Source organism: Phocoena phocoena, chromosome 12, assembly GCF_963924675.1.
Source record: "Phocoena phocoena chromosome 12, mPhoPho1.1, whole genome shotgun sequence".
Lineage (NCBI taxonomy): Eukaryota > Metazoa > Chordata > Mammalia > Artiodactyla > Phocoenidae > Phocoena > Phocoena phocoena.
Window position 1 is genome coordinate 51,954,386 of NC_089230.1, and position 121,896 is coordinate 52,076,281.

General features: G+C 41.9%; 2 protein-coding genes across 3 annotated transcripts; one reads left to right on the forward strand and one right to left on the reverse strand.

Annotated features, from left to right (window-relative positions):
- Positions 1-42,025: 42,025 nt before the first annotated feature.
- QRSL1 (glutaminyl-tRNA amidotransferase subunit QRSL1) lies at positions 42,026-73,174 on the reverse strand. 2 transcript variants are annotated; one of them, XM_065889088.1, is made up of 11 exons: positions 73,056-73,079; positions 63,962-64,121; positions 63,305-63,403; positions 61,732-61,828; positions 59,234-59,410; positions 50,895-51,070; positions 50,699-50,811; positions 49,637-49,829; positions 48,976-49,093; positions 44,927-45,132; positions 42,097-42,314 (listed from the first exon to the last, which is right to left on the reverse strand). In XM_065889088.1, exons 1-11 carry the CDS (start codon positions 73,077-73,079, stop codon positions 42,097-42,099), a joined length of 1,581 nt encoding a protein of 526 aa, XP_065745160.1. The 2 variants fall into 2 exon arrangements, with proteins under 2 accessions (XP_065745161.1, XP_065745160.1); XM_065889089.1 differs by lacking the exon at positions 63,962-64,121 and having other exon boundaries at positions 42,026-42,314; positions 73,056-73,174.
- A 96-nt stretch (positions 73,175-73,270) lies between these two features.
- RTN4IP1 (reticulon 4 interacting protein 1) lies at positions 73,271-119,224 on the forward strand. The gene is made up of 9 exons (XM_065888815.1): positions 73,271-73,964; positions 78,220-78,371; positions 79,155-79,223; positions 80,138-80,262; positions 92,673-92,721; positions 102,701-102,837; positions 106,282-106,465; positions 110,772-110,864; positions 119,096-119,224. Exons 1-9 carry the CDS (start codon positions 73,691-73,693, stop codon positions 119,201-119,203), a joined length of 1,191 nt encoding a protein of 396 aa, XP_065744887.1. The 5' UTR covers positions 73,271-73,690; the 3' UTR covers positions 119,204-119,224.
- Positions 119,225-121,896: the final 2,672 nt, after the last annotated feature.

Sequence of the window (121,896 nt, forward strand, 5' to 3'; positions counted from 1 at the left end):
TTCGGCAATACATATATATACATTCCTTTTTTTAATGTTCTTTTCCATTATGGTTTATCATAGGATATTGAATATATTTCTCTGTGCTATATTCAACTATATTGAATATAGTTCTCTGTGCTAGGACCTTGTTGTTTATCCATTCTATATATAAAAGCTTACAGCTGCTCACCCCAATCTCCCACTCCATCCCTCCTCCAACCCCCTCTCCCTTGGCAACCACCAGTCTGTTCTCTATGTCTGTGATTCTGTTTCTGTTGAAAGAAACAAAGGTTTTTAAGATCAGCTAAGGCTCCCTGGTTGGAAACCAGGACGCTTAGGTAGAATCTTGAGAACAGGCAGAGAATAATAACAGACCAAGGGGATGCTAGAGGTGCGGTTATGGAAGAGAAGCTAGAAAGAGAGAAGGGAATTGACTTCCCATCCATGGAGGACCCTGTGTGGATTGCTAGGAGAGCTTTGGAACCATCCTTTAGACTCCATATGATTGGGTGATTGGCTAATGGTGGGACTCTCTTTTTGGTAGTAGGCTCTATGTGTACAGTTATGAGCCCAATTTAAGGGTTACCTTGAAAATTTAGGCATATTGGTAAGTTTGGGTTTTTTTTTTTTTTTTTTTTTTTTTTTTTTTTGCGGTATGCGGGCCTCTCACTGTTGTGGCCTCTCCCGTTGCGGAGCACAGGCTCCGGACACGCAGGCTCAGCGTCCATGGCTCACGGGCCCAGCCGCTCCGCGGCATGTGGGATCTTCCCGGACCGGGGCACGAACCCGTGTCCCCTACATTGGCAGGCGGACTCTCAACCACTGCGCCACCAGCGAAGCCCAGTTTGGGTTTTAATACTACTACTCTGCTATTTAGAACCCTGTACCACTGCAGCTAATCTGGGCTTTCCTAAAATAGCTCTTATTATTGCTATGTCAAGCTGTCCCATAGGGCACTTGCTTAAGGAGGGTGCAGAGGACTATACAGGATGCATAACTAGAGTGATGCTTGGGGCACTTCTTTTTTTTTTTTTCTCAATCCACCCTTACCTGCTGACTTCTAGGCCATTTCACCTTATATGAGCATAATATAGTATAAAGGTTGTAGCCTTTGGCATTGGACAGATCCAAATTCTAATCTCTACTTATTAATTCCTAGTTGAGGACAAAGTTTCTTGAACTACCCAAATCCCAATTTTTTCATTTCCAAAATGACAGTATTGATATATACTCTGTAGGGTTGTTGTAAGAATTAAATAATATGGGTAACTGTATGGTCAGGCCACTCAGGATGGCTGTTCTCTTGCTCTTTACACACCCCCTGCTGGACCAGTCCCTGCTTCTCCTATACCCTACTCACATGACTATCCAATCCTCTTAATCATAGGGCTTAATCATGAACTACCTATGCGCTTGCCCCCTGCCCCAGCCACTGGTTTTCCTGGTACACGATAAGCCAACCTGACAACAGTTTCCCCTATAAATGGTAGCCTCCTTTTCCCCTGAGTGGTGAAGGTTCCTGACTGCAGCCATACATGGTAGAGTATTGCTCCAGGACTTTGCTTCAGACTTGTAAGATTCCCTATCCAATAAATGGTTGATATCTCTATCTCTGGACTCTTTCTTGGGTCTTGCAGCTGGGCAATTACATGGCTTGCAGGCCTGCGGGGTGCAACCTAACAGTAACACACTGAGACAGTGCTTGGCACACAATTGTTGATAAATGGTGACTTTTATTTTTCTGGCACTACTGAGGAGAGGAGGGAGGGAGATGAATGTCCGGGGAGGGGGAAAGGGGCAGGAATTTCTTTATCCTTTGAAAGGGGGAAGGTTGGGAGATGGTAGGGATGCCTGGTAGGAATAATAATGAGTTGGCAAGAAGAAGGATGGATGGAGAGAGGAAAAGCAGGATAGGAAAAAAGAAGGATAGGGTGGAGAAAACAGACAAGAGCCCCAGAAGGAAGGGCAAAAAATGTCCATGAGCAGGTACAGAAGGTGTTTTCATAGCCCCTTTCTACTGAAAGTGTCCTTGGACTGGCAGCATTGACCTCACCCAGGAATTTGTTAGAAATGCAGAGTTTCGGGCCCCTCCCCAGACCTTCTGAATCAGAGTTCACATTTTCACAAGATCTCAGGTGATTCCTGTGTCCACTAATCTGTTGATGTTGTTTTCCTCTGTGGAGGGGGGGTGGTTAAACAGATTCAAATCAACAGGAAGGCCCCTGGGGCTTTGTGTGATCTCTGAATTTACCAGGAAGTTGTCCCAATTAAACAGGTGGGGTCCAAGATCCAGGATGTGTCACTCCCCTTGGCACTCTGATCTGGACAGAGGTGCCCCAAGCCAGAGTCAGGCTGGAGGCTCTGAGGGATTCTTAGAACTTCTCATCTGGATCCAAAGTAACAGGCGTGGAGGAACTAAGGCGTGGTTAACATTCTCTATGGAGAGTTAGGACTGTCCTTTAGACATGTCTGGTCACCCAGGGAGGCACCCTGCCTGACATGCATGCTGCCACATGTCCCTTCAGCTCCTGCTGCCCTTTCTTGCCCCTGAACGATGGAAGTGTTTTTGTCTGTGCCCTGCATGGAGGGTCTTCATCACAGGTGCATGGGAAAGAATACTAGACTCATGCCCTCGGGCAACCACTTCCCTGTTCCCTGTTCCCTGTTCCCTGACATATAATAAAACCTTAATATTGTGATGTGAGATGCCCAGGGTTTCCCAGTGCAGTGGGGACTGGAACTATGGCCTCTGGAGACTGTTCTACTGGATTGTACCCCTAAGTCAGCAGCCAGGCAGGTGGTGAAAATGAGAGAAGTTGCTGGATATTAAAAAAAAAGAAAGTGTTGGGTCTGGGGTCAACAGGAGAGCATTTGACGTGTCAAAACAGTGGTGGCCTCCACTCAGACCTGCCAGCTGTCAGGGCCAGAGTGGCCAGATGATCTTTTTTTTTTTAAACCTTGTTTTTTAAATTAATTTATGGCTGTGTTGGGTCTTTGCTGTGCGCGGCTTTCTCTAGTTGCGGCGAGCAGGGGCTGCTCTTTGTTGCGGTGCACGGACTTCTCATTGTGGTGGCTTCTCTTGTTGCGGAGCACGGGCTCTAGGCGTGCAGGCCTCAGTAGCTGTGGCACGTGGGCTCAGTAGTTGTGGCACACGGGCTCAGCAGCCTCAGCTCGCGGGCTCTAGAGTGCAGGCTCAGTAGCTGTGGTGCACATGCCCAGTTGCTCCGCAGCACATGGGATCCTCCCGGACCAGGGCTCGGACCCGTGTCCCCTGCATTGGCAGGCGGATTCCCAAACACTGCGCCACCAGGGAAGTCCCCCGGATGATCTTTATTCCAAGAAAAGCTAGAAGTTCAGACTTTCATGTTAAACTTTCTGATTTTAAAGGCTGACAGTGAATTCATTTTTAAAACCCTGTTGCTCATACAAAACACATTTGAGGGCTGGACGCAGCCACAAGCTGCCAGTGTGTGACGTCCTTCCTGAGTCTCGTAAGAGAGGAGAATTGAAATTGTCACCAGAGTGGAAATAGGCAAACGAGACAAATTCTCTTTCATTGCTGTTTGCCCCAGTGTGGTAGGCCCTGGCGATGCCTACCTGATGAGGGTGAAGATGTTGATTTACCTTTCCAGATGGACACAATTTAAATGAAATATGGCTGTCACACCCTTCTCACTGCAACTAAACCAAAAATACAAAACATTCAATAAGTCACATATAATGGGATGAGGAGAGCCTGTCATAATTAGTTGATTAATCATTGTCAGCCTCTTGTGTGCTGATACATGAGTAACGTATGTTCGGAGTATTGATTGCATCCGAGCTAGAATTCCTTTGAGGCTGTCACCTGAAGGACACTGTGACCACAGAGGTCCACCTCAAGTTACTGCCTTTTGCAAAGTGATAATGGGGTGCACAGCCAGGTGTAATTTAAGCACATCTTCCTACAGGCAGTGGGGTGTTATGGCTGCACTGCTGTAGCTGTATTGCTTTCAGCTTTCATGGGAATCTTTATTGAAACAGAAACCTGATTCCATTTAGGTTAATAATGTGCCCACTCAATCTTCCTTTCCAGAACTAGCCTGATTTTTAAACTTTCTGAGGGGAGACTGGCAGTGATTCCTCATTGCAGGTAGATAACTCATCAGATAAAGCAGGGTTAGGAAAGGCTTACATTTTTACTCTGAGTCATTTTGATTTTTTTTTTTTCTTTCATGGTGAAAGTGCAGTAACTCTCTCTCATCCCTGAATGCATTGGTGCTAAAATCATGGTGTAGGACACAGGAGTTGGCATTTGTCTCCCAGATGGACCAACCTGAAGTTCAAGAGTGGGGTGAGCTTGTATTCAGGTTTCAAACCAGGACTATAGCTATTCATTCCAACTCTGCTCTTTTAATCAGGGCTCCCCTTGTGTGATGAATGGCTATGAAATTAAATTATGGTGGCTGAAGGGGAGTCTGGGAATATAACAACCGAGATGGAACTTTCATCTTTCCTACTCCCAAACCCCCAATTTCTTCCTCTCTGGAACCAGATAAGCTGCTAACTCCTGTGGGTGGCTGGGTACGAGTGAGGCCTTGGGCTTTCGTGGGTTCCAAGTAGAGAGAATTGTGAGCTTCCTGCTTCTCCCAGTGGGTTGGGCAGGTGCCTAGAGAATAATGTCAAAGGCCAGGAGTGGGAGCAGCAAACCCTGGAAAGAGTTGGGCTGTTGGGGATAAAGTCAACACAGGCTCAGTGTGTCTGTGCTGGGCTTCCCACCCCAAGAGGCGAAGGAGGAACTGAATGGGGACTGGGTCCTCTACCCTGTAGCTGAGCCAGTGTGAGAAGTCTGGAGGGAAGGGTTTCCTGCAGCTTCTGTAAGTCAGCCCGTGGGGACAGAGATTGCTTCTGCCATCTGTGGGATTCTCATCACTTGGGACTCATAAACCACCATGTCCTAAGACGTGAAGAGCTCACACAGAAAAATACCATGCCATCTAAAAGGGGCCAGCAGCCAGAGAGAAAAAGCAAAATACATTCCCAGCAAGATGAAGCCGTGAGAGGCGTGTCTGAGTGGGGGAGGGACAGGGATATGTTCCACCCACTGCTGGTGGGTGGAAAGAGAGGGAGAAAAAGATAAAATTCCAAAAGTCTAAGGGAGGAAAAGGGAAAGTAAAATGATTCTAAACCTCTCATCTTATTGGAATGAGGGGGAATCAGAAGAGAGCTGAAGCATCTCTGTGGGGAAATGATGCAAACTGGTGAGGAAAATAATATCTTGTTCTCAGAAAAAAATATATATAAATTTTTTAAAAATCTGTATAAGAAGGAGTTAGGCTCCCAGGTCACCTCTCTTGCCTCACCCAGGATGAGTGGCCCTCCAATGCCTCCTGGCCAAAGACTCTCCTAGAGGCTGAACCAGAGGGATTCTGGACTAAAGGCCACCAGGCACACCGAGGCAAGGAAACCACACTGAAAATGGGGACGAGGTGGAAGATAAATTACAGAAAGGTGGGATCCCTGGGCCCTGGTCTTCTTCTGCGCCGCACCTCTCAGTCACTAGTAGCCATGCTTATCCCTCTCAGAAGGGAACTGGGGCTTTCCCCTTGGAGGACCTGACCAGCTCCGGGGAGAAGACCTAAAGATATTGATAGTTAGAAACACTCAATGAAACAGTGCTGGAGGGAAGCTCACCGGTCAACAGATTCCACCCACACACTGAACTCCTGAACTGCCATCTAGTACAGCATTCTTTTTTTTTAAAAATTGAAGTATAATTGATTTATAAAGTTTCAGGTGTACAGCAAAGTGTTTCAGTTATACACACACACACACACACACACACACACACACACACACACATACATATTATATATTCTTTTTCAGATTCTTTTCCATTATAGGTTATTAATATTCAAGATATTGAATACAGTTCCTTGTGCTGTACTGTAAGTACTTGTTGTTTATTTATTTTATATACAGTAGAGTATATCTGTTAATCCCCAATTTTTAATTTATCCCTCCTCCGCTTTCCCCTTTGGTAACCATGAGTTTGTTTTTTATGTCTGTAGTACATCACTCTTAAATATAAGCAAATAATCAAGGATCACCAGATATGTGAGAAAAATCTAACATGAAAGGCAGAGACCAGAAAGAAAGATAAAAAAATTTGGAAAAAAGGAAAAAGTATAGGCAACAGAAGAAAACTTAAAAAGTCCTCAGTACCTCCTGGAGAGAAAAGGTATTATATTCAAGAAACAAAAGAAGCAATTAAAAAGTAACATTTAGAGAACAATTTATATATATATATATATATATATATATATATATATATATATAAAAGTCAAGTTGATTTACAATGTTGTGCTAATTTCTGCTGTACTGCAAAGTGGTTCAGTTATACATATATATACATTCTTTTTTTTTTTTTTTTTTTTGCAGTATGTGGGCCTCTCATTGTTGTGGCCTCTCCCGTTGCGGAGCGCAGGCTCAGCAGCCATGGCTCACAGGCCCAGCTGCCCCGCAGCATGTGGGATCTTCCCGAACCGGGGCACGAACCCATGTCCCCTGCATCAGCAGGCGGACTCTCAACCACTACGCCACCAGGGAAGCCCCTATACATTCTTTTTTTAAATATTCTTTTCCATTATGGTTTATCATAGGATACGGAATATACCTCTCTGAGCTATACAGTAGGACCTTGTTGTTTATCCATTCCATATATAATAGTTTACATCTACTAACCCCAATCTCCCACTCCATCCTTCCCCCAAACCCCTCGTGCTTGGCAACCAGAAGTCTGTTCTAATATATATATATATATATATATATTTTTTTTTTTAGAGATATATTTTTAATTGGAGATTAAAAATAGGATAGCAGAAAGGAAAAATTCAAGAGAATAATTAGATGAAGTATTGTCAGTTTTATCAAACAGAAATACAGGACTCTCAGTTTAATCTGAATTTCAGAAAACAACAAATTTTTTTAGTATAAATATGTCCCAGGCAATACTTCGTTTGTCTGAAATTAATATTTACCTAAGTATCCTATATTTTATCTAGTAACCCTAGTTTCAAGACAAATTTGATGAAATCTCCAAGAAAATATAACCAGAGAGAGAGGCATAATAAAATTCAAAGATCATTTGAGGAAGTCCAGTATTTGAATGATAAGGAGTTCTAGAAAAAGAGAACAGAGAAAACAGACACAAAAGTTTATCAAGGAAGTTTCCCAGAACTGATTGAGAGAGTCTACCCAGAGCCAAGCACAAGGATAAAAAAAATCTCTGACAAAACACATCATTATGGGACTTCCCAATTGGCACAGTGGTTAAGAATCCACCTACCAATGCAGGGGACACAGGTTCGAGCCCTGGTCCAGGAGGATCCCACATGCCTCAGAGCAACTAAACCCATGCGCCACAACTACTGAGCCTGCGCTCTAGAGCCCACAAGCCACAACTATGGAGCCCATGTGCCTAGAGCCCATGCTCCACAACAAAGAGAAGCCACCGCAATGAGAAGCCCATGCACTGCAAGGAAGAGTAGCCCCCGGTTGCCGCGACTAGAGAAAGCCCGCTCTCAGCAACGAAGACCCAATGCAGCCAAAAATAAAATAAATAAATACATTTAATTTAATTTAAAAAAATCATTATGAAGTTGCATAGCACTAAGGACAAAACAGTGAAAGATCAAGCCACATACAGAGGATTAGGAATGAGAACGGCAAAAATTTTCTACAGAAAACAAGGGAGCAATGCCTTCTGAATTCTCAGAGAAAATTTATTTCTGGTCTAGAATTCTATACCCCAGCTAAACAGACCATCAGATCTGAAGGCAGAATAAAAAATTTTTTCAGGAATCTTTCAAAAAACTTAACTTATATGTACCCTTTCTCAGAAAGCTATTGGAGGATGTGCTCCCTCACAATGTGAGAGTTAACCAAGAAAGAAGATAAGGACTGCAGGAGAGAGAGTCAGGCAATCCCTAAAATGATAAAAGATGGAGATTTTAGCAGGATGACTGAATATATATATATATATATTCTTTTTCAGATTCTTTTCCATTATAGGTTATTACAAGATATTGAATATAGTTCCCTGTGCTACAGAGTAGGTCCTTGTTGTGTATCTATTTTATATATAATAGTCTGTACCTGCTAATCCCAAACTCCTAATTTATCCCTCCCCCTCCCCTTTTTCCCTTTGGTAACCATAAATTTTTTCTATGTCTGCGAGTCTATTTTTGTTTTGTAAATAAGTTCATTTGTATCATTTTTTTTTTTAGATTCCACATATAAGTGATATATTATATTTGTCTTTCTCTGTCTGACTTACTTCACTTAGTATAATAATCTCTAGGTCTGTCCATGTTGCTGCAAATGGCATTATGTCATTCTTTTTTATGGCTGAATACTATTCCATTGTAAATATATACACCACATCTTTGTTATATATTCATCTGTTGATGGACATTCTGGTCCTAAAAATATTTTAAAACAAAATTTAGCAGACATTCCTAATAAGGTAAATTAGAAACAGAAGAAAAATGATAAAATTTATAAAAATGATAAAACATACTAAAGACTACAAACAATAAGAACAAATATTATCCTAAGTGGCAAAAGGAGAATGGTAGGAGATTTGGTCTTGAGAGGTAGCAGCTCCTACATCATAAAGAACTTTTTTGTGCCTGTGAAATTAAGAATGTTAAGCTATTTCTTTCCTAGAGTCCCCAAAATGTGAAGGACCACCTGTATTAGAAGCACTTGTTTTAGGGCCCCAGGAGTCTACATTTCAAGCAAGAGACCCAGGTAAGTCTGTTTTGGATTAACTTTTTTTTTAATACTACTTTTTTTTTTTGCTTTTAAAAAAAGTTTTATTGAGATATTTTACGTAGCATAGAATTTACCCATTTAAAGTGTACAGTACAGTGAATTTTAGTATATTTACAAAGTTATACAATCATCTACCAGAATCAAATTTTAGAACAACTCCATTACTCTAAAAAGAAGTTTGTGCCCATCTAGTCACTCCCTATTCCCACCTCTAGCCCTAGGCAGCTACTAATCTTCTTTCTTTCCTTCTCTATATATTTTCATTTTAGGATATTTCACGAAGTAGAATCATACAATAGGTGTTATTTTGTGTCTGGCTTCTTTCACTGAGCACACTTCTGAGGTTTTGGATTAACTTTGAGAACCGCTACTTATTACAACAGAAGTTACCAGAGGGTTCAAACTGAGGAGCAACAAAATCGGATTTTCAAAGACCTACTCCTTCCTTTTCTCCCCCCAGCGCACCCATCCCCACGTGGAGGACCAGTAGGGCTGTTACTCTAACTATACCATTTCCTATGGAAAAGTTGGGTCATGTTGCCATTCAATGCCAGAAAAGTTACTGGAAGTGGCCTTGGTTCCTGGAGCATCAGGTTTCATCTCATTCACAGTAAACAGCAAGATAACATCTTCCTGGGACAGGGAGAGAAATAAATGCTGAGTCGTGTCTGAAAACCTGAGCTGGTCTATCTTGGTATTGAAAGTTTTGTTCTTTTTTAAATTCCATAATAACAAAACTTAAAATAGCTCTCAGAGGTGGTCAGTGTCATTTTTGCAAGTGCTGGAGGAGGTAATCAGGGCAGAGGGAATCCTCCAAGTGGGTCTCAGAGCCCAGCTGCAGCTGTTTTCATTCAGTGACATAGGAAAAGCAGATGTGCCATCTCTAGAGACCTGGGGAGCAACCATCCTAGAAGCCACAGGGCATCTCAGGAAACTTAAATGGCAACAGTGAAAACAAACCTTCTTTCTGATCAGTTGGTTCAACCAAGGGGACTTAGTGAAGCCTTTTTCAGCCCTGGGAGACTTTTTGAACAGAAACTCTAGGCAGTGGTTCTGAAACTTAGCCTATGTCAGAATGACCTGGAGGGCTTGATAAACACTGCTCGCTGAGCACCGTCCCAGAGTTTCTGATTCAGTAGATCTGGGTGCAGCTTGAGATTTGGCATTTCTAACAAGTTCCCACGTGTTACCGAGACTTCAGGAATGACTGCCCCGTAGTAGGCAAAGGCGATCTGCTCAGCAACATTTTTCTGCTGGGCAATGGCTTTACGCCCCTACTGAAAGGGAAAACTAGGGATGCCAGTGGGAGGCATGTTGGGGTCACACTCAGAGGTCTGCAGGGTTGTAATAAAACACTCCTCTCGAGGCCAAGGAACAGACTTGGACCTACTTGGACCTATGTACCTTTTTACAACAATCAAACCACAAATATCTGATCAGTGGCTATCATAACTATAGCTCCCATTTATTGAGCACTGTCTGTATGCCAGGCACTCCACAGACATTTAATCTTCACAGCAGCCCTGTGGCTCGGTGCACACTGACCCTACCAAGGCCTATCCCACCCCAGGGCCTTGGCACCGGTGGGCCCCTTGGTCTGAAATGTGCTTCCCTCACACAGCTCTCTCCCACTGTCCTTTCGGGTCTTTGTACAGACACCGTCTTGTCAGAGAGGGCTTCCCTGGTCACCCCTGGTAGAATCTCATCCCCCCACCCCTGCCCCCAAACTTCCATTCCCCACCTTCACAGCCTTATTTTCTCTTCTGAGCACTTATCACTAGTGTTCTACGTATTTGGCTTGCTTTGTTTATTTTCTGCTTCCCTCATTAGTACGTAGGCACCAGGGCAGGGATTGTGTCATTGTTGTTTCTCTACGGCCTGGAACTGTCTGGTACACAGTTCACAGTCCATACTTACTGGTAAAATGAACAAATGAAACCATCAGACCGCTAAGCCTCACTTTGCAGGGACATGCAGAATTTGGTAACATGATGATTAGAGCCTGTCAACTAAAAAGCCTTCACATCTGGCATTATTTCACTGGCGCTGTTTAAATGCGAGGGAGGAGAATAAGTAGAAATTAGAACAAAGAGAGGATGGAAACTGGGGGTTCGGGGTGGGAGCAGGCTGGGCTGAGTAGAAGCCCGGGCAGTGGCACAGCTCACTTCGGCCCTGAGGGCAGTTGCCCCTCAAGTCGCCCGCCAAGGGTGGCTCTCAGTGGGTGGGTACGTCCCCGGGGCTCCTACTGGGGGCAGAAAACAGCTGCTGCAGTCGGCAAGCATGGAACACCCTGGCCAGCCTAGTTGCCGGAAAGCAGGATTGGTTTCTGAAATGACAAAGAAGGGTTAGTTGAAAAGAGTAGCTTTCACATATCCCAGCCAGCTGACACTGGAGGGGACCGGAGCTAGGTTTTCACCCAGAAGTGGCAGCTAGCACAGCGGCATGATGGCAGGAAAGACGCAGGGTCAGAGAGAGGCCGGCCGTGAGCCAGCAACCGTACCCCTGAGGCAAAAGGAAGAATCGAGACCTGTGATTTAACTGCGCAAACAGACTCTGATTGGAAACACTCTCTGATGGCATCCGTGCCACTTGGAAAAAATGAAACATTTCCTTTCTTGGCACCTGTTTCTAAAGGACAGGCTGCAGTGTTGACTGCTTTGTAACAATATATATATTCAGTTCCTTAATGAACTCCAGGCCAGCGAGCCTTTTCTCCTGTGTGAACATGATACAAAAAGAAAGAAAGTGGCTGAGCAGTTGAGTTCCTGGCGCTGTGCACACCGGCAGGTGCTCAGGTCACGCTGCACAGCACAGCACCCCAGGGAAAAAAGAGGAAAAAAATATATAAAATAATGTGAAAGTCAAGAAAAACAGACTTCATCAACTGACCAACAGCTAGATTCAATTCGATTTAATCCCACAGTCACGGTAGAAATCAACTCAGGGTGGAAAGTCCTTTTCTAAATAAATTCCAAAGTGTGATAGTGATGATCGGGTCCCCAGTGTTAAAGGTCCTTGAGTTGTCGAGGAGGTAATCTGGCAAATCTTACTTCCTGAGTCCATCAAGAGAACACAGACGACCTACTGGGGACTGCAGAGTAGAGACTGCACGGGTCCCAGCGTGATAAAGGGCAATGCTGCGATGTGGTAAGCTGAGGGAGGAGCTACGAGGCTGAGGGCTTGGTCTGGGGGAGCGGAACTGTTGATAGAGGTTGTTTACTAAAGGGCGCCCAGGTCAAACATGCAGGGAACACATCAGGTGAAACAGGTGAATGGGTCTCTTTACTGTATTCTTCCATAGGCTAAGGTGCCCTGGGAATCTACGAGAAGATCCCAGTATAGAGTGTTTCTCAAATATTTGACCCTAGAAACCTTATTTCAAAAAACCTACATTAGAAAATAAAACTGCTCTAAGCCTAGGTATCCCTCTGCACCTGGACTTGGGAAGAAGGCTGTGGGCTAAGCGCAGTTTATAAGCAGATTCTACTAGATTGGTAGGGAAGGACTTGTTACCACTGCGTTAGTGAGTTCTTGAAAGGGCTATTAAACTTCCTCAAGCCTCTAAACCTGACTGTGATAAACAGTGACCTGGAGAGGATGCCTCCCTGCAGGTGGGAGAACTCAAGCTAGGCCTTTCCTGGATACGCTCTCAACAGGCAAAGCTTCAAACCATGCCATGGGAGTCGAATCTTTTTCTTTCTTTTAAAGTGCTGTTTGCAACTTACCAAATTGATTTTATCAATCTCTAAAGGGTTGCAATTTGAAAAATACCAAATTCAATCTAAACTTAAGCATGTTAAAAGTCTTAGACCTCTTCCTCCAAAGAATTCCAAGCTAATTACCTCCTGGGGTAGAATAGGCAGGAGAGGCCTTAGGGCTGGGTTTTTCCTTCAGGAAAAGTAGTACCAAATACTTTCTTCGTGGAATAAAAGATCTTGACTAGGCCCTGCTTTTGGAAAAGAACAGGGAAAACTGTGGTTAAAACTGTTATTAAAATGAGGCTTTCAAATTTTAAGTGTGATTCTGTCGTCTTAAGCTATAAACGATTCACAGCTGTTCTCGAGATTTGTTCTAATTGAGATCACAGCTGAGAGCCCATATAAGGGGATGATGCCAATTCGGACTATGGCGTCAGGAGTTTCCCGGGCAGTCTTACCTAAAGACGCTCTTTCCTCCCTTCACCTTGTAATTCGTGTCTGAATGCCACTTCCTGGACCCCGAGCCAGGCTCAGTCTGAGGGAGAGAGGACCTAACCAACCTGACCTAACTCCGGACCCCAAAAGGCCTCCTGGTGCCTCGAGAAAGGTAAGAAAGATTCGTGATTTTAAGAGATTCTGTTCATACCTTTCTAGCATATCAGAAAGGCCTGGACCCCCAGGGTGCGGTTCCCCAGGTCAGACAGCGCCTTCTCCCAACCATTTGGTGCACGAAGGGCGCGTCCAACAAAAGTTTTTTTAACTACCAATTGAATGTGATACTTTGCAAAGCACTGGGGTTTTTCAAGCTTTAACTTCGAGGGGTCTAGAAAATATTTGTGTTCTCATTTTTCCTTATCCACTCTCTTCCGTTCTCGATTCGTTTGATTTCCTTCTGAGCATTTTGGCTGCAGCGTTCCTCATGATTGTCCCTTGGAGCAATATCTGGACTATAAAATACAATCTTCTTGTTTGGAAAAAGAAAAAGAAAAAGAAAAGTGTAGGTACTGGGGCCTGAGGAGCAGCGGGAGAGAAATGGGGTGGTGTCGGGGGCTAAGGAGAAGCAGTAGCCCAGTTAGGATGGCAAAATCCACTGTAATTTCAAGACTGAAAAAAAGTGGATTTTACCGTGCTAAATCAGTTAACTGTTCAAATGATTATTGTTCCCCTGGTGTTTATAAAAACATGTGAAGTGAATGGGGACAGATTCACACAGACTTGAAGAGTTTTCGGAAACCATGAGTATACCCACAAGGTCTGCCGTAGTTTTGCCCAGTGTTGTGAATCTCATCAATTCTGTTGTCCTGTAGAAATGAGACAGTAAAGCCTGGTGGTCAAGGGGCGGGGGAGGTGTCTCTGCACTGACTCACTGTGTGACCTTGGGCAAGTCACCTGACCTTGTCAAGCCTCCGTTTCTTCCTTTTTAAGTGGGCATTACTCACAATTGTACCTACCATTTAGGATTGTTGTCAGGAGTTAATGAAGTAATGTGTGGAAAGCACTTACTACAAAGGCTGTCATATGGTGAATGCTGAATAAATTTTGTTATGAAATGCGAAATGAATAGAGCTACTGCAAGTAAACCAAGATTTAGTTTTTGGCAGAGTTTCATTGAGAGCTATGTGAGAGAAGGCCGGCAAGGGGAAAAGTCCTTGTAGGCCTTTGCTTCGTATAAGCACAGCAGGTTTCAACCAGGAGCCATTTGCCCTTCAAGAGACATTTTCTGTCTGAGATACTTTTGGTTTGTCATACTGGTGGGGGTGGGGAGAGCTACTGGCGTCTAGTGGGTAGAGACTGGGGATGCTGCTCAACATCCTACATTGTACAGGACAGCCCCCATGACAAAGAATTATCTGGCCCCAAATGCCAATCATGTGAGGTTAAAAAAAAAATTGACCTAGAACTGTCCCGTTAACATCTCAGGTCTAGGGGTTATACTTTCCTTTATGACTCGGCCCCCCAAAAAAGTTGTAAATGAAGTCTCAAGAGACTAAAATTCTCAATTCCCTAAGGGCCAAACCCCACTGGCAAAGAAGAGATGTGGCAAAATTAATAAATGCCGATTTTCGTATCACCCGAGATACAACCCTGGTATTTATCCACAGCTGTTCCAGGCTTTCAATGTTGAGGTGAATTTGTGGAATCACAGACGCCTGTGGAGGTAGGTTAACCAATGAAAGCATGGGCTCACTTTGAAGAATTTAGTGGGAAGAGAAATTTGTGATGTTAACTTGGGGCCTGAGATTAAAGCACAGATAGGTTCAATCTAAGGGGAGTATCTTGGTTGATAATTCCTCAGGCCTACTTAAAAATTAATATAAATCAGGGTAGCTCCTTTCAGGAAGACTTGTTTTGACTCAAACAAATTTACAGCTGGACCTTCATGTCTGTGGGTTCTGCATTCGAGAATTCAACCAATTGGGGATTGCAAATATTCGGTAAAAATATGTTGAATAGAAGTGGTGAGAGTGGGCATCCCTGTTTTTTTCCTGAATTTAAGCAGGAAGGCGTTCAACTTTTCACTGTTGAGTATTATGTTTGTTGTGGGTTGTCGTAAATGGCTTTTATTATGTTGAGATATGTTCCCTCTATACCCACTTTGGTGACAGTTTTTATTATGACTGGATGTTGGATTTTATCAAATGCTTTTTCTGTGTCTATTAAGATGATTGTGTGTTTTTTGTCTTTTCTTGTGTTAACGTGGTGTATCACGTTGATTGATTTGCATATGTTGAACCGTCCTTGTGACCCTGGAATGAGTCTAACTTAATCATAGTGTATGATCCGTTTTATGTATTGTTGGATTCAGTTTGCTAATATTTTGTTGAGGATTTTGCATCTATATTCATCAGAGATATTGGCCTGTAATTTTCTTTTTTTGTAGTGTCTTTGGTTTTGGTACCCGGGTGATGGTGGCCTCATAGAATGAACTTGGGGAGTGTTCCCTCCTCTTCAACCTTTTGGAATAGTTTGAGAAGGGTTGGTACAAAATCTTCTCTGTATGTTTAGTAGGATTCCCCAGTGAAGCCTTCTGGTCCTGGACTTTTATTTGCAGGGAGGTGGTTTTTATTTATTTATTTATTTAGATTCTTTTTCACTTCCAGTGATCAGTCCATTCAAATTATCTGTTTCTTCTTGAGTCAATTTTGGCAGGCTGTATATTTCTAGAAACTTGTCCATTTCTTCTACATTGTTCAATTTGCTGCTCATAGAACTCATAATCAAAAAAAGCAAACAGGGGACTTCCCTAGTGGTGCAGTAGTTAAGAATCTGCCTGCCAATGCAGAGGACATGGGTTTGATCCCTGGTCCGGAAAGATCCCACATGCCGTGGAGCAACTAAGCCCGTGCACCACAACTGCAGAGACTGTGCACTAGAGCCAACGAACAACAACTACTGAGCCCATGTGCCACAACTACTGAAGCCCACATGCCTAGAGCCTGTACTCTACAACAACAGAAGCCACTGCAACGAGAAGCACGTGCACCACAATGAGGTGTAGCCCCCACTTGCCACAATTAGAGAGAGCCCGTGCACAGCAACAAAGACCCAGTGCAGCCAAAAAAATAAAAAAGCAAACAACCCAATCAAAAAATGGGCAGAAGACCTAAATAGACATTTCTCCAAAGAAGACATACAGATGCCCAACATGAAAAGATGCTTGACATTGCTAATTTTTAGAGAAATGCAAATCAAAACCACAATGAGGTATTACCTCATACTGGTCAGAATGGGTATAATCAAAAAGTCTACAAATAATAAATGTTGGAGAGGGTGTGGAGGAAAGGGAACCCTTGTACACTGTTGGTGGGAATGTAAATTGATACAGCCACTATGGAAAACAGTCTGGAGGTTCCTTAAGAAACTAAAAATAGAGCTACCATATGATCCTGGGCATATATCTGGAAAAGATAAATTCTAATTTGAAAAGATACATGCACCCCAATGTTCATAGCAGCACTATTTACAGTAGCCAAGACATGAAAAAACCCAAGTGCCTATCAGTAGATGATTAGTTTAAGAAGATGTGGTCCATATATACAATGGAATATTACTCAGCCATAAAAAAGAATGAAATATTGCTGCAACATGGATGGACCTATAGATTATCACACTAAGTGAAGTAAGTCAGACAAAGACAAATATCCTATAATATCACTTATGTGGAATCTAAAAAATAATGCAAATGAATCTAATTATATACAAAATGGAAACAAACAGACACAGAAAACAAAGTTATGGTCACTAAAGGGGAAAGGGAGGTGGAGGAGGGATAAATTAGGAGTAAGGGATTAACACATATAAACTACTATACATAAAATAGATAAGCAACAAGGATTTACTGTATAGCACTGGGAAATATATTTAATATCTTATAATAACCTATAATGGAAAATAATCTAGAAAAGAATTATATATATAACTGAACCACTTTGCCATACACCTGATAGTAAGACAATATTGTAAATCAACTATACTTCAATTGAAAAAATATTCGAGGAAAAAATTCCAGAATGTTCCAAAAAGTACTTGAATTTGTCGTGCTCCAGCAACTATTCACACAACATTTACATTGTATTTACATAACATTTACATTGTATTAGGTATTGTAAGTAACCTAAAGATGAATTAAAGTATATGAGAAGATGTACATAGGTTATATGCAAATACAACAACATTATATAAGGGACTTGAGCATCAACAGGATTTTGGTATCTGCAGGGGTCCATGGATACCAAGGGACAACTGCACTAAGTTGTGTGTGATTCTCTCCGATTTGCACAAATCAGATCCAAAGACTTTCTAGACTGCTGTTGACAATAGCCCCAAAGAGGGAGCTGTATCTTTATGTCTAGACAACCTCCTACCCTCTTCAACTTGAGATCAAAACATAAGACGAAGCAGAGAAACGGCTGAGAAATGATCTGACGCTGTGTGTTGTCACTGACTGTCAGGGTGTGAGCCTTATCCCTAGTCATCTCGCGAGAAGCAGGTTAATGGACAGTGGACTGTTCTGTCTTGGGGAGATGCAAACCTGTGCACATCAGAGTTCATCCTTGCTCTTGCCTAGCAGAGAGATGACCAGGCAGCAACATTCTAGGGTGCAGGTTGACAGGCCTAGCAGCCCTTCAGGCCATAGCCCCTTTGGCCTTTGCCTGAGTTGCATAAAGGCCAATCTCAGGACTAGCAGAAAGGAGGGTCAAGGATGGCATGCCTGACAGGGAAAGGAGAGTCAAACAAAACCTACCAAATGGTACATGACCTTCCCATGTTAAACTTGGAATGTCAGTGCACCACTTCAACTACCTTTATAGCTTATTCCTTTTTCCGAAATCCTCCTGAAATGTTTTTTATTTATTTATTTTTAATTTTTTTCGGTACGCGGGCCTCACTGTTGTGGCCTCTCCCGTTGCGGAGCACAGGCTCCGGATGCGCAGGCCCAGCGGCCATGGCTCACGGGCCCAGCCTCTCCGCGGCATGTGGGATCTTCTTGGACCGGGGCACGAACCCGGGTCCCCTGCATCGGCAGGCGGACTCTCAACCACTGCGCCACCAGGGAAGCCCCTGAAATGTTTCTTGCACTTAAACTTCTGTTGGAGCTTAACCAAAATCTCCAATGGCAACTTAAGGTTGAGAACATTTCAAAAGGATGCAAAAACTGAATAAGCTTCTTGGTTTGGGAGGGGGTCATGGCAGCATCAGGGGCACACTGACCTTGCTACTTTATGAGCAGAAGGCAGGTGTGAGCTTTCAAAATAATGTTTCAGAATATCCACAGGAAGTGAATAAAGATGAATGCTGTGCCACTGTGAACAGTGCCCAAAAGTTTGATTATATGGTCACCTTTGTTACAAGAATGGGACTTTGAGTGATTTTCATAACATTGATAGAAGTGGGTTCAATAAAATATTTCAAAGCTAGGATGTCCTCAGAGCACTGAAATTTCTGGTCATAGAAGGACACATCTGCAAGCAGATGACTTTATGACAAGCATTATATTTTGAAGAGCTCCCTAACTGACCATGATATGATAACGACCTCTATGGAACAGTAAGCTCTGGAAAGGCTCTAATGGAACCTGGAGGTCTGTTTGGTCAGAAAAAAGTTTCCTTGATGCTTACAAGGGTGAAAAAGGCACCATGGAAAAATGCATGGTGGTAAAAAGAGCACTGGACCAGGAACCCAAAGACAGGCCAGCTTCTTAGGTACTGCCCTTGCGATCTCACATATTCTCCAGCCATAGAGTTCAGCCCCATCAGTAAAATGAAGATGGATGCTGGCATCTGCTGTGTAGTCTACTGGGCTGCAAACATTTGAGAAAGCGTCATGAATCGTTGACTAAACAACGCGTGTCTTATGTTCTTATCAAAAGGCAATGAGAGAATCCAATTGTATCCTATTAAGGAAATATGTTTATTACCAAATTATTTCCTAAGAACTTCATGTTTCCTGGCATGGTCTTTCATTCTTCTCCTAATATAAAATTTGTCAGGAAACCTCTGTTTCACTGAATAGAAAATTGCATAGCCAGTAGATTTTTTTTTTTTTTTTCAGTAGATATATTTTTAAATGTCTTATTTTACGGTCATCTAGATGTGGTCTTCTGGAGAGGGTCTTAGCCAGAGAGCTTTTTATTACAGGAGACAGAAACACATCCAAGTCAGTTCAAAAGAGAGAGAGCTTGTTACAAAAACAAAAGTAGAACAACAGTGGACCATCTCACAGGCATTCCGGTCAAAGTAGACCTGTTCCTCATGCAGCTGGGTTTGGGAAACCTCCAAAATCAAAGTGGTGCTTTTCTGTTTCTAGACGGCTTCATGGCTCGTTTTTCTATGCTATATATCACAAACCCACACACTACAAATGTGGCCCAGCCAATACCCTCAAGTCTACATGACCTGTTGTTTGAAGGGTAGGAATAGAATCTAAGGGTTTGTTTAGATGTAAGGTAGTTCTATCACCTATGCTGATTCAAAGGTTCAAACTAGGAGGTGGCAGCACCACCTCCCACCTCCTCCAGGTGTCCCCGGAGGCTGTCATCTTTTGGGAATTTCAGTAATTTCCAACTCCAGGTCCAATGCACTGAACTCATCTTTTTTTTTTTTTTTTTTTTTTTTTTTTTTTTTTTTGCGGTACGCGGGCCTCTCACTGTTGTGGCCTCTCCCGTTGCGGAGCACAGGCTCCGGACGCGCAGCCTCAGCGGCCATGGCTCATGGGCCCAGCCGCTCCGCGGCATGTGGGATTTTCCCGAACCGGGGCACGAACCCGTGTCCCCTGCATCGGCAGGCGGACTCTCAACCACTGTTGCCACCAGGGAAGCCCTGAACTCATCTTTTAAACTGGCTCGCATGCAGGTGGAGCTCAGCATTGACGAGGGCTGGGGGTTGGGCCTCTAAGTTCATTCCCTTGGTCACTCTTTTTATCACTCACTGTTAGCATTTTTTTTTTTTTGCCGTACGCGGGCCTCTCACTGTTGTGGCCTCTCCCGTTGCGGAGCACAGGCTCCGGACGCGCAGGCTCAGCGGCCATGGCTCACGGGCCCAGCCGCTCCGGGGCACGTGGGACCCTCCCGGACTGGGGCACGAACCCGTGTCCCCTGCATCGGCAGGCGGACTCTCAACCACTGCGCCACCGGGGAAGCCCACACTGTTAGCAGTTTTTCCTCTCAATTTTTTCCTCTATTTCCTGAAGCAGTAAAACCCATAATTTTCTGTGGGCTGCTTATTTTCCATGTGGGTAGATCTGGAAATTTTCCCAACGAACCAGCTTTTGGTTTGGTTGATCCTGGGTGTTGTTTGGGGATCTGCTTTCTGACCCCATGGCTGGGGTGGGGTGCGATTGATAGAGGGAGAGTCTCAGGTTGGTTGAGGGAGACTGTGACGGTTCTCAGTCTGGTTGCTTAGCTGAGGCTTGCTCTCCTGCTCCAGAAGTGGCAAGGTCCCACCTTCCTTCTAAACGTCTGCCTCTTGCCTAGAGGGCTGGCGGAGCCCTGCGAACAGGTTTCCACCACAGAGAAGGTGTCAACATTTGTGCTGGGGGGTGGGAGGTGCCCTGAGGTTACAGCTGGGAGAAGGTCAAGGCCTATTCCATTCACCGAGGCCGCTTCTTCCTTAGCCCCGACCCCCCATCTGCCATGTCTCTGCCTCTTCATTCTGATTCTGCCACTTAGCTCTCTGGAAGTGAGACCCTCTCCCCCACTTTCTTCATTCTGAGCTCCAAACGTCTCTGTGGTGCCTTCAGAATGGGAGTTGTTTTTTTTTTTTTAATGCACACAACTTCATTTTAGAGGAGCACTAGTCTCGGGGTTCATTAATTAAGACATTACACTTGGAACTTCACTGGTGGTCCAGTGGGTAAGAGTCCGAGCTCCCAATGCAGGGAGCCCAGGTTCTATCCCTGGGTTGGGGAGCTAGATCCCACATGCATGCCGCAACCAAAAGATCCTGCATGCCGCAGCGAAGATCCCATGTGCTGCAACTAAGACCCGGCACAGCCAAAATGAATAATAAATAAATATTAAAAAAAATTAAAAACCTCATAAAAAAAGAAAAGACATCACACTTAACTAGAACATTAACTCATTCTTGGCTGTGTATGTCCTCAGTGCCTGGCTCAGGATTGGAGCACAAGCCGTAGTGGCTGAATGGCTCACGGCTAGCACCCTGCAGGGAATCGCATCCCTGCTTGAGATTTGGTACTTTGTTTCCTAAGTTTGTCCCTTCAGTCTCTTCTCCCATCGCAGACTGTATCAAGAGAAAACAAGAGATGAGTTTCTTAGAAACAGCTTCTGTCAACAGGCAGTCTCCCTCCCACCCCCTCCTCTGTCCAAAGTGGTGAGGCTGTAAAGAGCTTTCATCAGAAAACTGGCCCTTGGAAAATAGAAAACCAATTAGGGAACTGCCAAATGATGCAGCAAAGTGTCATCACAGAGCCAGGAGGGAGAACACACACATTGGACAAGAGCCTGTAAGATGTAACCTTTTGGAAGACAGCGCTGATTGTAAATAGGTTCTACGTTTAATCATTCACTAGCTACAGAACTCCTTTAGATATATCTTCTTGTGCTTTAAGACTGCTGGAATTTATCAAGGGGAAAGTCTACATAGTTCCTCAGGAAAACATTTTATGTGATACTCTTTTACCTTGTATATTAACCTGCTCAGACCGCCATAACAAAATATCACGACCGGGTGGCTCAAACAACAGAAATGCATTTTCTCACAGTTCTGGAGGCCAGAAATCTGAGATCAAGGTTTCTGCAGGGTTGGCTCCTTCTGTGGTGTCTCTCCTTGGCTTGCAGATGGTTGCCCTCTTGCTGTGTCCTCACATGGTGGATCCTCTGTACTTGTGCCCCAGTATCTCTTTTTATAAGGACATGGGTTATGTTGGATTAGGGCCCACCCATATGACCTCATTTAGCCTTAATTAAATGGTCCTATCTCCAAATACAGTCACATTCTAAGGCACTAGGGGTTAAGACTTCAACCTATAAATTTTTTTTTTTTAACGTATGAATTTTTTTTTTTTTTTAATTTTATTTATTTATGGCTGTGTTGGGTCTTCGTTTCTGTGCGAGGGCTTTCTCTAGTTGTGGCAAGTGCGGGCCACTCTTCATCACGGTGCACGGGCCTCTCACTATTGCGGCCTCTCTTGTTGCGGAGCACAGGCTCCAGATGTGCAGGCTCAGTAATTGTGGCTCATGGGCCTAGTCGCTCTGCGGCATGTGGGATCTTCCCAGACCAGGGCTCGAACCCGTGTCCCCTGCATTGGCAGGCAGATTCTCAACCACTGCGCCACCAGGGAAACCCTAACGTATGAATTTTGAGGGGGACACAATTCAGTCTATAACACCTTGTTTGGAATTCCCTGGTGGTCCAGTGGTTAGGACTTGGCACTTTCACTGCTGGGGCCTAGGTTCAATCCCTGGTCAGGGAACTAAGATCCTGTAAGCCGCATGGCCACCCCAAAACATACCACTTTGTCACAAGGATGATCTTGAGATAAAGGCACTTGAAAAACGGCACATGCAAGAAAGGTGTGCTGACCTCACCTTTCTTCCTAAAAGCAGGAGATAAAACTCCCACGTGAACGATGCCCTCCCCGTACCAGGAGGAAAGAAACACAGAGATGGAAAGTTGAGGCTAAGAGAGATCTGTACAAACAGGCCTTGTTAGGATAACCTTCATCTTCCTTTAGCCTCCACAGACATTTTAGTTACTTTTCCACAGTCACTACTTTTTGTTCAACCTAGTATCTAAGCACTCAGGCCTAACTGCATTTTGGGTCTTCATTTTCCTGGGAAGGCTCCTCTGTGCATGTAAAAATACTAAATAGATTTTGCGTGCTTTCCTCCTGTTAATCTGTCTTCTATCAACTTAATCCTCAGGCCCAGCCGGAGGCTGTAAGAGGGTAGAGAAAAAGTTTTGCCTCTCTGTGGAGGCTTGCTGAATACTTTGTTTGTTTGTTTGTTTATGGCTGCATTGGGTCTTCATTGCTGTGCATGGGCTTTCTCAGGGGCTACTCTTCGTTGCGGTGTGTGGGCTTCTCATTGCGGTGGCTTCTTTTGTTGCCAAGCGTGGGCTCTAGGCACACGGGCTTCAGTAGTTGTGGCTCACGGGCTCAGTAGTTGTGGCTCGCTGGCTCTAGAGCGCAGGCTCAGTAGTTGTGGCGCATGGGCTTAGTTGCTCCGTGGCATGTGGGATCTTCCTGGACTAGGGCTCGAACCCGTGTCCCCTGCATTGGCAGATGGATTCTTAACCACTGTGCCACCAGGGAAGTCCCAGCTGAATACTTTGTGTTGGATGAAAAACAACACCCTTCCCCCCCACCCCGCCCCCTTTCTGACGATTCCTAGGATTACTGAAACAGAAATGGGTTGTAAACCGGGGGTGGGGGGGATGGTACAGGGGACATCCAAGAGGGGATGTGTGAATATGGACACCATTCCAGGGTCCCTGGCCTTATCTCTGCTTTGCCTTTATCTCCCTTGAGATCATGGATTCTTCCCTTGCTCTGTTTGTCAGAGCAAAAGAAGTTAGACTTCAGAGTCATTTGATGGGAGTGGAGGAGGTGCAGGAAAACAATTACTGGATTATTAATAATATTTTCAGAAGTTCTGTAGGTTTACCTCTGTGGAAACCCTGTGGGACATTGCATGACAGTATTTTCACTGAGTGTAGGGCAGGGAATTGGCTTATAGCTACGGTTTCTCTGCAAGTCTCAGGAGGGGTAGCATTTCTAGCCTTTTGTCTTGAAGTGCTTTGTGAGGCGTTAGAAACCGAAGCCACGCACGAAGGAGAGTCTAGAGCGAGCTGTCACGCGATGCTGCCAACTTGCTGTGTCACAGCTTGCGGTCTTGACCCTGCTGCCTAGGAGTTCCCTCCCAGGCTGACCTCCAGCAGAAAGGCCGCCCTTACTGACATGCAGAAACCGCCTGACAGGCTTCATTCCTCAATGCCGTGGAGTAGAATTCAATGAACTATCTGTGTCTCAGGTGGGAGAGACTGGAAGGGTTGACTTTGGCATAGATCTGGGAGATTGATTTTTGGTCTTGCTGTGGTTATGAGAGCTCTATATTTCACTTCCAGGTCATAGCTAGGCTTTCTCATTTCTCAAAAGGAAGAAATTCCCTGATAGTTTAAAAACCGATCAAATCTTAGGCAACTAATATACTTTCTTTGAAATGCAGTTGTTTATATTTTTCTTATAAGAATGGAAAAGGGCATCAGAGAAAAATATGTTTTTGCCTTTATGTCAAGCATTGCTAAAATAATTTAGCTTCAGAATCATTTTATCTATAAAAAAACTATGATGACTGAGTCTTACATGTTCTTTCTAGGCCACACAAATACCTTTCTCTTCAAATTATAGTAAATGGAATTACACAATTGAAGCAATTATTTAGTAATGAATATACAAATTTAATCAAGATTTACTTATTGAGCTATTTCTCTTGTGTTTTTGAGAACCATGGAGGTTTTTCATGGAAAAAGACACAACCAGAAATGTTGGAGGAGTATGTGTATGATTTTCAACCAAAGACTTAACTCTTGGGCTTCCCTGGTGGCGCAGTGGTTGAGAGTCCGCCTGCCGATGCAGGGGACATGGGTTCGTGCCCCGGTCCGGGAAGATCCCACATGCCGCGGAGCGGCTGGGCCTGTGAGCCATGGCCGCTGAGCCTGCACATCCAGAGCCTGTGCTCCGCAACAGGAGAGGCCACAGCAGTGAGAGGCCCGCGTACTGCAAAACAAAAACAAAAACATTCTGGTCAGCCCCTGTGAAGATTAAAAAGTATTTTATACATTTCAAGTGATAATGTAGTTTTTGCTCTCTGTAGCTTTCATTTATTCATTTCTTATTTAAAAAAAAATGGCAGCTTGGGACTTCCCTGGTGGCGCAGTGGTTAAGAATCTGCCTGCCAATGCAGGAGACATGGGTTCGAGCCCTGGTCTGGGAAGATCCCACATGCTGCAGAGTAACCAAGCCTGTGCGCCACAACTACTGAGCCTGTCCTCTAGAGCCTGCGAGCCACAACTACTGAGCCCGTGCTCTAGAGCCTACAAGCCACAACTACTGAAGCCCGTGCACCTAGAGCCTGTGCTCCGCAACAAAGAGAAGTTACCGCAATGAGAAGCCCACACACCACAATGAAGAGTAGCCCCCGCTCGCCACAAATAGAGAAAGCCCACATGTAGCAATGAAGACCCAACACAGCCAAAAATAAATAAATAAATTTATTTAAAAAAAAAGGACAGCTTACCTTCAGAACAACTGTATGGAATGTTCCATGAGACCCAAAGTCCATTTCTTACTGATTCCACATGCATCCTGTTTCACTCTTTGGTTCACACATTCTTCCTAACACTAACCATTCATCTAAGCCAGCATTTGAGACAGGAATTGAAATATTGTCAACAAATCCAAATTCAAATTCCACCATATGAGTTTAGGTCAAATGTGCTAGTTAAACAATTATGTTTACTAGGACTAACTCTTAAATGTCAGTAAAGGATTTTTAAAAGGCATAAAGGTACAAAACCTGAGAGTGGAAGAAAAAATGAGGTGGCATCCAAAAACTAGAAGCTAGAAGAAATATTTACGCTGAATGATTTAGGTAAGAGTTTCTCAACAGGGTACTGTTGACATTTGGGGCCAGCTAATTGTTTATTATAAAAAGCTGTTCTGGGCTTTGTAGGATGTTTGGCGGCATCCCTAGCTTCAACCCACTAGATGCTGGTAGCATCTCCTTCCCAACTGTGACAACCAAAAATATCTCCAGTATTGTCAAATGTCTCCTGAGTGCAAAGTTGTCCCTGGTTCATAACCATTGATTTAGGGAATCAGAAAAAAACCAAAAGTATCTCTAAGGGAGAGTCCAGAAGCAGGTTTGTTCTCGCCAGAGAATTCCCCAAAGGCTAGGAGCAAGAGGCACCAGGCAGAAAACCCTATCCTCTGGCTGCCAGCAATTCATTCTTTAGAGAGGCTGATTCTGAGAAGGTGAAGTAAAGGTTTCATACTGAATGTGGGTATTATGTAAGAATCTAATAAAGCCAGTGGGATTCTAGCCTCTTGCTCAACTCAGCTCTGAGAACATAGACATCCACAAATGCATTATCCAGGCATGTGACTGGAGGATTATTATGAGAAACTGACCAAGCCTGTCCAGATCACCCTAAGCCCTACAGTAGAACCTATCAGTCAATAATCTCTCCCTCCTCTCCTTCCCCATAGCTTCTAAACATAGGTTTTCAGTGCCCCATTCTCATGAAACAGACAGCTGAGGGAGGCCAGGTATTTTAAGAAAACCTCCAGTATGAAAGAGAAGAAACATGAAGAAAGAAGGGACTTGGAGAAAACAGAAATATTATAGGGAGCAGTTGACGATTTCAAAAACATTATAAGTGAAGCTTCTTTTCTGGTCCAGGGCTCAAACCCTTGTCCCCTGCATTGACAGGCAGATTCTTAACCACTGCGCCACCAGGGAAGCCTCTTAAGACTGTTGATGACTTGAGAGACGGGGAAAGACTGTGGAACTGTCTTAGACTGACACATAAATATGATTCCATATGAGATTCTAGACCTTAAAAGAAAAAGGGGTGGTTTGGACAGTTGGTGGAATTTAAATGGGGTCTAGGAAATATACCACATCTGATACAGCTTCTGTAATCAGGGCTAGTTCTTGTTTACATTTAAATAGTCCACTGTTACCCTTCAAATTCTGGTTTTGTTTTATTGTTTTTTGCAGAGGACAGATTGGTCAATTTAAATGGTCCACACACCACCCCTGCATTCTTTAAGTTTTAAAGAGTGGCATTAATTTCTGCCAGATCCTCTGTGATGCAATATTGTTTTTTATTTACTGTCTTGGCTGTGTGTGTGTGTGTGTGTGTGTGTGTGTAAGTGTAAGAGATTGGCGGTTTCAGCGCTCTCCACTTGGCCGTCTTCACTGTGATAGCTCTTATCCCACAGGCCAAGGAGGCAGAATGGTGCTTGCTGTCAGTTACTGGGAATGTCTATCCCAAGTATACAGTCAGAGGCCAGGAAAGTATTACAGATGGGTCTGCAGACCCAACAGATGCACAGTAAGCCACACCTGGGCTAGAGCTCCATTCATTTCCAGGCCACTCATATATTCCCACTAGGGCCAACTACATACTTTGCAGGGCCCAGCACAAGCTGAACATGCAGGGTCCCTTGTTCGAAAGCTATTAAGAATTTCAAAAGGGCAATATCGGAGCATTAAACCAAGAACTAAACCACACTTAGAACCTCACAGGTCACACACACATCCATGACACTGGCCCCCACTCTAACAGGGTTCCATACTGCTGTTTCAGGGCTCTGGGCATTAATGTCAACCTGGACCCTGTGTCCAACTGTCCTTATAGTGTTTCGGTCTTCCACTTCCCCCAGTGTAGAGTTACCCAAGTAAATGGCCATGGATCCCATTGGAGAAGGACTAGGAAATCATTACTATGAACACTTGTTGTGCCTTCCTGGGCATCTGGCCTCTTTTTTTTTTTTTTTTTTGCAGTACGCGGTCCTCTCACTGCTGTGGCCTCTCCCGTTGCGGAGCACAGGCTCCGGACGCGCAGGCTCAGCGGCCATGGCTCACGGGCCCAGCCGCCCCGCGGCACGTGGGATCTTCCCGGACCGGGGCAGGAACCCGTGTCCCCTGCATCGGCAGGCGGACTCTCAACCACTGCGCCACCAGGGAAGCCCTGGCCTCTTTTAATTGTTGGGTTCCGGGCCCCAAAGCTGGCTCCGTTCTGTAAAATGGGCAAAAGGCATCCTGACTTTTCATTGGGATGACTGCCTTCATCCTCCATCCTTGATTTCTTTTGTTTGTACAGGTTAAGTAGTACCTTCTTTGGCTACTCATGCGTTTGCTTCTGGGAACACTACGCTTATTTACCATCTCCATAACTCTATGTAGGTCAGGCCACTTGGCTGCCACTTCAACCCTACCACTCATTACAATAATTGCATCCACCTGGCTCCTGACGGCTAAGTAAGTACCACCACTGGCCTCTATGAGGTCGGGGCTGGGGCAAAGGTGGGAGTTGTCCTATCCCTCTCACTGCTGTCAGTGAGCCGAGTTCTGTAAAAACAGCACTTCATCCCTGGTCTGTGGAGGAGAGCTACCACTGAAGTCTTAGAGCCATTGGCACCCCTCTCGCCAGCACATCGCTTACTGCTTTGGTAAGTCGTGTATACTCTGGTGCCGCCCCCCAGCACAGTCATCTAGGCCTTATAGAGTACATCCACTCCGACACGCCCACTTCTCTGAGCCTTTTACCCCTTCTTCCACCATCTGACAGGGCAATGCTGGCGTTTAAACCTCACTTAATGTGGATCATTGCTTTTCCCTTACTTCCTGGGGTCATCCTGACAGCACGCTCGCACCGTCTCCTGGGGTTCCTGCCAGGGTGTTGAATCCAAAGTAAAGTTTGCCTGCTTTGATCCAACACCCTTTGAATCTTGTCCCATGGATTCTCTCCCGGTCCTACCAGGACCTGTTTGCTGAGTCCTGCACTCCTCAGCTGAGTTGTGTTGTGACTTAAATCTAGTGATTGGCCTGGTGGCCAGGCTGGGAGGTTGGGGTAGATCTGAGGGGGTCGTGCTGTTTCATAGGTGTGTGGCCTTCAAAGCCCGTAATAGGTGGGGGATGGAGCAGTTCTGCTGGTGCCTCAATCCGGAGGTCTCCATCCTATCCTCAGGCTCCTATTGTGTTTTTAACCAGGGCCCTGACCTTGGCAGAGCAAGCCTGCCTTGTCTGAGAGATTAACTTTTTTGGAGCTCTGCTACCCTTATGATTAAGTCCTGAGCCTGGTCCTCAGCTTTCTCTACATCTTTGCTGCAGGAGAAAAAAGATTTTTTACATGCTACCAAGGAGGCCTTCTGGCTTTCACATTTGCACACTTGATAAAGTCAATTAATCACTCTTAGTCTGTTATCTTTTTCCAAAGCATGAATTGAGTTTAGCAATAGCCACTTTCACTGTCCTTTTACCAATATTATCATTCTCCCCCTATTGTTCAGGTGCCTGATACAATGCATCAGCTAGTGCTTTTGCTACCACCAGTGAATGTTTAACAATTGCACTGTTGCCTTGTGCTGTCTGCTTCCCCTTCCACCAACACTGGGGCTCTGCCAACCAGACGGCAGATCCAGCTCCAAAATCCCATCCTAGCAACTGCTTTCTCAGACCATTTCTGGTACCCACAGGTTGCGTTCCTTGAAAGGAGCCTCGGAGACAGAGATTGGCAGGCAGGAGGTTTATTAGGGAGAGCTCTTGAGATCAATACCTGTGGGAAGGAAGAAAAGCAAGGAAGCAGGATTGGGCAGATGAAAAATTTGGCCTTGATAAAGGCCTTAGCTGAACCCATAGGGAGCTCTAAAGCTGGGCTGGCCCTTGAGGATTGTCCCAAGTTGCAGTGAGGGCCTTTTACCTCCATGCTGAGCAGTCGTTGAATGACAGCCACTCACCATGTCTGGGAAGGGGTCTTGACATCCGTGAGCCGACTCTCAGAAGCTAATTCCAAGGCTGCCGGTGGAGAGGTGTCTGCCAGCAGTGCCTCCAGCAGCTGGGGGATATATTCTGTACTAAGGAGGGAGCTGGGTGGCTCATCACAGCATCCACTGCAGCTTACTTGTAATAATATAAATGCTAAATTTTTATCTAACCAAAAATTATGCTGTAATTGAGAGAAGAAACGTGTGTTTTGTGTGTGTGTATGAGGTGGAAGACTAAATTTAAAAACCTCCCTTTACGTGGTAGGAAGCCATTAGTTTAGATCTCAAATTTTGTTCAAAAAATTAAAACAGAAATATCTGTTACGACAGAGACTCCACAAATGGTGTCATTTATTCAGGTATTCCTCTTTTCCCCTTATTAAAAACACTGCTTTGTCTACCCACCAGGATAATGTTATTTCTAAAAAAATTTTTCCAGTAATTTTTTAATGATAAAGGCATCTTGTATCTAGTTTTAAAATTTTCCTTTTGCTGGACAGAAAGCTAAACCACAATTCAGTGCTGGACACTTGGCAACCTTAGTGCAGGTGAAGACAAAAAGAATTAAACAAATCTGATATATTTAGAAGGGATTGGTTGCCTCTTTGTTAACAAGGAATGATAATGGGCCACTTATGTGGCCCACATATTATCTGAACATAATACAAATATTCTTTCCCATTAACTAGATAGTATTAAATTGAATGTATATACCATGATTATTTAATCATTAAAGGGCCTTCAGGTTGTTTCCAATCCTTTGCTACTATAAGCAAACCTGTAATAGGGCTTTCTTTTATGTTTATATCTTTGCTACATTTGGAATTTATTTTGGAGTAAGAAGTGAAGTAGGGATACAGTTTTTCTTCTAGAAGTCTAGTCCTAACATGATTTATTGAATAATTCCTCTTTACCACTGATTTGAAATGCCTCCTTTATCACATGCAAAATTTTTATAGGTGTTGGAGTAAGTTTCTAGAATTCCTATTCTGTTTTATTTATTATAGAGCAGTCTATTCAAACACTTTAATTATTATAGCCTTGTAATGTGTTTTAATATCTTATAGGACTGTTCCCGTTATTACTATTCTTCAGAATTTTTCTGGCCTTTATTGCTTGTTTATTTTTTTATAGGGCCTATGGAAAATAATTCCAAATTGGCTCTTTCCCTCCAAATTTCAAGTGACTATTGAGGACTTGGGCTATGACTAATGTTACTAATCAACCAAATTTAAAATTTTCTTTGTTATTAAAATTTAAATAGTTACATGTGGCTAGTGGCTGCTGTGTTGGACAAAGTTGTTCTAACAGATTCTTATTTGTATATAGAAAGATTATTTATTTCTGAACATTAATTTTGTGTTCAGCCACTTTATTCAATTCTTACATTATTTAGAATAATTTTTCATTTGATTCTCTTGAATTTTCTAAGTATGCAATTAGTATAATCTAAAAGTGATCATTTTATCTCTTCCAATGAATATAACTTCTGTTTATTTTATTATTTTAACATCTTTTTTGGAGTATAATTGCTTTACAATGGTGTGTTAGTTTCTGCTATATAACAAAGTGAGTCAGCTATACATATACATGTATCCCCAGATCTCCTCCCTCTTGCATTTCCCTCCCACCTTCCCTATCCCACCCCTCTAGGTGGTCACAAAGCACCGAGCTGATCTCCCTGTGCTATGTGGCTGCTTCCCACTAGCTATCTATTTTACATCTGGTAGTGTATATATGTCCATGCCACTCTCTCACTTCATCCCAGCTTACCCTTCCCCCCCCCCCGTGTCCTCAAGTCCATTATCTACGTCTGCGTCTTTATTCCTGTCCTGCCCCTAGGTTCTTCATAACCTTTTTTTTTTTTTTAGATTCCATATCTGTGTTAGCATATGGTATTTGTTTTTCTCTTTCTGACTTAACTTCACTCTGTGTGACAGACTCTAGGTCCATCCACCTCACTACAAATAACTCAGTTTCGTTTCTTTTTATGGCTGAGTAATATTCCATTGTATATATGTGCCACATCTTCTTTATCCATTTATCTGTCGATGGACATTTAAGTTGCTTCCATGTCCTGGCTATTGTAAATAGTGCTACAATGAACATTGTGGTACATGACCCTTTTTGAATTTGGTTTTCTCAGGGTATGTGCCCAGTAGTGGGATTGCTGGGTCATATGGTAGTTTTATTTTTAGAATTTTTAGGGAACCTCCATACTGTTTTCCATAGTGGTTGTATCAATTTCCATTCCCACCAACAGTGCAGGAGGGTTCCCTTTTCTCCACACCCTCTCCAGCATTTATTCTTTCTAGATTTTTTGATAATGGCCGTTCTGACTGGTGTGAGGTGATACCTCACTGTAGCTTTGATTTGCATCTCTCTAGTAATTAGTGATATTGAGCATCTTTTCATGTGCCTCTTGGCCATCTGTATGTCTTCCTTGGTGAAATGTCTGTTTAGGTCTTCCGTCCATTTTATAACTGGATTGTTTTTTTTGATATTGAGCTCCATGAGCTGTTTGTATATTTTGGAGATTAATCCTTTGTCTGTTGTTTCATTTGCAAATATTTTCTCCCATTCTGAGGGTTGTCTTTTTGTCTTGTTTATGGTTTCCTTTGCTGTGCAAAAGCTTTTAAGTTTCATTAGGTCCAATCTGTTTTTGTTTTTATTTCTGTTACTCTAGGAGGTGGGTCAAAAAACAACTTTCTGTGATTTATGTCAAAGAGTGTTTTTCCTATGTTTTCCTCTAAGAGTTTTATAGTGTCTAGTCTTACATTTAAGTCTTTAATCCATTTGGAGTTTATTTTTGTGTATGGTGTTAGGGAGTATTCTAGTTTCATTCTTTTACGTATAGCTGTCCAGTTTAACCAGCAGAACTTATTGAAGAGGCTGTCTTTTCTCCACTGTATGTTCTTGCCCCCTTTGTTGTAAATTAGGTGCCCATATGTGTGTGGGTTTATCTCTGGGCATTCTATCCTGTACCATTGATCTATATTTCTGTTTTTGTGCCAGTACGATACTGTCTTGATTACTGTAGCTTTGTGGTATAGTTTGAAGTTGGGGAGCCTGATTCCTCCAACTCCGTTTTTCTTTCTCAAGATTGCTTTGGCTCTTTGGGGTGTTTTGTGTTTCCATACGAATTGTAAAATTTTTTGTTCTAATTCTGTGAAGAATGCCATTGGTAGTTTGATAGGGATTGCACTGACTCTGTAGATTGCTTTGGGTAGTATAGTCATTTTCACAATGTTGATTCTTCCAATCCAAGAACATGGTATATCTCTCCATCTGTTGGTATCATCTTAAATTTCTTTCATCAGTGTCTTATAGTTTTCTGCATACAGGTCTTTTGTCTCCTTAGGTAGATTTATTCCTAGGTATTTTATTCTTTTTGTTGCAATGGTAAATGGGAGTGTTTCCTTAATTTCTTTTTCAGATGTTTCATCATTAGTGTATAGGGATGCCAGAGATTTCTGCGCATTAATTTTGTATCCTGCAACCTTACCAAATTCATTGATTACCTCTAGTAGTTTTCTGGTAGAGTCTTTAGGATTTTCCGTGTGTAGTATCATGTCATCTGCAAACAGTGACAGTTTTACTTCTTCTTTTCCAATTTGTATTCCTTTTATTTCTTTTTCTTCTCTGATTGCTGTGACTAGGACTTCCAAAATGATGTTGAATAAGAGTGGTGAGAGTGGACATCCTTGTCTTGTTCCTGATCTTAGTGGAAATGCTTTCAGTTTCTCACCATTGAGTATGATGCTTGCTGTGGGTTTGTCATATATGGCCTTTATTATGTTGAGGTAAGTTCCCTCTGTGCCCATTTTCTGGAGAGTTTTTATCATAAATGGGTGTTGAATTTTGTCAAAAGGGTTTTCTTCATCTATTGAGATGATCATATGGCTTTTATTCCTTAATTTGTTAATGTGGTGTATCACATTGATCGATTTGCATATATTGAAGAATTCTTGCACCCCTGGGATAAATCCCACTTGATCATGGTGTATGAGCCTTTTAAAGTGCTGTTGGATTCTGTTTGCTAGTATTTTGTTCAGGATTTTTGCATTTCTGTTCATCAGTGATATTGGTCTATAATTTTCTTTTTTTGTGATATCTTTTTCTGGTTTTGGTATCAGGGTGATGGTTGCTTTGTAGAATGAATTTGGGAGTGTTTCTCCATCTGGGGTTTTTTGGAAGAGTTTGAGAAGGATGGGTGTTAGCTCTTCTCTAAATGTTTGATAGAATTTGCCTGTGAAGCCATCTGGTCCTGGACTTTTGTTTGTTGGAATATATATATATATATATATTTCTTTTTTTGCTGCATTGGGTCTTTGTTGATGCATGCAGGCTTTCTCTAGTTGCAGAGAGCAGGGGCTGTGCTTCATTGTGGTGCACGGGCTTCTCACTGCAGTGGCTTCTCTTGTTGCAGAGCCTGGGCTCTAGGCATGCCGGTTTCAGTAGTTGTGGCTCGCGGGCTCCAGAGTTCAGGCTCAGTAGTTGTGGTGCACGGGCTTAGTTGCCCCGCAGCATGTGGGATCTTCCTGGACCAGGGCTTGAACCTGTGTCCCCTGCATTGGCAGGCGGATTCTTAACCACTGTGCCACCAGGGAAGCCCTGTTTGTTGGAATATTTTTAATCACGGTTTCAATTTCATTACTTGTGATATGTCTGTTTATTTTCTAATTCTTCCTGGTTCAGTCTTGGAAAACTGTAGCTTTACAAGAATTTGTCCATTTCTTTGTGGTTGTCCATTTTTCTGGGCATACAGTTGTTTGTAGTAGTCTCTTGTAATCCTTTGTATTTCTGCATTGTCAGTTGTGATTTCTCCTTTTTCATTTCTAATTTTATTGATTTGTGTCCTCTCCTTTTTTTCTTGATGAGTCTGGCTAATGATTTATCAATTTTGTTTATCTTCTCAAAGAACCAGCTTTTAGTTTTATTGATCTTTGCTATTGTTTGCTTCGTTTCTATTTCATTTATTTCTGCTCTGATCTTTATGATTTCTTTCCTTCTACTAACTTTGGGTTTTCTTTTTTCATCTTTCTCTAGTTGTTTTAAGTGTAGGGTTAGATTGTTTACTTGAGATTTTTCTTGTTTCTTGAGGTGAGATTGTATTGCTATAAACTTCCCTCTTAGAACTGCTTTCGCTGCATCCCATAGGTTTTGGGTCATTGTGTTTTCATTGTCATTTGTGTCTATGTATTTTTAAATTTCTTCTTTGATTTCTTCAGTCATCTCTTGGTTATTTAGTAGCGCACTGTTTAGTCTCTATGTATTTGTGTTTTTTAGTTTTTTCCTATAATTGATTTCCAATCTCATAGCGTTGTGGTCAGAAAAGATTCTTGATATGATTTCAATTTTCTTAAATTTTCCGAGGTTGATTTGTGACCCAAGATGTGATCTATCCTGGAGAATGTTCCGTGTGCACTTGAGAAGAAAGTGTATTCTGCCACTTTTGGATGGAATGTCCTATAAATATCAATTAAGTTCATCTTATTTAATGTATAATTTAAACTTGTGTTTCCTTATTTATTTTCTGTTTGGATGATCTGTCCATTGGTGTAAGTGGGGTGTTAAAGTCCCCTACTATTATTGTGTTACTGTCAGTTTCTCCTTTCATGGTTGTTAGCATTTGCCTTATGTATTGAGGTGCTCTTATGTTGGGTGCATAAATATTTACAAGTGTTATATCTTCTTCTTGGATTGATCCTTTGATCAGTATGTAGTGTCCCTCCTATCTCTTGTAACAGTCTTTATTTTAAAGTCTATTTTATTTGATACAAGTATTGTTATTCCAACTTTCTTTTGATTTCCATTTGCATGGAATATCTTTCTCCATCCCTTCACTTTCAGTCTGTATGTGTCCCTAGTTCTGAAGTGGGTCTCTTGTAGACAGCATATATATGGGTCTTGTTTTTGTATCTATTCAGCCAGTCTGTGTCTTTTGGCTGGGGCATTTAATCCATTTACATTCAAGGTTATTATCAATATGTATGTTCCTGTTACCATTTTCTTAATTGTTTTGGGTTTGTTTTTGTAGGTCTTTTTCTTCTCTTGTGTTTCCTGCTTAGAGAAGTTTCTTTAGCATTTGTTTTAAAGTTGGTTTGTTGGTGCTGAATTCTCTTATCTTTTGCTTGTCTGAAAAGCTTTTGACTTCTCCATCGAATCTGAATGAGTTCCTTGCTGGGTAGAGTAATCTTGGTTGTAGGTTTTTCTCTTTCGTCACTTTAAGTATATTCTGCCACTCCCTTCTGGCCTGCAGCGAGTCTGCTGAAAAATCAGCTGATCACTTTATGGGGATTCCTTATGTATGTTATTTTTTGTTTTTCCCTTGCTGCTTTTAATATTTTTTCTTTGAATTTAATTTTTGTTACTTTGATTAATATGTGTCTTGGTGTGTTTTTCCTAGGGTTTATCTTGTATGGGACTCTGTGCTTCCTGGACTTGGGTGACTATTTCCTTTCCCATGTTAGGGAAGTTTTTGACTGTATAATCTCTTCAAATATTTTTCAGACCCTTTCTTTTTCTCTTCTTCTTCTGGGACCCCTGTAATTCTAATGTTGGTGCATTTAGTGTTGTCCCAGAGGTCTCTGAGATTGTCTTCAATTCTTTTTTTCTTTTTTTTTTTTTTGTGGTACATGGGCCTGTCACTGTTGTGGCCTCTCCTGTTGCAGAGCACAGGCTCCGGACATGCAGGCTCAGTGGCCATGGCTCATGGGCCTAGCTGCTCCGCGGCATGTGGGATCTTCCCGGACCGGGGCATGAACCCATGTCCTCTGCATCAGCAGGTGGACTCTCGACCACTGCGCCACCAGGGAAGCCCATCTTCAGTTCTTTTTGTTCTCTCTTCTTTATTCTGCTCCTCGGTAGTTATTTCCACCATTTCGTCTTTCAGCTCACTTATTTGTTCTTCTGCCTCACTTATTCTGCTATTGATTCCTTCTAGTGTATTTTTCATTTTAGTTATTGTGCTGTTCATCTCTGTTTGTTTGTTCTTTAGTTCTTCTAGATCTTTGTTAAGCATTTCTTTTGTTTTCTCAATCCATACCTCTATTCTATTTCTGAGATTCTGGATCATCATTACTATCATTATTCTGAATTCTTTTTCAGGTAGATTGCCTATTTTCTCTTCATTTATGTGGTCTTGTAGGTTTTTACCTTGTTCCTTCATCTGTGACATTTTTTTCCCATCTCATTTTTTTTTTTTTAAATGGTTGGTGTTCCTTTCTTACTGGTTGTTTGGCCTGAGGCTTCCAACAGTGGAGTTTGTAGGCTCTTGGGGAGAGCTGTGTCTTGGTGCTGAGATAAGGAACTCCGTGAGACCTCACTCCATTGAATATTCCCTGGGGTCTGAGGTTCTCTGTTGGTCCAGTGCTTCGGACTCAGAGCTCCCACCATAGGAGCTTCGGCCCGACCCTGAGTTCGTGAAACAAGATCCCGCAATCCACCTGGGGCGGGAAAAACCCAAACAAAACAATAACGAAGTAAAAAATAAAATTAGACTAGGAAACTAACACATATGTTAGGAAGAATTTTTAATTAAAATATAGATGAATGAAGGTACATCAGTACCACAACAGTAAAAAAGAGGAGGAGGGAAAAGAAACAAAAGGAGGGGGGAGGCCTTGGCTGTGGAGGACGGGCCCTAAGCAAGGGTGGAGTTTGGGCAGTGGGCAGGGCCTATGCTCAGACCCACGGGTCTGGAAAAGGCCCTGGGGGCTGTTATGGGTGGGGCTTAGGCTCAAGGAACAGAAGGGCCCAGGCATGCCCCGCACCCCTGGTCTCAGAGGGTGGAGGACCTCACCTGGGAGCTCAGCAGGCTTCCTGGGCTCGAGTGGGCGGGGCAAAGGCCCTTCTCTCCTCTCCTCTCCTCCTTCTCCAGTCTTGGAGGGCCTCTCCCGCCTGCCTCTCCTGGTCTCCCTGGCCTCCCTCCTATGCCCCCAAGGACCTACGTGGCTTGGAGGGGGCTCTGAGGGCAGTGGATCAGCCTGGGAGCTCAGCAGGCTCCCCGGCCTGAGTGGCCCTGGCGATTGCCCTCTGCTCCTCTCCTAGTCTTCCTGGAGAGTCCCTCCCGCCTGCCTCTCCTGATCTCCCCAGCCTCAGAGGCGCCAATCCTGTCTGGCCTCCATTTCTTCTCCCCCTCAGTCCCGCTATGTCCTACCGGTTCACTTTGGGGTTCCTCCCATCTCCTTGGGCGTCAGAGCCCCCCACCAGCAGCCGTTAGGCCCCCTAGTTGTGGGGAGACGCTAACTCGGCATCTTCCCACCTGCCATCTTGACTCTGCCTCATTACAAGTACATTTGATATGTGACACCAAAGGCAAAAGCCACAAAATCAAAATTATGTACATTAGCCTTCGATAAAATAAAAAACTTTACTGCTTTTAAGAAAACTATCAAGAACATGAAAAGACAATTCACAGAATGGGAGAAAATATTTGCAAATCATATATCTGATAAGGGACTTGTGTCCCAAATATATCTTTTAAAAAACCTCTTAAACTCAACGATAAAAAGACAACCCAATTTTAAAATAAGCAGAGGATTTAAATACACATTTCTTCCCCCCACCAAAAAAAAAAAAAATATATATATATAATTGTCCACTCAGCACATGAAAAGATACTCAATATCATTACTTATTAGAAAAATGCAAATCAAACCCACAGTGAGATATCACTTCACTCTCACTGGGATTGCTAAAATAACAAAGACAGACAATAACAAGGGTTAGCAAGAATATGGAGAAACTGGAACCGTCATATATTGCTGGTGGGAATGTAAAACGGTGCAGCCACTTTGGAAAAGTTTGGCTGTTCCTCGAAAAGTTAAACACAGTTGAGGATATGGGGAGGAGGAAGGGTAAGCTGGGACAAAGTAAGAGAGTGGCATGGACATATATACACTACCAAACGTAAAATAGTTAGTGGGAAGCAGCCACATAGCACAGGGAGATCAGCTCGGTGCTTTGTGACCACCTAGAGGGGTGGGATAGGGAGGGTGGGAGGGAGACGCAAGAGGGAGGAGATATGGGGATATATGTATACATATAGCTGATTCACTTTGTGATACATCAGAAAATAACACACCATTGTAAAGCAATTATACTCCAATAAAGATGTTAAAAAACAAAAAAAGACCTCCAGGTCTTTGAACCCTGTGTTAGCCAATTCTTTATTATAGGCTCACGGAAATTGCTTTAAAAATGCGCAGTCCATCAGTTCTTCCAGATATTTGAAACTTTATCTTCAGAGGAAGCCAGATCATCAGAGAGCTATATAGCTGGTCTCTAGCGTAAGTTTTCAGTAAATTGCAATTTGGTCATATTAGTTTAATGTGTATCTATAGCATCCATGGGAAAATGATAATTTCATGATTGTATGCATATATTTATAGCTCCAAACTTTTGAATACTTCTTCTGTGTTGTTATGCTGGGTGCTTTAAGTGCATCATTTAAATTTAATCCTCCCAACCCTCCCTTGGAGTAAATATTACCTCCGTTTTACAGGTCAGGATACTGAAGCTCAGACAGGTTACACAGCTTGTAAATGGCAGTAATAGGATTCAAACCCAGGTATATCTGATTTTTAAATCTGGTGGCCTTACCCACTAGGGAAGCAATTGGGAAATTTCCCACCATATCACACTACACAGCCTTAGCATCTGTATAATAAATACCTTGACAAGCATTGTTAACTTTTAATCTTATTCTTGGTTTTAACCTTTTCCCCTATTTTTATCAATTCAGTGATTTCCTCAACTATTTACTTTTATACCATTGTAATAATATATTTTTAATAAAGTGCCTAAAATCCTTTTGGATTTATATTCCATTGAGGTACAAAGAAAAAGAAATGAAAGCCCCTCTGAAATCCCGTAATTACTTTTATTTAATGTTGGCTGGGGTTTTCTCGTGTTATTTGCTTTCATTAAATTTTCAGGTTTTTGTTCTAGTGTACACACTGCTTAAGTTATGAAATAACTGAGGAAAGCCTTCTACTTTAAACTGTCCTCTGGTGCTTCTAAACGCAATGAGTAAATTTTACCCTAGGCTCGCACAGGCAACACATATTTAGCCTCAGCATAATCAGATATTTGAGGAAAGGGAGGGAGAGTAAAAGTAGTTAATAAATGAAAGTTCGTAACAGAAACTATTGTGAAAATCCCATTAGTTTGTTCCCTTACTTAAACTGGAACAGGGTATGACACAGTTTACAGAATCCCCGAGGTCTACTTTTTGGTGCCCTGTAACCAGATCTCTTTTCACTGTTCTTTAGATCCTGTTCTAAAATCCTAAAGATATTTCTTGTCCACTGTAGAAGGTGCAGGTGATTTCCTCATAGGAATCACCATCCTTTGTCATTTTTAGAAGCTCCTCTTCTGTACCATGCTGTCTTTTCTAGATGGCCCACAGTCCTGTGTTCCCAACAACCTGGTGTCAAATAGCCATTCAAATAGAACATTCTGCCTCCCTGGTTTCAAGCGATTTTCTTGGTAACGCTAAGTGTTGGTCAACACGGATCTGGCTTGGATTTGGCTGTGTGGTGTCAGGGTGCAAAGATTTGTGAACGCATCACATTTTTTCACTCTAGCAGCGCTTTGTTTCGCTGTCTTATCAAGGAACTCATCTTACACTTGCTGCCACCTTCGCCTTTCTGACGTGCTCTGCTGTGGCAGCTAACAATTTCAGGGTTTAATTAGCTGAGACACAGAAACCATTTTCCCCTTAAATTCCCAGACAGTGATTTGGCAAAATGAGATCTACTAGATTTAGGGTAAAGATGGAAAAGAAAGAACAGATTAGGTATCATTTCACGCTAGTTGGGTGTTATTATGTGAGAACGGTAAATGTTTCACTTCGTTATTTCCAGTTCAAATCGTTAGTGCAACTCAAGCAGAGATACAGGGAATAAGAGAAATTACATAAATATTCTTTGAAAATTTTTTATTTTGAATTATACACACACAAAAGAAAGACTGGGGCAAAGATTCATCTGCTTGCCATTTGCATTATACTAGCTCCCCCAACTAAGAGTTTTCTCGTGTTATAAAGTAAAGCAATTCTCTGTCATGAATTTCTTCCTTTTTCAGGGACTCACGTCAAAATATTTAAGAATGCTAGTGGGCCTATGGGCCTGGTACAGAAAACTTTTATGTAAAGTTTATCAGATAGAGTATTTGGGAGTGGGAGGATCCCAGGGGGAGAGAAAATTATTAATGAAAAGTACCAGGCAGGTTAAACTACCACCACTCAACATCCTAGTGGTTCTGGGAAGGTTCTGCCTATGTTTTTCCTTCAGGTCTTTCATATTTAGAAAGTACTTTTTTCTTACTAAACAAAGTGAATCTGTTAAATAATAATTCAGCTCCCCACTTATACTTATCAACAATAAACAAGTGTCAAATTAGAACACGTGATAAATATGAGATGACAATGGTGTTCTGGCAAAGACAAATCCAACGATGAAACTTTATAGCGGGTAAATGTATGGTTTTAATCAGATTTTTTTTTCAGATTCTGAATACATATTCCCGTTAATGTTTCTTTGTGCTCAAGGAGCCCAAAGAGAGAGCACTTGTAAAGAAAGTCAAGAGGGTAAGAAAACCATAAGGAATAGAGAATCTGGGGTAAGGGAGGAGGTCCACGGGCTTCTTCTCTTTGGCATCCTCACCAAATTATACACAAGTTTTTCATATGGGATCTTACTTGTGTATCTTGAAACTTTCTCACTGAAACCATGCTCCACTAGCTACCAAGTTTCGAGTCCAGTCTGGTCTGTTAGGTCACAACAAATGTCTCTATGGCATCACTGAGCTTGTTTGTGATCGAACTAGAATGAACTCAGTGTAACGTGGAGTTACTCTGGCTCCTTGGCATGGGGCTCTGGAATGGCAGAAGTAAGATTTTAACTGTTAGCAGGAAAGGAAAAAAGTTCTCAGTCATTGCAGCTCTATTCTTAGAGAAGTGTCTGCACCTGGGGCTCTCCCCAGAGAGAGAGACACACCCTTGTCTTGCAGGACTCTGGGCCCCAGCAGGTTGCACTTCCTCCTGTGCTCAGAGCTCCTCCTCTACCTGCTCTGCTCAGACTTAGAAGTGGATATTCCCATTTTACTGTTTTTGTGCATTTTTAACATCCGCTGAAGCGGCCTCCACCGCGTGATGAGTTGCCTGTCAGCTGGGCTGTCCAGGTTATCTCTGGAGGTACCACTTCCTGTTTGTGTTAGTGCTTTGGTTACAAACATGTACACGTTTTGAGAGGTTTACTAGTACTTACATTGTGTACAGTACAGTACAGTACTAGTACTGTGAGCAGTATTCTTTTTAATGAACATTTTTACAGAATGCATCATTTTTCAGGAACATGTATCTTGTGTTATAATAGAAATCCTGTACTTTGTTTATACTTAGTGGATGCTTAATAAATGCTGACAGATTATTCATAAGTAATTAACTATATCACAAGAATTTAAAAAAGCGATTCCAAGGAATGACTGTGTTGACAGTGAACCAAATTGCAAGATCACCTGACTTTTCTAGAATATAAAATCTTTAAAAGCCATAATTTGCATGATATAGTTATCACTACTATTTTAGAGAAACAGAAGCTAACTTTTCATTTTCAAAGATTGATGAACAATCATCCATTAGCTCCTGAAGCTGAATAACAGGAAACTGTACTTGTTTTTCAAACCATTTGGCAACGGTAAGAAGCTGCTGGTCACAAAATGCACGTCCGATAAACTGCAGTCCGATTGGCAACCCTTGGCTTGAGAGGGCCATAGGGACACTCACTGCTGGCAACCCTGAGGAAAAGAAAGAGACCCATTAAATGTCGATTAATTCTCCACCCTAAGATGCAGAGACCGCTTCCACTTTCCAGTGCCAGTAGGTACAAGACAAGGTTAATGAAAAAGAATCACAAAAATTATACTTCTGTATCTTCCTTTGTTCATTTAATATGTTAGAAATCACTGTATTATCTGTTCACAGAGACCTTCTTCATTCCTTTTTTATGGCTGCACAGTATTCCATCACGTGCTTTTACCATAATTTATTCAACCATTCTTCTGTGGTTGGAAATTTTGGTTGTTTTCGGTATTTAGCTATTTCATGCCAAGTCCCAGTGAATTACCTTGTGTATTTTTCTGGTATTCCAGAACGTTTCTCAGCTGAAGAGGAACTGTTTCATCAAAAGATAAATGCATATGTAATTAGATATTTTGCCAACTTTCCCTCCAAAGAAGTTGTACCTTTTCAACTCCTATCAGCAAAATGAGTGTTTTCCTACAGCCTCACCTATAGAGTGTGTTGTTCAGGTTTTGAATTTTTGCCAATTTTTTAGATGAAAAATAGTAATTCAGGGTAGTTTTAATTTTAGTTTTGGGAAGAGAAAGTAGGACAGCCTGGGACATCTTGTTATGCCATAAAATAAGAAAGTTTTCAAAAATTAATGGGGGCTGGTCTAAAGGATATGCAACTGTTGATTAAATTTAGCATCAAAAATAATGACAGTTAATTACTTATAATACATTGAATTCTTTTAAAAAAGGAAAGCTTTTTAAAAAATTATGTTTTCTTTTTTTAAATTAATTTATGTATTTTTTGGCTGCGTTGGGTCTTCATTGCTGCTTGCGGGCTTTCTCTAGTTGCGGCGAGCAGGGACTACTCTTTGTTGTGGTACACAGGCTTCTCATTGCAGTGGCTTCTCTTGTTGCAGAGCACAGGCTCTAGCCGTGTGGACTTCAGTAGTTGTGGCACATGGGCTTAGTAGTTGTGGCACGCGGGCTCAGTAGTTGTGGCTTGTGGGCTCTAGAGCGCAGGCTCGGTTATTGTGATGCACGGGCTTAGTTGCTCTGTGGTATGTGGGATCTTCCCAGACCAGGGCTCGAACCCATGTCCCCTGCACTGGCACGCGGATTCTTAACCACTGCGCCACCAGGGAAGTCCCAGGAAAGCTGTTCTTTAGAGAAGGCTGCTAGCTAACATATGTAGAAGGAATGGTAGAATTAGAAAAGTCAGCATTTTGTAATTCTCTAAGTAATACTTAATTCAGGCAAGGATCATCAATAGATGCTAAAAGTGGGTTCAAGTTTATTGGGAAACACTGTCTCAAAGTATCACATCACCAATTGCTTACAACTGACAAAAGGAAAATGTGCCTTTATAAGGAAAATATCTGGTAGTTACTTCCTTAACCAAGGGATTAACGTAGCTTCCAAAAGTGGGACAAACTGATATTTAACTGTTTCTTGACATGAAGCATATGTAGTATTTGTACCAAAAATGTTTAACTCAACCTAATCATGAGGAAGCAGTCTGACAAATTCAGATTACAGATGGGATATCCCACAGGTCAAGTGGACTAGACTCCTCAAAAGAGTCAATGTCACTTAAAACAAAAATTTTAAAAGGTTGGGTATTTCTTATCAGTAACTATGCAGGCCAGAAGAAAGTAGCAGGGCATTTTTTAAGTGCTAAAGAAAAGAACTGTCAAATCAGAATCATATATCCAGCAAAAATAACCTTTAAAAATGAAAGGAAAATCAAGACATTCTCAGAAGAAAGCTAAGAGAACTGGTTGCCAGCAGACCTATTCTAAAAGAATGGCTAACTGTTCTCCAAACAGAAAGGATATGGTAAAACAAAGGATCTGATACATCAGGGAGAAATGAACACAGTAAATAAAAGTGTAGATAGATAAATACAACAGACTTTTCCCTCTGCCCTTGAGTTTCCTTCATTATGTTTGATGATTAAAACAAAAATTATAACAGTCTGATGTGGTTCAGACTGTTATAGAACATACAGAACTGGGGAACTGTTCTAGACTTCAAGAGATATCATAAACAAATATAATATATCGGGGAAAACACCCTATAAATGGCATTTTTGGTACAACTGAGGAAAGTTAAATATGAACTGTATTTGGAATATTATTGTATTTGTGTTAGTTTTCTTAGGTGTGATGATGGAATTGTGGTTATGTAGAAGAATGTCTTTATTCTTAGACGATTCATGCTAAAGTATTTAGGGGTGAAGTAATACGATGGTGAAACTTTCAAACTATTCAAATAAAAGCTAAGAGTGTGTGTGCGTGTGTGTGTGTGAAAGAGACACAGAGAGAGGAAGGAGAAAGCAAGTGAGGCAAAATGTTAACAAGGATGAATCCAAGCAAAGGACATATGGGTATTCATTATACGACTTCAACTTTTCTGTAGGTTTGAAAATTAATTTATGTGTGTGTGGTAAGTGCAAGCCTATAGATAGACGCACGCACACACAAACACACATTACCAAGCATTCCAGAAGGACAAGCTATTGCGTTTAGGGAGCAATCTAGCTAGAACCTAAGTCGAAGACCAGGGTGTCTACCTAAAAATTGAAGAAAACCAGAATGTTCTTGAGGGATCCTCACCTGCCATATTTACAGCCTGTGTAAAAAGATCATCCTGGGCACTTCGTGTTCTGTTGTCTTCTCTGATGAACTCTGTGTGCGGCACTGCCTCACTCAAGGTGGTAGGAGTTAGCAAGACATCCACTCCAGAGTTAAAAACATTCACAAAATCACGAGCAATGAGTCGTCTCACCTTCTGTGCTTTGACAAAATAATTCTCATAGTTTCTGTGGAAAAAAGTAGATGACACTTTAAGGGCTTTTTGTTATTTCTTTGAATCAATTCTCATGCATAAGGCTTGTTAAAAAAAAACAGATGACACTTTAAGGGCTTTTTGTTATTTCTTTGAATCAATTCTTATGCACAAGGCTTGTTAAAGAATCACTGGATTCTTGGCCTTTTGGAGCAGGCACCAGTAAGATTCCTAACAACACATAAAAATGAATTTTGTTCAACTGCACTGTTACTCTAAAAGTTTGTATATCTGGAATTAATTAAAAATCACCAGTAGATGCAATTCTGTACATATAATCACAAAATATTAACACTTCCAGGGACATCATTAAACCAGAACATTCATTTTCAGGTGAGGAAAATCAAGTGCATAGCAACTAAATGACTTTCTAAAGGCTGCAAAGATTGACAGGGGTAGAGGAAGGACTAGAACTTAGGTCTCTGGAGGCTCATTCCAATCCTTTCTATTACTATAATGTCCTATTTCATCTATAGTTATAATTATTATAAGGACTCTGAAGTTTTGGAAAATTCTAACATGCCATCAGAATTAGACACTAGAAACTAGCAAGCTCTGGACACAGTAACTGGGGAAAGTATGCAGTGTTTGCAATTTTGTACTTTACAGACAGGTATAGCCCAGGAATGGAAATGTGAAATTCATGAAAAGATGCTTCAGGCCTGCCTGCTGAATGGGAGAAGATATTTGCAAATGCTATATCTGATAAGGGGTTAATATCCAAAACATGCAAAGAACTCATACAATTCAACATCAAAAACATAAACCAATTAAAAAATGAGCAGAGGCCCAGAACAGACATTTTTCCAAAGAAGACATACAGATGTGCCAACAGGCACATGAAAAGATGCTCAACCTCACTAACCATCAGAGAAATGCAATTCAAAACTACAGTGAAATATCACCTCACACCTTTCAGAATGGCTATTATCAAAGACAACAGGGCTTCCCTGGTGGCGCAGTGGTTGAGAGTCCACCTGCCGATGCAGGGGACACGGATTCGTGCCCCAGTCCGGGAAGATCCCACATGCCGCGGAGCGGCTGGGCCCGTGAGCCATGGCTGTTGAGCCTGCGCGTCCGGAGCCTGTGCTCCGCAATGGGAAAGGCCACAACAGTGAGAGGCCCACATACCGCAAAAAAAAATACAACAAATACTGGCAAGGATGTAGGAAAAAGGGAACCTTCGTGCACTGTTGGTGGGAATGTAAAGTGGTGCAGCCACTATGGAAAACGGTATGGCGATTCCTCAAAAAATTAAAAATAGAATTACCACACAATGCAGCAATTCCACTCCTGGGTATTTATCCAAAGAAAACAGAAACACTAATTTGAAAAGATATATGCACCCTTATGTTCACTGCAGCATTATTTACAGTAGTTAAGATTTGGAAACCACCTAAAGTGTCCATCAGTAGATGAATGGATAAGGATGTAGTATCAATACATATAAAAAATGGAAAATTAGCCATAAAAAAGAATGAAATCTTGCCATCTGTGACAACATGGATAGACCTAGAGGGTATTATGCTAAGTGAAATAAGTCAGAGAAAGATACTGTATGATTTCACTTATCTGTGGAATCCAAAAAACAAATGAACAAACATAACTAACAGAAACAGAGTCATAGATAAACAAACAGGTGGTTGCCAGAGAAGAGGGGGGTAAGGGGCAAGGAGAGAAATAGGTGAAGGAGATTAAGAGTTATAAACTTTCAGGTATGAAATGTACAGTTTGGGAACTACAGTCAGTAATTATGTAATATCTTTGTATGGTGACAGATGACAACTAGATGTATCATGGTGATCATTTTGAAATGCAGAGAAATATCAAATCACTTATGTTATGCACCAGGAACTAACATAGTGTTGTAGGTCAATTGTACTTCAAAAACAAACTCACAGAAAAAGAGATCAGATTTGTTGTTACCAGAGGTGGGGTGTGGAGGGAGGGGGAATTGGATGAAGGTGGTCAAAAGGTACAAACTTCCAGTTATAAAATAAGTAAGTACTAGGGATGTAATGCACAACATGATAAATATAATTAACACTGTTGCATGTTATACATGAACGCTGATAAGAGAGTAAATCCTAAGAGTTCTCATCATAAGAAAAAATTTTTTTCTTCCTATTTCTTTAATGGTGTGTCTATATGAGATGATAGATGTTCACTAAACTAACTGTGGTAATAAAAAAAAATAATAAAGGATATGGTTACTCCCCACCCGCCCCCAAAAGAAAAAATGCTTACTTTACTGAAAAGATTAAGGAATTAGCCAGACATAGGTGTGACTATAAGTCAATGATGCAAAAAAAGGGAAAAAGAAAATACTTCTTAGATCCTCCTGAAGCTGTTAATGAAGGTGGCAAAAGTATTAATCATTCTAACTTCAGTTTCCTCACCTGAAAAATGGATATAACAACTCCAGTCTTTCTGAGGACCAGATACAATGAGATCAAAATGTGAAATCTTTTTATCCTGAAAAATGCTATAGAAATATCAGATGTCCTCATTATCATTTGACCACAGGATCTAGAGGGAGATGAATGCAGGCATCACGTATAATTTACCCAACAGCTGATGGCTTAAATAATGTACTAACAATATCTTTTTATAAAAGAACAAATACTTCTATTAAACTTCTTCCTACTTTAAATATGGTTCAAAAGCCCAACTTCTGCTTCCATCAATGATGGGAATATTAGGGATGGATTTACTCTGCCATTTTAAACAACCGAAAACTAGACAAAATGAAACCACCATTTTCAGACATTAGAAAACATTAGAAGGGAAACAAATAAAGCCCTTTGATTTCCCCATTAATCAAATAATAATTTTAGTTTTTGTTTTCCAGCTTTATTGAAATAATTGACTATAAAATTGCTGTGTGTATATATATATATATATATACACACACATACATACAATGGAATATTATTCATTATTACATATATATATATACATATACACACACACACACACCATATTTTCTTTGTCCATTCATCTGTTGACGGACACTTAGGTTGTTTCCATGTCTTGGCTACTGTGAATAATGCTTTGAGGCAGTGATTTCTTTCCTTCAGATATATACCCAGAAGTGGGATTTCTGGATCACATGGTAATTCTATTTTTAATTTTGGGGGGAATCTCCACACTGTTTTTCATAGTAGCTGTTCAAATAGTATCTCTGGAAAAAGTAATCCTAACTATTGGCCCTGAGGAGATGCACAGATGAATAAAATGCTATGTATGTATGTATGTACGTATCTATGGGACATAGAGCAAAGCCCCAGGAAGCTATTGGTACAACCACTCTTGCTTTTTCACACTTCTCACGTCCTCTTAGACAGACCTGGTAGTATGGAAGATGAATCCTATTCACAAGATGGTGAACAAACTTATACCAAAGTCATAGTAATTTAAAATTCTTTTTTGGAGCAAACAGATACATGATGCAAGGGAAAACTAAGTTGATTCACTACGTTTTTTAAGAGACACCAGTGTAACTTCCTGCTTAAGGCTCTCAGAGCAGTAAGACAATGTGGCAATAATAAGGGACATTTAATGAGGCTAAAATCCTTCAGGGCTTCCTACTTAGCCTGTACTAATCATTCAGCTAGAGCATCAATGATTTGGTTTGTTTTTGAATAACCAGGAGCCAAAAGTACCATAAATGCGCCTTTAATTATGATTTCTAATTTAAATCATAAGGATTTTGCTTCCTTAGCAAATATCTCAACTTATAAGACTTGATAGACATCCTACTACTTTACTATGGAGTTTTCAAGAATGGGGAAAATTCCTAAGCTGATTATCTTACTCTTTTAATAAGAAAAAGTTTCCTGAGAGGATTCTTCCTCTCACCACATCATTGAAGCCTTCTCGTCTGGTGGCAGCATACATGGCTTCAGTAGACACATCAGTGTCACATCTGTGACCTGATAACAAAAAACAAACAAACAAAAACCCACAAAACATTAATTGAAAAGGAAGTAAAGTTTTGGCTGAAAAGCAGGTCTAGATTCACATTTATGACCAATACTAAAATTTCATGCGATTGACCTTAATGGTTTCTCTTTTTTATCTGCCTTTGGACTGACTGACTTGTCAGGAAGCAAGGAGAAAACGATAATGAAGAGGGAAACTTCAGTTGTTCACTCCCTCATTCATTCATTCATTTTATTCAGATGTTTACTGAGCTCCTAGTCTGTGCCAGGTACCACACTGTATGGACTGATAATACAAAGCTAAAATACTCTACCTTCAAGATACTCACAGCCCAGAGGGTGAGCTCAAGATACAGAGATATTATGATGAATAGTGTGACTATAATGCTAAAATGACAAAGGTAAAAGGATTCACTGATTTACTTCTCTAAATCTTAACATTATCCCTGGCAATAATACATTTTGCTACTAATAAACGAACCTTTCAAATGTTGGAGACAACTTCCTTAAAAATCCAAAACACAGGCAACTTACCATATTCTAGCCCATCAAATCTTGCCATATTCGACGCCACTTCCGATGTACACAATACGTGGTAGCAGACGATTGAGTAACTGGTGTGGGGCAGGGACACTTCAATTACTTTGGCCCCCTCAGACTCAAAGAGATTAGCAGCTTTGGACCAAAGAGATTGTACTTCACTCGACAATTCTGGTGTAAGATATTCCTTATTGGAAAAAGTCAAAATACAGAAATTAGAGTATCTGTATAGATGGTGTTATAAAAATTTGTACTCCAGAAACTTCGGCAATACATTAGAACATCTGATTAAATTGCTAGCAGGTAGCTAGAAAGACTGAACTAATTTAAGAGTGCTTATGGCATGACAAGATACTGTGAGCTCGATCTAATAATATTAAAGATTGGAGATCTGGTTGGAGAACTTACATTTGTTAAATGTTCATTATATATCAGGCACTCTGCTAGATACTTTCCACAGGTTCTCTCATTTAATGCTTTTAACAGTCTTACGATGTAGGTATTATCATCCTTCTTTTTACTAATGAAAAATATTGAGACTAGAGAAGTTAACTAACTTTCCTAATGTTACATAGGAGGTAAGTAGAGGATCCAGGATTCTCAACTAAGTCTGTTTCTCTCTAAATCCTTAAAAGTAGGCACACCTATTACCTTAATTGAAGATTTTAAAGATTTTACAGTATTTCTCTACAGCAGTGGTCTCAACTGCGGGCAGTTTCCTCTCCTCTTCCTCTCAACCAGGGGATATCTGGTAACATCTGTAGACAGTTTTGCTAGTGGGGCAGTGGTGGTGGTGGGGATGCTACCTCTAGGGTTAGAGGCCAGCGATGCTGCTCAACATCTTAAAATGCACAGCACAGTCTCCCAGAACTAAAAATTATTGCTAAGCTCAAAGTTAAAATTTTAAAAGGTTAGTAATTTAACATATCTATTTTCATGTGCTCAGGTCACATATCTAATAAAAGTGGCAGAGCAGGGCTTCAAACCCAACCAGTCTGTTTCCCAAGTCTGTGCTCTGTATTTGACTTGACAGTACTTTTGTAAAGAGAGACTTACCTTCGGAATTCCTATACATAGTTTGCTCATATCTGTCAAACTGGGAAGCGTAAATGGTTTAACAGGATCTTGAATTGTGGTAGAATCTTTGGGATCATGCCCAGCTAGTATACCTGTAAGTAGGAATATTTATGAGTGACAGACACAGTACTGAAGTGAAATAATGTTTTGAAACTATATGGAATCGTTTAAATACCCAACACAATGGCTGCATCATCCACACATCTGGTTAAGATTCCTGGCACATCCATTGAATTCACCAGGGGAATGAGGCCATGACGAGAAACTAAGCCGTAGCTAGGTTTCAAACCAACAACCCCACAGTGGGCAGCTGGATTTCTGGTTGATCCTCCTGTATCTGATCCTAAAGCCCTGAAATTTAAATGAAATTCTCTTTAGCAGGATAATATAACTCTAATTATATTTGAAATCTATCTTTTAAAATGTATATTGAAAAAATGTATTTCCTCCTGATTTTACAAAAAATGTGCTCATCTCAGAGAATTTTTTTTTTTTTTTTTTTTTTTTTTTTTTGTGATACGCGGGCCTCTCACTGTGTGGCCTCTCCCGTTGCGGAGCACAGGCTCTGGACGCGCAGGCTCAGCGGCCATGGCTCACGGGCCCAGCCGCTCCACGGCATGTGGGATCTTCCTGGACTGGGGCACGATCCCGTGTCCCCTGCATTGGCAGGCGGACTCTCTACCACTGTGCCACCAGGGAAGCCCCAGAGAATTCTTAAAATATAGTAAAGTGTAAAGATGTAACAAAATATTCCACCACCCTGAGGCAAACACTGTTGACATAGTAACTTCGTCTTTTTTTTTTTTTTAACATCTTTATTGGAGTATAATTGCTTTACACTGGTGTATTAGTTTCTGCTTTATAACAAAGTGAATCAGTTATACATATGTTCCCATACCTCTTCCCTCTTGTGTCTCCCTCCCACCCTCCCTATCCCACCCTCCCTATCCCACCCCTCTAGGTGGTCACAAACCACCAAGCTGATCTCCCTGTGCTATGCAGTTGGTTCCCACTAGCTATCTATTTTACATTTGGTAGTATATATAAGTCCATGCCACTCTCTCACTTCATCCCAGCTTATCCCTTCCCCTCCCCGTGTCCTCAAGTCCATTCTCTATGTCTGCGTCTTTATTCCTCTCCTGACCCTAGGTTCTTCAGAACCACTTTTTTTTTAGATTCCATATATATGTGTTAGCATATGGTATTTGTTTTTCTCTTTCTGACTTACTTCACTCTGTGTGACAGACTCTAGGTCCATCTACCTCATTACAAATAACTCAGTTTCGTTTCTTTTTATGGCTGAGTAATATTCCATTGTATATATGTGCCACATCTTCTTTATCCATTCATCTGTTGATGGACACTTAGGTTGCTTCCATGTCCTGGCTATTGTAAATAGAGCTGCAATGAACATTTTGGTATATGACTCTTTGAATTGTGGTTTTCTCAGGGTATATGCCCAGTAGTGGGATTGCTGGGTCGTTTGGTAGTTCTACTTCTAGTTTTTAAGGAACCTCCATATTGTTCTCCATAAGTGGGTGTATCAATTTACATTCCCACCAACAGTGCAAGAGAGTTCCCTTTTCTCCACACCCTCTCCAGCATTTACTCTTTCTAGATTTTTTGATGATGGCCATTCTGACTGGTGTGAGATGATATCTCCTTGTAGTTTTGATTTGCATTTCTTTAATGATTAATGATGTTGAGCATTCTTTCATGTGTTTGTTGGCAATCTGTATACCTTCTTTGGAGAAATGTCTATGTAGGTCTTCTGCCCATTTTTGGATTGGGTTGTTTGTCTTTTTGATATTGAGCTGCAAGAGCTGCTTGTAAATTTTGGAGATTAATCCTTTGTTAGTTGCTTCATTTGCAAATATTTTCTCCCATTCTGAGGGCTGTCTTTTGGTCTTGTTTATGGTTTCCTTTGCTGTGCAAAAGCTTTTAGGTTTCATTAGGTCCCATTTGTTTATTTTTATTTCCATTTCTCTAGGAGGTGGATCAAAATGGATCTTGCTGTGATTTATGTCATAGAGTGTTCTGCCTATGTTTTCCTCTAAGAGTTTGATAGTGTCTGGCCTTACATTTAGGTCTTTAATACATTTTGAGTTTATTTTTGTGTATGGTGTTAGGAAGTGTTCTAATTTCATACTTTTACACGTACCTGTCCAGTTTTCCCAGCACCACTTATTGAGAAGGCTGTCTTTTCTCCCCTGTATATTCTTGCCTCCTTTATCAAAGATAAGGTGACCATATGTGCATGGGTTTACCTCTGGGCTTTCTATCCTGTTCCATTGATCTATATTTCTGTTTTTGAGCCAGTACCATACTGTCTTGATTACTGTAGCTTTGTAGTATAGTCTGAAGTCAGGGAGCCTGATTCCTCCAGCTCCATTTTTCATTCTCAAGATTGCTTTGGCTATTCGGGGTCTTTTGTGTTTCCATAAAAATTGTGAAAATTTTTGTTCTAGTTCTGTGAAAAATGCCAGTGGTAGTTTGATAGGGATTGCATTGAATCTGTAGATTGCTTTGGGTAGTAGAGTCATTTTCACAATGTTGATTCTTCCAGGAACATGGTATATCTCTCCATCTGTTTGTATCATCTTTAATTTCTTTCATCAGTGTCTTATAATTTTCTGCATACAGGTCTTTTGTCTCCTTAGGTAGGTTTTTATTCTTATTTTTAAAAAATTATTTATTTATTTATGGCTGTGTTGGGTTTTCGTTTCTGTGTGAGGGCTTTCTCCAGTTGTGGCAGGTGGGGGCCACTTTTCATTGCGGTGTGTGGGCCTCTCACTATTGCGGGCTTGTTGCGGAGCACAGGCTCCAGACGCGCAGGCTCAGTAGTTGTGGCTCACAGGCCTAGTTGCTCTGCGGCATGTGGGATTTTCCCGACCAGGGCTCAAACCTGTGTCCCCTGCATTGGCGGGCAGATTCTCAACCACTGCGCCATCAGGGAAGCCCTCCTTAGGTAGGTTCATTCCTAGATATTTTATTCTTTTTGTTGCAGTGGTAAATGGGAGTGTTTTCTTAATTTCACTTTCAGATTTTTCATACTTAGTGTATAGGAATGCCAGAGATTTCTGTGCATTAATTTTGTATCCTGCTACTTTACCAAATTCATTGATTAGCTCTAGTAGTTTTCTGGTAGCATCTTCAGGATTCTCTATGTATAGTATCATGTCATCTGCAAACAGTGACAGCTTTACTTCTTCTTTTCCAATTTGGATTCCTTTTATTTCTTTCTTCTCTAATTGCTGTGGCTAAAACTTCCAAACTATGTTGAATAATAGTGGTGAGAGTAGGCAACCTTGTCTTCTTCCTGATCTTAGTGGAAATGCTTTCAGTTTTTCACCATTGAGGAGGATGTTGGCTGTGGGTTTGTCATATATGGCCTTTATTATGTTGAGAAAAGTTCCCTCTATGCCTACTTTCTGCAGGGTTTTTATCATAAATGGGTGTTGAATTTTGTCGAAAGCTTTCTCTGCATCTATTGAGATGATCATATGGTTTTTCTCCAATTTGTTAATATGGTGTATCACGTTGATTGATTTGTGTATATTAAAGAATCCTTGCATTCCTGGAATAAACCCCACCCTGATCATGGTGTATGATCCTTTTAATGTGCTGTTGGATTCTGTTTGCTAGTATTTTGTTGAGGATTTTTGCATCTATATTCATCAGTGATATTGGCCTGTAGTTTTCTTTCTTTGTGACATCTTTGTCTGGTTTTGGTATCAGGGTGATGGTGGCCTTGTAGAATGAGTTTGGGAGCGTTCCTCCCTCTGCTGTATTTTGGAAGAGTTTGAGAAGGATAGGTGTTAGCTATTCTCCTAATGTTTGATAGAATTCACCTGTGAAGCCATCTGGTCCTGGGCTTTTGTTTGTTGCAAGATTTTTAATCACAGTTTCAATTTCAGTGCTTGTGATTGGTCTGTTCATATTTTCTATTTCTTCCTGGTTCAGTCTCCGCACGTTGTGCATTTCTAAGAATGTGTCCATTTCTTCCAGGTTGTCCATTTTATTGGCATAGAGTTGCTTGTAGTAATCTCATGATCCTTTGTATTTGTGCAGTGTCAGTTGTTACTTCTCCTTTTTCATTTCTAATTCTATTGATTTGACTCTTCTCCCTTTTTTCTTGATGAGTCTGGCTAATGGTTTATCAATTTTGTTTATCTTCTCAAAGAACCAGCTTTTAGTTTTATTGATCTTTGCTATCATTTCCTTCATTTCTTTTTCATTTATTTCTGATCTGATCTTCAAGTCTTTTTTTTAATGAATTTTTCTTTCACGGTTCAGGTCATTCTGTAATCATAAGTTTCCATCTCTTTTTTGCTTATCATGAGCCTTTTACTATGTCATTAAAATTACTGAAAATTTAAAATATGTATAATACTCTATCATATCAATTGGCAATTCCCAACTGATTCCCATTTTTAAAGTCCATTCTCTTATCCATATACATACAAATGTTTCTTTTAAGTTCTTTATTTTTTAAATTGAAGTATAGTTGATTTACAGTGTTGTTAATTTCTGCTGTACAGCAAAGTGCCTCGATTATATACATATATACATTCTTTTTTATATTCTTTTCCATTATGGTTTATTCCAGGATATTGGATATAGTTCCCTGTGCTATACAGTAGGACCTTGTTGTTTATCCATTCTATATGTAATAGTTTGCATCTACTAACCCCAAACTCCCAATCGATCCCTTCCCCTCCCCACCTCCCCCTTGGCAACCACAAGTCTGCTCTCTTTGTGTGTGAGTCTTTCTGTTTCGTAGTTAGGTTCATTTGTGCCATATTTTAGATTCCACATATAAGTGATATAATATGGTATTTGTCTTTCTGACTTACTTCACTTAGTATGATAATCTCTAGTTGTATCCATGTTGCTACCAATGGTATTACTTCATTCTTTTTTATGGCTGAGTAGTATTCCATTATATACATGAATTTTCTTTATTCATCTGTTGATGGACATTTAGGTTGTTTCCATGTCTTGGCTATTGTGAATAGTGCTGCAGTGAACACAGGGGTGCATGTAACTTTTTGAATTATAGTTTTGTCTGAATATATGCCCAAGAGTGGGATTGCTGGATCATATAGTAATTCTATTTTTAGTTTTCTGAGAAACTTCCATACTGTTTTCCACAGTGGCTGCACCACCTTACATTCCTACCAACAGTGTAGGAGGGTTCCCTTTTCTCCACACCCTCTCCAGCATTTGTTATTTGTAGACTTTTTAATGATGGCCATTCTGACCAGTGTGAGGTGGTGTGGTACCTCACTGTAGTTTTGATTTGTGTTTCTCTAATAATTAGTGATGTTGAGTATCTTTTCATGTGCCTATTGGCCATCTGTATGTCTTCTTTAGAGAAATGTCTATTTAGGTCTCCTGCCAGTTTTTTGATTGGGTTGTTTGTTTTTTTGATATAGAGCTGTATGAGCTGTTTGTACATTTTGGATATTAAGCCCCTTTTGGTTGCATTGTTTGCAAATATTTTCTCCTATTCCATAGGTTTTCTTTTTGTCTTATGGTTTCCTTTGCTGTGCAAAAGCTTGTAAGTTTGATTAGGTCCCACTTGTTTATTTTTGTTTTTATTTCTATTGCCTTGGGAGACTGACCTAAGAAAACATTGGTACAATTTATACACATACAAATCTTATACCTTCTTTTAATGGCAATTTTATAATATGCTTTTACAAACTAAACACACCCCTCCCAGAAATTCAGATACAGCCATTCTGCTACCTTATTTAGAATCATGGCTAGAAATATATTTTAAGCTATTTAAACGTTTATGTTGTTGCCAGCTAGAATAACTGCATAATAAAGTACTTGTAGGGAATTCCCTGATGGTCCAGTAGTTAGGACTTTGTGCTTTCACTGCCGAGGGCCTGGGTTTGATCCCTGGTTGGGGATCCCACAAGCCATGCAGTGCAGCAATCAATCAATCAATCAAGTACTTTGTAATAAACACCTTTAAACATAAATCTTTGTCCATATATCTGATTAAATTTTAGGCTAGCTTCCAAGAAGTAGAGTTAATGGGACAAAAGGTCTACCTGTTATTATGAGTTCTTAATATATTTTGTCAAATTACTTGTCAGAAAGGTTATGCCAATTTATATTCCCAATTTTAGTGAATTGGCTTTTTTAACGTTTCATTATCATCACTGAATACTAACAGCTCTTAAAATGTGGTTAATTTGATAACCAAAAGCTTTGCTAATGTGCATTTTTGAATAATTTTTCACATCTATTTGTATTTGCATTACCCAACTATGAAGTGTCTGTTCATTTCTTTGCTTAGTTATCTATATAGTCTATGTTTTTCTTATTAAAAAAAAAAACCTTGAGGACATTATGCTAAGTGAAATAAGTGAGTCACAAAAGCACAAATACTGCACAATTTCACTTGTATGAGGTACCTAGAGTGGTCAGATTCACAGTGACAGAAAGTAAAAGAGTGGTGGCCAGGGGCTGGAGAGGTGGGGGGAGGGCAAATGGGAGGCTATTGTTTAAGTGGTACAGAGTTTAAGTTTTGCAAATGAAACAAGTTCTGGAGACTGGCTGTGTGATAATGTGGATGTACTTAACACTACAGAATTGTACACTTAAAAATAGTTAAGATGAGAAATTTTGTTATGTATATTTTACCACAATTAAAAATTAAAAAATTTTAACTATTTCAGGAAAAAAGGTTTTTCTGATTAGAAAAGTGTAATGTCTACTGTAAAAATTAAAATATTTTATAACTATATGATCTATAAAGTGAAATTACTCTTATAATCACTGCCCCCATAATCTGTTATCACTTTTTATATATATATTTATCCAGACACTTACATGCAACTAACATATATACATATGTAATTATTATTTTTAACAGAAATAAGGCATACTATACATACTGTTCTGCAACTTGTTATGTATAATTATTACTTTTAACAGAAATAAGGTCATACTATACATACTGTTCTGCAACTTGTTCTCCACTTAACAGTGTATTTTGGATTTCTTCCCATGTCACCACATAGCACTCTAAATCATTCTTTTTAGTGGTTGCATAGTATCAATACTCCTAGAATCTTCCTGTTTTAAAAACTATTATAAAAGAAACAAATCAATAGGGGGGAAAACAAATCAGAACACCTGATGGTTTGGGACCCATTCAACCTGGAGTTACTTTGGGTCTGTGCCTCTCTTGAGTACACCCAGAGTGAAGCTTTGGACTGAACAAGGCTCCTACGTGTCACATGGCCCTTGTGCTCTACAGAAAATGCAAATTAGATTGTCTTTCTTACCAAGTCCACTTGAGCCACAAAATCAGACTGCTGCTTTCACAATTTCTAAAAGGACACATTTTCTTATTAGGATTCCCTGATGTCTGGGTAAAAGTAAAACCTACATTTCCATAGGAATTATGTGTCAAAATGCCATCTTCTCAAAGCACATTCAGAAAGATGAACACTAAGTGGGGTGAGGAGGATAGAAAAAAGCCCCTAATCTTGCAACCCTTGCTTGTCAGAACTCTCATTAATATTAATGTGGTGTTATAAAATTCCACAGAGATAAAATGAAACACTTTTACTTGTTAACAAGATTTCAGGGAAACTTAAAAACCTGTAGAATCTAAATCTCCATAGCTCTAAAAAATATAAATCATTTAGTGATTGCAATGCCTCAGAAAGAGCTTAGTTTCAGTGGATAATTCAGGAGAGATAAAATACACATAGTACTGCTAAAGAAAACATTCTATTTGGTTAAATTGAGACCAATAAAATAAATATAATAGCAATATTTATTTACTCTTTAGATGGTTAAGAAATGCTTTACAAATGGGACTTAAGAAAAAAGCATTGATTGATGGATTCTTTCCAAATACAAGCTATGACAGTTGAACAAATAACCTCCCTACAAATTTGAAAAAATTTTATGTACTTATATACATTTTTAGTTGTAGGTTTAGAAAAACACTACTTAATATATTCTGTTGATACATATTAGGAACATTTTCTTCCTCCCTCCCTCCCTTCTTTCTTTCCTTCCTTTTTTTTTTTCTTAAGTCAGATTTAGCTGAAGGAAAAACCATAGCTAACAATTAGTTCAGCAGCACTCGACTAAAGCCAAGGTATGTTAGTCTCTAAATATCTGTACAATCAGTGAGCAGATACCCAAATAAATTATTTAAAAATGAAATTCAATGAAGTCTATTTAAGCTAACTGGTTTATTTTGTAAAATCATGTTTGTAAAAGGACCATATACTGTAGAGGAAGAGTTTAAATGCTGTCTTAAATTGAAGTTAAATGTACAGAATACACATAAGTGTACCATAAAGTTAAGTGTATTTAAGATATAATTTTGATACACCATTGAGCACAAATAGCTCAGTAAAGGGAAATAAAAATACCAAGGTATGAACGACTCTATTGTTGAATTTTGTGTATGGTTTATGACTATTTGTATTAGTTGGGTTTTTAAAGTACAGATAGTAAAAAACATCTTACGCAAAGCACGTGAACGCTGACACAGCCGCCGCGCTCCCTCCTGAGCTTCCTCCAGTTATGAGCCAATGTGAATCCTCACTCTCACCATGAGACTTCTGCTTCCTCTTTTCTCTATATTGTTTTGAATAACTCCAGGGGTTTTTAACTGGTCCAAATATGCCATCTGTGCTTCCAGATCTGAGATGAAGAAGTGAAGCAAGATATCTTAATACAATTCATTTTATGTAAAATTTTCATGTCCTGATTATATTATTTGCTTCTGACACTGTATAATCCACTATAACTTGAATTAGAAAAGGTAGGAAGCCTGCTTAGATGTACCTTTCTTTAATTAGACAGTTGAGGAGGTGAAGGAAGGGAAGTAAAAGCATTTGTGGTGGAAAGTAGGAAAAAACTAGTCTGCTAAGAAAAGAAAATTTTTATCCCAATTGATCATCTAATTCAGCTTAGGATGATTTCCTTCATAAATTAAGGTCTTCCAGTTGAAGAGTGTCACAAAACATCCAAACAGTTAACAAGTAGTCTTTTGAAGGAATTCCTCTGTTAATCAGAAGTTTTAAGAGGCAAATTCTCTGGTGGTCCAGTGGTTAGGACTCTGCACTTCCACTGCAAGGGGCAACTAGGATCCACCCCTGGTTGGGGAACTAGGATCCCACGTGCTGCGTGGGGAAGCCAAAAAAAATTTTTTTTAATAAACATAAATTTAAAAAGTCAATTACATTTCTATAAACGAACAATGTTAAACAACTAGAAATTGAAAAGAAAGCACCATTTTCTATAACATAAAAAAAACATGAAATAGGGCTTCCCTGGTGGTGCAGTGATTGAGAGTCCACCTGCCGATGCAGGGGACACGGGTTCGTGCCCCAGTCTGGGAGGATCCCACATGCCGCGGAGCGGCTAGGCCCGTGAGCCATGGCCACTGAGCCTGCACATCCGGAGCCTGTGCTCCGCAACGGGAGAGGTCACAATAGTGAGAGGCCCGGGTACCGCAAAAAACAAACAAAAAAACATGAAATACTTGGAGATATATCAAATGTGCAAGATTTATATACAGAAATCATAAAAACATTGCTGAGAAAAATTAAACTCTAAATAAATGGAAAGATACAGAATTCATAGGTCAGAAGGCACATATTAAGATGTCAATTTTCTACAACTTGATCTATAAATTCAATACCACCACAATCAAAATCCTATCAAGCTTCTCTGTAGAAATTAGTAAGCCAATTCTAAACCTTATATGGAAACGCAAAGGATCTAGCATACGTAAAATAATTTTGAAGAGGAACAACAAAGTTGAAGAACTCTTATTACCTAATTTCAAGGCTTACTATAAAGCTACAATAATCAAGATAGTGTGATACTGGATACATAGATCAAAACAGAATCCAGAAATGAACCTATATATGTGTTCAACTGATTTTTAAAAAATTAATTTATTTTTGGCTGCATTGGGTCTTTGTTGCTGTGCGTGGGCTTTCTCTAGTTGCAGCGAGCGGGGGCTACTCTTCATTGCAGTGTACGGGCTTCTCATTCCGGTGGCTTCTCTTGTTGGGGAGCACAGGCTGTAGGCACACGGGCTTCAGTAGTTGTGGCTCGCAGGCTCAGTAGTTGTGGCTTGCACGCTCTAGAGCGCAGGCTCAGTAGTTGCGGCGCACAGGCTTAGTTGCTCCGGGGCACGTGGGATTTTCCGGGACCAGGGCTCAAACCCGGGACCGCTGCATTGGTAGGCGGATTCTTAACCACTGTGCCACCAGGGAAGCCCCTGTTCAACTGATTTTTGACAAAGGAATCAAAGTAATTTAATTTGAATTCTTATACAAATAGTCCCAGATCTATAGGACAGACATATGTAAAAAAACTGAACTCTGGCTTTCTTCATATCATGTACAAAATAATTAACTCAACTGGATCACAAGTTTAAATGTAAGAACTGAAACTATAAAACTTCTAGGAGAAAACATAGGATAAAAACCTTTATGACCTTGGGAAAGGTAACAATTTCTTTGAAAAGACAAAAACGTAAGTCATTAAAGAAAATGATGAACTGGACTTCATCAAAATTAGAAACTTTCACTCTTTGAAAGGCATGTTCAGAGAATGCAAAGACAAGCCAGAGATTCAGAGAACATATTTTCAAATCACCTATCTGATAATGGACCTGAATCCAGAATATATGGAAAAAACTATTATAACTCAGTAAGACGACAACCCAACTTTTAAAAAAGGGCAAAAGATTTGAATAGATACTTCACTGAAGATATATGGGAGCAAAATAAACACATGGTGTTTAACATCGTTAGTCATCAGGGAAATGCAAATTAAAACTAAAATGAGATATGACCTATTAGCAGAACATAATCTCATGGAGGGTCTGAGAAACTGGCATTAGAGTCCTCAAGAAATCACCTCACTACTTTTAGGTACCTACACTTAATGAAATTAAAGATACAGATGAAAGAAATACAAGAAAAGAAAATTTCAATTTTACTTACCCCATAGCAAACTCATCTAAGTTTGTTTTTCCCATTAGTAGAGCTCCCTGATCCAACAGCTTCTGAACTACTGTAGCATTGTAAGGTGGTACATAACCTGAAAAAAATTCAGTTATTTTCTTCTTTTTTAAAAAAATTGAGGTACAATTGATTTACAATGTTATATTACAGGTGTACAACATAGTAATTCAAAAATTTTATAGATTATACTCCATTTAAAGTTATTATAAAATGTTGGAATTTTATTATAAAATTCCCTGTGCTGTATAATATATTCTTGTAGTTTATTTTATACACAGTAGTTTGTACCTCTTAATCCCCTCCCCTACCTTGCCCCTGTCCTCTTAAAAATTCAGTAATTTTTATCATAGGAAAGAAAACAGGGAACATGTAAATCATATACAAGAAACAAAATTTTAAACTGCAATTAAGCAATTCATATTGACATGTTAATTATTCCTAATTTAAGTAGTAGGTTGTACTTTCTTCTGAAAGTTAATTTTTTCGACTGCTAATTGCTATATGTTTTCCAAAGAAAGTCTATATATTCTGTCTTTACATCCTAAAACTATTGACTTTTAACAGTTAGTACTACAAAGTATTGAATGAGATGTACCCAATTCATTTGAAACTAATCACAAATCATTATTTTGCTCATTGTACTTGACTTTCTCTTCTCAGATGTGCAAATACCATGGTAATTTTTATCTATTTCCAGCAGGAATAGATCTTCATTGTCAATTAAAATTTCCTCTATCTAGTGTATATTCCCAGACAATTAACAAGTCTACCTATCAGAGGAACTTGGGGTATACACCTCATAGAATGTTAGTTTTAGTACACAGTACCCTAAATATGCTTTTTCCATTTCTTTTTCCTCCTTGGATCCAAATATCTTGATAAATATGATTCCTTTTTGACCTACTAAACTTTAAAAAATTAAGCTTCACTATACTAAGTATAGTGATAGATGGAGGAGTCAGGAGATAAAAATAACCAGACAGGGCTTCCCTGGTGGCGCAGTGGTTGAGAGTCCGCCTGCCGATGCAGGGGACACGGATTCGTGCCCGGGTCCGGGAAGATCCCACATGCCGCGGAGCGGCTGGGCCTGTGAGCCATGGTCGCTGAGCCTGCGCGTCTGGAGCCTGTGCTCCGCAACGGGAGAGGCCACAACAGTGAGAGGCCTGCGTACCGCAAAAAAACAAACAAACAAAAAAAACCAGACAGTAGATGCTAATAAATCCTCATACCATTTGCAAAAGAGGGGGAATGACAGCCACTTTATACTTATTTCTGTGTTACCAACGAGTGGGTGTTAGAGGTCACTTAGCATGTTTGTGATCAGTTATCAAGTCTTCCTAAGTAGGATGCAACCATTAAGCAGGCCTACCCCTGAAGAATAATTTTGCATTCTGAAAGAGCAAATAGTAAAAAGGTAATATTCTACCCTAAGTTATTTCCTTCGCAAATATAATCAGTCTGAGAATATCTTTGTGCTTTAGTATCTTATCTTTAATTTAAACTGAAAAATACCTAGTTTTATAAAACAATGCTCTGGTCAGTTAAACTTTACCTTTCAGCATGTTTGATGCACATGTTGTCTCAATGCTGGCCGTGCTAAAGTTGTCTTTTACCGCAACAGGAATTCCATCTAAATCCCCAAGTGAGTGACCTGCATTAAAAAGCCAAAAGAATAGAAGAAATACTGGATTGGCCAAAAAGTTTGTTTGGGTTTTTTCATAGCATCTTATGGGAAAAGCCAAATGAACTTTTTGGCCAACCCAGTATCTAATTCAAAATACAGACATTAATAATAGTTATTAAAATAACTACTAGTTTTTGCTAAAGATACGTCTTCAGAAATCAAATTTGTGTTAGAAATTATTACAGTTGGACATTATACCCGTTAGCCTCATTTTTATTATACCTCATGGCCAGTTCTTTTTTTAAAAAAAAAAATGTATGTATGTATATATTTATTTATATTTTAAAATTTTTTGGCCATGCCGGCTGGCTTGCAGGATGTTAGCTCCCCGACCAGGGACTGAACCTGGACCCCCAGCAGTGGAAGCTCGGAGTTCTAACCACTGGATCGCCAGGGAATTCCCCAGTTCTTTAAATAAGGGAATTTTTTATGTTTAAAGCTCCACTTGCCAAATGGAGACTGCTACATCCAATTAAACTCTTTCTCTTGGGATGTCACAATTAAGTATAATTCAAAGTAATTTACCTTTCTTATATCTTTTCTCTGATTCTTCAGCTTGCTTTAAGGCCACCTCTTCTGATACAGTAATGTAAGCATTTAGAATCTTGGTCTTCTTGATAAGGGAGAGACATCTTTGACAGAGCTCAGTTGGAGTAACTAGGCCTTGTTTCAGTGCCTCAGAAACCTAGAGTATACACAATTCAAAAACCCTTTGCCAAGTCCGCAGAAGTTTCAAATGTTACACTGAGGCGTGCAGATAGAGTGGTTAAGTATAAAAATTTAAAGTGAGGCTTGGATTCAAAACCAAGAGAACCTATCAAGTCTACATTTACTTAGGGTGGTGAATAAGGGTAACATATTGGTCAGCTGAAAGATGGGTTGGAGGACACCACAGTCATAGCCCTAGCTGAGGAACTCGACATCAGGCTTGAACAAACAAGATCATTGGTTTAGGTAAGCCGCCCTGTCTAGAAGTAGAGGTCCAGTGTGGGTGAATCATGGATTAGGGTAGATAGTGTACAGAGAGAAGCTTAGCTCCAACACAGGCCATCCACAGTGCAAAAAACAGAATGAACTAGACAAGGCATTACAGGACTTTATGGCCCCAAATAAGTGACCTTTATTAAACAGACCTTTTTATCTATTGGAGAATTCAAGCAAGAGCCACTACAAATTGAGAGAGATCCTTGTAAAATATGGGTTCAAAAGCCAAGTAAAAACAAGCTTTTCTGAAACTCTGTCTTTGATGCATTAGGAAGGCTAGTAAAGGACGCGTTAAGATAAACTGCACTTCAAGTGACCAGAACTTGCATATTGACAGTAAGTAAAGCCTAAGGTGAAGTGATGACTTGTAATACTTCCTGTAGGAAGTAATAATAAATACTTACTAATTGAATAAAAGGAATGAATAACAAGAAGTCAAAGATGATACCAAGTCTTTAGAGACCATCTGAAAAGAGTTGGATAAGATGGTAGCTCAGACAAGGGGGATGGGGGGAAAAGTAACATTTTCTGAATATTTACCAAGAGCCAGGCACTGTTGTGGCTTTAGATTCATTATTACTTTATTTAGCCCTTAAAACAACCACTTAGGGCTTCCCTGGTGGCACAGTGGTTAAGAATCCGCCTGCCAATGCAGGGGACACGGGTTCGAGCCCTGGTCCGGGAAGATCCCACATGCCATGGAGCAACTAAGCCCGTGTGCCACAACTACTGAGCCTGCACTCTAGAGCCAGCGAGCCACAACTGAGCACGTGAGCCACAAGTAGTGAAGCCCGTGCACCTAGAGCAACAGAAGCCACCACAATAAGAAGCCCGTGCACTGCAACGAACAGTAGCCCCTGCTCGCTGCAACTAGAGAAAGACCGTGCACAGCAACGAAGACTCAATGCAGCCAAAAAATAAATAAATAAATAAATTTATTAAAAAAACAAAAAAACCCCAACCACTTAAGTTATTATTAACCTCATTTTATAGATAAAGAAACTGAAGCTAAGAGAGGTTAAGTGATGTGTCCAAAGTCACAGAAATAGTAAAGGGTAACTTAACAGGTAGTAATAGTAAAAGTTAACAGGTAACTAACTGCTCCTTCATCATTTCTCTCTGCACCAGTGGAAGCTTAGCTTGTCCTGTATGCTGACTGTATTTCCACGTGTCCTATATACATCAAGCAATAGGAATTTGCATTTAGGGGAAAATCTGCAAATGATCTGCTCTAGGCTGTTGAATAAATCATCAAAGTGGTGGTATTCTTAGGTCTGAGGGTTTTAGCCAGAAAAGCAGTGCAAATAGGCCATTGAGAGGACCCCTAACACTGATGCACAAGAGGAGGAAAGGGCTGCCATGGGGATGCTGGGGGAGGGGTTCAGGATGGGGAGGGGCAGCTGGGCTCAACTTAAAGGAGGTAACCTAGCAACAAGAAGAGATATTTCTGTTGAACGGTTTGTATGAGATGTAAACTCTTTAGAAGAGAGAAACTGGAGAAAAAGAAACGACAACAGTGTATTGTAATGTTGTAAACATGGAGTGGGCTTATGTAAATAGGCTGAGTGCAAGTGTCAGAACTAGCAAAAACGGAAAGCTGGAGACACAGAGAGGTATATAGACAGGTCTACCCCAGAGCAAAATAATAAAAATGAGGAAAATTATGCCTGCCATTTTCTCTTCTTCTTTGCCTCCCTTCAAGTCCCCTAATACTCATTATCCTCAAGTTGCCTTCTGACTTGCCAAGTGATATGAGAATAAGAGGTAAGGAACTGCAGCTATGGTTACAAGGGCAAGAAATGAGACTGTCTGGGAGCATTCTTTTTATTTATTTATTGAAGTATAGTTGATTTATAATGTTGTGTTGGTTTCAGGTGCAAAGCACAGTGATTCAGTGATACATAAAAATATATCTATTTTTTCCAGATTCTTTTCTCTTATAGATTATGACGTAGTATTGAATATAGTTCCCTGTGCTATAAAGTATATAGTTACCTATCTTATATATAGTGTGTATATGTTAATCTCAAGCTCCTAATTTATCCATCTCCCCCACGCCCCTCCCCTTTGGTAACCATAAATTTGTTTTGTCTGTGGGTCTATTTCTGTTTTGTATATAAGTTCATTTGTATAATTTTCTTTTTTTGTAGTTTCTACATATAAGCAATATCATATATTTGTCTTTCTCTGTCTGGCTTACTTCACTTAGTATGATAATATCTAGGTCCATCCATGTTGCTGCAAATGGCATTATTTCATTTTTTATGGCTGAGTAATATTCCATTGTATATATGTACCACATCTTCTTTATCCATTCATCTGTTGATGGACATTTAGGTTGTTTCCATGTCTTGGCTATTGTAAATAGTCCTGCAATGAACATTGAGGGGTGTGTATTTTTTCGAATTATGGTTTTCTCCAGATATATGCCCAGGAGTGGGACTGCAGATCATATGGTAGCTCTATTTTTAGTTTTTTAAGGCTGCGCCATACTGTTCTGGGAGTACTCATTTTATTTTTTATTTATTTAAAAATTTTTTTATTTTCTTTATTTTTTTGGGCTGCGTTGGGTCTTAGTTGCAGCATGCTGGGTCTTTGTTGAGGTGTGCAGGATCTTTCGTTGCAGCGTGGGCTCTTCCTTGTGGTGCACGTTTCTCTCTAGTTGTGGTGCGCGGGCTTCTCTCTAGTTGTGACATGCACAGGGTCCAGAGCACATGGGCTCTGTAGTTTGTGGCATGCAGATTCTCTCGTTGGGGCACGTGAGCTCAGTAGTTGTGGCGCGTGGGCTTAGTTGCCCCGTGGCATGTGGGATCTTAGTTCCCCGACCAGGGATGGAACCTGCATCCCCTGCATTGGAAGGCGGATTCTTTACCCTGGACCACCAGGGAAGTCCTTGGGAGTACTCATTTTAAATGGTAATCTTTGTTAGGATCATTTTTAGGAAATTTAGATTTGACAAACTCAATAAGGGTACTGGAGAAGAGAAATGAAAACAAAGATGCTAATTAGCTAGAATGGATTAGATGTAAGGATTATGACATAAAAATAGTACAGCTCTCCTGGAGCAAAACTAAAGGTATCATATCTGTATATAAGATGAAATCAACTAGAAAAGTTTTCTCTTCCCTCTTTTCTCAAAACCCCCAGCTCATCTGAAGCACAGGCCTTGAAGGAGATTATATTACTCTCTCTGGTGTGTTAATCTACAGTCTCCCTGATACTCCTTTTCATTCACTGAAGTTTTTAGCAGCTGGTTTGCTGTAATATTCTTTTCTATGGCTCCTGTTGCTCTTTTTGTTGACTTCAAACTTCAAGTCAGGTACACGGACACCTGGCCTCTCCGTTCCTGACCTCACTTCACACAAACTCTTCCTTCACCTCACCCCAGTTACCAGCTCACATGGTCATTAGCCCAGACTATATCATTACCAACATCTGTATCATCTCCCAAACCTCAGTTCTAATTAACCCACATCTCTTGTCCCCTGAGCTCATTTACTCTACTACCCAAATGGTCAGCAAGAAAACGGGGAACAGGGACTTCCCTGGTGGCGCAGTGGTTAAGAATCTGCCTGCCAATGCAGAGGACATGGGTTTGATCCCTGGTCCAGGAAGATTCCACATGCCATGGAGCAACTAAGCCCGTGTGCCACAACTACTGAGCCCGCGCTCTAGAGCCTGCAAGCCACAACTACTGAACCCATGTGCCACAACTACTGAAGCCCGTGTGCCTAGAGACCGTGCTCTGCAACAAGAGAAGCCACCACGATGAGAAGCCCTCGTGCTGCAACAAAGAGTAGCCCCTGCTCACCGCAACTAGGGAAAAGCCCACGTGCGGCAACGAAGACCCAACACAGCCAAAAAGAAATAAATAAATATTTTTTAAAAAAAGAAAGCAAGAATATGGGGACCTCAGTCCTACAAACACAAAGAAATGGATTCTGCCAACCAGTGAGGTGGAAAGAGGATCCCAAGGCATCCAAAGAGACTGCGGCTCTGGCTGGCACCTTGATTTCAGCCTTGTGAGACTCTGAGTAGAGAACCCAGCTACTCCATTCCTGGATTCCTGACCCACAAAACTGTGAGATGATAAGATTGTGTGTGTGTTTTAAGAATGTGTTATTTTAAGCTGAAAAGTTTATACTAATTTGTTACACAGCAGTAGAAAAGTAATATATCTTCTTAGAAAAATTAAGAAATCTCCCTCAGGAACCATTCTTCTTAGAAAACAGGGGAAGAGAAAACTGTAAATACATATAATCTAGTAATTTTGTCACTGTAACAAAATTAGTGTTAATAATGGCACTTGGTTCTAGGCATTATCCTAGATGTTTTATATTTCATTTAATCTTCATATCCACACTAAGAGGCTGATATTATTTCCATTTTACAGATAAATTACTGAAGTTCCTGCTTAAAATCACATAGCTAGAAAGTAGCAGAGCTGGTTCCACTTTACAGATAAATTACTGAAGTTCCTGCTTAAAATCACATAGCTAGAAAGTAGCAGAGCTGGGATTCAACCAAGGCCTGATCTTGTTTCCAAAGCCCATGCTCTGGACCACTATATTCTACTACTTCTCTATGCAGGCTGTTACAGCATTTACTCCTCTGTAGCAAATAGAGAACATTTTGTTAACTTTACAGATAACATCAAAGCTTCACTTAGGAAAAGAACTGTCTTTCAAAAGAAAAACTGTCTTGATAAATGCTGAAGGTATAGAAGAGCCCTTGAAAGCTGAGTGTCTGGTTGACTGGTACTCTCTTTAACACACTCATTTAACATTCATGCTTTTTGTCTCCATTGTTCCAAGAAATAGCACATCAAGATCACCAGTAACCTCCACATTCTTAAATCCAGCAGTCATGGCCCAGTCCAGCAGCACTCAGCATTCAACACAAGACATCACTCCCTCCTTGAAGCACTTCTTTTTCACTTGTACTTCGGGACATCAAGCCATCCTGGTTTTCCTCTTGCTTTACTGGCCACTCCTTCAAGTCTCCTTTGCAGGCTCTGCTTCCTACTGCTGACCCCTAAATGTTGGAAAGTTTTAGGCCTTGTTCTATATTTACACTCAGATCTCATCTGACCATATAACTTCAATTATGTCCTCTACTCTGGACAATTTATATCCTCATACCTAGCTTCTTTCTTGATCTCCACGTTCCTATATCTACCTGCTTAACTGACATCTTCACTTGGATATCTTTAGAAGCATCTCAAAATTAACATGTCTTGATAACTTTCTCCTCACAACATGCTCCCTGTAGAGTCTTTCCCATCTTGATAAATGTTACCATTTTTCCAATTGCCCAGGCCCCAAACCTAAGCATCCTCCTTGATTCATCTCTTTTCCCTCAAATCCCATATCCAATCCATCAGAAAGCCATACCTTAAAAAACTAACACCCGGGTTTCCCTGGTGGTGCAGTGGTTAAGAATCCGCCTGCCAACGCAGATGACACAGGTTCGAGCCCTGGTCCAGGAAGATCCCACATGCCACGGAGCAACTAAGCCCGTGAGCCACAACTACTGAGCCCACGTGCCACAACTACTGAAGCCCGCGTGCCTAGAGCCTGTGCTCTGCAACAAGAGAAGCCACCACGATGAGAAGCCCGTGCACCACAAACGAAGAGTAGCCCCTGCTCGCAACTAGAGAAAACCTGCGCGCAGCAACGAAGACCCAGCACAGCCAAAAATAAATAACTAAATAAAATTTTAAAACCCCAAAACAACAACAAAAAAAACGAACACCCACTTTACATTACCTCTCCTCCCATCACCTCATCCATGCTGCCATCAGCTCTTGACAATGCAACGACCTTCTAACTGGTCTTCCTGCTTCCCTACTTGCTTTCCTATAGACCATAATCCTGAATAACCTGAAGGAGCTTTTTAATTTTTAAGTCAGATCATGTCCAAAGACTCACAACTTCCCAGAGGATTTGCATTACATTTAGAATAAAATCCATACTCCTTAACATGGCCGGAAAGGTAATCTGGTTCTTGCTTATCTATAACCTCATCTCCCACTACTCTTCTCGTTCAGTTCTCTTGGGTCTGCTGGCCTTCCTGCTATTCCTTGACCACATCAAGTTTGCTCTTGCTTCAGAGACATCGCACTTTTATTCTTTCCTCTGCCTGGAACACCCTTCTCCCAGATCTTCCCAGGGCTCACCCTTCTCATCCTTCAGGTCTCTACTAAATATCACCCACTCAGTCAGCGAAACCTTCCTTGACCACTCTATCTAAAACATCCATCTCTCCAACTAATTCGCACACCATAGCCTGCTTAACCTTTTTTCATAGCACCTACACTACCTGGAATTCTATTATTTACTTAAACAAAGAAACTTATTTAATGCCTGCTTCCCCACAAAAATGTAGGCTTCACGAGGGCAGGAATTTCTGTCTTCAATGCTAATCCCCAGTGTCTGGAACACAGAGGTGCTCAATAAATGTTAATTGAATGAATAACTGAGTTGTTTAAAATTTGGACTCTATTTTCCCATAGAACAGTAATTAAATATTCTTGGGCTAGACCCTCAAGAAGCCTACTGGATATATAATTAACTTTCTTTAACATAACAGTAATCATTTAACATAACTTTAGGGTTAATAATATTAGCCTGGCATCTGGTTCCTAGAAATACTGGGATCATGCCACAAGAAAGGAAGGTGAAAGTAAGACTCTTCCCCTTACTGAGTGTACCTGGGTAAAATTTACAAGTAGCAGTTATACCTCCTATTTGGCATTTTACCTCCTTTTAGTGCTTCCTCCTAGGGCTCCTCTACTGCCCTAAGCCTCCACTTAGGCCCCCCAAATTGTCTCAAAATGCCATAGTTTCCAGCCCCTCCCTCAGTCCCCTCCCCCGCAAAATTTTCCCTTTCCTTAACTGATTATCTCAGCCAGGGTGTGATAGAGAGAAATCTGATTGAACTATAATAATTCACAACAGTGGATAAATAAATCATTCAACCTTCCCAAGCATCTTTACATATTTAAAATAGAATGTGTACTAAATTAATTAATCTCTAACTGGTAGAATTTAGGGCATTGGTACAATGATATGGAAAGAACAGAGTGGACAGAAGATATATTATGGGCTGGGAAAATAAGCAAATAATGTTTTCCACATAATAGGCATCAATAAATATTTGTTAAAAGAGTGATTAAGTGAAAGTAATCATGCCAAGGCAATTTCCTGACTACCCTTGGGTCAGCTTCCCTTTTCCCCCTTGAGATAAAAGTTGTTTCTGACAGTGGCTCACTGGACATTAGGAAGGGGTGGCACAAAAAAGGTAGTGCTGGGGGAAAGGGCAGAACAAGAAAGTACCGTATTTTTTAGGTTATATTTCATTTTAAAACAACTTTGGAGTTAAAAAGTTTTTAATTTTTAAAAGCAAATTGGATTCTTCACTGACAGTATAGGCAAGATACAATTTAGGATAGTAAAGCAAAAATGTATTTAGGGGAATAACTATTATTTAAAACCTGTGGATTTAAAGTTCCCATAATTTACAGCTTTCTAAAAGGCTGCCAGCTGGAAAAAGAAAAAAAAAGACTTCCCAGGTGAAGATACAAATGAAGATGGAAGACGGGGTAGGTCCTCAATTGCTACTTATCAGCAGGATCACCTGGAACCCAAGTTAAACCATACACTCTGGGCCTTACCACACTAACCTTCCTGAGTGGGACACAGCTGTAGTTTTAAGGCGGGCCGAGGTGATTCTGATAGCGGTGGGCCTGCAGACAGCTCTGCAGGTTGAGAGATCAGAAAGCAAGGAGATCGGAACTAAAGCCCTAACAGCAGGGATAAAGTGAGAGAACGGATCCCAGACGTAAGTTCAAAAGAGAACTAACACGGTTTAGTGACTTCCTGGATATGACCTACGAAGAAGAATCTAAGGGCACCTGGAATAACAGTTGTGCCGCTAAAAACAGAATATTAAGAATTCCATAATTAGGTTTTTGTTTTTTATGATGGAGATTGAGACGCAAGAGGTGATTCTGTTACAAGGATGAAGTCAGCTTTGGTTAGATTCATCAAACTCTTGTGGGAGTTTTGGAAGCGATGTCCACTAGACATTCACAAATATAGCCTAGAGTTCAAAAACGATGTCCAATTAATGGAGACACGGGTAAGAGAATCACTGGTATCTTGGTGGTAGTTGAAGCTTGAAGAATGAATATGTCCAGGAGGGAAAAATGCTAAGAATCACTAGTTTGGCTTTTGCAAGGGATAGATTTACGGGCTTCTTAGTGAAGACTGCATCAGATGTGTGTAGCGGACAAGAGAGACTGACGTGGACCAGCCAAATTCCCCTTATCTGGCTGAGACCGGCCAGGGCCCCACGCAGCCAGGGCGAACGAATAATCGAGAGAAGCCACTGTTCCCTTCCACCCCACAGCGCGGCGGTGCAGAAGCCTCCCCCGCGGAGATCCTAACTCCTGAACGGATATAAGGAGCACAGCCTAAGGACCCGGCGGTCCGAATCCCCCACCAAGTTCCAGGGAAGGAAGCGGCGAGGCTGACCAAGATGCGCGCCGGCCGGGGACGCCACGTCCACGTGAACAAGGACTCCGCGAATCTTCCCCGACCTCCCTGGGCCCTCAGCAGACAATTCCACTCACTTCTTGGAGGGTCCGGCCCAACATGCTCCTCGTGTCCCACCCGCCACCACAGGGGCTTGGTGTCAAGAAGGAAGAAGAAAGGTCAGCTGCCGCTGCCGGTATTACACGGGCGCAGCCATTTGCCAGCGAACCTGTCAGCACCGAGTACTCAGATTGGTCGAATTGCAGCCCGAGGAAAATGATCTTTGCACGCGATTGGCTGGCGCCGCTAAGGAAGTCCTGCGGGGAAGTAGAGTTGGTGGCAAGGAGACTCCGGGCGTCGCGGCGGGAGCCTGGAAGTGTGGGAATTTCTCTGACATCCGGATCGCGAGCGGAGTCGGCTTCTCCCGCAGAGAGCTCCCGGGACAGGGCAGGATTCTAGCGGTTTTGTTTTTGTTTTTAAGGGGAGGGGGTGTAAGGGAGGAGGAGAATGGACAGAATATTGACTGGAACGTTAATTGGAGCATTTCAGATGTGAAGAGTAGAGTAGTTCCGTACTCTTTCTTCAGTTGCTCCATCAGTCTAACTTCATTTTTGAATTCTCAACTTTGAAACCGGCTAGAGTGTTTGGCAGAATTTGACCGAATTCAGGTGTGAGGGTTTGAGCCAGTATAAGTGCCTTTTAATTAGGGCACGCAATTCAACCACTGTTTACGATGGGATTTCTGAAGACCTGTGTACTTAGAAGAAATGCATGCACTGCTGTTTGCTTCTGGAGAAGACAAGTTGTACAGAAGCCTTCAGTTAGAAAGATTAGTACTACGTCTCCAAGGAGCAGTGTCATGCCCGCTTGGGTGATAGATAAATATGGGAGTAATGAAGTGCTTCGATTTACTCAGGACATGATGATACCAATGATACACTATCCAAATGAAGTCATTATCAAAGTTCACGCTGCGAGTATAAATCCTATAGATGTTAATATGAGAAGTAAGTTTCAAAAGACATTCCTCAATTACCTTTTTTTTTTCTTCAGACAATCTCATCAGGGATTAGTTTTAAAAGGTCAGTTGTTATTGACTACACTTTTTTGGTTAACACAAAGGAATTGTTTAGGGTTTTGACAGTATCTCAGTAGATATTATTTCCAAAAGTTTTGAAATTGCAATGTCTACGGGATACTTTAATCTTTCACAAAATATAAGTTTGAATTGCTTCCAATACTACCTAAAAATGTAAATTGGGACTTGAGAATTGTATCCACAGCTAACTTTGTGGTACACTCTCCTGGGAACTTTGTGATATTCTGAGATCCATCACAGGTTTTAGAGGTATGCTTATGTTTTCATATCAGTTCAGAATTTGCACTTCCATAGTACTTTTTATTTCCCTCCCACTAATCACAGCTTTGTTTAATGGTCCAGTGGACAAAGCAGCAGAACAGGATGCCAGGATATGGATACAGTACTTTCCTCATCTTTGCTGTTGCATTCTGCAAAGTTAAAATACACTTTTCTGTTTTGCGCCATCCTCACTGGGAATAATGTTATCTTAATTTCTGCTGGTGGATATTGACAAAGCTTGGAGAGTACTGTATTCCTTATGCAATTATTATAGTGCTGAAAAGATTGATTACCATTTGTGAATTACTTTAACTTTGGAAAATAATGACAAAAGAATGAGCAATTGAAATGTGGCTAGTGTGGGATGTACAGTTAGTGTAAAATATACACTAGAGTTCAAAGGCTTAGTAAGAAAAAAATGAATGTAAAATATCTTGTTAATAATTTTATGTTCATTACATATTAACCTGATAATATTTTGGATATATTAAGCAAAATATTAACATTAATTTCACTTCTTTCTTTTTATAGTGGCTACTAGAAAATTTTAAGTTAGATATGTGGCTTGCATTGTATCTCTATTGGACAGTGCTGATCTAGACATGTGAGGAATAACTTATGTATTTCTTTGTGGAGAGGGAGTTTGGGGAAAGACTTGGACTCAAAATGTAGCTGGAGAGCTCTATTAAGAATTAATTGAAATGACTTTATGATGATTGCCTCATGAAATACACATTTGTATTCTTTTTGTTCGCTTTAAAGTAATAATTGCTATTACTAGTTGGGCATATTGTTTCAGTTTATTCCATTTACATTGTGCATGAAGATAATGTAGTTTTTATCAGAATTATCTTTAAGTGGTAGATTTATACCCAGTGACCATTATGTTTTTTTCATTTCCTTGATTATAAGCTCTTTGTAGGTAGATCCCATGCCCTGTCAACTGTAGCCTGTTTCTATGCTTCACATGTGTAGTTGTCATTCAGTCTTTTTTTTTTTTTTTTTTGCGGTACATTGTGACCTCTCCTGTTGTGGAGCACAGGCTCTTGACGCGCAAGCTCAGCGGCCATGGCTCACGGGCCCAGCCGCTCCGCGGCATGTGGGATCCTCCCAGACCAAGGCACGAACCCACATCCCCTGCATCGGCAGGCGGACTCTCAACCACTGCGCCACCAGGGAAGCCCATTTCTTTGAATGCACGTGCACAATTTGTATTGTGTACATTTTAACTTCAGTAGAATGGCTGGATCTGGACTTTCTTGGTTACTATTTAATGTAATATTATAACACATTTTACTTTTTTTTTTTCACATTTTACTTTTATATAGTATTCTTGAGACATCTTAGTTTTTTATGACTTGAGTGGGTAATATTATTTGCAAGTTACTCTCTTTATTTCCTGCTCATGAATTCTTTTTGGAGAATGTGTGATTATCGTTGCAGAAGATACCTGAAATATGGGGAAATAAAATAATAAGTATAAGATCGTAAAGTGTAGGGAGCAGTTATTTCCCTTGACGAGAAAGCAAGGATGTGTCTGTTTTGAAAGATGAAAGCCAGCTGTTTTTCTGGAGATGTCCACTATTGTTGGACATAAAATCATAAATCATGTAAATGGCTAATGAATAATCTTAAAATAGAAAAAAAATACAGCCAACAGCATCACACCAACAAAGTTTGGTTTCTTTAGATGGAATTAAAGCTTTTGAAACGGAGGGCAGATTTAGGATTTTCCAAAACACTCGAACTCTGAACCAAACTGGTCACCTCTAAGAATGGGACAGAGCTCCTAAGGGTTCCCATTCATTGTGTCACCAAGCAGGTTCTCAGTTCCTCACTACCAGCTGTTTCTGGATTTGGGGCTAGTTTAGCTGGTACCAATGAGCCAGAGTTAACGCAGGTGATATCGAGGTGACCAAGAAAACAACCTTGCCCTGCAGGCTGTGTAGCTTAGAGAGGACTGAGGATTTTTTTTTTTTGCAGCTCTGAAACAGCAGCTAAAATTTGACATAGCTAAATGCCCGCTTCTGTTGATCAAACCACATAGGAATTTCAGTGAATAATTGTTTAATTGTGTTTGAGAGTGGAAAAGGAATGTAAGACAGGAAAGTAAAATGTGACTTTTGTGAGTATTACATGTGAAGTTTTTCTTTCCCCGATAGAATGCACTCGTAACCAGCCAGCTGGCACTTACGTAATATTGGCATGGTGGCCATCAGCTTAGATTTTCTGGGACTTTCCCAACTTTCAAACACTTTCTTCCATGTGTCTTGATTTTTATTAAAAACAACTTCTGCAAGCTACCCTCCTGTCAGCCTCTCTCCCTGTATCCTCTACCTCCTGCTGCGCGGATTAACTGTCTGCTCTCATCTAAGCCCAGCTCTCCACCTGGGTTCTAGGCCCCATGCCCTCTCACCCACACAGGAGCATTGTTTCAGCAGTTCTCTCCTGCATCTTCATTCTTTTCCTTTCCACTGGATCATTCCCATTGGCATACAAACTTGCTGTTAATTTCTCCATTCTTAAAGAGGAAAAAAAAAAGACTTAATCATCCTTCCTCTATCGCACTAGTCCCCCTCCAGCCACTGCCCCATTTCTCTGCTCTCTTCTGTAAGCAAAACTATTTGAAAGAGTTGAATGTTCTCATGGTCTCCAATTCCTCACTCCCATTCTCTCTGTCACCCCATGCCACAGCAACTGCTCCCATGAAGGTCACGAAAGACTGCTGTGTTGTTGGATCCAGTATTTTGTTTTGTTTGTTTGGGGGGGTTTTGTTTTTTAAAAGCCTATTGGCAGCTTTTGACCTTATTTGAAAAACTATCTTCCCCATCAGCAGCATTTGACTTCTTTAAATGACCCTCTTCTCTTGGCTTTCTGAACACCTTTTCACTGGCCAAGCCTTCTCGGGCTCCTTTGCTGGTTTCTCCCCATCCTTAGGATTTAATGAGGATGAGTGGGAGAAAAGGGGAGACTTACTGAGTGGTTTAGTGATTCTGGAGCATAAATTGTGGTACATGACACTAGAAAGGTAAGCAGGGTGCTTATCTTAGAGAGCCTTACATTGCAGAAATGTTCTTAGAAGGATGTCGAGCAGAAGAGATGACAACAGTACTTTCGTGTCTTAGAAAAGCCATTTTAGATGTTGAAGCTGTGTAATAAACTACTTTGGATTATTATAGATATTATAGCCAATTTATTTGAACCAAAAAAATACTGATCAGAGGAATGTTTTCAGCTCTGTTTAGCTGATGTTTATGTAAACATTCTTAAAAATAAAATGATGTATAATAAAGCAGTCAGCCTGATTTAACATATCAGAACTGATGCAACCAAGTGGTTCTTCTCCATTTGGGAACCTTGCACTTAACCCAGAGATGTTCTAGAAACATTTTTTGTGAGGCAGGGACAATTACTCATAGACCAGTGTCAGTGTCAAGTACTATATCCATGCCTTATTTATTTGTTTATTAACCAGACAACTTTAACATTATCTTCTTCACCAGACTTGGCTTCAGATGACTTTGTTATTTAAAAAGTCCATGAATGAATAAATTAACAAAGAAACCATCTTCAAAGAACAAAGTAAAACCTATAAAAGGAAATACTTAAAGTTCTGAAGACAGTTTCAAAATTGGAATTTCAAAAACAGTGATTGTGAATCAACTATATACTCCAGTATAAAATAAAAATTAAAAACAGTGATTATGACTTTCCAAATAATTTTCTTTGAAAGGAACAGCATTCATTGTTTTTATGCTTTCTTGTGTGATGGTAAAAAATTTATTAGGTTGATTACCTTATAATCTGCATCTTGAAGATCTAGAATTGTACCTGGCCTGTAACCCTGCAGTAGTTTTGAAATCCCATTCTTTTGGAAGAAACAAATAAATTGTATTTCATAGGTGGCTACGGAGCTACAGCTTTAAATATGAAACGTGATCCTTTACATATTAAAATCAAAGGAGAAGAATTTCCCCTGACTCTGGGCCGGGATGTGTCTGGTGTGGTGATGGAGTGTGGACTTGATGTGAGGTACTTCAAGCCTGGCGATGAGGTGAGTTATCACATTCCACTATTCCTTCTCAGCAGATTTAATTCTGCTGCTTTTGGAAATATATTCCATATCATTGACCTTTTTTCTTCTTTTCAACAAATACAGTGAGCTTTGGCTGGAGCCCTCATTTTCTTGGTTCAGTTCTTCTTTCTGTTTTTTCTAGTTCTGTCACAATAGCTTGCCGTGCTTGAACTTTTCTAAATCTAGTGCTCAAGAATTGCAAGACTTTAAGATATATATGATTGGGACTTTTTAAGTCTTTAAATGACAGTTTCTACCTTACGGGTTAGATGGTTTTAAAATAGCTAAAGGTTGATATAATCACCTGTCCCTTTGAACTTTTATACCAAGAAATTAAAGTCAGCTTATAATAATAGCTAGCACTGTTCTAGTAGTTTTTCATAAAATAACTCATTTAATCCCTATGAAGTAAGTACAGCTAGGCCCAGTTTACAGGTGAGGAAAGTCAAGCTATAAAGAGGTCCCACAGCTAATAAGTGGTAGAGCCAGGATTCAGGCCCCAGAGACTGTGTTCTTACTGGTACTCTAAGTAGCCAGTAAATACAGCAGGATTTACTGGTTATCTACCTCCAAAGTGGTTTGACTTGGTAAATCTAGAATCATACTAAATAATACATTGATATCATGTGAGAATAACTGTATTATTTGCTGGATTGCTGACTTGTGCTTTTTATCACAGGGTGGCGTATGTATTGGGGAACACTCTCGTGCTTAGCTTTGGCTTAAAAAGATCTGTTTCTAACGAAGTTGTGTGTATTTCAGGTCTGGGCTGCAGTTCCTCCCTGGAAGCAAGGCACTCTCTCAGAGTTTGTTGTAGTCAGTGGGAATGAGGTAACTCACCAGTTCTGTGCTGAAATGCCACTGGAAAGTAGAAACAAAGACTGACAAATATCTCTGAAATAATTGGAGTTTTTTTTTTTTTTTTGAGATCAGGTTCAAGTTTTATGGGTAGTTTTGAAAGAACTGAGATAGAGAATAGGAATTTTTAAAAGATCTAAAAAAGTATTGGATGTCGTTTAAATAACACTGCCTGCCAAAGCGTTTTTATCTTTGTCTTGTGGAACAGGGATTTGGAGCAAGATCTAGAAACGCTGCTGTGTTTCTTGGTTTTATCTAGTATAAATAGTTGAAACCAAATATACCAAGTGGAGCATACCGATTCATCATAAACAGAAGCATGGAAGTATCAAGCTGTTTCAGATAACTTTCAAAACAGGGGTCTAATCAAATCCAGTCAGGAGGCCTAACAATTTAATTAGAAAGAAGGGGGTTAATATTAAGGAAATTGCCTACAGAAGGGAGGGCAGGAAGGGAAAAATGATTAGAAAAAAGATAAGATTAGAAAAAGTCTGGAAAGATTACCTTCGAGTAAATGGGGGTGAAGGAAACAGCTGATCACAAAAACAAATTAGAATGTATTTATGAGGGTTCAAGGTTTATTTGGGTTTATTTCTGGGTATAGTTAGGACTAATGGTATTGTTGAATGTGGTCTTTTTATGAAGCATTATGCAGCAGTATCTGATAACGTAACCTATAAGAACTTTCTGAACCTCTGCGAGGCAGGTTGAGTCATTTGGAGAAATTCCTTAGGGATGATCTTGGAGTAGGGTTTGCAATAACCACTGAACCTGGCCGAATGTTATATCTCTGAAAATAGTCGGATTCCTGTGAAGATAGATGTACTTAATTGTGTTCATAGGTTTGCAAGTCATTGCTTATTTTTGACTGTTATCTTCAAATCTAGGTCTCTCACAAGCCCAAATCACTCACTCATGCTCAAGCTGCCTCTCTGCCATATGTGGCCCTCACAGCCTGGTCTGCCATAAACAAGATTGGTGGCCTGAATGATAAGAATTGCACAGGAAAACGGTGAGTATCAGTGGTGGCATCTAAAACTCCCTTCTTTCATTTGGTGACGTCTTTGCAGTACATTTGTCAGAAGCACGAAAACTAGGCTCACTTACATGAGCAGAGTTGTGCTAACAGTTAAAACAATTTCCAAAGAACTCTTGTGCCAGTTTGTACTTTTTTAATCTCATTCTGTTGATTCTTAGCTCAATCAATTGAGAATTTTAAAAATATATAGATGGATGTTAGGAGTCTGAACCTTCTAAAATGATGCAAAATTTTTGTATGTCAGTCTCTGGGAAGAAGATCCATAGCTTTCATCAGATTCCTAAAGAGGTTAAGAATGACTTCCTTACAGATTTTAAAGAATGATGGAGTTGCTCTCACACTTGAAGGTTTCTATGAAAAACAGATATAAAGTGTTTGAATATTGTTGAGTTCTCTTAGGCTCTGTGCTCTCTCAGGCTCCTTTAGGCAGTTCTGGTGCTTCCAGGACTTGCAGGTGTGCTTGCTGAGTTTGCAAAAACACAGTGAGTGTTAGATGTTCTTGAGTTCATATTCAGATTCTGCTGCTTTCTAGCTGGGTGGCCCACTTGGACACTCCTCTTTTGTGAGTTTTGTTTTAGGGGTGAAATGAGATAACACATATAAAATCGGTGGCACAGGCTGTGGCACACAAAAGGCACTCAGTACATGGTGGCTACTGTTCTTAGCAATGCAACTACTGTGTTCTTTGTGTTTCAGAAAGTTGGCATCATAGAGAAAACAGATGATTTTATTATTTGGTGAGAAAACTAGGTTCTCAGAACCATTCAGTGATTGTGATGAAGGAGAGAGCTGTAGGTCAAATTTTGTTTTCTGATTGCTAAAGACTGTGCCGGAAAAATAACAAGTCTGTGTCAATCTGTACTCCTGTTGTTATGAAACATTGCACTTTACCTTTAATGTGTTGGATTATAGACATTGAATTTAGTGAACGCTTAATAGCTGTATTTCTGAAAGCAGTATAAAGGCTGTTCATCTAATGAGGTGCTACCCTTCATCATAGAATTCAAGGTAAATATTCTAAAGGTCAGCGCTGTTTAATTTTTAAGCTTTTGGGCCTTATCATTCTTGAAGTTGCCATTTTGGTCCAACACTTTGTTTAAATTAAATCAGTTTGATCATGTAGATTTTTCTAATGGTTTATCTTAGTTAATAATAACCTTGCAAAAATCGTGTTCAGGATTTTTAGACGTTTATTATTATTGTAGGCTCTGCAGTGACGTTGATGCTTTGTTTTGCTTTTCCTTAAAAGCATTCAGCTTTCTGTGCCCCCCTGACCACTCCAGATAGAGAGCTCTCGTTCCTTTTGCTGGTTCAGGCCCTCCAGGCATACATTTTTTAGTATTCTGTAGAAAATGAGTTAGAAACTGATCTAACTATCTCTTGTCTTCCCAGTTTATCGTTGGCTTTGTAGGTACTATGTTATCTTCTGTTTAAGCAGTAATGGCTGGGAGCTGGGGAAGTAGAGACCTGGGTTCCTCTCTCTACACTGCTACTAACTAATCAGCTGACCACATGCATGCTTTTTATGGTCTCTTTGCTGTTTCCACCAAGTTACTGAGTGTAGGACAATGTAGGTTGTTAGGCGAACTTTGAGAAGTGGAAAGTTTTATACTTATAGAAGTGATTTATATATTATATTGAGTTGTGTCAGTTCATTGATTTAGCCACATGTTAACCACACTGGAATGAAATCCACTGTAAAGAGCCTCACTGGCTCATATCATGGACGTGTGTCACATTCCCACATGTGTGGTGACTCAGGATGCCTTTGTTCCGAGTGGCAGTGAGAGCTTGTCCCTTGCTGCTCTAGGAAATTTGTTTACTGAAATTATTACACATGGGTAGTAATAATGGCCTTCCTCTCCAACTCCTTATTTTTATTTTTTTTTAGAAATTTTAATAATTAATTTTTTGCGGCTGCGTTGGGTCTTCGTTGCTGCGCGCAGGCTTTCTCTAGTTGCAGCGAGCAGGGGCTACTCTTCGTTGTGGTGCACGGGCTTCTTGTTGCGGTGGCTTCTCTCGTGGAGCACAGGCTCTAGGCGCGTGGGCTCAGTAGTTGTGGCTCGCGGGCTTTAGAGCGCAGGCTCGGTAGTTGTGGCACATGGGCTTAGTTGCTCCGTGGCATGTGGGATCTTCCCGGACCAGGGCTCGAACCTGTGTCCCCTGCATTGGCAGGCGGATTCCTAACCACTGTACCACCAGGGAAGTCCCTCCAACTCCTTATTTGTGAGAATCACGTGAGAGATGTGAGCACCTTAAAATACTGTAAAAATAATTTTACATGAAGAAATTACTATTATAGGGGGACTTTACTAACTTAAATGCAGAGGTTCCGGTGTCCAAAGTGGCTTTTTTCAGTTTGACTATCCTTTGTGATTGGTGGAGCATATTTTGGCTTCTCTAAGCAATGATTATTCTTTTACTGTTAGCTCTCGGCATTAAGGCAGTCTTTAGTCTGCACAAAGCAAATCAGTGTTTGTCATCAAGGACCAACAGTGTTTTTCTAGCCAGTTAATTAAAAAACCCTAAAACTAACAATGACAAAAACACCCACCTTGAAAGATTTTACAGGATTTCTTTGTAACAAACAGCTTTTTGAAATTAAGACAAAGCTTTCTAAGGCCTCGATGGTGTTTTGCTTTTCCTTCTTTGTTCTATAATTATATTTCTGTAACAACTGAGCATCAGTTAACCAAGGGGATAATTTAATATTGACGTCATGTGTCTTTTTTGCCCATGCTTTGGTATCACTAGATTTCTTCGTGATTTATTCTGTAGGAACACATAGATAACTTAGGGTTCTCAAGATGAATAGAACTTTTTAAAAAAGTGGTTACACCAGATATTTTTGGAAAGGGGTTCTATTTGATGGTTATATTTATTGGTAGTGTCATGCTCTGCCTGAAATTCATCTCTTGCTGCGAGGTTGTACTTCACTGTTTGACAGAGGTATTAGAAAGTGTTAGAAATTGAACCATTCCTCCCCCGCAAAATAAATTTCACTTTTAAATTGTGTATACTTGAAACTCAATGAAGTGGATTTAGGAATGCTTTTCCCTTTTTCTTTTTTGAGATTAGGCTTTACGACAGTAACACTTAGTCATGTAATTGTAAATTAGGTGTCTGATTAATTCTGTTTATAGAATTAGGCTCAAACATAAAACATTGTATCGCCCCCCACCCCGTATGCTTACACCGGTAATTACAACAGCTTCCTTCTTTCAGCTGCCTTCGCCTGCCTGTCCTTCCCCAACTCGACCCACCTGTTCTTCCGCCCTCTCCACTCCCACCACCCCTGGGGACTTTGGGTTTTCATTTGCACTTTGACTAGGTTGTACGGGGAGACGGGAAAGGGGAAAGATAAAGAAACCCCTGTGGTCTACTTGCTTGGAGAAATCCTGGGGTTGGGAGGAAGGGTGCTGGCTCTGGCCTGGCTGGTGTGCCGCCGATGAATCATCTCCACCCCAGGCCTGTTTTCCAGGGAGCTCCGGGAGGGATCTGTTAAAGAAATTAGTAGCAAACTCTTTCCTGGCCATTTGTGTTTTATAGATAGTTGCCCCTGTCACCTAGAAAACTATCTTGTGACGTTTAGGAGTCGTTCACTCTTCAGGGCACCGTAACCTCACTTCCGGCTTTGCCAATCAGGTGCAGGTGTTCTCACCGGGGTCATAGCTGACCAAGTTGCCAACCCAACGATACTTTTCAGTTCTTACAATTTGAAGTCTCTGGCACTGTTGCCCACTTTTGTTATGCTCACTTTCTCCATGGTTTCAGGGACACTAAACTCCTTTAGTTTTCTTCTTGCCTTTTGAACCAATTCTTATCATTTTTAAAGGTTCCCTTTCCTCCCCCAGCCCTTGCACTGTACCTGCTTTCCCGTTGTCTCCCTCCGTCTTTCCTGTCTCCCAGGGTTATCTCATCTGCTCCCAGTTTCTTTACATATATAATTTTTTTTTTTTTTTTTTTTTTGTGGTATGCGGGCCTCTCACTGTTGTGGCCTCTCCCCTTGCGGAGCACAGGCTCCGGACGCGCAGGCTCAGTGGCCACGGCTCATGGGCCCAGCCACTCTGCGGCATGTGGGATCTTCCCAGACCGAGGCACAAACCCATGTTCCCTGCATCAGCAAGCGGGCTCTCAACCACCATGCCACCAGGGAAGCCCTCTTTTTATATTTTGGTAACTTGTAGATCTTATTTCTGACCCCATCCTCTCTACTCAGTTCCATCCAGTTAGGTGTCCCCTTTGCAGCTGAAACTCAACTTGTGCAAAACAAGACTTACTGATGACCACCCTGACGCTTTCTCTATATTCCTACTGTCAGTTAACTGTGATTTTCCATAAGCCAACATATGGTATTGTTCCCAAACCCTGCTCCCTCCCCTTCTGTGCAACTCGTTATTGTCCATGTCATGTGAAATTTAGGATTCTTGTCAGATTTGGAAAAATGTCTTCCAAGTTTCTTTATGAGTTGCAAGATTCCAGGGCATCTCATGTTTCCTTGTGCAGTGAATAAGCCCAAAATACTTTTGCATTTTAATTGACAACCTTCATTTACTAGCTTGTTATTGATATCTTCCCTATAGTGGTGTCAAATGACAAAAATAATACAATTTAATAACCAGTTTAATATCCTTTATTCAATGGAAAACCGTCCACAAGTGGCGGAGCTCTCTTCCCAAGGGATTTTGGGCAAGACTGTGTTTTATGCAGCGTTAGAAGTGGCAACACAGAAACAAGGCGTGATTGGCTAGGAGGTCTGATTTCCCTATAAGGCTAGCAGGTGCTGGTTTCTAGGGTGAGGTGAGCTAAAGCTGAGTTGAAGGATGGTGATTAGTGCTAGGTTTCCTTGGCAGTGAGGCAGGCTGGGACATGGGCTGGGCCACTGGGGCGGCCTCCATTTTGTGGGTCCTGAATGACAAATTACCTTTATCAGTGATGTGTTGTACGTTTTTACATGTCTTTTAATTGCAAGAATTTTCTACAGACCAGCTTCTGGTTCTGTACATTTCAGGCTTCACTTCTCTTTCCCTGCTCATATAATCCAATGCTAGGTACCATGATATTCAATCTTATCGTAATAAAATGTTATGATACCTTGTTGTGTTGACTTAGTGGGAAATAGGAATATTCCTGGAAGGCATTCTTAAACCAGGACAGCCTGTAATAACTTAACTGTACTCAGAAATTACTATGAACCACATCAGTATTTCCCACTAAGCCCAAAGCAGATGTATTTCCAAATCAAATCTAGTGTCACCTGACAAGAGAGGAACTATAGTGGAGAGGAAAGTAGGAGTGGAAAGAGGCAGCAGTTTTACTGATTGTGGTTAGTAGGGAGGAAAGATAATTTTCCATCTACCCTTCTGAGTTCTCTGCCGAGACCTCTGCAACAGAAGACAGGGAAACAAGAGAAAAACAAACAGAAGTTTCTTAACATGTGCACCTCACGTATACACGAGAGATACCCAGGAAAAATGAGTAACTCAAAGAGTTAGCTTAGAATTCAGGCCAAAATGCCATCTTTTAGTTCAAGACAAAAGATAGAGGAGTGTACGGAAGGCCAGTTGTGGAAAGTTTACCAGGAAAAGCAAGAATAAAGTTAGTTATGCAGATTTAAATTGGTGTCTCCTCCATTGATAAGGGTCTACAGTTATCTCCAGGGATTAACCTTTGTCCTTGGTAAAGAGTAAAGCAAGCACCTTTGTAAACTTCTGTCCTGCTTTTAGGCAAATAGGGGGAGTACAGAGATTTCTTATGCCAACTTCTTCTCAGTTGCCTTCAGCTCTGCATAATTCTTATGCGTAAGTGGCATATTTTGGCGTGCCACATTCTTCTAGCCTTCATTAGCATATCTTACTTTTGCAAGTTTTACAAAAGCATACGTCTGTTACCCTAAAACTCGGTTCGCCTCTTGGTGGGTGTCAAGCCAAAAGACACAACCACGTCAAAGATAAGGAGAAGGAAGGACTTGTAATATTATCACTTGCAGCAAGTAAGGAGAACGGTGGGGCTCTTTCCCAAAGCAGTCTTTCTCCAAACAGCAAAATTGGGTAAGTTTTAAGCTAAGAGAACATGAATATTCATGAAGGGGCTTGGCCTTTAGTTGATTGAAGTCACAAGGGTCAGAAGTCACATCATCATCCCTTAGGTTCCAGTTCGTCTGGTGGTTGAGCGATTCAGGCTAATCTTTATCATTGACAGAACTGGGAGTCATTACAACTGACATACTATCTTTGCTATTGTTACTTTCTTGCCTGATAAGACTTATTTCTGCATTCTTTTGTTCCCTTAAGATCGTTAATTACTGAGACCTGTTCAAGGGCAAGCCTTGTGGCCAGGCTTGTATCACAAAATGGTTTAGGCCAAAAAATGGCTTCTCTTCTGTCAAGAAAGCCTGGCCTGGTTCTCTTTTCTCTGGGGATCCCCTACCCTATCTGCTTACATGTCCATTCAGATGCATTGGTGGGGCTCTTCTCCAGGCCTTGTGTAAGTGGGAGGGACTGAAGCTTAAGCTTCACTGGCTCTGTAGGGGAGGAAAAATATCTTTCCTCTGCTCTTTTAAGTCTTGGCTGGGGCCCCGGTAACAAAGGCAGATAAATTAACAAGAGAAAAGCATACACATTTATTTGTTTGTAAGTTTTATGCAACATGGGAGACTTTATAAGGAAATGAAGACCCAAAGAAGTGGTTAAACCTGAGCATTTTTTTTTTAATTGAAGTACAGTTGGCATATAGTATTATGTTAGTTTCAAGTGTACGACACATGATCCGACAATCAAATGTATTACAAAACGGTCACCACAAGTCCAGTAACCATCTTTCACCATACAAACTTATTACAGTATTATCGACTGTATTCCTTATGCTGTATATTATTACATCCCCATGACTTATTTTATCACTGTAAATTTCTTTTTTTTTTTTTTTTTTTGCGGTACGCGGGCCTCTCACTGTTGTGGCCTCTCCTGTTGCGGAGCACAGGCTCCAGACGCGCAGGCTCAGCGGCCATGGCTCACGGGCCCAGCCGCTCCGCGGCATGTGGGATCTTCCCGAACTGGGGCACGAGCCCGTGTCCCCTGCATCGGCAGGCGGACTCTCAACCACTGCGCCACCAGGGAAGCCCTCACTGTAAGTTTTTATCTCTTAATCCCCTTCACCTATTTTGCCCAAGTCTCCTTCCCTTCTGGTAACCACCTATTTGCTCTCTGTAAGTCTGTTTCCTTTTTTTTTTTTTTTTTTTTTAATATTTTGGCCGCGCCGCATGTGGGATCCTACTTCTCCAACCAGGGATGGAACCCGTGCCCCCTGCACTGGAAACACAGAGTCTTAACCACTGGACCGCCAAGGAAGTCCCTGTTTCCATTTTTAAACCTGAACATTTTTATGCCAGCTTTGATGAAGAGTGGAGAGTCGTGAAAAAAAAGTGATAGGACAAACATATGCACCAAGTGTAGAACACTGAGAAAACTTAGCAAGGCCTGTTAGTTCCGAGTCCTCACTGTGTCCCATCTTGGAGATAAGGTGCTCTTTTCCTCCAGGTATAGGGCGTACACCTCTCACACGAGAGTCTTATGACCAGCTTCATGGGAGAAGATCAGAGAGTCCTTCCCTCACATGCTGTTTCTCGAATTCCTTCAGCTTAAAATATTCAGTCTGCTAAGGTGCCTTATGTTCAGGTGGCACTTCCTGAATCCTGTCACTTCCATGGTAAACCTCCCCTGACCATGCTACTTCTCTCATCCATTCTCGTGTTGCCATCATAATGAGCCTTCCCTCTGTCTTCCTTCCTCTGTTTTGCACCAGATGGAAGGAACCAGTGTCTTGGAATGGTTCCCACTGCCTGTCCCATTTGGGGAGATGTGTTCCCAGTACCCCAGGTTGAAATTCTGAGTACATGTCCCCCAGAACCATCGTTATACTGTGTATAAGGTTCTTGGTCCATTATGGGTTAACTAAACCTTTTTAAAGGGCTACCCTGGGCATCTTGCCAAGATGTATAAATAGCTTTGTTTTCATGGGAAAATGTGTTTAAAGTTCTGAACAACTAATTTACACATGAACTCTTCTGTAAATTGGGGAATGTCTGCATGAATTACGGAGGAGTAGAAGAAGGAGACACACAAACCCAGGCTGTCTTAGTCATGTTTGGTTGATTTATTTTGTAATTCTATTCCCCTTATTCAGATTAAGTTTCTCACTTAAGGGAATAAATTTAGCATATTATGATATGCTTTGCTATCTTTCACCCATTTTTCCTCCAGATTTAAAAGTAGTATGTGAAACTAAAAGATGAGTTTATACATTTTCAGCATCACCCTTATCTTTTAAAGACCATTTATTTCTACTGATGGAAGATTTAGCCGTATTTAAATCAGCTTTGTTTCGGAGCCATTAGGACTTAATGAAGGGCACTCTACTCTTGTGACTTTTTTTTCCCCGTTACAAGTATGTGGTCTGGGGGGAATCGTGAAGGTCATACACGTCTATGTTAGAAAGGTAGAGAAACTAAATATAAGCTTAAATTAGATTGAAAATGCCAATTCTCATTCACTAACACCTAGAGCACACCTCTGTGATTATCATTTCATAGCTGATGAATCTGAGGCCTAGAGATTCAGTTAATGAGAGAGTTGTGACTAGATCCCAGGTCTCTAGATATCTGGCCCTGGCATTCAGAGATTTCTGGGGCTTAGCCAGAATGTAGAAAATTGAAAGGCAATTCCCTACTTCTGGATCGCCTGCTGTTTTGTAGTATGTTTCATATATTTTTTATGCTTAAGGCAATTAGGGTGTTGATGCCTTGTCTCGTAAGATTGTGATACTGAAAAATGTGATTGTAGAGGACTTAGGTGCCCAGATACTAAACACAAAGTGACTCAGTCATGGAAAGGAAACTAGTTGCTCCGCAGCACGTGGGATCTTCCCGGACCAGGGCTCGAACCCACGTCCCCTGCATTAGCAGGTGGATTCTTAACCACTGCACCACCAGGAAAGCCCTCTCTCATATTTTTACATCTGCCACAGTGCAGTTCCCACTGACTGCCAAAGAAGCTGTGCGGGTGGACTTAGGAAGTAAGAGAAGAATGTGACTAAAATTCTTGGCAATTTTGAATTATAGTGCTTTCTGTAAAGAGAGTATTTCCTGGGCCCTTACTCTTTATAAACCGATAAGCAATACCTAGAAGATACAGCAGTACACCTTTCTTCACTCTACAAATAGGCTACTACTTCGGTGAAGTTTGAATATATTTCACGACCATTATAGCAAGCTGGGTAGAAAGTATTCCCACTATGAAGTGAAGGGCCACAGGGGTAAGCAACAGCAGTATTTTCCCGTTGTATTGAAAGTGCTTTGAAGAGTACAAGAATAGTTCCTTCAGCCATAGGGCTTCAAACCATGGAGGACCACCTGACTTATTGCTGGCTTGAAAAATATATTTGCCTGCTGTCCGTTTTGGGGACTTTCTTTGTTTAAAGAAAAGTACAGGCCCTGGTTGAACCTGCACAAAACATGGAGTTTGCATGACCAGAGAATGAATGGTGTGCCCCCAGGGGTGCTTCACAAACTGACCTGTCTGTAGTACTTTGGGCTTGCTCCTTGCCTGTTTTGCACTCGCGGGCGCCGTCAAGTGGCACCATCAGGAACTGAAGCTGCTAATGCAGAACCACTCCCTCTTCCACCAAGAACTGCTAAGAAACACATTTTTGCTTTTTCATGTGGAGGAGTGAGACTGCTTTGAATCAAGAGTTATAGAGAAGCTATGAATTGACAATAATGAGTTGGAGATGTGTCTGGCCATTGGATCCTTAAGCAGCCATTGTGTTTGGTATCCTCTTAATTCTCAGGGTGAGAATTAGAAATTCATTTCAAGCTTTTCTTTATTGGAAGAAATTTTAATGCAGTCTTTCAAATAGCCAGGTGATTCCCTCATTTGGGGTAGTAGCAATTGTTGTTAATTGTGGGATATAATGCTGATTTCGATTATTTTTATTTATTTAATTATTATTATTTTTTTTGCTGCATTGGGTCTTTGTTGCTGTGTGTGGGCTTTCTCCAGTTGTGGCGAGTGGGGGCTACTCTTTGTTGCGGAGCACGGGCTCTAGGCACATGGGCTTCAGTAGTTGCAGCACTCGGGCTCAGTAGTTGTGGCTTGTGGGCTCTAGAGCGCAGGCTCAGTAGTTGTGGCGCATGGGTTTAGTTGCTCTGTGGCATGGGGGATCTTCCCGGACCAGGGATCGAACCCATGTCCCCTGCATTGGCAGGGGGATTCTCAACCGCTGCGCCACCAGGGAAGTCCCTAGATGATTTTTAAAGTCAAGCAACATTGATCAGGCATCTGCTACACCCAGGCTAGTATGGCTGGTGCTGGGTGTAATATGAGGTCTCTGTCCTCAGAGTCTTGAAGAATGGCCTGGGCAGCAAGCATGTGAATGAAAGTTAACAATGTGTCCAATGCCAAATGCGGACATGAATATCAGGCTCAGGGTCAGGGCTATCTCTAGGGTATTGCGCAGGCAAACTGGGATTTGAGCCTTTGAGGGAAGGGAGACCTCAGCAGGCAGTGAAAGGCATTTGAGAGCCTGAGGTGTGGGCCAGCGTGCATGGGACTTGGGGTTCCGAGTGAGGGGGGACTAGGGAGGCTCGGGCGGAGAGTTCTGTTCTAGAAATAGAGGAAGTCGGAGTTGCAAAAAAGATTAGATTGTGAACAACTTAACTGAGAGTTTGACTAGTTACATTTTATAAGAATGTGCCAAAATAAGAGGGTATAATATCCCACGGATGAACTAATTTTGGGATGTATCTGAGAAGCAGTCTTAGTGCTTCTCCCCTCCCCCACCGTGCCCCCATTTAGGAAGCATTAAAGCTATTAAATGTGTGAATTGAAGGATTTTGGAGGAGTTGATCTTTAAAGTTTCTTTTATTCTTCACAATTTATAATTCCATGAAATGAAAAGTAACTTCTAAAAGGAACATCATTTTCAAAAAGACCTGTCTTAATTCCATTTGATGGTAATTTGGTGGTAATTTCAAAGGGAATAGCTGGCTTACAAATATTACTAATAACTTCTAAGATCTAAAGGGTGACAACCAGCCTTCTGTGATTTGGGTAAGAGAGAAAAAAAAATAAAATGAAACTAGGGGTAAGATTGTAGACAGAATGTATGTTCCAGGTGTACCTGATTGAGATAGGTGACAAAATTGCTTGCGCTTTCCAGCAGCCAAGTCAAAGAGGGACCCACAGCCTGCAGTTACACAATTTGCAGTGACAGATAAGTAGAAGCGTAGCTACTGCCACCAACTTAGTCTTCAGAAAAATGTTTTTTTCCTGTGGGCACTCATAAAGAGAATTCTCAGGAAGAATTCTCTCAACAGTATCTCCTTAGCTAATGTAGTGTCAAATATCAAACGGACACTTTTTATAATGTCTCTCAGCCTAGACTGGTAACAGAACACCAAAGGGCAGTTCAGTACAAACAATTTTCTGAGGACCTGAATCTATGCAGTCTGGGGAAGGCAGTTCACTGGAGCTCTAGCTTAATTCAGAATAAAATGTGAGAATATGTAAAGCCGTGATTCTCGACTAGTGATTTTCTTTTGAATCATGCCTCCTTTGGGAAATTGATGATAAGTCTGGATCCTTCTTCTCCCCGATGCACATATGCACGATCTCACCAAATTTTGCATGTTATTTCAGTCAGTTCACAATTTCACAGGGTTCACACCGTCACAGCTCTCACCAGCACTCTTCCACAAACTCCAGGCTGCACGTCCTTGGTCTAGAGTGGCAGGAAGACTACATACAGTCAGGAAACATGGTAAAAACCTGGAGCACAAGCATGTTTGTGCTGACAGAACAGATTCATCTGCTTAACAAGAAGCCAAATTGAAGATAAGATTGGTTTCCATTTATGAAAGCTGGTGAGTGTGATGGGACATGTCTGAACAAAAGACGTTTATTCCACTTTGGCAAGAATGTGGTCAGGAATGTGATTTTTCTTAGAGAGCAACTGAATATACTGTAACACACTAAAAAGGATCCCAAAGCTCCCTCTTATAGAGAAAGCTATGGTAATTTAAGCCTAGAAAAATTGTAAGACAGATGTTACCAAGCAGCATCTGAGCTACTTTAAAAAATACAAATCATTGGTATTTTTGGTATATTGTATTCTTGGCAAAGAGTTCATAGTATGTCTAACTTTAAGCACTTATAGGTTCTTGGTGAACCTAAAAAATCCTTGTGTAGTAGAATCTTGGGAAGCGGAATGATTTTGTTTGCTTTGGGGTTTATCTTTAAGCCAGTTACATGTTGAAAACGTCTTGTTTGTTTATCCAGTTATGTTGGCTTAATATTTTCACTAGTTATAGTATTTTTGCATTGCAGTGTTTTAATCTTGGGTGCTTCAGGCGGAGTTGGTACTTTTGCTATACAGGTAAGACAATTTCTTTATCTTGTGAATAAGAAGATTATTATTTTCATGAATTTATAAATTTATATATTGTGAACTATTTTTCCTTGAAAGGTGAGAGAAATTACATTCATTGTGATTTCAGCTTGCTCTTCTAAGAAGGAAATTTTCTAATGTAGAAGGAAGTGTTTACCTTTCCAGTGGTTTAATATATGAGTGAGTTTGTGGCTGGCCTGTATAACAAATGTAGGAAAGCTTTTAAGGAGGAAGACCATGGGCAGTGAAAGTGGATGGAAGTTTGCAATTCTGTAGAAATTGATAAGCTGGTTCTAAAATATATATAGAAATGCAGTAGCCAAAATGCTGTATAAAAATGACAATACTCCCCCAAAGTGACCTACAGATTCAGTGCAGTCTTATCAAAATGGCAGCTGCCTTTTTTTTGCATAAATGAGCAAGCTGAACCTAAAATGCATATGGAATCGCAAGGGACCCCAAATTGCCAAACCATCTTGAAAAAGAGCAAAATTGGAGGACTCACACTTCTCTAATTTGAAACTTACTTATAAAACTACAGTAATCAAAACAGTGGTACTGGCATAAAGATAGATATATAGATCAATGGAACAGAATAGAGCATCCAGAAATAAACCTATGGTCAGTTGATTTACTTTTTAAAGGTTTATTTTATTTTATTTTTGGCCACACCATGCGGCATGTAGGATCTTAGTTCCCCAACCAGGGATCCAACCTGTGCCCCCCTGCAGTGGAAGCACAGATTCTTAACCACTGGACCACCAGGGAAGTCCCAGTGGCCAATTGATTTTTTACCTGGGTGGCAAGACCATTAAACAGGGGAAAGAATAGTCTTTTCAGTGAATGGTACTGGGGCAACTAGATGCACATGCAAAAGGATGAAGTTGGACCTCTACCTCACGTCATATGTGAAAACTAATTCAAACTGGGCTAAAGACCTAAATGTAAGAGCTAAAACCATAAAACTCTTAGAGGGAAACATAGGAGTAAATCTTCATACATTGGGTTTGGCAATAGATTCTTAGAGATGACAGCAAAAGCACAAGCAAAAGAGGAAAAAATTAGATGAATTGGACTTGATTAAATTCAAAACTTTTGTGCATCAAAGGATACTATCAAGAAAGTAAAAAAACAACACACAGAATAGGAGCAGATATTTACAAACCACTTATGTAATAAAGGTATGGTATCCGGAATATGTAAAGAACTCTCACAACTCAACAACAAAAAGACAATCCAGTTAAAAAATCAACAAAGGACTTGAATAGACATTTCTTCAAAGAAGATATAAAAATGGGTAGTAAGTCGATGGAAAGATGTTCAACATCATTAGTCATTAGGGAAATGCAAATCAAAGCCGCAATTGAATGATTGGCTTAAGGAGGTGTGTGTGTGTGTGTGTGTGTGTGTGTGTGTGTGTGTGTGTGTATGTATACACAAAGTAATGTTATTCAGCCATAAAATATGAAATATTGCCATCTGTAGCAACATGTATGGACCTAGAGAATATTATGCTTAGTGAAATAAGTCAGAGAAAGATAAATACTATATGATATCACATATATGTGGAATCTAAAAAAAAGTAATACAAATGAATCTATATACAAAACAGAAACAGACTCACAGACATAGAAAACAAACATATGGTTACCAAAGGGGAGGGGCGAAGGGACAAATTAGGAGTATGGGATCAATAGATACAAACTACTATCCATAAAATAGATAAGCAACAAGGATTTACTGTGTAGCACAGGGAATTATACCCAATATCTTCTAATAACTTATAATGGAATATAATATGCAAAAAACCCCTGAATACCTGAAATTAACACACTATTGTAAATCAACTACACTTCAGTTAAAAGAAAACCCAGTGAGATATCACTTCACACCTACTAGGATGGCTATTAAAAAAATGGAAAATAACAGTGTTGGCAAGGATGTAGAGAAATTGAAACCCTCATATATTGCTAGTGGGAATGTAAAATGGTGCAGCTACAGTGGGAAACAATTGGGCAGTTTCTTAAAATTCTTAATTCTATGTTGAACATAGAATTACCCTATGACCCAGCGATTCCATTTCTAGGTATATACCCGAGAGAAATGAAAACCTATGTTCAAACAAAAACTTACATACAAATGTTCATAGCAGCATCAATATTCATAATGGACAAAGAAATGGCAGCAACCCTAATGTACCAACTGACGAATAGAAAAACAAAATGTGGTATATATACACAATGGAATGTTATTTAGCCATCAAAAGGAGTGAAATCCTGACACATGATACAACATGGATAAACCTTCAAAACATTATGCTCAGTGAAAGAATTCAGACACAAAAGGTCACATTTTTATATGATTCCGTTTATGTCATGTCCAGAAGAGGCAAATCCATAGAGACAGAAAGCGGATTAGTGGTTGCCAGGGGCTGGGGGAAGGGGGAATGGGGAATGACTGCTTGATGGGTGTGGGTTTATGTTTGGGGTAAGGAAAATGTTCTGGAATTAGATAGTGGTGATAGTTGCACAACATTGTACTAAAAGTCACTGAATTATACACTCTAAAATTGTTAAAATGATAAATTTTGTGTAAATTTTACCTCAGACAAAACAAACAAAGCAAAGTGCCCCAAGCCTCTAGGAACGGGATGGCATCTAGTGGCTGTTCCCATTGTGGTCACATGTTTAACTGGCCGGCTGCTGGGAGAGCAGGCTTGATTGAGCCTCGCTCAGGATGAGGGGAGAGGCCCTTTCCCCAATAGGGGCTAGTGAGCGCACTCAGAGGCTCTGCCACATGGCTTTAGGGGAGGGAGACTTTGGGTGCTATCCTCCTCCCTAGACCCTGCCTCAGACCTTTTGAGGACCAGGATAGTGCTGGAGTTTCTCATCCACCTGCTCACTGAATTGGGAGAGAGGGGAAAGGACTCCCAGGAGATTCACACCTTGCCTTCTTTCTAATTCACCATTAGATACTGCTATGATCTGAATGTTTATGTCCCTCCAAACTTCATATGTTGAAGTCCTGATGCCCAAAGTGATGGTATTGGGGCCTTTGGGAAGTGATTAGGTCATGAGGGCAGAGCATTCGTGAATGAGATTAATGCCCTTATTAAAGAGGCCCAGCAGAGCTCCTTAGCCCTTCTACCATGTGAGGACACAGAGAGGGCACTGGCTATGAACCAGGAAGAGGGCTCTGAACACATCAAGGTGTTGACACCTTGATCTCGGACTTCCAGCCTCCAGAACTGTGAGAAATACGTTTCTGTTGTTTATAAAGTACCCAGTCCGTGGTATGTTGTTATAGCAGCCCAAATGGACTAAGACAGATACCCAGGGCCTAGTCCACAGATTGTCAGTAAATGTGGGTTAATGAATAAGTAAATGGAAGAAAGGAAAAGAGGGAGGAAGGGAGGGAGAAAAAGAGAAATATCATGCCCTGCTGGTTAGAGTGTAATTGGTACAACCAGTTTGGAAAATAATTTGGCACCATCTGGTAACTCTGAATATAAATTGCTCTATGACGACCTGACAGTTTTACGAATGTACTCTGTAGACAGGCATATGGTCATCCCTCAGTATACCAACCTCAGAACCAACCTCAGATTGGTTCCAGGATCCCCTTGGATACCAAAATCCACGGGTGCTCAAGTCCCTTATATAAAATGGCATAGTATCTGTGTATAACCTACACACATCCTCCTGTATAATTTAAATATTCTTTAGATTACTTGTAATACCTAAACACAATGTAAATGCTCTGTAAATAGTTGCAAGTGTACTGTTAATTCAGGTTTTGCTTTTCGGAACTTTCAACTTTTTTTCCCAAATATTTTCAATCCCTGGTTGGTTGGTTGAATTCAACAATGTGGAGTTCTTGGATACAGAAGGTCAACTGTACATGCATGTTCACCAAAAGCTATGTACCAGAGTTATATGTATTATCCCCCAACTGGAAACAACTCAGATGGCCATCAGCAGTAAAATGGGGAAGTAAGTTGCAGTATATTCTTACACTGGGACGTTACACAGCCATGGAAACAAACTATAGTTGTGTGCAATGAAGTAGATGAATCTTACAAGTAGGAAGAAGTCAGAAACGAGTACACCTTATATGGTTCCATTTAATGACACTCAGGAACTGGTGAAACTATACAATAGTGTTTAAGGCTGCTTATCTAGATAGTAAATCTCTTTACAAAAAGGCGAGGGGAGGCTCATGTAGAACTCCTGATAGTTGTTATTACTTCTAAGGGAGTGGGGGGGGTTTGACTGGGAGGGGGAGGTGAGGAGATGTTCTAGTTCTTAATCTTGAGTGATGCTTAAAATAGTATTTGCTTTATAATAATTTGTTAAGCTGTACATTTGTATTCCATGCACTTTGTGTGTTATGTTTCACAATGAACATATTTTAATAAGATTAAACAGTTGAGTAATAGATAAATATCAAGGTAGAATAATATATGTACAGACAAAACACATTGGAAAACATCAAAATGAAACCTGCAATTTCAAAAACAAGCTAAAAAAACAATTAAAAATACGATAGAGGGCTTCCCTGGTATTGCAGTGGTTAAGAAGGTTCGAGCCCTGGTCCAGGAAGATCCCATATGCCACGGAGCAACTAAGCCCGTGCGCCACAACTACTGAGCCTGCGCTCTGGAGCCCATGAGCCACAACTACTGAGTCCGTGTGCCACAACTACCGAAGCCTGTGCGCCTAGTGCCTGTGCTCCACAACAAGAGAAGCCACCGCAATGAGAGGCCTGCGCATGGCAATGAAGAGTAGCCCCCGCTCATCACAACTAGAGAAAGCCTGCACGGCAACAAAGACCCAATGCAGCCAAAAATAAATAAATAAATTAATTAAAAATAAATTAATATATCTAAAAAAATACGATAGAGAGCATGAAAGAATGAAATAAATCATAATTGGAAAACTCAGGAAAAAAGTAAAAAAAATTATTTAGCAATGAAGACTAAACTAGAAGGAACTCAATAACAAACAACACATAATGCTGGCCTGATAGAAACAGAACGTGTAAACAGGAAAAATTGTAAATTACGAAAGAAAGGAAGCGATAAAAACATTCAGAGAAAGTGTCACATATTGAAGACAGGAACAAAGATTGCTATATGGATAATAGGAGTTTCTGAAGAAGAAAACCTAAACAAGGGGATAGAACAAATACTAAAATCAGTAATTCAAGAAACTTCCCTGCTTTCCTGAAGTTAAATGATTTGAAACTACGTATTAAATAACCAAAGCACTTATCTAAGAACATGGACCCAGAATGAGCAATATCCAGTGGAACTCTAGTAAAATTACTGGCACTTAAAGAAAAAGCAGAAACAAACAAAACATTTTTTGTTTTTTTTGTTTTTTTTTGGCTGTATTGGATCTTCATTGCTGCGTGTGGGCTCTCTCTAGTTGCGGCGAGCTGGGGCTACTCTTTGTTGCACGGGCTTCTCATTGCGGTGGCTTCTCTTGTTGCAGAGCACGGGCTCTAGGGTGCGTGGGCTTCAGTAGTTGTGGTGTGTGGGCTCAGTAGTTGTGGCTCGGGGGCTTAGTTGCTCCGTGACATGTGGGATCTTCCCAGACCAGGGCTCGAACCCGTGTCCCCTGCATTGGCAGGCGGATTCTTAACTGCTGCGCCACCAGGTTTTTTGCTTGTTGTATGTTTGTTTGTTTTACAAGGGGAGGAAAGTAGTTTTATTGAGTACACACTAGATGCTAGATACAATATCCTGGTTGCATTTAATTATTTTAATGTCTAATCCTCTGACAAAACTATAAGGTGGGCATTACTATTCTTATTTCACAAATGAGAAAACCAAGGCTGACAGAGGATATAATGAAAGGAACTTGGAAAGAAAGATAATTAAAGTCAAACTTGGTCTTTATGATCTAGAATTGAGTCAAGCGGTTAAGTAGAGGAAGTTTCTCCATAGTACTGCCTTCACATTTCCCTTTAGGGACCGATTCTTCTTTTTTTTTTTTTTTTTAAACATCTTTATTGGAGTATAATTGCTTTACAATAGTGTGTTAGTTTCTGCTTTATACACCAGTTTTTAAGAAAGAAAAAGTTATTTTTTTTAAAAAAAGAGCATGTGACATGTAAGTAAAATTCAATTATCAGCAGACTTTTTGACAACAGTGCTTTAATGCTAGTGGAGGCAGCAGGGATGGAGTAACATACTCAAGACACTTGAGAAGGAATATGCTAAGAATTTTATATACAGCAAAACTGGGCTCCAAACACTAAAGGGCACATACGAACTGTTAATAACATGCAAGAACTTGGGGAATATGTTCTTCTGATCCCTTTCTGAGAAATCTAGAAAATGAGCTTCTGAAAACTAAAATGGCTAGAGAGACATCGAACCAAGGACTGGTGGTAAATGTTAAATATAAAGTTATCTGTAGAACTAAAACTAAATGAGGGCTTAGAAAAAGAGAGTATAGTGTGTAACAGCCATATGCTCTGACAAGGTAAACAGTACAGCTGTTTTTAAAAAGCAGAGGAACAGAGAGCATATATTAAAATTATTTTAATCCTTTCATTAATCATATTGGTAGTGATATTAGTACTATTATTCAGAGACTGTTATGTTGTAATATACAGTGGAACAGTTGGGTATTTACGGCGTATTTTTTTTTTTTTTTTTTTTTTTTTTACGGCGTATTTTAATTCTGTCATCCCCTTTGTCTTTGACAACCAGGGTTTTAGGAGTGGAGGAAAGGAGATACAGATGTAACAGAAAAGAGGTTAAGTAAAAGCTTGACAGTCTGGAATTTGAATTGGAAGTATCAATCTGAACTCAAGAGATATTTTGTATATGTATGTATGTAAAGCTGTCTCTTGAAATATCATTGCTTACACGCAGAAAAAAATGCAGCGCCTTGGAGAAATGGCAGATTCCAGATCTAGGGCGCAAAATGTATGAGAATGAGCCTAAAATATATTAATAGCAAGGAAGTTAGTAAAGACTAGTTGAGCCATGTCAAAAAGACTTGGGAGCCAACTTGAAGAAACTCCTAAAGATCATCAAAGAATACAGTTTGAGATTCAGTAATCATAATGATAATTACAATGAATTGAAATCCTTCAACTATGTTTAAATCCATGAGTTCATGATGATATTTTTTAAAAAGTGGTCACTTTTGGAAGATGATAGGAAACCAATTTATTTATAAACTGAAGAAAGGAAAAAATTATTACCCTTTTCTATATGAACTGTACACCTGAGTAATATGTGAGGAGAGGTGTTTCTTTATAAAAGTATTCCAACTACTAAATGAAAAAGGGAGAGAGAATATCACCATTTTGCAACCACCAGTAGACAGCCACTGAGATAATAAAAAGGGCAACAACCAGATACGCTATGCATCCTATAATTTTGCCAGACACTATTCATAGTCTTGCTAAATGGATTGAAACAGAAGATACAGAGGACAGAGTAACAGGTAGAACTGTCCCAGGTGTGCAATCAGAAATTCCAGAGTTTCCAGTGGGAAAAACTCTGCAGGTCACATGGCCTAGATTCTTTCACAGATAAATTTTAAGAAAGTGAAGGGGATAGGGACTTCCCTGGTGGTCCCGTGGCTAAGACTCCACACTCCCAATGCAGGGGGCCCGGTTTGATCCCTGGTCAGGGAACTAGATCCCACATGTTGCAACGAAGATCCTGAGTGCTGCAATTAAGACCCAGCACAGTCAAATAAATCAATAGGTAGGTAGGTAAGACTAAACTATGGTATCTAGGGAATGCATATATGGGTGATAAAACCTTTTTTTTTTTAATGCAAGGAGGTGATTACTATAAATATCAGGGTAATGGTGACTTGTGTGGGGACCGGGCACAGGGAAGAGCTTTTGGAGTGGCAGCCAGCTTGCTGTCTCTGTCTGAGTGGTGTCTGCCTTACAGACGTCTCTTATACTTGTGTTTTAGTTTACATAAAATGGTAAAACAACTAAAGCTGTTTTAAAACCTTTTAGTAGTGTGCAAAGATATTAGATAGTTCTAAGTGGGAGAGGAAAATCTAGAAATTTGGAAAAAAATTCATTGAACTGTTTCAAGATATGACAGATTCTTCCTGAGGATTTAATACTGTTTAAGGAAAACACAAATGTAGGTGCTTAGAACACAATTTCCTTTTTCCTTGACAGTTTCTTTTTTTATACAGATACTGGATGGTTATCTTGGATTGTATTCTTCACATATTTGAATTTAGTTTGGGACTTGCTAAAGCAACATGTCATTATACTCAAGTGTCTCTGTTTGTGGCCCATAAACTTAAACTATCATGTATCATGTCAGTCCCTAAATGTTTTAATTCCCCTCAGATTTCCAGGGCATATTCCTTGGTCAGTATTACTTTTTAAAAGTGAGAGATAAGATTGTGAGTAGTTTTTAAATCCTTTATTGTTTTTTGTTTTTAACAGATCTCCAGCATCTGTGTGTACCACAGAATGGGGATTCAGTAGTGAACAGAACAAACACAGATCTCGTATATTCTAGTGAACCTCTGCAACTTATATTAGGGAAGTTCAGGAAATTGGTATTGAGGACAGGAGTGAGAAAACAGCTGATTTGTTATGACCTATAACTGCCCCTTTGAAAATTTCTCAGTGAACTTCAAGTAACTGTTCTCAAATTTTGCTGATGATGGCTCCCTTTTAATTCTATCAAATTGTCATTATAGAAAGGAACTGTAGTAATTTTGGAGCATGATGCTTTCTGGATACTTAATCCTGAATCCTTTTTTTTTTAAGTCTAGTTATTTTAAAATATATTATTTTTAAAATATAAGGTATCTGCATTTTAAATCCTCCAAACCATTTATTTAGGTCTTTTTACTCCAAAGGAGAGGACCTGATGCATGTTTTAAAAGTAAAATGGGGCTTCCGTGGTGGCGCAGTGGTTGAGAGTCTGCCTGCTGATGCAGGGGACACGGGTTCGTGCCCCGGTCCAGGAAGTTCCCACATGCCGAGAGCGGCTGGGCCCGTGAGCCATGGCCGCTGAGCCTGCGCGTCCGGAGCCTGTGCTCCACAACGGGAGAGGCCACAACAGTGAGAGGCCCGCGTACCGCAAAAAAAAAAAAAAAAAAAGTAAAATGGCCATGTTTTCTTCCCCTCTTTTTTTTTTTTTGGCTGTGGTGGGTCTTACTTGCAGAGCGCGGGCTTCTCTCTAGTTGTGGCATGTGGGCCTCTCTCTAGTTGTGGCTTGTGGGTTTTCTCTCTCTAGTTGTGGCGCGTGTGTTCCGCAGTTTGCGGCTCACAGGCTCTCTTGTTGAGGTGTGCGAACTCAGCAGTTGTGCACGGGCCTAGTCACCCCGCGGCACATGGATTGCTAGTTCTCCGACCAGGGATCAAACCCGTGTCCTCTGCATTGCAAGATGGATTCTTTACCACTGGACTACCAGGGAAGTCCCTTCTTCCCCTCTTTTTAAGAGCACCTTTCATTTATTACCCAGTACCTGATTACCCAGTTGTCTGACTCAAGATTATACTAACACTTACCGGAGATGCAAATGAAGAGATGTTGCGTTTTTATGTTTTGGGCGCATTTTAAGTATTCATCTTCTGAGGACATGATTTTTTTTTTCCCATTTTCCTTTGTCATCATTGAAAATGCTGAGCTTAAGGCCATCAACTCCTGTCTTTTCTGATGCTGGTGAGGCACTGAGCCCTTCTGTAATTGGATTGGTTATAACTTCGTGACAGCAAGGCGACTAACTGTCTGGTCCAGGGAAAATGAGATCTATTTCTTGGATTTTTCTTAGTGAACAAAAGTTTAATCATTTTACTAGTCTCTGGCAGATAGCTTCCTGTAGCTCTTGTTAAGACAGAGCACTTAGAATTGTCTAGAGATTAACCTGATATATGTATACATGGTGCCAACTATTTTTTATTTAATTCAGTTTTTCTACTCCCCTCCCCCCCCTTTTTTTCCTTTTTTGGGCAGGTAATGAAAGCGTGGGATGCTCACGTGACAGCAGTCTGCTCTCAGGATGCCAGTGAACTTGTAAGGAAGCTCGGGGCAGATGATGTAATTGATTACAAATCCGGAAATATGGAAGAGCGGTTGAAATATTTAAAGCCGTATGTATTCAAACAATGTTCATATTGGGAAGGTGGGAACAAAGACAGCTGATAATGCAAGCCTGAGATGGTTGGGTGGCCTTACTGTCACGTTGGAGTCTTAGATAAGAATCTATGAGAACACTCCATGTCTCCAGAGGTTATTTGGGTTGGTTTCTGTTTTAACTCCAGATGTTAATACAGCACGATCGTGGAATGTAATTTGTACCGAGGAAGACATTTTGCCTACCTAGCCTTTTGCTATTTTTTTTTTTTTTTTTTTTGCGGCACGCGGGCCTCCCACTGCTGTGGCCTCCCCTGCCGTGGAGCACAGGCTCTGGACGTGCAGGCCCAGCGGCCACGGCCCACTGGCCCAGCCGCTTCGTGGCATGCGGGATCCCCCCGGACCGGGGCATGAACCCGCGTCCCCTGCATCGGCAGGCGGACTCCCAACCACTGCGCCACTAGGGAAGCCCCCTTTTGCTAATTTTTAAGTTAACTTCCTTTTATTGCTCATGTGTAATAGGTCCGAAGGCAAAATTGGAAGTGTATTCCCTCCAGGGGCATTTGACACCACAAGAAGAACATAGAGCAGTACGTGAAATACGTGATTAGTGTTTTGGCTTCATAATGAGGGTTTCAGAGAAGCAAAGGCAGTATAGATATCAGTAATGGGACTCCGTGGATGTTCTCGGTGCGTCTGATGAATGCCAGGCTGTGGTCTGACGGAGTGTACCAAGTGAGAGCGGATTCAGGAATTCTCTCAGGCCCTGTCCATCCTGACTGTGGCTCGGGCAGGGACGGGGGTGCTTAGGAATCTGGTCTTCACCCAGCCCAGGCAAAGCTGCAGCAGAGAGCGTGCCTGAGGAGTATTTGGAAAGCTGTTTACTGCTTCTATTTCAAAGATTTTTCCTTTTTTAAATTAGTTTTCAGAAGCTAATTATTCTTGCCCACTTTAAGTAGAAGTATATTTTCATGGGTTAAAAAAAAAAGGAGACAAAGGGAGCCCCTATCTGACACAGCCCAGACTCCCAGCCAGCACCCCAACTCCCAACAGTAGATGTTTGGCTGTACAGCCGGGAGCAGCCGGCCACTCATCGTCCTGGAGCTCTTTATGGAATGTCCCTTCCTGCTCGGCAGTGTTCTAAGCACAGGCTAAGACACAGTGGCGAACAAGACACATTGCTCCCTTTCGTGGGCTTGTATTCTAGTGGTTAGTGCTCTCGAGAACACTGATGCAGCGAAAGGGGGAAAGAAAGGCTGTTTTAGAAGGAGGAGGCTGTTTGCGATGGTGTGGTTGAAGAATGCCTCTAAGTGAGGCTTTTGGGCAGAGGCTTTGGGAGCAAGCCAGGAGGATAGGACTTCTTTTTGTTGGGGGCAGGGGTCTTGTTCCCTGCTGTGTCCCCCTCCACCCCGGGATGGTGTAGTGACCTACAGTCAATATTTGTTTAATGACTTGTCGAGGGAATCTAGGAGAGGAACACTTGTTCCAGGTGGGATAACACCCAATGTAAAAGCCCCTGTGGCAGGAACACGCTCTATGGCACATTTGAGGACTAACGCTGTCCCTTGAGGAGATCCCTGCCTGTGTGGCAGGACCGAGGCTTCCAGATAGTAGTAGTTTCGGTCAATCACCTCTCTTCCGCTGCTTCTAGGAATAGCAGCAGAGACAGGCCAAGGCCCGCCAACCCTTTACCCCCATCCACCTTGAGTTTTTTGCATGTCTGGAACCTTTTGCCAGAGAATAGAGACCCTGACGGGTGAAGGCGAGAGCACACCCAGGCTAGCCTCCCACCCTGCACCTCACTCTCTTCCTCCGAGTCTCCGCCCGGCGGCCTTGCCCCTTCTGCTTGCTCTTGTCCAGTCAGGGGACCTCACCAGCTCGCAAATGCAGGCTATTGTTTTTTTTATGATCGCTTTAGTTAAAATTGATCTTTGTAACTTCTGCCTGGAGGCTGGCCTCTTAATCCACCTAGAATAAATGTGTTCCTCTTTCCAAATAGCAGCCTTTTGGATTTGAATCCTAGGATTTTACAGCAGGAAAGGGCTTTGAAATCCTTCAGTCCTTCTCTATGGCATTATAGTTGAGAAAATAAGGGGCAGAGGATTTAGGAGTTTTTTTCATGCTCAGGGTCATGCCACTTAATCATTAGTGGGAGAGCTGGGTCTACAGCCTGGTCTCTGGACTTCTTTTTGCAGGCAGTGCCAGTTCTGTAATACCAGGCTGCCCTTAAGTTTTATCTAAATTAAGTGCCATCGTGTTTGTTTATCCAAAATTTGGGAATGAAATAGGAACGTAAAAGTAGAAACTTAAGCAGAAACGTAAACTCATAAAGAAGAATTTTTCTGTTCTTTTCTAGTGAGAATAGTCATCTAGTAAGGTCATTCTCCTGCACTTCGTATCTTTTTATTTGCCCTTCTTTAGTCCCATGAAAGAACTCAAGAGCCACAAAGTTGGCCAGAGCTGGTTTTAGAAGCTTTGACGTTCATCCAGATGAATTTAGGAGGGAAAAAGGACTTACCAAAAAGGAATTCCTCTGTTAATTTGCTTAATATATAAGCATGCATTCTCTAAACAGATCTTTATTTTCTAAAGTATTTTAAAGCTTCATTGGGTTCTATCCCCTTTAAGCAATTTTAGGTTAGATTTCAGGAGCTGAATATCTGTCAGTTCCTGTGCATTCCATTATGACTGCATTTTTTTGGCATGTTAGAGCAGAGCTGAAGACCGAGAGCAGGCTGTTGATTTCTCTTTTGCTTTGTGCTGATGTGCATGAAACCAAAAGAAGAAAGTTCCATAAGGTGAAGAGGATGCTTCTACAAGCAGTTCTGATTGTGGAGGGGATACAAGCAAATGACTTGTGTGGGTCAAAACCTAATACACTTTTCTCTCAAGTATTCTCAAGTGAACGAAAGAGTACTTTGACTTCACATTGGATGGATAGCTTTGCAGTTTTCTATAAAGCTTGAGTCAGGGTTTCTCAGCCTTGGCAACCTTAGTTTCTCAACTACTGACATTTTGGGCTGGATAATTTTTTGTTGTGAGGGGCTGTTCTGTGCGTTGTAGGATGTTTATCGTCATCCCTGGCCTCTAGATGCCAGTACCCCCTTCCCACCGCCTCCCCCAATGGTCACAACTAAAAATGTCTCTAGACATTGCCTTATATGTCTCCTGGGGGCCAAAATCACCCTCGGTTGAAAACCACTTGTTTAAGTCATTCTTAAAGTATTTGAAAATAATATGATTTTATGATTTAAAAAAATGACATTGACTTACGGTGGAGAAAACCCAGAGATCCAGTAAGTGGGTGTGCCCTTTTCTCCTTTGTCTGGGCATCCACCCCCTGCTGTCTGCGAGCTGTCACGGAAACAAACCCTGTAGCTAACTGGCGCTGGGAGTGAAGGCGGCTTGGAGCCCTGGATAAAGGCTGACCAGGATGTTTTGATTTGATTCTTTCTCTCCAGGTTTGATTTTATTCTCGACAGTGTTGGTGGATCCACCGAAACATGGGCTCTAAATTTTCTCAAGAAGTGGTCAGGAGCCACGTATGTGACTTTGGTGACTCCTTTCCTCCTGAACATGGACCGGTTGGGCATAGCGGATGGCATGTTGCAGACAGGCGTCACCGTGGGCTCTAAGACATTGAAGGTAGGGGGAGAGTCTTGGTTGGTGAGAGCAAGCAGGCGCCTGGGGCTTCTGGAATTTGGTTTCCTCCTAGCCAGTTTCTTTGCTCATGGAGCCAGCACAGCACAGTGGCTGCAAGCAGGGCTCTGGAGTCACGTACTGACGGGGTACAAATTCTGGCCTCCACTTGGTAGCTGTGTAGCCCCGTGCAAGTTACTTAGCGTCACTAAGCCTCAACATCTTCACCTGAGAAATGAGGCTAATGGTGTATCTCCCTTACTATATGTTGTAAGGATTAAATGAGATAATCTACCCATGTGAAGAAATTGGCACAGTGCCTGGTACCCAAGACACTCTTATTAAATGTTAGCCTTTATTTATTTATTTTTAAATTTTATTTATTTATTTTTGGTGCATTGGGTCTTTGCTGCGTGAGGGCTTTCTCTAGTTGCGGTGAGTGGGGGCTACTCTTTGTTGCGGCGTGTGGGCTTCTCATTGCGGTGGCTTCTCTTGTTGTGGAGCACGGGCTCTAGGTGCGCGGGCTTCAGTACTTGTGGCACACGGGCTCAGTAGTTGTGGCTTGTGGGCTCTAGAGCGCAGGCTCAGTATTGTGGCGCACGGGCTTAGTTGCTTGCGGCACGTGGGATCTTCCCGGACCAGGGCTCGAACCCGTGTCCCCTGCATTGGCAGGCGGATTCTTAACCACTGTGCCACCAGGGAAGTCCCGTTAAACGTTAGCCTTTATTACTAGCTATTATTACCGCTCCTGATTCCATCTGATACACCTTCCGCTTTTTTCTTGTCTGCACCTGATGGCTCTCTGTTTCACTGTCTTAATGCATACGGTTTCTTGTATATGATGGCAGAAGCTTCATTAAGACAGCGTAGAGCTGGCTGTTTTCACGGTAGTAACACTGGGATATGCCAGTGACTCCCAGACTGGGGATTTCGGACCTTTAGAGGTCCATAGGAATTTTTTTGAATTTCAAAAGCCTGAAGGAAGGGGCTTCCCTGGTGGCACAGTGGTTAAGAATCCACCTGCCAATGCAGGGGACACGGGTTCGAGCCCTGGTCCGGGAAGATTCCACATGCCACGAAGCAACTAAGCCTGTGCGCCACAACTACTGAGCCTGTGCTCCGCAACAAGAGAAGCCACCGCAATGAGAAGCCCGTGCACTGCAATGAAGAGTAGCCCCCGCTCACCGCAACTAGAGAAAGCCCACGTGCAACAACAAAGACCCAACTCAGCCCCCCCAAAAAATTAATTAATCAATTTTAAAAAAAAGCTGAAGGAAATTGTATTCTTCCGTCAGTGAGCCTGCAAAGACTAATGGAACCGTCATGCTTCTTCTGGAATTGTCTCAACTTGTCTTGACAGTACATGTCCCATGTGAATCAGAAACTAACTATTGATGGCATTCTGGGGGTTTCAAAGATTTGATTAGTCAGCCTGATTTTGTTAACAGGGCCGTAAGGAGCTATGTCACCCAACTGAACACATCCCGTGCACGGTGGGCCTTCAAGACTAGTGCACATCAGCCCTAGTACAGGACTGATAGCAGAGCTCCAGAGTCTGCTCTCTACCCGACATGACAGTGGTGACAGAGGCTTATAATTTCATGTTATGCACTGTTGGTAATTATAGTTTATTGGTTTAAAATGTGAATTAGTGTTGAAATGAAAGTGACAAGAAAATATACATTCTGTTGTTTTTTTTTAATTAGACAAAATACTTCAGGCTCAGGAAAAAGGCAGTAGAAGGTTCCTCAAGGGTGAAAAGGTTGTGAGTCACGTCGACCGAGCCAGCACTGCCATGTATTTGCAAGATGACTGGCTTGATAATTCTCTTTAGCTTCTTCTTGATTCTCGAAATTACTTTGGAACCTTTTGGGGGCTGCAGTTTAGGACTTTGGTCTCTAGAATGCTGTGTACTAAGTCCTTAGAGGTGGTGAAGAAGAGCTGTGATGGAGGAGACTGCTGCTCAGTCCTTAGGAGCTGGGTCTGGGTGATAGGAGTGAACAAACCGGGCGCTGTGCTCCGGGTTCTTTAGTTTCACTTGGTTCAGACGGCAGCCAGCAGCAGTGTCCACGGGGCGCTTTGTGGTGGAGGAAGGAATCTTAGCTGTCCTTTGTCTCTTCTTTCTCTTTTCAAGAAACTCGGGCTTCCCAACTGCTTTAAGATATAAGTTTAAGTTTTCCATAAAATTTCACAGTTTGAATTGCAGTGAGACCTCTTACAAGTTAAGCTTCAGAGCTATCCTCCGAGAGTAAGACAGGCATAGCTCTCTTCGTTTCCCTTTCCCCCGTCTTGAAAGATGATAGTGGTAATCTCACGTGAAAACCTTTTAAGTAGTTTCTGATGTCTTTCTGAGAATGTGCACAGTTAAAGCCTCATTGTAATGCCTGCCTGCTTTGGTTTACTCTCTCCTGTAATGGCCTGGAAAACCTACACAGACCTCTTAGAGCAGAATATAAAAATTCTGCTGTTGCAGACCAAACGTTTCACTTTACAGGGCAGCCTGCTGTAAAGGAATTACAGATATGGCAGTTATGACCACCGCTGTTCCTCTTTAAAACTCTGAACAGTGATCAGAAGGTTTTAATTATAGTCTGTAAAACCAGTCCTATGGAGAAGTACATGAACAGGTCTTCTGTGATTGTAATTAACTGGACCTGCTCTAAGCTTGGGACAGTCCCAGTGCCTCTGGTGTCTAGCCACCTAAGCCTTCAAATGTTTTTTTGTTTGTTTGTTTGTTTGTTTTTAAGTTAGTTGTCTAGACCAATGCTTCCTGACCTCTTTCATGCTCTGACATGCAGAGAAAATGATAGTATTTGAATAGCATATCGAGACCACTCTGGGCCAAGAGCAAACTACCTGGAGGCTTGCGTTAGCCCAGGCTCTGCCCTGCTACTCCGAGGGCTTGTCATACCTATTCTAGGGTGAGCTTGGCTCTATTTACATCTGTGGTCCTGAGATAATGATCAATGGTGACCCCTTTAACTCTTACAAGTTGTTCCAGGTTAGACAATAAGGGTCACTCAGCCAAACCAGTAAGCTGTTCCTGGCGCACCCATTGCGAAGCTCTGCCTAGACCACAGCTTGGGTTTGTCTGTCTCTCCGCAATCTTAAACTCTATTTGCATTGCCCCAGTCTTTCCTCAGTAAGCTTTACTTTCAGCACTAGGTAAATATTTATCAAATATTTTCGATGTGTCAGGCACCTTACATACATTCTCATTTAGTCCCTCCAGCCCCGCCGTCAGCTAGGTGGTGGTACCTCCATTCTGCAGGCCGGGAAACAGGCTGAAAGTGGTAGCTTGCCCTCAATAACACAACTGTCAAGGCCTGAGGTAGAGTAGCAGGGGAGTTCCACTGCACCTGCCGGCTGCGTGCCGTGATGGTAGCTGCTCAGCATGCTGAGCTTGCGCGGTGAGCTCAGTGGACAAAGTCTGAGCTCGCCCAGCAGCTGGGGCAGGTGCAGGGAGGGTGGTGGCGGGGAGATACTGGCTGGCCCCCCTCCTGCTTCTGGGTCACTCCCGTCTGATGAAGCTTAGTTGGGCAGGTCGTTGAGGTATCACTGAGAACCTCAGCTCACTCGCTGTTTTGATAATGGCCTACCCTACCTCCGACATAAAGAATAATCATCAAAGTGGCTATGGCAGTAGAGTGGTCGTGAACCCTCTTGGTGTAAGATTTTTGCCTGTCTTCACCAGGGGGCATTTTGCCCCACAGTAGATTAGGTGGCTTGGGACTTGCTATAACTATAGGGGAAGATCCAGCCGTGATGCATGAGGAACTTTATGCTTTGTTTTGTCCTTAAAGCTGTCTTAATTCCTCTCAGAGCCAGAAAAAAATGTTTTGATTGGATTTCTTGTTTAAGATCATATGTTGGTGCCTTATTGCCCTTAAAGCATTCTTGGATTAGGTGAAAGCTCTTTTCTGGTGCCTCAGGGCTTTATTCAAACCTTGCTAGGGAAAGTCTAGAGGTCTCAGCCCATCATATGTTCTAGGGAAGAAACAGTGTGTAAGATTAGACTGTCATTTTAAGAAGGGCTTTCCTGTGCTTACTTGCTTGTCAGTCACAACCTGGGGGAGAAGCCCGAGTTCACATGGGTATATCTCTGTTCATTCACTTATTTATGAAACATTTATGGAGCATCCACTGTCTGTCGGTCACTGTGATGAGGTGCTGGGTGTACAGCTCATTGTGGCAGCATGAAATGGGAAGGCAGTTTGTCTGTCTTAGTCATGCAGGCAATACTTTTCCCAAAATTTGCATTTTGTCAGATTTCATCCTTTCCTATATTTGACACGTTTTGTTTTCTTTTTAGCATTTCTGGCAAGGAGTCCACTATCGCTGGGCTTTTTTCATGGCCAGTGGTCCATATCTAGATGACATTGCAGAACTGGTGGATGCGGGAAAGGTAAGTGTATTGCCAGGGCGTCCCTTGTCACCTTGGTGACCTGCCCAGCAAGCCTAGTCAATGGGAACTCCGCAGAGGTAGGCTCAGCCAATGTCCACGCTGCCTTACACGCCGAGTTTAAGTGCTGTGTTTTGGGTTCTGTCTCCATGGGAATCATAGCCATAGACTGCTGCATTTGAGACAGAGCGTACACCGTCTAGTGCAGCCCCTTTGGTTTGCAGATGAGAGGCAGGCCCAGAGAGCTTATGTGATTTTCCCAAAGACGCTTGGTTACATGGTAGCAGAGCTGGGATCTACAGCTGGGCTGCTGCTATTTTGATAATGGTCCTGATAAGAAGCCACCGTGAAGGCAATTGTTGCACAAAGGTGGGGACACACTTGTGAGTTTACAGCTGAATTGCTTCTTGAGCTTCTTTAGTCCGAGGGTGAGGCTGCTTTGGAGGCAAGCAGATTTCCAGATGAGCAAGGAAATCAAACACTGTGGAATCTAAACAGAACTGGACTAGAAGTTAGGTCCCTGGGTCTCCTGCTCCCAGGCCAGTGTAATAAAGTCGGCAAATAAATGGTATGTCTGAGAGGGTCAGTGGTCAGGATGTGATTCAGGATTGATGGCGATTTTGGTAGAGACAGCTGGTTGGTGTTTCTGTCTATTCGAGTCTGTCCTGCAGCGGACTTGGTGGGGAGGGACTACTGCTTGGAGCCTGGTCAGCCCTTTTTGGGTGTCGAAAGGGCTCTTAGGGCTGATGGCAGTTGAAAGACTCCTTAGCTACCACCTGCCTATTTAACTTCTTACGTGGTTTTAACGGCTCAGACATGCCACCTCTGGAAGAATAACCCAGAAGGCAAACTCATATTCTGGTACTGATATTCGTGATTTTATTGAGAAATTATATGGAATTATAAATGAAGGGAGCACTTCCCTGGAGGCACAGTGGTTAAGAATCCGCCTGCCAGTCAGTGCGGGGGACATGGGTTCGAGCCCTGGTCCAGGAAGATCCCACATGCCGCGGAGCAGCTAAGTCCATGCGCCACAACTACTGAGCCAGCGCTCTAGAGCCCGCGAGCCACAACTACTGAGCCCACGGGCCTAGAGCCTGTGCTCCACAACGACAGAAGTCACCACAATGAGAAGCCCGCGCACCACAACAAAGAGTAGCCCCTGCTCATCGCAACTAGAGAAAGCCCGCGGGCAGCAACGAAGACCCAACTCAGCCAAAAGTAAAAAAAAAATTAAAAAATTAAAAAAATAAATAAATAATAAACAAATGATTGGAGAGGCTTATGTACCCTAGAGGGTTGCATGAAGTCATAGATAAAATGATTCTCATTTTATAGATGAGAAGACTGGCTCAAAGGGATAAAGGGACATGCTCAAATTTGTAGACGTGGGACCAGGACTCATACCTCTGACCCCAGTCCTGTGGTTTTCCCTCCTCACCATTAAGCTGCATTCTTCGTGCTTGAAGCTGATCTAGGACTTAAGCTTAAATTGACTTGTCATTTTACACTGGGCAGGGAAAGGGTCTGGAGCAAGTCTAGCATCACACCACGTGATCCTTGCTAAGCCATATGGAAAGAGCCCCTTGAAATGGATTTTCTTGTGTTGGCACCTGCCCCTTGCTGGCCCATCTCATCTTTCCATTTTGGTTTGGGAAAGAAATGTTTTTAGGAACTACTGGCTGCTTTTTGTGCATTTAGTTTTTTTATTCTATTTCAGCCAAGGAACTTATGATAGAAAATGGCCCACCACTATTTCCCAAATATTTTGGTTCCAAGTTTGCTTGCCTCTTCTCAGACTTCTAAGTCTTGATGTGTACTGGGTAGGCAGGAGCTCAGCCTTGTTGTGGCTGCAATGTGCCTCTCTGTAGGGATCTCCCCACATCCCACAGGGGTGCTTATTTCTAGGAAGAAGGAAATGAGCCATCATCAGATACTACGGCCCATAGTTCTGCATAGTGCTGAATGGGGATGGAGCCTCATCATTGCAGAGGTCCCTGTCCTCCAGACGTCACCACACGTGTCCTGACGTCCGCTCCAGACCGTCCACATGCTTATCATTGCTCTTTTGTGTTCAAAATATCGTGACGCTCTCTCTACCTAGAAATTACTATTTATGCAACACAGAGAGGTGTTTGTGTACATGTCCCTATTGAATTTGGTAGATAACTGGTGGAATGGCTAAAAGAGGACACGGTAGAAATAATGATGCCCTTCAAGTGTCCTCCTCCAAGGGTGAGTGAGGAGATGTTCCTCCGGCCTTTGATTCTCTTCTCACCAGGGTTATTTGGGCTCAGGAGTCATTTCTGACAGTGAAGGGCTCTGGGACTATGGCGGTTGCTAGGTGACACCGGATCCACGAAGAGGCCAGCTGTGCTGTGCATCCTGCTGCTTTGTGGGTGTGAGAGGTTGTTGCCTGTCTACGCTGGGAAGTTGGAAAGGATAACAACAGATCTGCTTACCCATTGTGTGGTTAGTAAAGACTGTAAAGTTGGACGAGGACAGTGAAATCCTTCCAACCTTTGGCTGACTGCTTAATGAATCTAATTAGCAGGTATCCGATAGAGGGGCTGGAGTTGTTTTTTGACAGTGTGAGGCCATGAACCAGAAGAGGCTACTCTTAAAATACTTTAAGCTTTGGAATGAATAATACATTTGTAATATTCAAAATCCAAAAGGTAGGAAAAGTTATTTCATAGACTCTTCCTTTGACTCCTGTCCCTCAGACATGGAGATTCTCCTTGTCAGGGCCCCAGCATTATCAGTGTTTTGGGCATTCCAAAGATGTTTTGTGATTCAGTAGGGTGAAACGAAAGAATGATTTATAATTAGCACAGTGAGGTTAATGGGCTGCTACTGAAACTGTGCCTTATGCCTGAAGTTTATTGGCATTTTCTCCTAAGCACAGTAAACATTTCCTGTTTTTATACTATTTAGCAAACTGTTTTTGGTGGGGTGCCTACCACAATGCATGGGGCACACATATACAATGGAATATTACTCAGCCATAAAAAGAAATGAAATTGAGTTACTTGTAGTGAGGTGGATGGACCTAGAGTCTGTCATACAGAGTGAAGTAAGAGAGAAAAGCAAATACCATATGCTAATGCATATATGTGGAATCTAAAAAAAAAAAAAAAAGGTGCTGATGAACCTAGCTGCAGGGCAGGAATAAAGAGGTAGACATAGAGAATGGACTTGAGGACATGGGGTGGGAGGGCGAAGCTGGGGTGAAGTGAGAGTAGCATGGACATATATACACTACTGAATGTAAAATAGCTGGCTGGTGGGAAGCAGCAGCACAGCACAGGGAGATCAGCTCGGTGCTTTGCGATGACCTAGACGGGTAGGATAGGGAGTGTGGGAGGGAGGCTCAAGAGGGAGGGGATATGGGGACACGTGTATGCATATGGCTGATTCGCTTTGTTGTACAACAGAAACTAACACGGTATTGTGAAGCAATTATACTCCAATAAAGTTCTATTAAAAAAAACACTTAAAAAAAAAAGACATGAAAGAAACTTGAAACCCTGGTTGCTGCACCTGAGGAGGGGAACTAGATGGCTGAGGGTCAAGTATGGGAGGGAGATGTTCCTTCATACCCTTTCATCTTGTTGAGCATGTGTACGCACCTGTGGTTCGTGTACTCATTAAGGCCATTGGAGTCCACAGGCCCATTCAAGATCCCAGGTGACCAGCCAAGCTTCTTGGTTGAACGATGATGTGTCTCGGTTTATTTATTTTAACCAGCATCAGAATAGTTCCTGTGGAAGTTATTTGAATCTAATTCAGAAGTTACTGAGGGCTTCACCCAGTAGTGTGTGGAGAGATGCGTTGGTCACGCTGAATTACATCCTGAGCAGTGCTGTCCACTAGAACTTTCTGCAGTGATGGAAATGTTCTCTGTCTGTATTGTCTAGTGTGGTAGCCACTAGCCGTATGTGGCTGTTGACCACTTGAAATGTGGCTAGTGCAACTGAGGGACTAAATTTTTCATTTTATTTACTTTTGATTAATTTAAGTAGCCCCATGTGGCTTGAGGTTAACCCTTTTGGACAGTGCAGCTTTAGACACAGTGTAATAAGTTCTGAGGCAAATGATTTCCCAGACCCGCTTTGGGGTGGCCAGGCACTAGTTTTGCAATGAACTGTATTCCAAAACTTTGAACTCCTTATTTGCAGCTGGATATTTTCTCCCATAGAAAGAATGTAACGGCTAGGGACTGAATCCCTGGGACCACTACGAGAGTTATCTTGCCAGATGTGGTAGGTACCTCACAGCCGTACGCTACTGAAGTTTTCAGATGCCACTGAAAATTGTTTCTATGGGGAAACATAGGCCGAGTTTCTCCCCTCACCTTCTGGCTAGAAGGAGTGCCTGTTTTTAGGGGGGCCTAGGGACGAGTCGTGGGATACACATTTACTGCCTTGGAGAGTATCCTCCCCCCGCCCAATCTTACCTCCTATCTTCCAGCCTTGAGTTTTCCATCTGGGGCCAGGAAGTTCAGAAATGGCAAGTCTGAGCAAAGCCCACCTTTTCCTTCTTCATATCTGCTTAGTTTAAGCCCCCTTCTTTCCCTTTATCCCGCCCCAGGAAATACTGATCCTGTGGCAGAGCTCAGGGCCACGCCTATCCGAGAGGGGGTGCTGGCGCTGTGTCCTGCCGCCCTGCCCCGGGGCCCGTCCACAGGCGTGAGGACAGGGATTGCCAGGGGCCTTTAGGTCTCCCTGGATCTCTGTCATCGGCCTCTGTCTCCTCGCACTCCCCCGCTGTGAGATCAGTTGCTGTGCCCCGTGGAGGCTGCGGCCGAGGGTCTGAGGAAGAGGTGACAGGCTTGGGCTTCCCTCCCCAAAACACCCCCATGCCATGCAGTGATGACATCGGGTGCCTGGGACCCTAAGTCTGCTTCTCTGCTAAGATCTCTGACCTTGCACTTAGCACGTAAACACCTGCGCTTGTTTCCTAATCTATCCAACAGGCTGGCTCAGAGGCTCCCCTGCTTTAAGCACTACTGTTCTGTGATTTGCTCAGGGAAGTGGGGATGGAGGGAGAGCCTCTCTGCAGGCCACCGTGCCTGCCTGGGTGCCATCCTCTCTCCACCAGCTCTCCGAAGCTCCTGTGCTGAGAGGGTTTCTGCCCGAGAAGCAGGGAGGCTTGCCCAGTGGCTGATGAGCAACAGTGTTCTGAGGGCACACCAGGGAGGCTGAGGTTCCCATGGTCCCTGTTCTCATGGAAGGGATGTCAGGCAGCAGCTGCCAAACCCCGGGGCCTGGTTTTGTGCAGCCTTTGTTTAGGGAGGGAAAGGACAATCAGAGAGCCTGAATTTGGGTCTGAGACTGGGATGAATGCTGCAGCCGTGGACTCCTGGTCAGCTGTGCGCCCCGCACGTCTGCATCGCCCTCGAGTGTGGTATCAAGCCCGCCGCTTTATACCAGGGCTCCCTGAGCCGGCCAGACTACAGCAGTGTCATCACATAAATGTCCCCACCTCACCGTGAGTAACCTTTCTTTCCCCTCTCTGGATTTTTGCTCTGATCCCTTTGTCCATAGCAAACAAGCATTCCAGGTCTGACGGGAGGCTGTGTGTAGACACTGCCTCATTATCCCGTTAATCTCTGTTTGCTGTCATATATTCAGCCAACAGTGGCTTTTGCCTGCCTGTTAATTGAAAGCCTCTTTTTTCATTGTCACTTACGGGAAGAACCGAATGCCCGTTATGCTACGGTCAGCCCTGTGGGATTATCCGCCACAATAGGCCTGATCAACCAGATTAAAGTGTGCCGTCGCTGTGGGCTGCCTGGGTCATCAGTTCAGGGTCTGTCTCTCTGGTCAGGTTCTAGAGTGGGCGGAGCTAGGTGGGCGGGCGGCTCATCCTGGAGTGGAGCAGGTGGATTCCTGTTCCCTTGTGACCTCTCGTAATGCCGCTGCCGCAGCCGGTGTCCGGTGCTCAGTGACAACGAATGGGTGTTCCCGCCTCCTTTCTTTTCTCGATGTCTCTCTCTGGTGCCTGCTTTGTGTGCCTGCTCTGCGTCAGTGCCTGGCACTTAGAGGGCAGACGGTCTCTGTGGAGTGGGTGAATGTGCATGACACAAGTCAGGAACCCTAAGCATAAGGCAGAAGGCTGCAGTGATTCCCTCCCTGATGTGCAGAAAACTCACCTCCACCCCTAGAGATTCTGATTTAGTTGTTCTAACTGGAGACCAAGGACTCTGCATTTTAAGCATGCATTCAGGTGATTCCTTTTCAAGTAATCGGCATCCAGAAAGCAGTGTCCCAGCAGCTTGAAGGAGAGGGATGGGTTCGACATGCAGGGAACAACTTGGATGCGCTCCACTCTTTCACCAGACAAGGCAAGCAGGTTTCCTCTAACAAGCCAGCTCAGATCTGTTCTGTTCACAGTGGCCACCATGCTGGGGGAGGTTGAGGTCACCCTCAGCTTGCTGGAGAGTGCCACGATTATTCATCAGTGATGTCCTCCACAGGTGCAGATGGGGGTGGTGGCCTACGGACCATGCAGCTGCTATCCTGGTGGCCTGGAGACTGGATCCTCAGGTGGCGCAGCCTGTTAGCATGAGGCAGGCCAGCCAAGATGCAGGCTGCGATGAATCACCATAATCCTTGGCCACCTTCCCCTCCCCTTAAGATTTCAGGAGTAGATGTAGAAAGCAGCTGCTGATAATGAAAGGCTTAGTGCGTAGTGGAGAGAGCACAGACTCTGGCACCAGCTTGAATCCTGCTCTACCACTTGGCAGTTATGGGACGTTGGGCAACTTACTTAACTCTGCGCCTTAATTTATTCATCTGTACGAGGGGAATAATAGTACCTACCTCATAAGGTGGTTGTAGGGATTAAATGAAGTAAAAGATACAGAGCACTTAGAAGAGTGCCTGGCACACAGTGAGGACGGTATGTGCTCTGACTTTATGAGCTTATCGTGGTTTGTGGGCACAAAAGAATTTTCAACTCTGGAGAAGGGAACTTTTGGAGTCCGAGATGCTCTCTGGTGGCAGGGCTGTGAAATTCACACAAGAGCAAGGTCTGTCGGGTGCATGCGAACACAAAAGCACGTACTTCTTCCTCTTGTAAAAGGGAAAGGGTTGCGAGACGTAGGCTTATGCCGTCTGACAACTTACACCTGCCTGTGGGTCAGCGGCAGGTAGTTCACTGAAAGAGCCAGTGGATAGTTATTGATTTTTGCTTGAAGTTTTGAAAAGGATGAGTTCAGTTGGATTCGTGCATAGGGAGAGGGTGCTAACTGGTCCTAGTTTCAAAGGAGGTTGCTGGCAGTACTAACGCTACAGTAAAAAGAACCGGCAGCACTCAAGCCTTTATGCGCTGGCTGAGCTGGCGTTCCTGGAAGTTCCACCCAGCTGCTGTGTGGCTTAGCAAAGCCCCTAGGGCAGCTGCAGCCAGGGAAGGGCCACAGAGCCCACGCAAGACTCTCGCTTCCCAGTTATCTTACTGGTTTTCACCTAAGTGACACTTACTAAGCTCCTGCTGTGTGCCTAGCATTGTGCTGGGTGTTGGGGGGGCGGATACAAGAGGTGACTAGCCCACAGGTGCGCTAAGCTTTGACTGAGTAGACGGGCCAGACATTCAACAAATGGAAACAATCTGTCCCTCTTCTGTGCACTGCCTGTGAGGGGCCACGGGGACACACGCAGCGAGAACCCTGGGACGCCTTCTTTGGCGTTTACCACGCAGGATGGCGTGCCTGAGACGGGCACTGGGCTGTAGCAGGCCGTCTGTGAGGAGGGCCACACAGGCTCTGCGGTGGTTCAAGGAGAGGACGCGCCGCAGGCTCGGGTTGGGGCCGGGCCAGGCGCCCGGCAGACGTCGCAGAGGGGCACACACCCCACGCTCAGACAACGGCAGCTAGCCCATTTTGGTAACGCGGGGTCCACGGAGGATGGAGGTTGGAACGGTAGTGGCCTTGGGATGCTGGCTCGGGCGCCATGGAAGGGCCCTGCGCAGGGGAGCGAGGCACCCGGCGTGGAGCCGGAGGAGGGTTACTGGTCGGGCTGGGCTCCCTGACACCGGAGACGCGAAGAGGCAGGAGAAGCCGGGGGGCAGCCGTCTTGCCGACCCGCCTTGAGTTCCTGACCCGGGGGGCACCACGCAGACCGGAGAGAGGCCCGCCCGGGCTGGGCACGCGACACAACCAACTACCGACATCACCCGACTTGACCCACGCGGCCCTTCTCACCTGCTCGTCAACCTTTCTTGTTTTACAGATTCAGCCAGTTATTGAGAAAACCTTTCCGTTTTCTAAAGTTCCAGAAGCCTTCCTGAAGGTAGAAAGAGGACACGCACGAGGAAAGACCGTCGTCAGTGTCGTTTAAATAAACACTCAGTTCGGTGCCTGTGGGCTCTTATTTGGTGAGTGCCTGTAGGCCCCGACTCTTTCCCAGCCGTCCCTTTCCAGCTTAGACTAGAAGTTCCATGAAATAAATTTAGCACACACACGTTTCTGCCAGTCATTTCCTGTCTGCTGAGCTGAGCAGAGACTGATTTTACAGCCACAGCCCCACCCTCTGTCATCACCTTGCTCTGCCCAGAGCGTTCTCGTGTCACCTGCCCCGACGCGGCCGCGCACTCCTGTCCGCCGAGCTCCTCCATGCCAAGCGCAGGGGATACACACGTAAGCAGGGACAAGATATGAACATCTCTGCACTTGGACTTGTCTCTAAAGTTGCTGAAAATTGCCTATTGTTTTTTTCAAGCTGTTCTTTCACAGCAGATTTGCAAATTGTGGCGGCATCTTCTGTTCTAGTAGCTCAAACTCTGTTTGTTTTATCATCTTAGTAATTGTGAGAGATTAGAACTTTCTGCATGTGGAGGGATGGGAAGAGCTTACTTAAAGCTAATTCCTTCTTAGGGTCATAGTGAGCACTTTTCCCACTGGCCAAAGTTTCCTTTGATTTTTATTCCATCTGCTCCAGTGTGCGGTCATAACAGCCCTCAGAGTTCTGAATCTCTTAGGGTCATATGTAAAAATCTCGCCAGCGATTTGGTTGTTTACGCTTTTAGAAAATGAAATGTGATGTAAAGTTTGTAACTTTTTAAAACACTTACTTTTTTGCATAAGGCTAGTCCTCTTTCGGCAACTGAAACGTGCTTCTCTGGGGACTGTTCCGTGGAAATTACCACCATTCCACTGGGGACCAGAGTTCTCCAGTTTTACCTGAAATGCTTGCATTTAGGTGTCTCGCCAATAAACCCGTTGCGGCTTTTGCGTCTCTAGTCTGTGCCCTCTGATCATTGACGGTAAGTGTCCAGTTCCCGCCACGATCCCCTCATTACTGCAGCTCAGCTGCTATCATTTGGCTTCTGACGTAGACCTGTCTGAGTAGCCTTCTACTTGGTTTCTTCCTGATAGACACTCATTTGTAGTGTTGCATGAGGGTTTTTTTCTGGAATTGCTGTTCTCACCAGTACAAATTTACCTCAAAAGCAAGATGTTTTTCCAGGTGTGAATAAGCCACTTTTGACTTCTCTGAATTCAACCTCAGCTCTTTCTCTTTGAGGCCTCCCAGTGGTAGTGAGGGGCATCTCTCGAGGGACGACCTCACTTACCCTCATGTCCACTCAGAAAAGTGGAGTGTGCCCCTTCACCACTGAGTCTGGAAAGAGGGTAGTCAGAAATCTCCCCCTGCTGTTATTCTAGCAGCTCTGAAACCCACCTTGTCCAGATCAGACATTTGTTTCTAAGCTGCCTGCTGACCCTCTTTGAAGTGTTACGAGGGCTAGAATGGACTCTCTCAGATTCCATCAATACGGTTAACCAGAAACAAGTTTATTCAAGAGATAAATTCAACACAGACTAGACAGTCTTACCCCACCTTACTGTAGTGAGACACACAAAGGCCTAAGGCCAGAGCTGTGCACCTAAGAACAAGACGCATGGCAGCTGCTGTTGGACATGTGCAAACAGCTTAAAACTGAAGGTAAACTACTCTGATGGCCGCCACTGCCCAGCACAGGCTCCAGAGGATCAACATTTTACAATTGGAAACATACGGAGTAGCTAAAAGGAAACGAGATTTGTTCTTCCAAGCACCAGTGTTCAGTGACGAGGACAACGACATGAGGACAAAAAGAGGAAGCGTGTGTTCAAGGAATGTTTCGCAGTTTTGTTCAAACTGTGAACAGCACTGAGGCCAGGGAGTGTACAATCAGCAGCTAAATATTTTCAGTTTCCACTGAAATACTTGCTGTGTCTTAGGGTTCTCAGATCTGAGATCTGGCCAACTAGGATTGCTTCAGTCTCCTTTCTTTCGCTTTCTGGAGAGAATTGCTGGTCATCCTCTTGAGCCTTCCACACCTCTCGTTTCTGCTCCCAGAAGTAGATGACCTGAGGCTGTCCCCCAGCAGTCATAGCAGGTGTGGGGCCATGGAGCCTCACAGGGAAGGCAGCCCCGTGCAGGCCTCGTGCCAGTGCAGCTGGACAGGAGGGCAGGAAATTGGGCTAAAAGACCTGAGTTTAGCAAAGGGCTGCGTAACGCTGCTTCAGAACTACCTGTAGATGAGGATGGGCTCATAAATTAGGTCATGGTAATCCTGTTTCAGTAGCATCTGCAAGAAAAGCACTAAACAGCACTCACATGTGACATTCTAGAGTGGGTTAAAATAATCCAGATCCTGCTATCTTTGTAAATTTACTAATTTTTAAAAAATATATTTCTGGCTGCATTGGGTCTTTGCTGCTGTGCGTAGGCTTTCTCTAGTTGCGGCGAGCAGGGGCTACTCTTCGTTGCGGTGCATGGGCTTCTCACTGCAGTGGCCTCTCCCGTCGTGGAGCGTGGGCTCTAGGTGCGCGGGCTTCAGGAGTTGTGGCACGCGGGCTCAGCAGTTGTGGCTCATGGGCCCAGCCAGTCTGCATCACGTGGGATCTTCCTGGACCAGGGCTCGAACCCGTGTCCCCTGCATTGGCAGGCAGGTTCTTAACCACGGTGCCCCCAGGGAAGTCCCCTAATTTTTAATATTAACAGAAACATTTTGTTTATACTTAGTTGCTTAAGGTAGGTCTGACTAG

Bases quoted from the DNA above. Each gene is read 5' to 3' on its own strand.
- QRSL1 (XM_065889088.1), bottom strand. From the start codon at position 73,079: ATGTTGGGCCGGACCCTCCAAGAA. The intron at 64,122-73,055 runs GTGAGTGGAATT...TGTATACTCTAG, and splicing joins TGGGCCGGACCCTCCAAGAA to GTTTCTGAGGCACTGAAACA. The intron at 63,404-63,961 runs GTAAATTACTTT...TTTTTAATGCAG, and splicing joins AGAGAAAAGATATAAGAAAG to GTCACTCACTTGGGGATTTA.
- RTN4IP1 (XM_065888815.1), top strand. From the start codon at position 73,691: ATGGGATTTCTGAAGACCTGTGTACTTAGAAGAAATGCATGCACTGCT. The intron at 79,224-80,137 runs GTAACTCACCAG...CTTCAAATCTAG, and splicing joins TTGTAGTCAGTGGGAATGAG to GTCTCTCACAAGCCCAAATC. The intron at 92,722-102,700 runs GTAAGACAATTT...TTTTTTGGGCAG, and splicing joins TTGGTACTTTTGCTATACAG to GTAATGAAAGCGTGGGATGC.